Source organism: Astatotilapia calliptera, chromosome 7 (assembly GCF_900246225.1).
Source record: "Astatotilapia calliptera chromosome 7, fAstCal1.2, whole genome shotgun sequence".
NCBI classification, from domain to species: domain Eukaryota; kingdom Metazoa; phylum Chordata; class Actinopteri; order Cichliformes; family Cichlidae; genus Astatotilapia; species Astatotilapia calliptera.
In genome coordinates, this window is record NC_039308.1 from 16,751,949 (window position 1) to 16,873,844 (window position 121,896).

Consider the following 121,896-nt stretch of genomic DNA (forward strand, 5'->3'; position numbering starts at 1 on the left):
TAAGTGGAGGATGAGCTTTATTTACAACCGGATAAGAACAACAAAAGGGATGGCGAGAAACAGAACGGTAATAACTCTAAACTGGGAAAACTAAACTAAACACGAAACCAGAACACTAACGAGGGTACCTTGCAGGGAGAATGACCAGGAAGCTGGAGGAATAAACACAGAATGGCGGCGAGGAAAATAACGCAGACGAACCAGCAACTACCATGACAGAAGACACAACTTAAATACACCCAGAGAACACAGGGAGATTACACGCAGGTGGGGAACACAGCTGGGAGTGATTATCGTGACGAGACTAGGGAGGCAAACTGAAAACACTCGCATAAGACGCAGACCTTCACAATAAAACAGGAAACACATACACGCAATGACATAACACACCAACTTAACACAGACTGGGGGACACAGAACATAGGAACATGAACAGAAGAATACAAACACCCAAGGTAACCAAAACCACAGAATACTAATAGACTAAACATAAACACGGAGTCACAGACTCCGGACCATGACAGATGTCTTGATAAAACGAGCAGCTATTTGAAGTTTACACAGCCACATTCACTCCCGAAAATATCTTAAAAATTTATTTTGTGACCCAGAAAGAGTAATATTAAAACTAAGTAGTTGCCGCCATTGTTAGAAACGAATTGGCTGGGCCGCGCTATGAATTCTGGCGATAAGTTAGGCCATGAAGGATACACCTGACCCATCCTTAAAATCTGGGGAAAAGGAGGACGCATTTGTTAGCCGCATATAGAGGAGTCTTCGAATTTGGACAGCCGTCGCGTCGCTGTTAAGTAATCAGCCTACAAATGCGGCCTCAGGAGGATGCAGCCTCTGAATTTGGACACAGCTTTTGTTGTACAGAATAGGAGATGTCACCGTGGCAACCGAGTTTTTTTTTTTTAAAGAGTAGAAATCATGGTGTTTAAAGTCAAACCACTATTTTTTTTCTAAACCTGATAATAATAATTAACAACGTGCTTAACAGCCACACAAATTATATGTATGACTCAAATATGGGTCATGAAATTCTGATGTAGAGCTGCGTTCAGGGGCATAAAATAAGGTTGTGAAACCCAGGTTATCCAGCATATCCACTCCAGCAACATGAATCAATAAATTAAAGGTTGTGATTATATCACAAACTGCCTGTGAGACCAGGTTGTAATATTGGCCCCACCAATAAATCATTGTGACTGTACAAGTAAACATCATGCTGTTTATAGGCAATACAACACTGCAGGAACAGTTTCATGGCTTAGATCAGTTAAATCGTATAACAAAAATTAAATTGTTACACTGGAAAGCAGGAGGTTCTTGGAACGGGCCAACATGTGACAATTCATGTTTGGATTCTTGATCCAATTTGGAAGTGTTGCACTGTATTATATTGAGAAATCTAAAATTTAATTCAATAGCATTTTGGTTTGTGTCCCTGACCAGCATTTATTCAGAGGTTTATGAATTTTTACCTGTCCACAATGACCTGGCCAAAATGACAGAAGGGATATGATTTCTGTATAGTTTTCCTTCCTGAAGATCTTTCTTAGATTAATTTTATTTTCTTTGAAGATTTTAAAAGCCACTGTGGTGCTGATGTGATGCACTTCCTCTTTGGTAGAGAGTTACCCTTCATAATCACCACTGCTGAGGATCTTGGTATGCAGATTTTTTAGATGTGGGTAGGATTGTGTGTATGTGTATTTGAATACATTGATCTATTTATATACGTATATGTGTGGGGGTGTGCAATTCATACAGGAACAGCACTGTGCAGGCAGACATTTATTTAATACAGTATTGTAATTTTGCACAGTTTACTAAATTAAAAAAATAACCCAATGGACAAATGGACTGAGGGGGAAAAAAGTACAAATCCCTTAAAGTCCTAATATTGAACATTTTTAAGTAATGCAGTGCTGAATGGCACATTTGGGTGTGTTTTATATTTTTGGTCCCTTTCAAAGCCTTCCCTGGATGTGGGTGGAAAGCGCTTGATCTTCCCTTGTTCATATTAAATAAGTCAGATTCCAGCCCCCACCTCAAAAACCTATACTCACATTTACACTTGGGCTTATTAGATGTGAATATGAGCCTGTGTGTAGCTTTCCTTTTAGCTCAGGCCAGAGAGTTTGAGTCCTTTTGAACAGGCAGTAACATGAGGCAACTATGACAGGCAGGACGACCCTTGATCACTGTTAATTATCTAAGTGGACGTGAAGCTCCCAAACCACCAGAGCGATGCAGCTATAGCACTCTACATCAGGGAGGTTCTGCATATTTGCTTCCAGATCAGTGTGGGTGTACTTGTGTATTCATGTGCATCTGTGCCTTACCATCATCGATACCATGTGACATGTTGCCCTTCAAGTGCACGTCATGGTCGCATGAAGGCAAGCGTGTTCTTCATCGTCCTTCAAAAGCAAAGCTGAGTTTGTCAAACCTGTCAAACACAACAGCGCACCAAGGAACTCTTGAATAGCATGTCTTTAATGAACCAGGGGCCATTTAAGATTTATGAAAGAGTTTTAAAAATCCAACTACAATGGACTGTCATTACACTTGAATTCAAAATAGTTGCATCATCTCTTAGGAAGTGATCTGTACTTGCATTATGAAGCTGATGCACTGAATTCCCCGGTGATTAAAAGTAAAGAACAGGAATGGTGTGATATCAGTTTTATTCATGCTCAGAACTATTACTACGTTTTTAGATCTTGTGACATGAAAAGGAAGGAAACTTATAACTAAGTTGACCTAAAAAAAAGTTCCTCACACCAACTTTAAAAGTGTCCTCAGTCCATTAAATCATTTATATAATGAGTCAATATTACGTGTTAGTGAGCAATGACAGTTCAGTCTCTCCAAGCACGAGACTATTGTTCTCAAAATGACCTCAGAAATACTGACTGCATTAGCAACATAGCACTGATAGACTACTTACAATCTTTTTTTAATTGTTTGCCAATAAAATAAAATAAAAACCACTGTGGGCAATTACTGTACATGTTTTATTGTTTTGCCAATACTACTACTCTATTTTCAATAGCTTCTTACTATATAATTATAAAAAAAAGTTAAATCTAAATACACCATAGGAAAAATTAGATAAATAAAACCAACCACTGACTAAGGGTTCTGGCCATAACCGGTCCTCCTTCCTACCCATGCAAAAGAGTAAGCGTCACATCTATTTGATCATTTATTAGCACACAGCAGTATCTCATTGTACAACTGTATAGTGACAATAAAGCCATTCTATTCTATTCTATTCTATTCTATTCTAACAACACAGCATTTATTTGTGCTTACTTGTGTTATTTTAATATGTTGAATCCATACAGCACTATATTATAAGCTACATCTTAAGCAGACAAACACACAATTTAATCTAAATAAAACCCTAGAGAAAATGTCCTCCTTAAAGTATCAGCCTCCTTTTTGGCTTCCTTTGGCAAAAAGTCATTGATCAAGTCTTCAAAGTACAACTGCCAAATAGTACTGCTTCAGTGTTCATAAGTGACAGCCTGTTCAAGGGACTCGGTGTTATCCTTAGTTTATTTCCAACATCCTGGACACTTATTTTAAAAAAAAGTCACAGATGATAACATGAAGCATTAAAACCTTTCTATAATCCTAAATCAGTCATTGTTTTCCTCCACACAAAATATCAGCTGGCACAGTCAATTGTCTAAACTATCTAAGTTCAAACAGTTATTTTTTAAAAAATGTAAATAGCTGCTTAACATATTTGGGCCTCATAATAAAGTTGCTGTGTCCTATTAAATATAAATTAGTCTCTTAACATTCCCAGTAGGTGTAAATCATTAAGATCTAAAGATGTGACTACTCCGCAGTGGGCTATTTGTGATGGTTATGTACTTTTAACTTATAATTCCATGTCTCTGCTGCATTTATGAATTTATAGAATTAAAATAAGGAAAATACTTTATGCTAATACGAACAATACAGAACAATTATCATGTGGACGAAGAAAATATCGTCTTAGCATGTTTGTGCCTACATTCAATCAGTAGCCTCCTTGAGTCAACCCGTCTTTGTGCGAATCAAACTTAAATGTAGCAATTAAACAAAAGAAGCTATACATGTTTACAATTAGATCAAATTAACAACCCATATGGCAACGATAAACAAAAACTAAAATGTTGAAGCATAAACTTTGTTTGCTTGCATGTTCATATTGAAGACATGGGGAGATCCTGGAGATGTGCAAAAGAGTCACAAATTCAACTTATTCTAAAAACTTTTCAGTGAACTTAATGATCAAATAGTAGATTATTTTAAAATCTGCCATCATCATGTGCCAACTTTACCTATATAATATTTATCTATATAATATTTCTATGTCAGAAACGTTTATCAAGAGATGATGACAGGAAACGATTTTTAAAAAAAAATGTTTTAATGCTATAAGCGTTAATCTTGTTAAAATGACGTTAACGCCATAACCGCATTAACACTGCAAATCTCTGTTAGCGAGTTAGCGTGGGGCTGCAATACGTCAACACGTTAGCGTGGTTAGCTCATTAACGCGTTAGCGCAGTGCAGCCCAACACACAGGGCGATCCGCTCTAACTCGCTAACTGAGATAACCGCACTAATGTCATTTTAACAAGATTAACGCTGACAGCACTAATTTTTTTTCACAGCTTGCTGCTAGCCTGGCACCTGCTACCTCATTTGTTGCTGATATGGTCTGTCTGTAGCTTTTTATGCAAAAACATTTTTTAATGTTGTATAAGAATAATTGCTGTGTTTTAGATTTTCTGCAACATTGTCAATAAATGAGCCACAGTTCATGTTACCTGGTTAACTTACCTAGCTAACATTAGCATAGCGTAGCAAAACTGTTACCTTTACTTCAAGTTAAGAACTAATCCTTTAAACAAAATATTTAACTTGTATATATGAATTTATAGCATTAAATAGACATTAAATAACATTGGATCTATTGTTTAATAGGGCTTTGGGTTTGGATGTTAGCATTTATTTGCTTTTAACAATTTTGTTGGTTCTACCTGTTTTTTAAACACAAAGGGAGAGTGAGAACATTTTCAAATGTCCATATGGTATCAATAGCGGCACTAATATGATTCGATAAACTTGTACACATTTGCAAACTTATGCAAAAATAAGTAAGTAAAGTAATCACTCGGCTATTTCAAATATGTATATTAAGTAACAGGATTTCACAATACCATAATTCCCAATATACATTTTGAAATGTGAAAGAAGTTTTAACACGTACTGCAAGTTGTTTAGTCAGTTCTACACCCAAACAGTAGTTTAACAAGTGGGAATTTCCTGTCAGGTGCTTCCATGCATTATACGCCAGGCTGTCTGACTTGGAGATAAAAAGTCTGGATGTCTTTAGATCCCCTAAAAGATATACTGTGTCGAGACCAGAGTAAACAGAAGTGCTCCATGACAACGACATCTGTGCAGACAATTCTGAGGCAACTTATGAAAAAACTATGGCTAAGGGAAAATTACATCATGCCCATGGACTTGCATCTTTTCTTTTTTGCGGGAAAGAAAGAGCTTACTGTGCCAAAGGCCATGAGCTTTAGTTACAGCAGAGCTCAGATTCTCATGCTGGCATGTGGTACAAAGGCTTCGGCAACCTTTAAAAAATTGTGTAATGCACAAATGTTATTGTAACATCAAATTTGTGGAGTTAATATGTATAATAACGCTTTGGGTTTCATGTGAACCTCATTAGGTTTCCTTTCAAATGATACATTAAAGGGTTCTGTCCCTTCCTAGAAGGTCGTGCTTATTATTAAGCATTATAGTATACTTGTGTAATCGCACCATTGGCCAAATTTGTTTGTCAGTTACACTGTGTGTGGAAAGAAGGAAAAGGCAAGTGAGAGATAGAGGGAGAGAGATGCTCGGGGAGAGCAGAAAACAACACTATCAAAGGAGGGCTTCAAAGACTATCAGCTACGTCTCCTGGGTAATTTGCGATCCTGCATTCTTTCGACTTCAAAGGGCCGCTGTGTGTTGGAATACTGCAAGTGGGAGAGTGAAGGGGGGAGACGAGGGAACGGAGGAGGGGGAGAATCTGATTTCTCTAATAAATGCTGACACCAGGCCTGTTTGATATTAGATTCAGGGAACAGTTTGATTTGTTATCGCCTTTGAAACTCTTCGGATGTCCTTCAGAGAGGCAGGACGGCTACCACCGCACCCCGAGTGCGAAAGGGGAGAGCAGTGAGGGCCAGGCTGCGAGGACAATGGTCCTGCTATAAAGATGACCATTAAAGGGCTATTGATTAGGAGTCTCTCTGTCTGACTTTTTGTCTGTCTCTCTGCCAGGACTCATTCTGTATACACCTTAATACACTACAGCAACTCGATGCGCCTGGAAAAAAAAAAAAAAACATTAGAAGAAGCCGATTAGTCTGACTTATACTAAAGCGGTGTGTTGGACAGTGCGGGGTGGTCACAGGTCACTCTCCTTTTTGAAGCACTCACGGTATACTTTGAAAAATCCACTGAAAATAGGAAAAATAAATAAAATATTCAGAGCCCTCAAGAGATTTTTCTGACCATGCAGAGCTGTAAGTGAGCAGCAGGGTGGAATATTTTGATGCCCACCACTGACTGCAGGTGAAGAGTGGAAGAGGAACCTCCCAGGGGTAGCCTGGAAAGTACTTCTAATGGGTTAGTTCACAGCTGCAGTTTTTTGCATATCTGCAAACTTTAAGACATTTTCTGAAGTGATCTTACAGCGTGCCTGCAGATTTGGTGCACTGTTAACCAACTGTCCATCATTAAAGTTGTTTTTTTTTTGAATGGGCAGGTGAAGAAATAGAGTGCTGGAAAATAGCTGTTTTTATTCAATATTTTGTGGAAAGACATCTAAAGCGAGCCTGCTTATTATTGCCCTAGGTCCCAAATCACACTGAAAGGTTTACAATAATAATTTTTTATCGGTTTTCAGAATAATGCTATGAAGGGAAGAGAGCCTGATGTTCTCACACATGGTGAGCCACGTAGCGTAAAAGATGTCAGATTTGAATACCAGATTGCTTCTTTTTAGAAGAATAACATCAAATGTCAGATGTGGATAAGCTGGAATAGAAAGGTTTTTTGTTTTTTTTAAGTCACTGAACAAGCAGTTCTGATGGTATACTAGCCCACCTGCAGGAAGTGAGAAAATCCATACGGCAGTCATACTTTAATAAACATTAGGCTTGACCCATTCTGACATTCAGACATTTCTCTCCTAGACGTTGGCTGTTTTTCTTTTTTTCTTTCATAAAAGGCCCCGAAGTCACCCTTATTAGACTTCTCACATCATTATCACTTTGACATTGGAACTGTAGACACAGATGGAGAGGGGCATGCGAGACACAGTGAACTTGGTCACCACGTCAAGTTCAGACAACTCCCAGAAGAGGTTATGAATAATATTTTCACTGCATGGGGCCTCTGTGTGATTTCTAACTTACTGGCGCTCACTGGTTCTAGTCGCATTGCATACTGCATGTACAGTTATCTACATCAGTTCTACAGATAACAGACACAGTGAATGAACCGGGAAGCTGAAATCAGCGTGATCTAGCAGAAAAATCCCAATTTTTGCAAAAGACTCCGGCAGTTTCGAAAGTTGTTTTCTTTCATTGAAACATTTGTGGTGTTTGATCTTTGCTATATTGTTATATCTCTGGCTTGTGACGATAAATCTGCTGGCACTCCCTCACTTATAAGGCCATCTTTAAGCAGCTTCCATTACATCTGTCCTCATATTTACTTCCACCCCCAGTGTCAGGCTACAGCCTGTGCTCTCGAAGCTCTCTGCTCTTATCTTTACCAAGGGTCCATTCAGAGCTTAGTGAAAGGGCTTTTATGTGGGCAGCTCCATCTGTTTGGACTGAACTACAAAAATTTGTTAATTTATTAGACACAAAGTTACAAATATTTCAAGGAGTGAGATGGGGAAAGTGTTTATTTATAGTTTTTGGTTCTTCATTGAGAACCGATGTGTTAAATGCCCTTTTGGCCTCCTTTCCTTAATGTTTGTCTAACTGTAAATTCTGGGTTTTTGTGTTGGTCTCTGTAACCTAATTATTTTTGTACAGAGAATCGCTTTTAAAAAAGACGAGCCATAGTGCCTCAGTGAAGGTTCATTTATCACGCGCAGTTTAAAAAAGTTATTTTTCTTCTCTTTCTTTATTTCTTCAGATATGTCTTTAAATTAGTTTATGTGTGGAGTGTGAAACACAGACACCCTAAAGGGTTGACCTTTGGATCATCATGAAAACATTCAGTTACACGAAACAGCCGTCACATGTGAACTAAACAGTCACATCGCACAGTAAAACACTAAAGTCTGACAGAGGAATGAGTTTGTCTTGCTTCAGCATGTGATTTGAGCTTCATCCCAGTACCTTTGTCTACAGTTAAATAGTGTGAACTCAGTTGTTGAATTTAAAAGAAAAATATGGGGTTTCACAAAACACTTTATTCTATAGTGTATTATTGAAGCTGTACATTTCCTATGTATTCAGATTCTGCATACTTTATTTTTATGTATTGTAAAGTCCCATTGTCATATAAAGTGTCTTGCCCATTAGAAAGGAAGTAGGAATCAGGTGATAACTGACTCATCAAAAGTATTATCCTTCTTAAGTTTCTTACGTAACATCATGTGCATGCTTGAGGCTTGTCTGCCATTTTGGTTGTGATACAGTCACTGGTTGGGAGGAAGCAATGATTATCCCCAAACTGGTTGGTAAATGGTTACTAGAGGTTACCAGCTGCCACTGATGTGTTCACAAAGAGAGTGAAGCTCCAAAAACTTTCTTGTGATGACTTTTGTCCTTAGCAGGCTGCCATAGTCGCCCATAGTTTGCATGCAGGACACTGTCCTGCTAACTACTAGCCAAGTTGTGATAAAACTCTTAAACTGTGATGCAAACAGGTCAAAGTTGTGCATCAGGACTGTAGCTAACATGCTTTGAAAGGCAAAACCTTTGCTTTGAAGGTGAACGTACCAGTTTGCGTTTTACTTTCTTTACCGTTTTACAAGTGTTTGCAGACAAGTTGTTACATTTTCCCGCACAACTAATGGATGCCAGGTGGACATGGACCAGCCTTTAGGCCAGTGTGTGACTGGGGCCTTATTCACTTCACCCTACAATGTCACACATCCAAAATGGCAGACAAGTTGACGTCATATGATTAGAGGTCATGTGACTGCTAACCTCAATAGCCTTTAAGATGGTTAAGGTTATATAAATACTTAAGCTCATGTAGTGTAGTAACGTTAGTAGAGTACCTGGCAACCATCCTAACATTTCAGTCTGTGTCGTATTAACAAAATACAGTGGAACCCCGACTTACAAATACCACATTTAACGAAAAATTCAAGTTACGAAGGCACTTAACGGCAATATTTCTGCCCATGTTACAGCAAAATGCCCGAGTAACGAAATCCGCTGGCTCTGACTGGCTGATCCCAGAATGCCTACAATGCCCACAATGCCTTCCGAATCATGTGACAACCCCCTTGGCTTTCCTACTTGCGCTTCGCTGTTCCACTTGAATGTCGTATTGTTGTTGCAGTTAGTAATTAGCTTATAGCCTATCGTTCACTCAAAAGGCTCAAAATCTTCGACTTACGAAAGACCCTCGGGAACGAATTAATTTCATAAGTCGGGGTTCCACTGTATAATGTTTTAAATGAATGGTCTGACTGAAGTCTAACTACAGACTTTATGTTTAAGTACTGTTATCATTTTGTTATGGTATCAAATTTGGTATCAAGAGTCACGTAATTCTATTGTTATCAGTTATCTAACTGCTGTATTTTTGGTATTTTGGCATTCCTACTATACCCTCAAAGTGAGTTCCATTATATGTTTATTAGTTACACTTTTTTTTTAACTTAAATAAGATTTAAGCAATAAAATTGACTGTATTTTCACTTTGTATATGGATATCATATCTCTGTAAATTAGAAAAGATAGCCATATAAGAAAGTAAGTAAGGGTGTTTCATACCATCGACTCTTTCTCTCTTCCACAGAAGTGTCTCACATCTTAGTTTTTAACTCCAGTTATCATTCATCATTGACTATTTATTAGGTTCACTCAAGGTCACTCTCAAGTCTTACATCTGAGTTCAAGCAAGGATTTTTTTTGTCAGTTTTAGCAAAAATATCTACAGTAAATATACTTGCTGCGTATCCACCCCACCCAAAGCACCTACACACACTCTCATACAGTAACTCATCAAAGTGGATGTAAGCAGAAAACACCTGCGGTGTCATCCACTTTCCCCACATCCACAGTATTCACTGACCCAGGGGAGAGCCATGCTGTTTGATTATTCTGCAGGGTGATTGATGTGTCGCACACCACTGTGGTTTGTATTCATAAGAAAGCACGCAACACCATTGATCTATTGATGCACGGCATTGTGTAATGAATATGCAAAACTGCACTGTACTGCTGTACATCTGAGCGATTGGCTGTCAGTGACATCATCTTCAAGTCGCACGTCTTTGATTCGTGCTGCCCAGATAGGATGCCGGAGAATTGTAAATGAGATGTAATCAGTACTAACAATCCTGAATCTGTGCCAGTTGAACCCCCCCAGCCCAAAAAGAAATCCTCGCCCCTCCTTGTTGCCCCTGCCAGAGTCCCTCCTCTCCTTTTCCATCTCTCTATCTTCTCATTAGTGCTGGGTTTGGAACAAAGAGCCATCTGGGCATGGCTACCTGCCAGCTCAGGTGGGCCTTTACACATACAAGACAGCTTCTCTTCAACATCTGTCTGCCAAGATCAAAGACATTTCTGTTTACCCCCTAAACCCCCCCTCTTGTGTTTCTCTCTCTGCCTCTCCTTCCCTTCTCTACCTCTCATTTTCTAATTTCCGCAAAAAGTTCACATACATTAGAAAGGAAGTAGACTAAATGCGGCACCCTCCTCCCCCTTAATGTCTCTCTCCGCCTCTTTGTCACTTCGCAGCTCCTCTTTTTCGCCCTCAGGGTGTCATGCAATCTCCCAGACTGCTTTGTTTTGTGTTTTCAGCTTTTTTTAGGTAATTGTTTTCCTGTGTATATGCTGTGGGAGACATAATTTTTGAAAATTCTCTGCGCTTTGCATCTCAGCAGTCACTTTACAAATATATCAAGCTTTTTTAAATGTTTTTTCCCCTTTAATTGTCGACTCCCGGTAGCCTTGGGCTTTAGGTGCAAACATTCAGAAGGAGAAACAAGTACTTCTCAGCTCTCACAGAAACTTCTCACATTAGCAGCTAAAAGTAGAGCTGCCATTTTTATGGCCCTTTGTGCAAAGTATCACAATGTCCACCAAGATCGATAAACATGCTGAGCTATGCGTGCTGATGGTAAAAAAAAAAAAAAAAAGATTTACAGCTTGTAATCAGATGCAGATGGGTCCCTAGTCCTTCTGTGACTGCACTTTATATCATGGAAAGTATTGATCACGGGTTTCAAACATAAGGCCCAGGGGCCAGAATTGGCCTGGTAAATATTACAATCCGGCCCACTGTATGAAAATGTGAAGTAGGGTGTAAATTAGTAATTTTTTAACTGTTTTTTATCAGTAGGAAAAGTTTTACAGCTTTAAGACACCCCCCCCCTCCCCTCCCCCAAGTGTCCAGAAACGTTTCCTTATTTTACACATTTAAGTCTCACAATTTTTAAACCAAAGAGTCATGCTGACAAACTTCTTTCATTTATCCAGCAGCATTTCTTTATCATATTTAAAACCCAAGACTTCCTGCTCAAATCGCCATTCTTTTGACTTGTACTGAAATATCTCAGGGATTAAATGCCTAGTTAAACTTCTTTCCTTGGTATTGATGGTTGTTTTGTTTTTGTTTTTTCACTTTCAGAAAAGCAACACTGGCTGCTTTTGCTGTAGGTAACCCCTCCGTGGTTATAAGATGGTGTATTCAGCTGCTCCAGCATTGTAGATACAGGGATCAGGGAAAGTGTTATCCTTTAAGCCAGGTGCTGCTGTTCAACACAGCTAGTTCCTGCTGACTGAAAACCTTCCCCGCACGCTTCCGTCTGCTCGTCTGACTATTCTCTCACAGGTTCAGTGTGCATGTGAAGAGGTTAGTCAGGCCCTCCGTGTCAGCTATGAGCGAGTGTGCACAGTATGAATGCGGTGGCGGTGTTTAAGCACTGATACAGCCTCATCGGTGCTGGGCTGGTGTTGCTGCTGTTTTTCTGTTGATTTTTTTTTTGTTTGGTTTGTTTGTTTGTTTTTAAGCCCTTTGCTCAGAACTAATAAAGATTGATTAGTCTTCCGTTCAAGATCAATTGCAGCACTATTTTAGCTATGCCTGTTTGCCAGGATGCATTCTGATCAATGGCAAAGCTATTTTTTGTGTCAAGGACAGAGCCCAGTTTACTTCAGGCAGGATGAGAGAGAAAGGCTTGACTGATGGACCGTTCATAGACAGAAAGGTCCCTCCTCCTCCTTCTCCTCCTCCTCCTCTCCCCCTGAATAGCATCCTTTTCTGAAAGTGTTGATAGTGAATTCATTTTGAGAGATTTCACATGCTCTGTGTCGCCCGCATTACCAGCAGGGACAATTACATCACTGTCAGATTACAACTTGCCACCCACTGTTCTACCAGTTCATAAAAAAGAAAGAAAAAGAAAACACTTCTTGGAGCCCCAGGCTGGAATGTCACATGTACTACCCTCCACCCCCACCTTCACCTCCACTTCCACCTCCACCCCCTACCAACCTCCCTCCCTACCACTTCTCAAGCAGAGGTTTTTCTGCCGCATTTGCTTGGATCTGTGGGTCTAGGGGGTGGCGGTGGGGTCATTGTCCGTTTTTCCCCGGCACGATGTTCAGCAGGAGACAGCTAACTGGAGCGTAAAACAAGGCTGCAGTCTGCAGGTAGCCACCGGCTAAGCTCACCTGCTGCTAAATTCACTCTGACGGGTGAGATCACAGCCTCGTGGCGGGGCACCGGGCCCCAACAGGGAGGCGAGAAACATGTGGGTGTGGGAGCTCTGCCTTACAAGACCCTGCCTTTGCGCTACCGCTCGAAGGAGCAAGATAGTTAATAGAGAGAAACATGTCATGGATTACGAAGCTCTCTCTCTCTGCAGAATGAAAATAATAACTCCTCACCCCTGCTATCAGCGAGGTAGGTTATTGGCCAGATTGTCCACGGAGTTACTTTTGAAAAGGGAATCGCACTGCATCAATAAAAGATTATGAGTTTCATTAAAGGTAGCTCGCTCAACACAAGCATGAAGCACACTGTAAAAGTAGAAGGGAGGAACTTAATGAGTTTGACCCATCCTGGTTACATGGGATAATATGTCACGCAGAATATGACGGGCGCTAGAATTATAAAATTAGCCTGCCTGTTTTAAATGATGTCCCTCTGTGCGCTCTTAATTAACAACAAGGCATCACGCATGAGGTACAAGCTGTTTTTTTAGTGTAAATATGATTTTGTCTGAAGGGGTCTTTAATCTTTCATGACCCAGGGGAAGCTAAAGCCTTCTGGTCCGAATGAGATAGGAATTAAGGGTACACTAAAGATAGGCTGGATTTTAGGGTCATAGCTATTTGTTCGCCAGCAGGGGCGTCACAGCACAGTGACCACACTTCATTTCATGGACAGAGCAGAAGTGCTAGTTTCATGTCAAACATCTTTTCCCCAGTGATAGCAGATTATTTTTATGTTCAGTATTTTATTTATTTATTTGTTTGTTTGTTTTTGGTCGGATGGATCTGAAGTGAAAAAATCCAGGAGTTCCATTGGAAATGGCTTCCTCTTGAAGTTTGCAGGGCTTGAAACAATAGTGTTTTGCAGTACGCTGGTGTGTGTGTGTGTGTGTGTGTGTCACATTTCTCTGTTGCCAGAGTGTTTTTATTTGTTTCATTCAGGTGCAAAACACACCACAAGGAAAGTGCACCCCATACACACACCCCTACACACACAATTCTCTCGACTCGAACTTATCCCAGCTCCACAGCTGCAACTCAGCAAATGTGCCGGGCAGGGTTTAATTTTCTGGCCCCCCGCCTCATGCATTTTTCATCACGACCGTCCTGTTCCCACCCAGCCACTCCCGCTGCACAATGCTATTGATTGGCGATTAAGCCATCAAACTCTTATAAAGAGCTTAATATTTTAAAGCTGTTACACCTTTCCACCCTTCTTACATTGTGTACCCTGTACTACAGTTGCCAGTGAGGGTTTGTTTTTTTTCAAGTTTCCGCTCTTATGCAATACCAGGTTATGAATGTTTGATGTAATGCAGACGACAGTAGGTTTTTTTTCCCCAGCACTCCCACACAATGCATGCTCCGGCACGGAAGCAGTGTGTTCGATCAGCTGACTGCGCCAAAGGTCGAGGGGAGCAGTGTCAGTCAGCACAGAGACTGGGTTGGGACATATTCTGCTACTCACACGTGGGATATGTCCTCTTGCTGACCAATTTGTTTATGGTAATTCTAATAGATCTCTTGAGGGGGCTGATCTTGCCTAGCAGTATTGAGGGTTTAGTGTTAATTGTGACCACCAGGCAAAAGAATCTGCAGTTTCATCCTATTCTAGCAACTGATAAGCATCTTATGAGTTATTTAAGGTGTCACGAAGAATTGCATGTATTCAAAATGCTTAACAATATCTGCCATTGTACATGAATCCATCACTGTGTCATTGCCACCCGTCATGTTCCAATTATGCTGATTTTTAACAGACTGCCAACTGGATGTTACTTAACATGATGTTAATTTCATACAAATGGGTCGTCGGTTTTTCACCAGTTTTAATCTACTTCAAATTTGACAGGTTAATGTGCCAAAACACTTATCTGTTTTTAACAGCTGAATTTATTTTTTCTTTTACTTTTTCTGTCTGTTTACCCGAAGCTTTCACTCACTTTTGAGTGAGCGCAATCTTAATTATTTTAAATGGGAGAACAATAGAATGTATATAAAAGATGGGCACACTGTAACCTCACGGTTGAAGAGTGGTGTGGTGACAAAAAATTAAATACATTTCTTAAAAATCTGACTATATAGAAGACTATAACAAAACAACCCTGCTCACATTATCTGTAAATATTTGTAGAAATGTTGAGTTTACGGTCTCAAACTGAATACAGCATGGTGTTTATTTTGTGAGTCAAGGTTCCATTTATGTAAAATACACAATAAAGATGGATATATTTTAGGGGTTGACTAACATGCAGCCAGTTTTGTGGTCATTACTTTAAAAAATGCAGGACAAAGTAGTTTGTTACACCGCTGGTACTTTATTGTTACAATGCAATGTGACTTGAATTGCATTGTCACAAAATTACCAGTTAACAATATAAACCTGAGGCTACTGTTCCACGCACCAACATAAAACTCTATACTGATGACGACGAGCATAGAATCGTTGTTTTAGTATTTACCTATGAACACAAAGCCGACAACACAAAGTAAAGTTGAAAACCAGCTTAAAGACGCTTCAGTGCGATCGCCACGGTGATTCTACTGTAGAAACATGAACAAGTAGAAATGGAGGCTGCAGCCTGACTGCTCATCACTGCCTTTGTGACCTGTTAAGGTTCAGGCTCTGGCTGCTGGGCTGGGGTCAGCATACACTTAGCCTTAACATAACTCTGGGCCCTTGGCTAGCTTTGTGTTAGCATACTGTCTGTGCAGATGTTGCAGTATAATGCAGTCTTTCTGTCCTAGATGCAGTTCCCTTTTTACCAACATGCTCTTGTCCTTTTGTGCAGTAAAAATAAAAGTAATGTCCATGTCTGTGCCCCTGAAATCTGCAGACATTTACCTACTGCTTTTTAGTCAACAAAACTAGTGTGCTTGAGAGAAAAGCGAGGTAGTGAAACAAGGACTGCCATGGGTGTTAGTCTAGCAGGATCCACTCCAGTCGTATAGGTTTGGGGACTTCAGGGCAAGAATACAGGTGAGCACGGAGGGGAAAGCAGCATGTCACAGTTGCGCAAATGAAAGACTTTTGAGTGCAGTCTTTCACTTTGACTCTGGGCCAAGGTCAGGTTTCATGTGCAATGCCTCTAAACTGACACAACTACTTACCGTCCACTAGCCTAAATGCACTCATTTGATATGCGGCCTCTCAGCGTGTCAGTCATTTCTCGCTCCGCTTGACAGTGCAGACAAGTGACTCATATAATAAGAGCGGTACTCTCCATTAGTGCCAGTCAGTTTGTGCTGTTTAAGTCCTCATGGTGCTGTCCTCCAGTGCTAAGCTGGATAACACGCTTGAGCTGTGTCCCAATCACGGTGATCACCTGTGACAAACCACACCAAGACCCAATCAATACATTACTCTCCCGGGGGGCTGAGGGCAGTCAAGGAATTAATGTAACTCGGCTGCCCCGCGTTCCTGTGTGTGAGGGTGTGCACACACAGGAACGCGTGTGTTCACTGCATGTGTATGTTCACTGCACCAAAATATATATAAAGATTATGAGATTTATCAGTAAAAAGAAACATTAAGACATATTAGAACGATACAAGTAGACATAGCAAACAATGAATAAGAAAATAAGGATGAAAGCTTAAGAAATGAGTGAAAGAGACTCAAAGGAAAGCAGTGTGTGGGAGATTCGGCACAGGCGGAGGGGAAACACAGAGCTCAGTCAGTGGCTCCTGAGGGTGAGTATATACGGCTATATCAGTACAACACAGAGGGGGTAGTCAGAGAAGCTTTGTTTGTGTAGGGTGAAATTAACACGCCCTTACCATCATAACAGTCATGTCATTATAGAAGGAGGGTGAAGAGCCTGATGAGTGTTTATGTCAATGTTTTTTCTCGCGCTTAATGAGCTGGGTTTCCCCCCTGCAAATAAATTAGTTGATGAGACTTTAGAGTTGTTAGTGAGGTATAGAGTTTGAGGGGGGTTTGTGTGTGTGCGCTCTTTCATTCCTTTGGTCTAAGAGTAAGTCTGACATACACGGTTAAAACAAACACACACACACACACAATGTACCAGATGTCCAGCTGTTCTCTGTCTTCATTAATCTGTTGCGAGTTGTTTCTTTTCTTTTTTTTCTGAGAATTGCCCGCCACATTTTGCTTCTGCTCTTTGTTCCATCCTTTCCTTTCTCTTGGTCTTTATTTCCTCCACCTTCCTCACGGTTCATGTTGAACCTCCTGCTGCGGTTGCCTCCAAACGCCATCCACCCACCGCCACTACCCCTATGCCTGCAAGAGTTTGTCTCTCATTATCGGTCGTTACCGCACCCCAACCAGCCTAACCACCCAGCATGGTGTCATAGCTTCAGTACAGTATTGTCTCATTATCTTCCTAGACACCAGAGAAGCAGACCAATATGGGACATTAAGACACTCCCCCTCGGTTAGAGGCCCAAGGACCACTGACAGCGCCGGCAGGTGATTAAGATGGGCCAAAAGTCTTATCTGCCCTTATCAATACAGCTAAAGTGGAAGCTGAACAAGCACTTTGCAGCTGACTGGCTCATCTGCAACTGGTTATTACTTCAAAATAAGTCTGCAATCAAAATAAACGGGTACAAAATGATTAAAAGAGAAAAACTGATTTACTAGCGCATGTCCAAAAATTTGAATATTGCGAAAAAGTATTTTTTTCTGCTTTGATTTTTTTAAAGTAAAATTTGATCAATTGTACACACCTAAACAATACAATGAAACTCCAAGTCAATCACACTCAATCAAACTGTTCACTTAGGAAGCAACACTGATTGACAATCAATTTCACATGCTGTTGTGTAAATGGAATAGACAGCAGGTGGAAGTTATAGGCAATTAGCAAGACATCCTCAATAAAGGAATGTTTCTGCAGGTGGTGACCACAGACCACTTCTCAGTATCTATGCTTTCTGGCTGATGTTTTGGTCACTTTTGAATGCTGGCATTCACTCTAGTTCACTCTAGTGGTAGCATGAAACGGAGTCTACAACCCACACAAGTGGCTCAGGTAGTGCAGCTTATCCAGGATGGCACATCAATGCGAGATGTGGCAAAAAGGTTTGCTGTGTCTGTCCGCGTAGTGTCGAGAGCATGGAGGCGCCAGGAGAAATGACCTCCTGCAGGCTACAAATGTGCATGTGTCTGCTCAAACAGTCAGAAACAGACTCCACAGACCCCACACCCACAGGTAGGGGTTGTGCTTACAGCCCAATACTGTGCAGGATGTTTGGCGTTGTTTGAACATTCTGCTGCCTGCAACATCCTCCAGCATGGTAAATGGTAAATGGCCTGTATTTATATAGCGCTTTTCTAGTCCCTAAGGACCCCAAAGCGCTTTACATATCCAGTCATCCACCCATTCACACACTTGACCGGTTTGGCATTGGGTCAGTGGGGTGGCATTTCTTTGGGGGACCGTACCTCACCAGAGGCAGCCTGATTGCCATTAGGTACCGAGATGAGATCCTCAGACCCCTTTTGAGACTATATGCTGGTGTAGTTGGCCCTGGGTTCCTCCTGATGCAAGACAATGCTAGACCTCATGTGGCTGGAGTGTGTCAGCAGTTGCTGCAAGACGAATGCATTGATGCTACACTTGAGTCACTTGAATCCAATTGAGCACATCTGGGATATTATGTTTCACTCCATCCACAAACGCTACGTTCCACCAAAGACTGTCCAGGAGCTGTCGAATGCTTTAGGCCAGGTCTGGGAGGAGATCTCTCAGGAGACCATCCACCACCTCATCAGGAGCATGCCCAGGCGTTGTAGGGAGGTCATACAGTCACGTGGAGGCCACACACATTACTGAGCCTCATTTTGACGTGTTTTAAGAACATTACATCAAAGTTGGATCAGCCTGTAGTATGTTTTTCCACTTTAATTTTGAGTGTGACTCCAAATCCAGACCTCGATGGGTTGCTACATTTGATTTCCATTGATAATTTTTGTGTGATTTTTGTTGTCAGCACATTCAGCTATTTAAAGAACAAAGTATTTAATAAGAATGTTTCATTCATTGAGATCTGGGAAGTCTTATTTATGTGCTCCCTTTATTTTTTTTGAGCAGTGTATATTCATTGCATATCAAGTAAAATATTTCAAATCCATTTTTGTTGTTTTTGTTCTAATTGTGTCGATTATGGCTTATAAGCTCATGAAAATCAGAAATGAAGTGTCTTGAATTCAGAGGATTCTATAGCAAAGTCAATTCAAAACCTTGGGAGGGCTTCCCGATGAGTGGACTGAGGCTGATTTTGGTGGATCAAAAGCCACAGATGTCTTCAGGAAAGGAGCTAAAACTAATATCAGCCCAGTCCTGAACCAGAGACAATGTTAGAAGCATATTACCTAGGCCAAGGGGGAAAAAGAGCTGGGCTATTGCACAGTGGTCCAAAGTCTAAATATTTTTGCATTTCATTTGGAAATCAACTTCCTAGAGTCTGGATGAAGAGTGGAGAGACACCAAATTCAAGCTGTTTTAAGTCCAGTGTGACGTTTCTGCAGTCTCTGATGATTTGGGGTGTCATGTTATCTTCTGGTGTTGCTCGTGATTGGTGCACCACGTTTTATCAAGTCCAAAGTCAACAAAGCCTGCTACCAGGAGATTTTACAGCACTTCATCCTTCCATCTGCTGACCGGCCTTATGGAGATGCTGACTTCTTTTTCCTCATAGGACTTAGCACCTGCCCACAGTGTTAAAACTGCTACCAAATGGTTTACAGGCCATGGTATTACTGCTCTCGGTTGGCCAGCTAACTCACTTGACTTGACCATGATGAGGAAGATGATAGATACCCAACCCAAAAATAGCTAGAGCTAGCTTAGATGAGCTAAAGGCTGAGCTTCAATAACGCCTCGTGTCACTGAATGTCACTGAACACCTCAATGCCATGCTACACTGACACAGTAAGTCATGGTAAAGGAGGACCAACCAAATGATAAATGTATAGATTTGATTGAACTCAGGAAGCATTAATAATTTGCAATACTGGACTTCTGAAACCAAAATGTTTTTTTAAAAGAAAGGCTTTAAATACGGACAGACGGACAGATAGATAGATTTTGCTTCTCAATGGCAGCTCTAATGTATCCCATCAGACAGTAAAACTGGTTGGGAGTCGCTCAAAGAGCCTGAGGCAAGAAGTGGCCTCCAAACACACCGATATCAATGTGCAATTGAATATAGATAGAACGCGCTTCAACGAGTCTGACCTACATGTGCCCCACTCTGTGACCCACAGTACCCTAAGAATCCACAGCCTGTTTTTGGAAGCGTGAGGGAAGCATACACAATATTAGACAGGTGGTTTTAATATTCTCTGCCTGTTTTGTTTGCTTGTGTTTTTTTCACAGCTCCAACGTCTACATTTAGCTTTAGCTATTCAAAACAAATGTAATATTTCTGCATGGCAACCACCAACCTGAAAAGTTCACAGTTTACAAGCAGTAAGGCGAGCTCGACTTTGCTTCAAGCAGACTGATGTAAGGAGCAGATTTATCATGAACTGACATGTATGACACTGAATACATTCATCAGTTTCGTTTCATATGAACAGATGGTGCTAAGGTTCAGAGCGATGCAGTGCAACAGTGAGGTGTACTGGACAAAATATCTGAGATGAAATCATTTATATTATGCAACTGGGTTTTGTAACAAACTGCGGTAATTTGTTTAAATTCTGTCCTCCCCCTCCTCCGTGTCACCTGCAAACCCTTTCCAAAGATGCTATAGGTCCAGATTATCTAAAGAAAACTGTGGAATCATAAATAAATCTTTGCTCCATCCTCTTGATGTATGGCAGTAAAAGCACTTGGCTCCTCGTCTCCTCCTTGAGTCATCTCTCCAAATTCCTTCTGTCTTCCCGGAGCTTCAAAATGCAACACGTAACGGCCGTGTTTGGCCTGTTATTTCTTTATTTTTTTATTTTTTTTTGTTTTTTTGGTTTCAGGATGGGGGTGGCGTGGCAGAAGAGCGGGGCTGGCGAGGACACAGCGCTAAGAAGAAGGAAGGAGAGGGGGTTGTCTGTCCTAGGAGACAGATGGCGCGGGGGGCTGGTCCATGATGGGCTGGTGCTGGACAGGCTCCATGTGCTGTAGTGGGTAACTGGGGCCCAGGGTGGAACGTAGGCGGCACTCTGATCCTCAGCGCCACAGTATTCCTCAGGCACAGGAGTCCACTTCCCCCGCCCATCTGTTCCTTCCATCGCAGCTATGGCAGACGTTCCTGTGCACACATGCAGGCACACGAAAATATACACAGGCGAGCATGCACACACCCTTGCGTTCACACGCATACGTCAGAAACTGCCCCCCTGCTAATCAGCAGCTTTGGGTTCAGTTACAGTGCATCATCAGCTCTTCCCCCAACATCCCTCTTCCCCATCTTATAAAATTAGCCTCTACGTTTGACCAGATCCCACCAGCTTCCGCTCCCATTTCCATGTCACGCAGTGAGTGTATCTGCTGCTGAAACTTCAAGGTCTCCTGCTTGAGCGTGCATGTGTGCTACCACTTAATATTAGACTAGTCCCACACGTGCTTGCTGTTGCCCACAACCTTTGCTGTAAAGTAATCCTGGCATCAGGGAATTAATTGCTTCTCTATCACCTGTAAGTGGGGGCGGGCGGTGTTTAATGGCAGGAGGGAGCAACTAAGACTGGGAGACAGAAGCCAGACGAGGAAAAAGGAAAAAAAGAAAAAGCTGGCGTGGTTTTAAAAGACAGAAATGTTGCCATAAGGTCTGCAGCGCAGGCAGTGCCATGATGTGTTGCTGTGACTGATACATGTCCTCAGAGAATTTTTCACAAAGCATAAATGTTTTCATAATCAGCCGGGATAATAAACATGCCAACACATGTGCAGCAGATAATGACTTGAATGGGAAGTTTGACATCAGAGTCATGGTCAAAAGGCTGTTGGTTAGTCAAGGTCAGATGGAGGCGACGTTCAAGATGTTTCTGTGTTTCTGCAAGCTGGAGGGCCTGTGATTATCAGGCGTTGCACTTGGTTTTTTTGCTTCTTTTTTTGTTTTTTTAATCGGCGCTCCAGGATGAATGAGCAGTGATATTGTAAATGGTGAGTCATTTGTTAATTGTCTTCCTCCGGTTCTTCCTTTTACCAGATTGTGCTGTTTAGACAGCTGGGAAACACCCTTGAACAGGTTGCCACTATTATCGGTTCAACAAAGGCACACAGTCACTTATGATCATGTTTATACATACAGTGCAGAGCAATTTGGAGTCCATGTGGCCTGTATGTGCTTTATTGGAAGAAAACAGAGCAGCTGGTGGAAATTCTCAAAGAGAAATCACAAATTCCAAAAAAGAAAGGCCACATAATTCAACTGTACATTTCCTGTGAGTCGATACTGCTGTAACTACCAGGCTATTTTGCGCTGCTAATGTGACTGCCCCTATACTCAACCAGGTTTTCCCTGTCGTCTCATGTTTCAAAAGAAAGCTCAGACCTGCATATCCACATAAGTGATTATATATCCAGATATAGAATACATGATGGAGATCATGCCTCACGTGTTAAAGTGCGCCTTTCTGTATTTAAGTTACCTTCAAAGTGTACACAATGATTTATCCATTAAAGCTGTATTTTGGTTGTTGATGTTGTGGGTTTTATTCGCACTGAAATTGCACAGAACAGAGAGAAGGATGGGAAAAGTGTTCTTTTACATGTGCAAACATAGTTTGACATTAAAGCAAGAGGGAAAACAGTCATAAAGTCTTGGAACTGAGTATTTTCTTAAAGCTTGGCTAACGATAACTCCCATGTGCTATTGGTCATACCCAGACGACAACTTGGGTGGGACTGAAAAAAGCTGTCGAAGTTCTAAAAATCCTAAGTCAAAGGCCAGTAGTGGGTGGTTCCAAAAGCAAGTCACTACCCATAGACTCCTATGTTAAATGACAACTAGTTTGGCGTTATGCTTCACTAGGTGCATGGTCACTTTGAGTGACAGATGGATGCTGTTTTATCATTTAGTTTTATTAAGAGACTCACTTAAGGACTGGCTGTTTCTCTCATGGTTGCAGTTTGTTTAGCCACAAAATTAGCATCCAAGTTAATGCACCCCAGGGAACTGTAGATGCATTGTTAACCAAACTAGCTAAATGACAGCTACCTTCTTGGCCAACCTGGAAAGTCAGTGACATAGTGGCTCATTCATAACATAATCCATTACAAATCCACAGGTTATGATAGCGTGTGAAGTACAGCAAGACAGTTATAAGCTTTATTGTCATTGGTTGGCTGCACTGCAAAAACTAATGACGACAGACTTTCGACAACAAATGAATCTCATTTCATTCAGATCTCCCCAATGTTCTATGACCGGGGTGTCAAACTTATGGCTGGGGGACCAGCCTTCAACCCGCCCATCGATGGCGCTGTGGAGGAAGGCATATGTTTTGGAAGTTTAACTGTATTTTCATACGTTTTCATCATCTGCAATAGACATTTCTATTATTTATGGTGGGTCCATTGTTTGTTTCATTCAATCAATCACTGAATGAAATAAAAAATAATAATAATAATAATAATTTTGCCCATTTATTTCTTATAATTTGGGAAATTAAAAAAAAAAGCTGTGCTGTCTAAATTGCATTTGTTTTTTCTAATGCTCAGATATGTGAAGTATTCAATGTGAAAAAGGAAACACATCTATTAAACTATAGATTTGATCTCAACCATACGTATAGTTTGAGTGAAGACCCATTAGGTGATCATTGTGTGCAACTCTAACCAATATGTAGGCGCCAGACGTCTGCTTTGTATTTTATTTACGATTGAGTTCATGTTTGTTTTATTATTCATAGATTCATTACATAAGTGCAGTAGTAGCATGAAACCCTGTGTGAGAGGGAAGGGGAGGAGCATGGACAGAGAGGTTAGGAGTCTCACGGTTTTCTGACCGTGTACACAGCTAGTATTGGATAACTGCTATTTTTTGGAACTTTCATGCTTTTTTGGAAGGAGTTCATTGTTACACCCTCAGTTTGTAATAAATAAAACAGTCTTCAAACCATAATGCAACTGGAAGCATTTCTTTTGGAAACCAGGAACACGCGTCAGCCATAGACTCTTCTTTTTTGAACTTGGTTTATTGGAAATTACCCTACACAATACTTTAGGAGAAGTAGTGATTCTTATGAACTGAATGAAGTGACGCTTCATTATCGCATAAGCTCATCTTTCCTTTGGCTGGGTGAGCTAAAAATCATGAAGGCAAAAGAGAAAAGGCATTAATTACACTTATTTGTTCATCATAAATATACGGTGGCAGTTACCTTTTATGTCTTCAAGTAATCTTTAAATAGTCTCATACACATGAGCCAATTAGATAAATTGCATATACCAACATGTATGACATTCCACTGAGTACTGAGCCTGACATGCTTCTAGAAAGAGCCTCTTAGCCAGCTGTCTGAATGCCAGTTAGGGAAACATTAGACTTTAAATATTAATGCTGTAATATGGCATTGTTGGAATGCTTACTGAGCTGTGGGTTCCAGGCCTGCTGGGTTATTTGTCACACTCCAGAAAACTCACAGCAGCCAGAAGAGAAACCTCCATGATAGGACATGAGCTTACACTGCCTTTTGTACCTTTTAAATTTCCTGATTGTTTGCATATCCCAAGAAAAAGCTTTAAAGTTGTCATCCTTTTCCCTTCCCCTTTGCTCCTGGACTAATACCACATTTATCGATCTTCTACAGTTCTCTTTCTTTTAAAGCAATAAACTCAACCAACACAAACGAATGCAATGTTTGGCTTCAGACTGAATCAAACGGAGATTTTATAACTCAAAAACAGGTACAAACTGCATTACGCTCAATAGTCAAAGGAGCCCTCCCCTCTTCTTTCTCTCCCTGTGTGAATCTTCCAGCAACAGATGGCCAATGGAGAAATCAGCAACACATTTATTTTCTGTGTCCTTTATTTTAACAAAAATGTGTCATAATTGGATGGCTACCCGAACGCACATATTTTAGTATATATTGGTTCTGTTCCAGCTGAGATATTTAAATCTGACATCATTCAGAGGACTAGGCGAGGCTTTGGGAGTAAGTCACTTTTTAATAACAATTGTTTTGGAACATTTGGTCTTTTTTGAAATCTAAACATCCAAATATGAATAGTGAATATTACTCACAGTCAACAAACTCACAGAGTTAACTTTGGAGTAGCAATGATACATTAAACTCAGCAGGATGTGAGGAGATGAAATGGATGAAGGTACATTAACAAGTGTAGTTTAGCCTCCTAGAAACAGTGAGATCAGTTTGGAGTGTATATGTATTTGCAGAACTATGCGCACGTGTCTGCGTGTGTGTATTTGCACCTGAGGTTATGGTGGAGCTCAACATCTGCCTAATTGGATATGTAAAGAAATGCAAATATAAAATCCGGGCTATGATGCTGGCACAAGCTTGCACCTCGGAAGAAGGTACTGCGCACAGTGTGGAAAGGTCAGGGACACGGGTGGTGGGGTCGGGAAAAAGGGGGCACTTGCGGTGAGAGAAGGGGCGGGGTCACTGATGTGAATTCCATCGATCGCAGGCTTCATGACAAGTGTTCAGTGATTTCCTGTCCCTGGCAGAAATATTGTGCTTGTTAATCCATTTGAGTCAGAGTAGCAAGGGGCCTTGGTAAAAGAGGCTGAGCGTGTGCGTGTGTGTGTGTGTCTGTGCTGGTAGGAAATGGTGGTGTGAGTGGGGGGAGGGGGTCAACGCAAACAGGATGCTAATGAGCCTGCGCTAATCAATGTGTGCTTAATCAGCTATTCAGCTGTGAGTGGCCACGGGAAGACTAGAGGAGCCGAGGGAGCGGAGAGTGAGTGTTGGGAGGAGTTCATGAGAAAGTGCAGGCCCAACCTCTGATTCACTCCCTTTGTTGAGAACACTGGTTCTCACCAACTCCTTGATGAATGCACATTTACTTTCCTTCAGACAGCAGAGCAGCCAGTGTGTTGTTAGGTTTATGAATCAGCAGAGCTCCTGATTCACGCTCCTAATTTAATAATACGCAGTGTAAAAGATGATGACGTTGTGATTTATATCAACCGAGGACATTAAAATAAAATATTATCTAATATGTAGCTTTTCATGGTGTGAATTTTGTTCATTTATATACTTATTTCATTATTATTATTATTATTATTATTATTATTATTATTATTATTATTATTATTATTATTATCATTATTATTATCAGGATGTGGTTGCGTCTAAGGAGGTAGAGGAGATTGTCTACTAATCAGAAGGGTGGTGGTTCAATGCCTGGCTGCTTCAATCTCCTGGAGCAAGATACTGAACCCCAAGTACCAGACAATCAAGTGCACTTGATTAATTGGCCATCAGCATGTGTGAGCACCTCTATGAAAGCCGGGGTTTTAGCAATTTGCTGGACTGGAGCGTTCAAATGTTTGTTAACACAATGCAAAGGAGGATCAGCATTGTTGTTGTTGGGCAATAACAATTAGAGAAGTACTTGGTGTTGCCTGGAAAAGACCATTAGAAAAATGGAAATCAGCCTAGAGTCATAAAGAGTATTTACAGTGTCTCTTTATGTCTGTCTCCACGTTGGGTGAATGTTGAGTAATTGCATATGAGAGCATGAGGGTGGGAATGGATGTTTGTATCTGTGTGTGCCTGTTTGTCTGTGTCTATATGTCAGGTTGGGTATCAGACACCACCTCTCTAGGAACATCCCAGGTCCTCCAAGGTATGAAGGCCTATCTCCCCCCGCCACTTCCCCTGCCAGTGGCAGACGCCCTCAGACATCAGTGCGTTGGTGGTTCTTTGTGTCCGGGGGTGGGCGTCCAGGTACCCACCGGCTCACTCCTGGTGGCTGCTTGTCGGGGATAGTGGCGCGGCTTCCCCTCTGTTGGTCTTCCTTGGTCTCTTGTGCTCTGAGGGCCTCTGGATGTCTGGAGTTTTGATCTCCTCCATACTTGCTTCTTTCCCTCTTTCTTTCTCCCCTTTCTTTTCCCCAGTCAAATCTGTCCCATATTTAGCAAGTGAAAATAAAATAAAACAATAAAAGGCAAATCAAATAGACCAATACAGCAAGGCTGGGTTGGTCAATTTGGTAAAGTAAATCCGTTGGGCATCTTTCTTCACCTTTAGACAATAATTCTGATGGCAAAAGAGCCAAACAGGGCAGGCAAGAAAAAAAGAGTACTTACAAGTAGAAAACATTCAAACAATCTTTCCAGAAGTGGCTGTCACTGAAAATTTAAACCTTAGTCAAACCAGAGAAAAACACTGAACAAGTCTGGCCTGTTTGTAAGTCTTACCAGCAGAGGGCCTATTCTCTCTGAAAAGAATATGGCAGCAAGGCTTAGGTTTGCAAAGATGTATCTGAGCAAACCACAAGACATCCAGAATAATATCCTTTGGACACCAAAGTGGAAATGTTTGGCACATTTGATGAAAATCAAAGAAACGACATCAATTTCATGTTAAGCATGGTGGTGGAGGGGTAATTATTCGGGCTGTGGCTGAAAAACAAGCAGTCATACCAAAGTATTCTAGAGTAAAATGTGAGGCGAATTATGGGGTGTGCATTGTTTTTCACAGGCCTGTATGACTGACCATTAACTGACATCTGACCTCCCAACTCTTTGTCAAACTTCATTCTGGGGTTCTCTCTTCCTCACTGTCACTCTCAACATGTGTACTGTCCTCACTGTCAGAGGGAATGACTCTATCTGCCTATAAGATAGAACAAGTCCATCACGCGTAATTCAGATGATCAGCAAAGGTTGGAGTAATAACCAACAATGTGATTTATTGCAAGACAGCAGCAATCCTCTTAACCATCTACAGGTTAGAAGGAATATATTTCCTTAAAAATGATACCTCACCACATGCCTTGTCTCGGAACTTGATGTAATTATGCATTTATTGCATTTTGTCTCTGGCCTTGAACTGCCTCAGAGAACAGTGCAAGAAATGTGTTAACCTGTTGCTTGTCAATGTGGTTTAGCTATAACTGTAACTGTGTTAGCTGTAAAGTGCTTACTATTAAAGGTAATGTTAGCCCCGTTAATTGGCTGAAAATGCTTCACATTTCAACATTTTTCAATTTTAACAATATAGGCTTTTAGGATGAAGAATAACCAACATGTTTGCCAAACACAGGTTCATTAACGAAGTGCTAGGTAGTAATTTATTGCTCCCACGTGGCACTTTGCTCTTTATTTGGTTTTGGAAAGGCTATGAAAATACACCACCCTATAAACTTTTAACATGCAGAGCATCACTCTTAGCAAATTAAAAGTAAAGTAAATTGCCAAGTAAGTAGCCAGGCATTGTTTTTGTGCTATTATTGAACGAGTAAGGCAACCAGCTGACCAAAAGATGAAGTTGTTGTCTTTTTCTCATAGATCAAGTAAAGTAAACTTTGTACTGTAAAACATAATTGCACATATGTCAAGCATGGACACACATATCATCCATAATCATAATCAAATAATCAAAACTTGCAAAACATTTTTTTTTCTTTTGAATAACTCTACACAAAATAAGAATGACATATTTATTTTTCTTTCCTGGTATTGATGGAAGACAATTTTAACCAGCTTCTTCTCCCCACCCCTAAAAATACAATTTCACTACGAACTTTTATTCTTTTATGTATGCTCACAACCTTCTGCATCCTGCTCACTTTTCTGGCTGATTAAAAACACAATTATTTCTATAGTTATTATCAAAATATGTAACATTAACTGACAATGATAATTACAAGGAATTTTTTTTTGTATATTATTCAACCATAAAAGTAGAAATACCATACTATTGAAAGACATCACTACACATAAAGTGTTAGGTTGGCAAATTGTCCATATAGTTGTAAAAGTGAAAGTATTTGTTCTGAAGAAAGAAGTTTCCCGTCAGTGTTGTACAGATCAATACTGTTGCATATGTTTAAGGTTGAGCTCATTTTAAATAATTTATATCCTGCCGGTTGAGTAAAGCATCATATTCTGTAAATCACATGTTTGCCCTGCGTGTACTATATGGACCACCATCTCTGAACAACAGCTTTTAATGAGCTCAGAAAAAAACAGACTCGGGCCCCTAAAAATCCCAGCTAAAATAAAAGGCTTGAGCATTATGCAACATAATCTGTAAGCAGCTGCATTATTAACAAAATACCAGTCAAAAATTGACGTGGTGTGTTGTTGACAAATCATCTGATGAAACTTCATGACAGATTTAGGAGATATGGTCAATCAAATTATCTCTCGTGGATGCTAATCTGAAAGTGATGGTGGAACCTGAACCTTTTCAGCTTGACCGTTTAATAACCGACAAAGACAGGAGTCAACACCTTCCCCCGTCATGGCTTTTCTTAATAAATAAATGGCTAAATAAATGACTTATTAAAAATGTATTTACACTACAGTCTAACTTCTCTACATCGCACGTGCTGGCCAAGGTGGTTAGTAAGAGAAAACTTAGCTGTTAAGAGTGCTCATTAACTTGCTAATGCTAGCTTCATTTCCACACAACATGGCAGCAGTAGCTTATCTAGCATGATGGCCTTTCATCAGTTTTCTGTCAAAGATCACAGGTTTATCCACCATGCACATGAAGAAAAAAAATGCTGCTGGCTTCACAGCTTGCTAAGCTACAACCATTATTAATGGACACAGACATCAAAACAACACAGTAGATTCCAATGAAACTGGAGTCAAGAAGAGTTAAGCCTGCTTCCAGAGATAACTGCAACCACAAGATGGCAGTAATTTAAAAGATGAGTGTCAAAAGGTAAGAAGCTTCATGATATAATACAAGGTGAGAGAGAAATGAATTTTAATTGATGGCAATTTTTAGATTTCACTGGACAAGCACTGCTTGTCTTGCTTACTCTGATGAAAATATGCAAACTGCCCATCCAACCATCCATCCGTTTGCTGAACTGATTACCCAGTTCAGACTTGATCATTAAATGTGCCAAAGTGAGCTTTCACTTTTAAACTTTCTGCCTGGATCAATACCAGTTTAATACCTAGTTCCCTAGTTAGCAAACAGTTGCTACAATTGGTACTGCAAAGCCAACATGTAGAGCAGACTGCAAAGTTTTCCAAAGCCAATGCATCAGATGAAGACAGTGATACTCGCAGCTCATCAGAAGGACATCATACCTGAGTTCTATAAAACACGGTTAAACGTAATGTTAACTTCCAGCCGATCAAGTAGAAACTTCTGCATCTGTCTTGGGGTATCACCACTCACCACTGCAGGAAAGCTTTGCCTTCTCTTATTCACACAGTTTTAAATTCTTAGATTCTTTTAGTTTCTTTCTTCTTTGGGTGGCATGAGGCTGCAGAGCATTGTTGCTTCACAGGAAGCAGGTCGTGGCTTAGAATTCAGTCTAGGTCTTTTCTGTGTGCATGTTTTCCCTGTTTGTGCTTAGGTACTCTGGCTTCCTCCCACAGTCTAAAGTCATGCATGGGGTTAATTTGTAATTATAAATTGAGTTTATGCATGAATGTAAGCATGAATTGTTGACTGTTTCTCTGTGTTAGCCTTGCAATAAATAGTCAACAAGTTGGACTCCAACCCAGTGTGACCCCCTGAACTGGATAAGCGAAAGAAAAGGGAAGGATGGAAGACCTTCTACTCTTTGGCTTTTTTCTCCTCAGTCATCTTTTCTTCTTGCCAACGCACTTAAGTTGTGGAGTTTTGCACATCAGTGCCAGATTCACTGTCCCTCTTATTCCCAAAGCTCCATTTTCTCTATCCCCCATCCACCTGTCCTATGCATGAGCACAAACGCCCCCTGTTGCTCACCGAGTGGAATATTGGTGTGTGGATCAGTCTGAGCCAGGGCTTTGTACAAACACCAGAATCTTTTTTTTTTCAGTGACTGCTCAGAATGAACTGCTGGCAGACGTTGAGGATTGCTGAATTTGAAAAATCCCGTAGAACAAAAGCTTAGTCCTGGTTTCAGTACTTGTTCATGCAATCACATCATTCCAATGATCATTTATTCATTTTTAAAAGGTTGCACAGGTTTTTTCATGCGCTTGCATTCCCTTGAATAGGTGCCCATCATAAAGAATTAATAATATAGTTCTTTTGTTTATACACCTTCATTATTTAACCCTCTCCCACAGGACATTTTCGCAGCTTTTATTTTGTCTTTTTTTTCCCAACGTGCTGTTTTCGAGAGTTCTGCATTAATCCTGTTCTTTACCCACTCAGAAAAAGGCCACAACTCAATCAGTCTCCCGTCCTGTGGAACAGCAGCCTTTAAAAAATGACTCTATACCCTGAGTTGACAGCCCAAAGATGGGAAGAGAGGAATTAATCTCACAGAAAGACCCGGAATAAAAAATAAGGAGGGGAAAGTGGAGGGGGCTAAAAAAGGTTTGGGGTGGGGTGGGGTGGGGGGGGGGGGGTGACAAGTCACGCAATTGGTGAATGTGAGAGTGCTCAAAAAATTGTACACAAATTCTGGAACACACGGTGTAGGTGTGCACAAACGCACACACACATACGCACACAAATGGAGGGTGTGTGTGAACGAGTAGAGGCTGGTGGAGGGAGGGAGAGGGAGCAGGGATCAATCCATATTTAGGTCTAATCTGTATCGCCCTGGGCTGTTGCAGACGTAGAGTTTTCGGGGACTTTATGAAGTCTTGTCAACATGATGTCATTCCAATTGGAGCTAGCCCAGGAAAACAGGGCCACTGCATTGGTTGTTAATATTATAAAGCAGACCGGGCCAGATTAACCATAGGACACATTATTCGGTTGCCACGAGGATGTGAACAGTTGTGCACAGGGTGAAGATGCACTTAGAAGCAAGTAAGCAGAGAAGTGCTCTTTCCCAGCAGTGGTTAATGTCGATGCCCACATGGAGTGTGTTTGCACTGGTGTGCAAACTGTATCCGAGTTTTTTGGATGGATAACAGAGGCAAACAGGGAGGCAGATTTCGAGGGGGATAAATGGAGAAGAAGATAGATCGCAAAGGACCATGCCAGAATCTCAAGGCTTTGGAAGGGGAACGTCTCTCTGAGGCCATCCATTGTGAATCACGGATGCCAGTAAATTTATCACATCACAGCATTGCAACACTCCTCATTTTATTCCATTGCTCCTCTTGATCATTCAAACCATTCATCCTGTGAGACGGTGTGTGGGGTGTGATGTCCATTTGATTTACTGTTCTGAAAAATGCGCATTAACATAGCTAACAGTTGTCACATGCTAAATCTATGACTGTAATTTAAACGGCTCAGGCCTGATGGGGTGTCATTCAGCTTATGCTAGGGAATATTTGATAAGGCTACATCATTACAAACCCCCCTATCTATCTATGTATCTGTTCGCGTAAATGAGCAATGGCTCTCGTTTGAGCCGGAAAGCCGAGCTGTCATTAGTCTGTCTCCAAATACACCCACTAGCTCTAATGATGCAAAAACATGCCTGGTTATGCTTGAGCACGAGCCGTTTGAAGAGTATGAAAAAAAAATGAAATAAAGAAGATTTGAAGAAAGATGGATGTAGCAACGTATATGTCTTCAGGTGGAGACAGTATTTCACCATAGAGAGATGGGGTGGTGGGGTGGTGGGATCTTTTCGTTGGGTGGGGATGCGCGTGTGTGTGGATCTGCGCGTGCGCCTGTGTTTCAGTGTTATTTTCTTTTTAAAGGGGAATGGGCTTTTAACATGCAACTCAGAATCTGTCTGTCTGTCTGTCAACCACTCTTTGATGTCCTGCCGCCTTTGAGAGGGCTCGGGTATCATTAAGCACTTCCAATGAGTCCCACGTAGAGAGATGACTGGATGCGTAAAGTTTTTCATCATCAGTAAAAATAAAAAGCCTGCCTCTCCTCTAACTGGGAACTTCAATCAACTTTAATTCATTTATTTGTCCATAAATAACCTGCCTGTGATTAGTCAAATGATATTTTTTAAGCGTTAGTAGAAAACACCGCCACTGCCCTCCCTTTCTTTTTTCCAGGGCTGTTTCATCACAGCAAGGTCTGGTATGTGCTTTCTAATGACGTGCAGGTCCACCGTGCTGAAGTGTTATGAGGCTAATATGTGGAGAGTTAATATATGCCTGTCACCAGTAAAGAACGAGCACGAGCGCTCCAGAGTGCACCGCATGCTGAATCTGAACGAGGGGGAAAGACATTAAATATTCTTTTTGATTGCATATCCAGTTGCATATTCTCACAGAGGGATTTTGCTTTTAACTGAATGTGCTGTACACAAGCACTTTGCAGTTTAACAAATATTTTTCCCCTGGCAATGTCTCAGCCCACCGGTGGTTTAGTACTTAATCCTTCCCAACAAATCCAACTACTAGCTCTACCCAGGGGTGGGCGGGGAGCTGCCATCTCTACAAAGGGAATTATTGACATTATTAAGCTATCTGTTTACACTAGAAAAAATATTTTGCATTATAAACAAATGTATAATATCAATCCCTGTAAGCCCTTTGTGGGCTATATAACTTAGCTCATAATGATGAAAGTGACCTTGCTCTGGAGAGTCGGGTGGGCAGGTTTTACTAACGTAGCGGGGAATACTTAGGGGAATACTAATGTTAGCTGAAGTAACATCTTAGGCCTGCTTATAGTTGTTCACACCCCAGGTTTCGGTTTCCCCCCAGCATCCGCGGCCCTTTTTGAAAAAAAAAAAAAAAAAAAGAGCCTATCTTCTCATCTCTGGCTCTGTTCTGAAAACTCATTAGGACCAGAGATCAAAGAGTAGGGCAGCCGGCCTGTGAACTGGGCACTGTGGGCTATTTCCATCTATTTATCACTCATACGGCTATTTTGGCCCTCACTGGAGGTGATCTGAATCCAGATCGCACCACAACTTTCCTCAGTAAGCGTGCCATTTTGGTGACATCCAGCTATGCAGAGTTCTCCGAACCGAATGCCTGCCCCCAACAAATGCTGCCCTGCATATGAAATGCTTATTCACAACTTCAAGTGACAAAATAGCTTTAACCATTTCCATATTAGAAGAAAACCTAGAAGAATGCACAGAATAATAGCGCAGATCCACACAAGGCAAGTGCAAAAATGGCCTTGCACCTAAATTACCATCCAGCCTTATACTTTTTGGATATTACCAACTGCAAACAACCGTATACACATTTTACCTCTATTTGACAAGATTTAGGGAAAGATCAAGATTTGGGAGAAAAGTGAGGATGTCCTTAAAAAGCTAAGGGTATTGAAACTGTAACTGTGCCTCAATCCAGTCCAAATACTTGTATAGTGAAATAACATATGAATTTTTTGTTGCTTTTTTGCATGACATTTAACATCAAAAATGACTAATGTAAGATTTGTAGACACGATGCTTGCCTAAATCCATACTGTAGATGTATAACTTCACTTCCTACATTTTATCAAAGTCATTGTGACCAAGGATTGTGTCTTATTTATTTTCTTCTTTGTCTTTGTAATTGAATTTCTCTGCAGGCTGTGGTTTTTAAAGTTAATTGCATTAATGCTGAGCCATTAGATTGTTAAACCGCATTCTGCAACATTAGTGACATTAAAATTGTATGATCTTGTCAAGGCGATCTCATTTACTGGAACAGAGGTGTACTGGGTTTGATACAGATTGCTAACATTTAACTCATCATTCTCCTCTAACTCCCTCAATACTTCATGTCTTGTATATCCACTAAAAGACAGTACAATGTATTTCATGCTTCAAAAGTATTGGACCACCATAAACTTGAGAGACTTACAATAATGCAGTGCTCCTTTCATTAGGCCCTCCCTGCCAACCACAGGCTCAACATCCTCAGTTTGCATTAAACCTCTCTCTAACGCGCTCCCTGATGATATAAACATGATGACATTGACGGGGTTATTTTCTCAAACCTGACAAAGCTCCCACAGAGCCGCTAAACCCATAAATGACTAATGACTGTGTTTAGCTTGTTGAGGAAAACTCCCTGAAGATTTTTTTTAGAGGTGGAAAAACAAAATTTGCTCTGGAAACTGTCAAAATATGTAGACATTTAAAAAAAAAAAAGATGTGTTATATATTTATCACGCTTTAATTGGTGTTGAAACATTAATGGTGTTTAAATAGCTAAAAACTACAACAAAGTGTCATATTTGTTTGTTGTGCTCAGACAACATATTATTGTGAATTAAAGTCTTTTGAATCCAGGGCTACAAAGCGTCTGATGAAACGATTAAGCAATGTCTGTTCAGTCATTAGTAACACAGGGTTAGTCGTGTCACAGGCATCGTGGAGATGGGGTCTCTTATCATCTCAAGCTAAAAGGAAAAGACAAAACATGCACTCAGTGACCAGATTTACTCAAGTAAGCATTAATTATGTAATTGACATTTATGGAGAAATAATAATGGCGTCTCTATGACCATAACTTTCCATACATTTCATAATGAAATTACACAATCCTTCTATAGACAATAATGAATTAAGTCGTCATAGAGCTATTTCCACAAACTGATCTCATTACAATGTGTCATCTGTCCTTTGACTTTTCCATTTAGTTTAGACAGTGATGTTGGCCTTTCTGCTTGCTTTTCACCGGTTTCCGCTTTGTGGAGCGTTATTTACCTCCGCCTCGGACTGGATTCCAAGTGGGTAATTTGATCAGCTGAGGATGACGAGGGCAAGGACAAACAACGCGCTTCCTGTCCCAACCTGTTTCCTGCTTTGTCAACGGCAAGCCATCACGCCGACAAACGTACATGAGCTTAAGCACACATTTGTTCAATAAATGACCTCAGACAGCCCAGAGCAGGTGATGAACAGGACAAGCGGACCATCTGTCTCCTTTTACAGTTGTTTAACTGTGACGCTGCACCACCACAGAGTGGAAAAGCACAGTGACGAAAAGCGACTGGTATTATTCGTTTACTGAGCCCGTCCTGTCTCTGAGTGCTGAAATTATTGTGAATACAGGAAGTTGTAAGATTTGTAATCTTAAACTGTTTCCATACGTTGGGTTTATAGTTTCACAACCGAACAAACACAGAAGGGGAAAAATAAATAAATCAGGGTTATATAGAGGGTGGCACAGTGGTTAGTACTGTTGCAAGAAGGCCCTGAGTTCAATTCCACTATTCTGTGTGGCTCATGGGTTCTCTCCGGGTACGCTGGCTTCCTCTCACAGTGCAAAGACATGCAGTTAGTGGGGATAGGTTAATTGGTAACTCTGAATTGCCCATAGGTGTAAATGTGAGTGCTAATGGTTGTCTGTCTCTATGTTCTAGACTGGCCACCTGTCCAGGGTGTACCCTGCCCTTTGTCCTAAGACAGCTGGGATCGGGTCCTGACAAGGATAAGTGGAAGAGGATGGATTATATGGAGAGATGGACAAGCCATAAGGGAGAGTGTGTAATAGCAATAGTATCAATACCAAAGCAGGTATTGGTATTGGATTGATACTAGCATGATAGGATAAATACTTTGTTTCTGTCCTCTAAGATTTTTTATTCATTTTTATGAAAAACTCTGAAAATGTCTGAACATTTTTTTTGTTTTGACCCTCATGTCTGTTTTATTTATAGCATATACCACAACAGAAGTTGGCCCAAAGCACTTTGGAGGCAGTTACATTTTGGTGTGTTATTTTGTTTTAATTACTGTGATTTTGTGGTCATTAAATGTCTTCAGAATTTGCAGATTAATGACGAATAATCTCAGATGTCATGTCACACTTTTCCTGCCTTTACAGATTAAAAATACCAGTATTGGTAACCAGCAATAGTTGTCCTGTATTTACATGGTATCGGACAGATACCAACATTTGCAGTATTGCACAGCACTGATATGTATTTGTGTTCTCTCCTTAATGCCACAACGATACAGTGCAGGAGCAAGTGTTGTTGCTCTCAAAAGCTGTCCAGGTATTTCTGTCACTGAAGGTCTGTCTCAGTTTTTCTGCCTTTTACGGTACAGTTTGTGTTTATCCTTTTCTTCTTTTAAAGAAGCTGTTCATTTGCTACATACCTCCGAGAGACTGAGACAGAGCGTGTGAAAGAATGGAGACAAAAAGGCACTGACTATGTGTCTATCAGATTCAGTGTGTGTTTGTGTCTGCATTTGCAAAATTTGTTTTTGCCAATTAAACACACACTCATATCCATCACAATGCCTGAGCTGAGGAGCTGAGGGGCTCCGGGGTTTCAGGTCGCTGTCTTTGCAGCATGCAGAGCAAACTAGGTTACTGTGTACATAAAAAAAAAAGTTGACTGCAGCACATCAGAGCAAAAGGAGCCTGAACAACCCAATGGCTGTCGTTGGAGCTCAACAGATGTAGCTTCCTTCACTAAATCAGCTCTTGGAAAGTTGTCAACACAGCTCTGCCAGAACTGCTGCCTCTCTTCTTCCTGTCTGTTATAGTTGCCTTTTTTCTCTTTACTCGGTGTTTAGTGTTTGCTGACTGACTGTAGGAGAAATAATGAGGAGGGTATTCTTTCTTTTTGTCCCCGTGTCCATGTCCTCCTTTTTCACGGCAACACAAGAAAACACACTTCACAGGATTATTGTATTATGTTTGACTAGTCTAAGTGTCTATGTGCAGTAATGCAGAGGAACGAAGCTGGGCGAGGAATGTGTAACACACCTTGGAACTGTGCGGTGGATCAAAATCTTACAGTGCTTTTGTGTGTTCATGATTATATCGGTCTTAACTAAATCTCCAACACCTCTGACCGAAATGCTGCTCCGAACCATGACAGAGCCTCCACCGTGTTTGAGAGATGACTGCAAAACTCACACTCAAATTATTGTTCCTCTCTCTTTATCTTCTCTCTATGACAGTGATAAAACCAAAAATTTCACATTGTAAGGAATTGAAAGAAATGTGTGTTTTTGCCACGCGCTGCTAGTAACAAAGTGCCTAATACAATACAATTTCAAATGGTTTCTATGCTGAGTTGTCAGCTTCTCTGCTTAGGTGATGTTTTTTTCTTCATATTATTCATGGGCCAGTGTTATGTGGCTTAAAAAAACAAAAATCATTCCTCTGAAAATAATCAGGTACAAAGACGGGACTGAAAGTGAGTGAGAGAAAGTAGCCAATAACAATTATGTGTTATTGAATTAATACGTCTAGCTCCTTGGAAAGAAAATAGGGGTAAAAAATGAGGGATGGAGGGATAGAAGACTTTTGCACAGAATTGTATGTATACTGCATCAGTGGTGGATGCTTATTAAACATGGCCAAAGATTCAGTTAATGAGGTCAGCATATATATATATATATATATAAGTCATCACGGGGCAGCATTTGCATTCATTTACAATCACGTTTTTGTCCACCCAACATATGTAGCTCCAGTATTCACTCCAAATTTAGGCCTTTGCTTGCCTCCATCAAGACTTGTTTGAACTATCCTGTTGTTTAGTTGCCAGTCCTCCACCATGTTCATTATTAGCCTGTCATTGGATGTATCTTTCTGCCATTTGCTGGGCAGGTAGTACACAATAGGTTTATCTGAGACTTTTCTCTGAAAACAGCTGCCTGTTTCAGCTGGAATGATAAAAGTGTGATAAATGTAGCGAGGGTGCACCAAAACAATAAAGCTGGGTCATAAAACCTAAACAGTTAAACAGAGTTGAAAGACTGTGAAAAGCTCAATAACATTTGAGTGTTTTTTTCTCCCACAGCATACCAGGTCTGGACCTCTAATGTATTAAACATTTTGAGTGCTTTTCACCCGACTGAGTGCAGGGCGGACTAACATAATATGATGTTATCCAGTGGAAGTAAAACAATACAAAAAAATGAAAGCACATATACAGAGTGAAAATACTTTTTCACATGTTCTGTCTGAAGTAGGATTCTGGTCATATTTCAATGTCTAGTAAAAAAATATATATATATCTATGTCAACAGGTTAGTAATGGGTGGTATGAGGATCGATGCAGGCAATTAACTTTATGTTAAAACCAACATTGACAAAGCTCAAAATGGGATTGAACCTGTAGGAATCATGGCAGAGGGTGGCACTTGGTAGGCGACCTCACTACTCGAGGTCCTAGGGTTGATCTTGAGCGAGTAGTGCATTCTGTGTTTGCTCTCTCTCTCTCTGTTCATGCGAGTTTCTTCGAGATATCCTGGCTTCCTCCCACAGCCCACAGACTCAGAATCAGGTGGATTAGGGAGTCTAAATTTCCCACAGGAAAGAATGGGAGTGTGTGTGTTTATCTGTCAATCTGTGTTAGCTCTGTGATAGACTGGCAACATGTCGAGGGCTTTCCCTGCCTTCTGTAGTATGTGCTGGTATACGATATAAGCCTGCTCCATTATTAGCCCGGAAGAAAATATGTAAGGAAATAGTGAGTCTACCCATGAGAGGCAACATTTGGGTCTTAAGTAAGTGAGTTAGATGTTAACGGGGTGTATGTGGGATGTGTGCATTCGCATGTGTTTAGAAACAGGGCTGGTCTACTTTAATAATGGCTTGTTATAGTGTATTGCTGACGCGGAGGCAGCAATTAGGCCTGACCGACGTTGTTTTTACAGCTAGCGTCGAAGCTTTGTACAAATAATAATTCAACTCTGTCGGTCATTGATGTCGGTGTGCCGCTTCCAATTTCAAATTTGTAATCATAACAAGCAGAACGCGGCATACTTCCCCAAACCTTTAATTCTAATTTAATACTCACGAAGCTGTTACCATCATCCAGGATTTAGGCTTTGCCATCTGTGACCTCCAGTACTGTGCAACTCATAATCATCAAGCGTGTATGAACTGATATTTCTGAGTATCACAGTTTTTTGGTGTAAACATTGCTAGTTACCGTGTGGAACTGGGAGCTTTATTGTCAGTGCATTTCAGGCCGGACAATCACAACACAGCCTTTTGATCGCGTACTTTGCATACAAACAACCAACTTAAACTGCTCTCCTGTGCTTTCCATCAAAGGTAAATGTGGTTTTAACTTCATTGGATGGCGAACTCTATCAAATTATCTACATTGTGCATAAATATGCATGCTAAGAGTCCTAAATGTAGATAAGGAGAACCGAATAGTGTGACAAATTGATGCCAATGGTCATTTATTTATTGAAGAAAATGTTAAACGTATATCAACTCTTGTTTTGAGTATCTGGTATGATCCCTTGTAGAAATATCTCCAATATAAATGTTTTTCATCACCGTTAATCAGCCCCGCACATCAGCTTGGGGGAATTTGTGGCCCATTTGTACAGAACAGCCTGAAGTCTGACATGATAACTGCTCATTTTATTCTATTTTTATTCTTCTTTTAGCATTCTTTTGTAGAAAAGCTTAGGTGTTGTTGTTGTTGTTGTTGTTTTTAAATTGTGAACATTTGCATGTGATCTTACCCAGTATCCTATCCCTAATATCCATTTCCCTTCAAAGAGGGCAAAAAGCCCCACTGTGAAACAAAACACTTAAACAAGGACAGAGATATGAACTGAAACTACAGGCAATGTGGGAATTTATGCTGCGAGGACCCCCTCCCTTCTCCCATCAAGTTCACCAGAGCCCAAACAGCAGAGCATAGAGCAGTGAATAAAACTCACATGACCCCAGAAACCAACAGCAAAGAGCAAGCTGCAGTGGACATCAGTGTGCCAAGCCACAAACATTCAGGAAGGTCTCCACTGGTGCCTGGGGCCCCCACTGAGACCCAACAGAGGCCTGACAGCACATCCTGGTCCCACCCAGAAAGAGGAGCCCACTACACAAGCCAAGGGACAGCAAACAGACCCAAAGCTCAGGAAGGACACCAGCCACGACAACCAGGGCACCGGGGCTCACCCACAACAACACAGGACGACCCAGCCATCCCTCCATCCCAAGACAGAGCAAAAGGTGCCCCACCCCAGAGGCACCGGGCTCACAGGAAGGGCCCAGGACCCACACCACGCAAACTACCATATGCAGGGAGGCAGAACAAGGGATAGAGATGGGAAGGAAACTGAACGGCACGTCACTCCGAGAACGGACTGGAGAAATGGAAGTCAAAGAAAACACTTAGTTACATTTAGTTTAACTAAAATGTTCTATTGGTATATCACTCAAGCAGCCTTCTGACTTGTCCACGTGTTCTTTAGCAAATTGTATATAGGCACCAATGTGCAACCACTTGAGGGTAGCAGTGCCCTTAAATTTCCTTAATTTGTACATAAGTATGTCTGTCTGTGGATTATTAGAGTACAAAATGTTCAACAGAAAACAAAATCCTGTAACAAATGGAGCGAAGCCTGTGAGGTAGTTCAGGCTGAGCTGCACTGCAGCTATATGTCTCACACCCCTCATATATACCAAACACATCGCAGCTCTGACATGTCAGTACCTCTGCTGCCTGTCATCGCTGCCTGTCGTTTCAACACCTCCACTACCCGAGAGTCCACCTGTAGACTCCGGGGTCATATGTGTCATGTTCACGGGGAGTGATGAGCTTGGAGTGTGCTGCTGTAATAAATCAATCCTTTCAAACGGGGGTGTTTTTCTAGAGAATTCTTTCTCAAGTCCTCAGATATCTGCTTTGTTTTTGCCGTAAGACACTTCCACAAACAAGGACAGTGAAGAAGATAAGACGCTGACAGATCGCTGCTCTTGAAACAAAAATGGGTCGCCTATTCACAACTGTTTGTGAACCCACTCATCGGAAACACGTGACCAAATTTCATCTTCTTGTTAGCGTGAGGTTCACATACTCTTAACTGTCACAGATATCCAAATAGTTGATCATTTTCCCGTCTATAAAATCAAAAATTTTATTGAAATCTAATGTCGTTATATACATTTTTCAAGATTTTTAAAGTTTGAATGATGATAGATACAAAAAACAGTTTGAGCTTGTTTCATTTCGGTGAAAAGTGATTCAAGGTCACAGTAAAATGTGAAAATCAGCAAAAGTTTTTTATTACCTGCAATTTTTTATGGCTCATCTTCAAACTTCACAACAACATACTAGGTCTTGGGGGACATGAGTACCTAGGCTGGTTAAGCATTTAACCTTGACCTTCATTAATAGCACCCAAGGTCAAAGTTGACAATTGGGAAAAAAAATCAAGAAGCCATATCAAGTTATATATCATATGAAAGGACATGAAGAGAGCTGTACAACACACCTTTTAGTTTTTAAATACAACACCCTATGACGTCAAATTGACGCCATAACAGACGGACCTCTGTATGCTGTAATAAAAATATCATAAAGTTTTAGTGTAGTGTAGGTGCAGTTTCCGAGTGCTGTTGTCTTACTGCATTGTCATAGTTATGCATGACCCATCAGTGATTATACTTCTTATTTTTCAAAGGTGTATTTAAATACAGCAACATGTGCTCACAAGGTTTTCAATAAACTTGACCTCTGACCTTGACCTTGAGGTCAGATTAGAACTCATCTGAGATCTTTAGTAAAAACATCTATGGTATCAGCTTGAATATCTTACATTCTTCAGTTATGTTCACAAAGTCGGGTGTCCCCACTGCCTGCCTGCTTAAACACAAACTTACACAGCTCACTGTATCCAAGTCTCAGTGTAGCAGCTTTAACTTCAGGCGGCAAACACCTAATTCGATTAATGAGTTTTAACCACTGATCCTGTTAAATGGCCCTTGTGTGGATTGTAAAGTTGGATAGCGATGCAGCTCAGCCATGTTGCAAACTCTTCAGGCTTTTAACAGTAACCCCCTCACGCAGTGTGATACCCACAGACCAGACTGTCTTACTCTGTGCCTAGCTTATAATAACTGCTACTGTGAAAACTAGGCCAAACCAGCAGGAGTAGACATTGACGCATCCCGCTCAACTGCTAATATCCACTGATAACACTTGCCAGTGTAAGGTTGACCAGTATTATGCATGAAAATGGAGCGATGGCTTGTGTGAAGAGGCGGCCGCTCAAATGGCAGATTTTCAACTTAAAACGCACAGAAATGGGTGCGTGGTGAAACTGGAATGTTACAAAACCACACAGTACATTTACAGGGTACACACAAGTATGATAGATCTTAATAGATAAGATTTGCAGGGGGGGGGAAGTAAAAAATAAATGCTTGCGATATCCTCAAAGATCCCTGAAATGCCTCTGACCTGCTGAGCAAAATAAAGGGAAGGATAAACGCTGACATTTAGCCTTCTAAAGGAGAAAGCATAAGAAGTAAAGAAGGCCAAGCCTCACTGCAAAGATGATCATCTGAAGAACCGTAATTGTTCTCTGCATCGTTACATCTCATCCCGGCCTCTTTGTGCTTTCACACTAAGGAACTGTGAGCTCACCTCTCAGGCTGAGGGTCGCCTGCAGTTCCCCCAGGGGACTTCAGCGACTAATGGAGGTGGGCGACGGGGGTGTGTGAGAAAGGGAGTGGTCAAGTCTCGGTGTGCAGCCCCGCGGCCGTTCTCATTTCATGCTCTTTGGCCCTCTTTACCCTACCGTCGGACTTAAATGTCAATCAGGAGCACTGGAAGGCCTGGTACAGAGGGCGAGGGAGGGTCCCACCTCGAAGATAGGTCGACCCCTCTATTTAAAAGTGCCACAGAAAATATGGAGAGGAGGGGGTGAGTTTAGACTGTAAGACCTTCTCTGCCATAGTGACAGGACGGAGTGATCTTGAAAGGCGAGCAGCTGGGCTTTCTAAGAGCCAGGCCCGCTGTCCCGTGGAGCTCTAAAGAGCAGCTCGACAATGCCTGCCTCAGCACATAAATAATTTCTCTGTGTTTATAGCGTGGCTGCATCCACGAATGTTTGCAACAGTTACTGTATATGTGTGCGTTATATAGTGTGGGAAGCAAATCTCAATTTTTAGTCTGAATATGCAGTTTTAGTGCACAGATTTAATGCAGCACTGTTTGTTTTACCATGACAACTGCTGATGACCCCCTCTCTTCACCATGTGATTTCTCCTAACCTTGTCGACATCTCAGTGTGTTTGTTTGTGGCAGTGACAGATTGTTCTATTCTCATGCAGTATTGAGTAGGTTATGACCCAGACACCTTGTCCTCTTTGTTCGACGCTTCTCCATCTTCTCCACCTCCCAACCCCGGCCCACCATCTTAATCCTATCATGAAAACCTCTCTTGAAAATCACTGTACGTTAACAGAGGTCCAAAGACAGAGGACCCTGATTGTTGTCAAGGTAGGCCTTCCCCCCGCTCCCTCTCAATTAAAATGCATTTCACTCATATAAGCCTCGCTGATCCCCTCCTTCTTTCTCCAACTCTCAGATGCGAGACAGACAGAACGGTGCGACCGCTGGCCAAGGTTAACCAAGTCTTAAACTGTGTTTGAGCACTGCACCACCGCGAAGATCAAACCCCATCTCAAAGCTCTCGCTGACAACTCTCAGCTAACAAAACTCTCCTGCCTCTCCTTTCTTTGCCCCGTCTAACGGTGAACTGCATCCAGCGCACAGCTGACCTGATCTTGCTGCAAGCCCAGAGTGGAAATTTCCCAGTGTGAACCAGTATAAAGCTTCCCACATTCATCAAAGGTATCGACCCTGAATATCTGAGCGTGGTGATGGATTAACCTGCTTGCTATTTCCAAACATTTGTCTTCATTAAGGGGAGTAGTTATAACTTTAAACAGTGGAATTAATTAGTGGAATTTTTTTAACTATTTGGTGACTTATTAAGATGGTCATACAGATTTTTTTTTAATTCCTGCCCTCAGTGAAGCTCATCAAAGAGCGTTATCATTGTATTACCATATTCTGTGACATTTACCCACATGTACAGCACATTACTAGAAGTGTACCACCACGGGGTCGTGAGGCTGAGCTCCAGCATACAAGTATGATCGGTGGACCAAGAGCACCACTCTGTGGCATAAAGCGGCGTGACTCGGTGTGCTTGGTTTACTACGCAGCCAACGGATGTCAGCAAAGGGCTGCGCTGAGGCTTAAGTGACATTTAATGAAAAAAGTGAAAATGATATGAAAGAAAACAAAGACAAATGTGAGTCGTGTGGCAAAGCAGTAAGATGTAGAAGACTCCTCTAGTTATTGTTGTGTATATTTTAAAGTCTTGTCTTGTTAGTAGAGCCAGCAATCAGTTGTCACTCGTGGCAGAGAGGCTTTACGCTGCCTTGTGAAGCTGAAATTTCAAGCCCCAAATTGAACGTGGTCATTAGATGAGGCAGCTGCTTGGATGTTTCTGTGGGAGACTGAATGCAGGCTGTCAGGAAAACACCAAGACGCTCTAAAACAGACCAACTCTGACTGCGCTGTGAGGCCCTATCCTGCCCTGACAAGTCTGGCATTGCTTGGCAGATCATTGTCTTCCCTCTGTGACTTTATCATAGCCTCGGGGGACGTATTCCACTCCTTCCCCTCCTCCACACACACACCCACACACCTCTCCCTAGCACAAACACACAAAGCAAGCACTTTGCACTTCTTATACGGGTGTGGCTTCTGCTGCGCAAGCAAGAGCACAAGGGAGCAGGCATAATGACTGCCAGTGTAAATATGAATCCTTGACACTCAAGGCCTTTCTCTGATAAGCGATTAAATCGGTCGCTGATGAGGTGAGCGGCACCAAAGCTCAGAAGAAGCGGCCAACAGTGTGTAATGAACTCCTTATCTCAGTATTTTAATGCATGCCTCTGCGTTCACGGGCGCACTGCGCGTGTATGAGCTGACCCACATCACTCAAGGAATGTAGATCACTTTGTCAGTCAGATCAATTATTCATAAAAAGTTGATATGGCATGCTCGCTTCGTCTTGGTACACTCAAGACATAATCTAGATGGTTGCACTTTAATAGAGAGGATAATGTGAAGCACTAAGTGAGCAAAAGCCATAGTCAGCAGTTGAAACGAGCATCAAATTAGAGCTATGCTTCCCCTTTCTTCTTCTACTCGGCCTTTAATTTTCCTGTCACATGCAGTACATGAATGGTAACAGGGAGAAAATAAGAAAAATGTAGTTGTAGTATAAGCAAGGTTTTAGCGTGCCCAACAGGGGGCTGTGTGCTTCCATTTAACTTGTAAATGGTTCAAACTACTCTGTAATTACAAAGCAGACGTTAATATATCCTCCCGAGAACCGAGGAACAGTGAATCTTTCCACTTTTTTATGATTGCCTTCCTTTTGGAGCTAAAAGACGCCCCCAAACACATGACATATCAATGGAAAGCCCACGATGTCCTCTATTTAGTACATCAGGACTTATTAGGATAGCTCAAATGAGCCAAAAGATATCGACAAAAAACAAATGTCTATGACAGAAGACATAGATATTATTGAAATATTACAATTTTCAACTACCACTTTTAAAATCACAATTCTTGCTTATTTAAAAGAACTTCTGTGAATGCTGTTATTTACTGGCATTTGATTAGAGATCAAATGTGGGAAAAAATGACAGGTTCTCCTCTAGATATACAAACTAGAGCTGATGCTAAATGTTCAAACGGCCAGTAGTGATTCATAACACTCGAAGCATAAATCACCTCTGCTATGTATAAAACATTTATGGGGGGGAAATCTAATTAAGAGTTACTCTGGCTGTTGTCCGTACCATTATCTTTTGACTTAATTGATTGGAGGATAAGATGCAGCCAAGATGTGTGGGCTGGTTTCCTGGTCAAAACACTGCACACACATACACACTGAACTCTAGGCAAGTATACTAGCAAAAATACAAGAAATCCTGCTTTTTCAGAGTAAAAGCTGCCCTGAAAGTGCCTTAGAGAGGAAAAATGTGTTCAGAAATACACTAACCTTAACTGTAACCGCTTAATACTACAGTATTACACCCTACAGTACTACAGAGAAACCCCTCCAATCAGAGACCCTGTGAGCAAGCACTTGGCGACAGCGGAAAAGAAAAACCCTCTTTTAATAGGAAGAAATGCAAACTAGTGTATACACGCAGAGTGAAAAGACATGTGCAAGGAAAAAAATGCAAACCAGTTACACTTCCAGAAAAAAGCTGCGAAGTGTCCATGCATTTTCTAGCGCTCACAAGTCTGTTTAGATAGGTTCCTTCATTTAACCAGGTATTGTACTTTTAATCGTTATGTGCTTTTCAACTTTATTCCAAAACATGCGAATAACATAGATATTAACAAGAAAAAAGAACCAAATGTCTGTGAGTAAAGCTTTAAACCTTTAGATCCCTCGCAATCTAAACATCAGTGGCGATGTAATCTTTTTAATTTGCTGAAACTGATTATTAACCTTAAATTAATTATTAATTATTATATAGAGACCCATTGCTTTGTTTTGATGATCACACCGATCAACACCCCTGATCTATCTTTTTGTGCAACACTTGATTTCTTCAGGAGCTTTTACTAGTTTTTAAGACTTGTTCTGTCTTTTCGGCCATGATGCTGGTTTTGAACCGAGCTGCTGAAATGGCTGTTCGAAGCCTGCGCACTCCATCATTTCATTAGCCTTCTGCTGCTAAAATTGATGAGGTTAAAAAAATCGCTGCCGTCCAGGCTACTCTGCATTTTTTTTCCATCTGCGATAGATTGATATATGGGTGAATGGATGATTGGTGAATTTCCACATTATTATTATTTAATTGCATGAAAAAGACAGATGACTTAATTTATGAGACTGTGTGCAACAGCACTTGCAAAATCAGTATGGATTACATTCGGGGCTTGCTTTAACTTTGAACTGAAATCGAAACACGCCCATGCTCTTGTTGACAGATGGCGTGGCTAATTCCTGACGCAAGGGGGCGCTGTTGCACTGGATGATAGCCTACCCTAGCCGAGTCTCCGCTCAAGGCATTAACGTGAGCGTAGTGTGTGTGTATCCAGTGAAAATTACCCGGAGACGGACGGAGGCAGTTTATAACCGTACCAATGTCTGTGGCCTATAAATATATTATATTAACCGGGGCGGAATCATCTCGTGGACACAACAACATATCGAAAATGGGGGAATAATCCGAGGAGAGGCACGGCGAGGCTCGTCTGTAGCTACGGTTTTGTTGAACTGCGAGTGGGATCACAGCTGCTGGCTACGAAAATGTCGAGAAAAATAGAGAGCAAGCAAGGTAAGTCCTGCCCGGCTAGACTGAACCTCACCGCTCCACCTTCGGGATACTGTATAACGGTCTCCCTTACACGGGGCTCGGATGGATTAAATTATGGGGGTTTGTTGACCAACACATACGCCAACAAAAAAGGGGGTGCTCCAGATAAAGCTTGGATGAGTGTGTTGGGTGTAAATGGTGGTTTAATTGGGCCTCACGGATTGTTCTTTTTCTCGGCTATCCAGTTAAAATAAAGCGTCTGCTAGCTGGTAGCGGCTAATGATATTTTCATATTTTTTGTCCCGTTTTTAAACCAAAAGGCTGACTTAAGGAGAGCTGGTTAACTGATCCATTAGTTAAAATAATACAGCTTCTCGTGTTCAAAACAGTTTAGCGAGCTAATCCGGGGAAATAGCTTTTTTTTTTTTTTTTAAGAAAAATCGTGCTGGCTTTTCTTCCATGGTACTACACCGGCATTTCTCCATTCACTCTCGGTACGGGGGTCGTAAATACACCACCCCGGTTTGATTGTCTGCGAGCGTTGCTAACCATCTCGGGACAAATCTCTGAATTTCACTCAAGAGGAAACACGTGTGTTTCGCCTTTTTCCCCTTTGGAAGACGCGTAAATGAGTGAATATATCGTGTGACATTTTTCTCCTGCTTCCCAATTGGCCGTCCGCGAACATCTAAAGACGGGTTTAGCTAGCAGCAGCTCAAGGTTAGCTTTTACTGGCTAAGGCTAGCTGCCTTGTTACCCCTGGAATGGGATTGCGTTCACGCGCTGGGCTGCTGGGTGTGTATTTGTGTTGATTTTCACTATTGTGCACGTGGCATTTTTTTGTTGTTGGTTTGACCCGTATTTTTATTTTTTTCATTTTGTCTACTTGTGTCGCTCACTTTCTCACTTTCACTCTCACTGCGGAGCACAATCACTACGGGAGGAAACGCAGTAGTGTTGGGGTATGGATGGGATTTTGGGAAGGAAACTTTATACCCGTCAGCTACACTTGCATCCCATTCCAGCAGCTGTCTCCTTGCTTCGCTCCACATAGTGTCCTGCCCAGTGTTGCCTGCAGTAAGTGGGCGAAAAGGCGAACACACACACACACACACACACTGAGAGCCCCCAATAACAGGAGGGGAGGGAGTGTCATCCTCCACTAGCTCAGTCATTCTTCATAGGCGTAAAAGTTTCCGATTCCTTTCGTGTCTTGCGGACAGATGACTACATATGGTCACAACTAAATGAAAAGTCAGAGGCAATGCAAGAGTTTTTTATTTTGTTTTCTTTTTTTGTAGACTCTTTTAGGGCTGAACGATTATGAAAAATAATCTAATTGCGATTTTTTGCCCCAATATTGCGATTGCGATGCGATATGCGATTATTTTTTAAGGTCTTTGTCTTCTGTATTATTAAACAAAGACAAGCAATACATCATATAGTATGGCCAATACTATATTACATTAATTTTAAACTGTTCTTTCCTGGAAGACAGACCTCTGTTATGATGACATGAGGTGATGCATGAATTGATGACTGACATTTTTATTTAACTTCTTCAATCACAACAGTATATTTGAACATACACAATAGTTTATTTTTAGCTTACAAACATCTGAGCATAAAGTGCTGACAAGGAACCCTGGTGTAAACATTAAAATGAAAGTCAGTACAATGTGCAGATTGCAGAAATATACATAAACAAAATCAGTGGCTTTACCACACTCAGTTTTTCGACATCTGTGAACTACTAGACAGTCATTCAATTAAAAAATAATATTAAATAAATAAAACTAATAAATAAAAAATACACACATCTTACTGATCTTTGCAGTCAGTAACATTACACATAAAGTGCAAACATAATAGCAATTGTATAAACACACACACAAACACGCCTTTAAAGTTTAAAGGCGTGAAATTGGACGGTCTAGCCTTCTGATTAGCGTCACCGCTGTCTCGGTGGAGTTTAATAAACTCGGCCGTCTGCTTCTTGCTATCTAAAATATAACCAGACACTGGTGTAAATTCTCGACTGTCTCATACTTCTGTTTAATAAGTTTTCTGTTTGACGTTTAGTCAGCTGTGTGAAAACCAAGGAGGAACCCACCCGGGGGATTAATAAAGTTTTATTTTATCTAATCTAATAACTTTAATCTCAGCCAAACCGATTTACTCACGAACAAACAAAACACTGAAAAAAGCCCAACAAAATTTTTTTTAGGTTGTCTAAGTGACTTATATATTACGTTTAACCCGAGCAGCGAAACTCCACGGTGATCTGAAAATGATGTGCCGGGAGTTGTGCCGTTCTCGGCCGCATCAGTAACCCTCGAGCTCCCGGCTAGCTGTCGAGCTGGTGGGTAGCAGACGCCTCTGAAAACGTCGAAGCACTTTTGCAAATATGGGATATCTTGATAAACCGAGCAGATATTTGATGTTTACACAACTACTTTCTCGCCTGAAAATATTTTAAAAGTTTATTTTGTGACCCAGAAAGATTAGTATGAGTAATTTTAAAACTTAGTAGCGGCCGCCATTGCTGGAAACTGGAGTTTGGCTGGGCCGCGCTATGAATTCTGGGATATGGTAGTAATTTGGACAGCCTTCGGCGCGTCGCTGTGACGTAATCGGTCTACAAATGCGGCCTCAGGAGGATGCAGCCCATGAATTTGGACATGTCCAGAGTATAATCGCAGCCTTTGCGGTTAGAAAATTGCACTTGATCATGCTTAACTGATAACTTAAAAGCAAGTACCCAAACCATCACTTCTCCCCTGCTTCCATTCTTCCCAGTTGTTTACTTGTTGGTCTGTTCTCATCTGCCTATTGATCCCAAATATGTCCCCAAGGACACACTGTGGTGGTTGCTAGTGTAATGGAAACAGGGAAGGGCGAGACTTGGGACTCAGAACAGAAAACTCTGCAGCAGGCAGTGCTTGAGTGTGAGAGAAAGTGTGAAAGGCTTCGTCTCTGGAGACTGGATAGAAACAGGGTGACAGTTTTAGTCGCTGGCAGAATGGTGCCTTGAGGAGCAAACACATGGACACCAAATTCACTAGCTGCATCAACATACTCCTCCGATTACCGGGGATGGTGTCACCCAGTCACTAATTTGCCCTTCCCGCGGGAAGCAAAAGCGAACCTCATGTGCGGTGGAGCCCAGGCGTGTCACCTCTGATGAAATCAGATGGATGGTTCTTGCGCTGAATCCCATTCTCTACGTACTCACCGACATGACTTCATCACTCAAGCAGCCCAAAACTGAAATCCATAAACAGATTCAGTGTGTTGCGGTGTTTGTCCCCCAAAAAACGTAACAGCAGCCAGACAGCCGAAGCTGTTTCTTAATGCTTTTCTCAGAAGGCTTAAAAGCTTTGAGTCTGTGTGATCACATTTTGGTGTAAGCTAAAACTTGAAGATGCTGTCAGGTAGCCTGCCTTAATAATAGTACATGATGTGAGCTGAATGACTGGGTTGGTGTGCAGTGTCAGCACATATTAATAGCTCCAAGGCATCTTTTTTTTTCTTCTTCTCTTTTTCCTGTCTTTCAGTGCGTTAAGCAATTTAAGTTTTCCGAGTGTTGCTAAATGAGCTCATGATTAGTAGTATAAATAGTTGTGGGGGTGCTGACATTGATCAAAAGTTAAAAATACTTCTCATCCACTGCTTATCACTGGTGAACGATGCATTGTTGACAGGAATTATTTCTGGCTGGTTTTGAGAGTGCTGCACTGTGACTTGCAGACTCTGCTCAGACACTTTCTAATCCCGCAGCGTTTTATGTACGTACCGTATGTTTACTTGTTGGATGTCATACTTTAAATGACCCGCTTAGAATGATTCCACTGTTGCAGTTAAATTAAGATGTGAAACATTTAGCGCAGCAGTCCTGAAATGGGATTTGTTGTTGTCAAGATGGCCTAATTTTTGAAATGAAGGCGATACAAAATTTTAAGAAAGAAAACCCATTTAGCGTCACTTTGAAGAACCAACCCAGAATCCACTTTTTAGGGAGATCTTCGGCGTAAAAACAGAGACACATCACCTGGGATGAGTTTTCCTTCGTTCGATTTGTATTTCCGTTCTTGTTTTGTCTACATGTGTAGGAAGCCTTCATTCACACAAACCATTCTAAAACTGCACGGGTCAATAAAAATCTGTTCTAACTGCTCCCCGTTGCCAGGATATGTGCCCTTTGTACACTTTAAAGATTGTTATTTTGCTCAAACCTCAGAGTTCTACTGCTCTTTTCACCGGTGTCTTTCTAATAATAGCAGTCATAATAATAACTAGTTTTCATGCACTGTCTCAGTGACAGTACAGTCAAAGGTGATGTGAGAGACAGTGCAGCTTTTCGATATCTTTTAGTATTTGTTTTTGTTTCTAGGTAAGTTAGCTACATTAATGCACTAACATTACTACTTCTTTAGCAGCAGAGAACAGCATCTGTTCTTTAGCCACTGCTTTCTAAAACACCATACCAGCTCTGGGTTGAGTTATTGTAGTCACTTGGCCGGCGTTAGTGCAAAGTTTTGCAACATGTTTTTGTGGTGGGGGTGCATGTGTGTTTGTGTGTGTGTGTTGGCTAGCTGGGCTTGTTTGTCAGTGCTTAATTTATTCATTTCAGTCTGCTAACATTAGCCTGTTAACGATATACAAAATACTGAGAGATGTCTTTTAAAAAAAAAAAAAAAATTTTTATTATAATATCAGGTGATCACGACTAAGACGTGCTGTATTGCTTTTTTTGGCTTGAGTTTTTTTTTTTAAAGATGAACTACAAGACTATATTTCTATCCCGTGAGCGGCATTTATTTCAAAGATGCACGTAGTCATTTGTGAATTAAATAAAATTTTTATAATTTAATAAAATTAATTTAATAAAAAATAAATAAAAATGAAATAAAAAGAAGAACAATTCTTTTTTTCTCCCACTCGCATTAGGCTTGGATGCTGTGCACACTTTACAGCTCAAAACACACATTTAAACACACCAGAAAAGCTGCTTATGAAAAGATTGTTGAGATTTTCACGGTTGCAAAAATTTCCCTCATGCAGACTGGGGTTGTGACACGACACATTTTGGCACACCAGTGTTGGTAAGAAAGTCGTGAGAGCAGCAGTGCAGTGTTTTAAAATTAGCTTGCGGACTCTTCTGTTACTGGACAGTCAACGGTAGTAGCCAGCCGCAGCGGCAGAACTGATCCATCAGTTCCTTATTTTAGACTCCCTGCACCCCCCTCGCTGCATAGTGTGGCAGTGCGCATCTGTGGTTCACCCTTTGAAAGGGTCTTAGCTGCACTGTTTACTGTCAGGCATTACAAGAGCTAAAACTAAAGTGTGTGTGTGAAACTTCGATGGCCCTCGTTTGCTAAGCGGTTAGCTCGTTGCTTCAGACTTAAAATAGCTTCTTTTTCCTAATGTCCGTAAATGCCGAGCTCTGCATGCCTGGGTCAAAAAAACTCTGAGCAAGAGCTAAAGCAGTCCTGATTACAAAAGGGTTCCCCGGGATAACTCGGTCTGCCCACATTGCTGATGAGTGATCCCACTGTTGCACAGAGCAAGCTATGAGCACTGGTTTGTCATGCTGCAATTTTGAGGTTTGATGGCAGCAAGCATTTCACCCTCCCTCTACCACAGAATGAGAGGCTTGCTTTTCCCATATAGGTTTAGCTGTGTTGTAATTACATTTTTTATTTATTTTTTTTGGTGCCGTGTATGGGAATGCAAAAAGAGGGAGGGAAAAGAGCTTGGGAAGAGAAAGGGAGAGGGTGGATAAAGTCTGTGAGCAGAGAGTGAATCGGATAGAGAAATGGATGGATTACATGTGGCGTAATGGCTGGACCAGGGCAATCGATTAGAAGCGAAGGGAAGTCTGGGTTTTTGTAACATGAACATTTTTAAGGTGCTTTCATCACCTTCCAGGTGGAGCGAAAGACTGCAGTTGAGATAATTTTCAGTGGTCTCACGTGTAATTCAGTGCAGCAGTATGTCACTGGCGGGTCATATTCCCCATCTCTCAACTTCCACGTGTGTTTTTGAGAGACTTTGTTGAGGTGTTGAATCTATCTCAAAAGGATAGAAAGAAGATGCTTCCCCTGAGTTCACTGCTGCGTGTTGGCCTACATGCCAGAGAGCAGGTCGTTTATTCCCGCAGGTGGCCGTCTCATTTCCTTATTACTGTTGAGTGCATTCTCCATTCCAGATAACTGTGGAGTGTTGGACTCTCTCCAGGACCAGTGACGACACCCACTCAGACATCCTTCCAGGATTGCTTAAGTCAAGATTTATAAGAATATGAATATAAAACACATTGGATTTGGGAAAAGCACAATGCTTCTGGACTCCTCCTGACTTGTGTCACTGCTATATGTGGCTCTTCCTCTGAAGTCCTGTGTAACGTGGCTGAGTCAAGTGAGGATGATCATGAGGCTAAGTTAGTTATGACTAACTCTCAGCAGTGCCTTTGTGAGAGAGAGCTCTAAAAAAAATGCCACTGTGACCTACGACACAGTATACAAAGGGCGTAAGCATCAGTATCACCTGGACTAGTTGCTGCGTGGACTGTTGGATGGGCAATATAAGCTGGAGGAGCCAGGCCTCCTCAGAGGACACAGACTCCTCTCTGCAGGGTGATTTAGATGAAGACACAGGTAAAGACAGCACACAGCACTTTTGCTGGTGATCAGTTGTACATTTGTTTTACTGGAGAAACAAGCATGTTGGGTATTTTAACTCGTAATGACTTCGAATACCCAAAGAAGAAACTAGACAAGGACATTTACTTTAGCAGATGAGCATTACTAGAAATGTGAAGTGTGTTTGTTTTTTTGTTTTTTGTTTTGTTTTTTTGTTTTTCCCTCATCAGGTTTCAAAAGTTTTAATGGCGTTACACTCATTCTGCAGTTTATGTTAAAATAAACGCATACACGCATTGCTTTTTGTGACGATTATTTGTCTGAGTCTGCGGTTGCAAGCTTTGGAGCCTTCGCTGGTGGAATAAAATGCAGGGGACATTCCTCTCTGTGCTTTTTGTGTCGTGTGGCTTTATGGAAGGTGCTCATTTGCTTTGCTGAAGCTTTGGGTGGACCCAGTTTGAGGAGGCTGCTCTGCGGGGCCACAGCCTTCAATCACAGGCTTCCTCTTTGCCTTATTTACCCCCCCCCCCCCCCCCCCCCCCCCGAAAAAAAATGTAGACAGAAGCCATAACTGCTCTAATCCTGGCTCATCAGGTTAGGATCTGATACTGTGCCTGCATGCTTTGGTCTTAATCCTGTTACACAATACAGAAAATGTGCGCTATGGAGCTGTAATCTTGGTATTTTAACTCCAAGCTGCCTGCCTCGCCTCACCTTGGTAACTGGGCATGTTTTCTGACCCACATGTTGGGGTTAACCCTGTTTGATTTTTTTTCTTTCCTCCTGCTAAAGCTGCGTGAACAGATCCACCCTGATGAGCTGGTATAACATAGAGGCTCCATAATTAAGGTAGCCGAGTCTATCGCTGTGTAATTACACAGTGCCGAGTGCCATAATACCTTGTTTTGAAAACACACAGTCTGTGGTGCGCTCAGCCTAATAAATCTATGTATTTCAACCCAGCAGGCAACAAAAGTCAGTGTTCACTGTGTGTATTTTGTCTGTGTACCCTGAGCTGCCCAGACCCTGTAGTCATGATGGCCCTCTGCAGAGACCGTAGCGTGAGTAATGTGTTTCAAACAGATGCACAGAGGCCAAACACAAATAGCTGGTCATACTGCAGAAGGACAATATTTTGTAGTTATTCATCTATTAGCTGCTGATTTGACTACAGAGGCTTTAATTTCAAAATAAACAGTTTCTGGATCTTATTGTTTATGTTGTTTTTTGGTGTCACTTGGTTTGCACACTGCCTAAAAGTCTTTTTTTGCTGCTTCAATTCGCTCGTCTAAATCCAAATCTTTGTTATCTGAACGATCGCATCGTATCAAACGGTCTTTATAACCCATCTGCCAGAACCCACAGCATCCTCACTCAGACTGCTGGTGTTTGTGATGAGATTGTAGAAGTAAAAGCGGTGTGACAGAGAACCACTACTGAAACTCCAAATGTGTCCAATGATGTTGTCTTTCAGTTCTTGTTTCGGACTGAGTTACAATAGCGCTCTAACGCACTATTGTAACGCTTTGTAACTCTAACACTTTGATATTATGGAAATTTGATTGAAGGGAACAGGGTATTTTGTGTTTTGCGTATCCACACAGGGGACTGCACTGTGTGTGTTGCAGATACAGTACTGACCATTGCAAGGATGAAGGAAGGAAAAGAAAAATCTGTCTATGTTGAGTTTTCTATTGAAGAAAAGTGAGCAGCAGGGACACAGAGAGAGAAAAGGCGAGTGGCATTGGTGTGCCTGAAAGCAGCAATCTCAAAGGCGGAAAATGTAGAAATCTATTTAAAGGCGGGGGGGTGGGTTCTGTCAAGCTGCGCCTTAGTGTGCATGTGTGTGTGCGTGCCTTCCTGCGTTCAGTGTGTCAAATCATGTAGACCCCAGGGTGGCATGGCTGGGTCAGGGAGCTGGCATACAATGAAGGGGACGTCCCACAGTTGCTGCCAGTTTCCGACACCAGTCTAAATCAGGAATGGTAAGCGAGAGAAGTTGACATTGCTTGCAAACAAGTCAGCCTTGTTGTCAAGGTGCATGTGGGTGTGGGTGTTTTTTGTTTGGTTGTAGATGAATGTGAATCCTTGGTTTGATTTCTTTATATTAATCCCAGATTGTAGATGAAATGCATGCAAACACGCACAATCTTGACTTCGCCAGTGACTGAATGAGCTTGTAGCCCTGTGGACAAAATCCAGGAATTTGTTTGTTTGTTTCAGTGTTCGCTGACCCACTTCTGCTTGGATGTTCATTCTTATACAACCTGAATGTGTGAATGTGCTTTTAAAACAGCAATGATGAACAGAAATAAATGGAATGTTTCTGAGGTTAAAGGCAAAATAATCACATAATTTATCAGCTTTGGCCTGAGAAGACTTTGAGTTGTTATTTGACCTGTTTCTCTTCATATGACTGATATCTCACAGCAAATAATGAGTTAAATTTCACTGATTCTTTTTTCCCCTTAAATTCTGTTACAAAAGCCTCAGCATCCAAAATGCTTGTCTTTAGACTTGTCCATGCTGATTCTATCTTTGGAAGCGTCCTGCCTAATTTTCTATTGTTTAAAACATAAACATAAAATGAAGATATCATTTTATAGCGTCAGATGTATTGTAAAGGGCCCACCATACTATTTTTGGAAGTGCAGTCATGCTGTCTGCTGCAGTGTGTCTGCATACTGAGGAAGAACAGACGACAAAAATAACAGCACATCAATAAAACCCTGGAAGGTGATATGCAGTTATGTAGAGGCAACTTTCCTCATTCATCTGAAACAGCAATATGTAGCTTTTTCTTTTTACCCGTGGAATGTCAGATAAGTGGACAGACATCAGCTGAGCAAGTAAACTGGTACAGATGACAAGAATGAGCTAATAATAGCCTGCTTAACAGTTCAAATAAAAAAATAAAATAACAGTTGTAGCTTTTGTCTGGTTTAAAAAAAAAAACTAAAAAACAAAACAAATCTCAGACACTTAGAGGCAGCTGACACTGACATAAACGATTATGCACGTTAGGAAGTAACTAGGAAGTGACTATTAACATAGATTTTTGCCAGACTACATTTCACTCATTGAAAACGGTGATTCCTACGATGCCCTTTCAAAACCCCCATACAAACATGTATAAAAGCCTGCAGCTAATCACTGACTGACAGTATTTATATCCCGTGGCCCAACCTTAGCATGTAGACTACAGATCGATCTCTGTTTTCCAAAAATAATATAAATTTGTGTCATCTTTTTCCACAGTTGGAAAAAGATGACACAAAAATGTGTTATTACGGATTAATATAGAAGTAATTACAAAGTTGCATTTAATTTTCTTTTTGTGTATGAGTGATTCAAATCTCTCTAGTACAGTTTAGACGACCGCTGCCTAATTATAAGTGTCTATACGTGGGCAAGTCTTGTCTTTGTAAAGGACACGTCTGTCATCCAAGGCTATTTTTAAGAAGCTACATTTGGACATTTTTCACAAAGTTTGGTATGCCAGGGTGCATTTGATCTGTAAGATTAAATATATTATGTGGCATCTCTCTTTCAGTCTCATCCAGTGCTGTGTTTGTGCACAAAGTGTCAAGTGGATGACGAGTGGCCCGCTGCACAGACAAGATCGGCTTTGTGCGGCTCTCTAACATGGAGAGCGTGGTACCACTCCTTGCTGTTGAGGCCATTTACTGTTTCCTGTGCTTCTCTGCCTCTCTGTATCTGTCTCTGTCTTGTGCTCAACAGTGAAGTGATCGGTTCTCTTGTGGCTGTTTGTCTGTGTGTAGGATCGTTCTCCTATCTCAAGTGCTTTATAGTGCCTGTTTGGCAAGAGGCAAACAGCTGCCGTTCTCTGAGAACTCTGAATTCATTCTCAGCAGATCACAGGGGGTTTTTAGCTGTTGCAGTGTCTCTGTTCTGGTGCTGCTTGATGTTAGAGATACTGACAAGCTGAGTATTTATAGCACTTTGTGCTTCTTAGTCTATCGGTTTCACCCCAGGTGAACCTGCCGCCTGCCACACTGTCTGTCTCACTTTACTGAAAGAATCAGTTCAGAAAGCTAGCTTTAAATGGATCGCTAAAAAATGCAGTAAATTGCTGCAGCCTGAAGGTCAATTGAAGGATCAGGCTGGTTTGAGCATGTTTGTGTTGGGTGGTTGTGTATCGCAGTGAGCTGCTTTGTGTCGTGTGTGTTTGTGTAAATGTGTGCGTCTGTTAGTGGTGTGCTATTAGACACCACCTATTTTTATAAGGTAAGTTGTTATGTGGGGGTTAGTTACAGAGTCCAGGCTGCTCTGTGCTGTGAAGAGGGGAGGGAGACGAGGGACAGGAAATCATAGCAGTGACTTAGGCGTCAGCGGGGAAGGAACAGGAGGGGTACCCAGGATGGTGTGTAAGTGTATGTTGTGTGAATTCCGCTCCCCCACCCCGCTATTAACCCTTTCCATCATACTGCCCCTGCCCTCCAGTAAAGCTTTAGTGTGCTGCTCTGTGGCCTCGTTTGCCTCTCACATCACATTAATGGAATCATTAGCTGATACTGCTATGGATTCCTAGATGACAAAACCATCAATATCACAATTAGGTGCTAAACTAATGATTTTTTTTTTCCGTTGTAGATTAATCTGCTGATTATTTTCTCAGATAATCGTTTGTCCTTCTGGAAATGGGGGAAAAATCCCATCATGAAGAAATCAACTTGTAGTTGAAAAACGGTTGCTCTAAAACTCCAAGGAAACATTGTTCTCTGTTACTGAAGACAAACAAAAAGATGAGTTCATCACTGTCAAGAAGGTGGAATGAGCAAATGATTGGTCATTTTTGTTTTAGCAGGAAGATGACTCGCATTACAAACTAGATCTTAAAATAGCTGCATATGTAAATAAAAAGGAAAGCTACACAGTAGCCAGAGAACAATTCTGAAACCTGGTTTTGTATATTTTTCAGTTTCAGCACTGTGTTATGTGATGTGCTGATGTCCTCTGGCCTTAACACAGTGTGCACGAGATGTGAGCCCTATGCACATGGCAGCTTTTAACATGATGTTTCTAGATTTTGTAGCTAATTTCTGTTTTGCTCAGGGATTGGCAATATTGCCGCAACTTTTTTTTGGGGGGGGGATAAGAATAAATCAATCCTTATACTGCTTCATGAACGTCCTGCTCCCCCCGTGCTTCACACTGCTCTCTCTCCGGTATTAAGGCTGTGCACTGGCTGAGATGAGATTGCTTCTCTTCAGGATGTTTGCCGGCTGGCTATCCTTTGTCCACCATGCTGCCGTCTGTTTGCAAAACGTTACGCCTCCCAGTGCATCTAATGAACATCGTGCTAACTGCATCACTACCGATCATGCTTTTGCTTTGTACGTGAAAAGCTGGACAGTTTAAACAGTGCGATAATTTATTTATTTATTCAAGCCCTTTGTCCCCTTTTTGTCACCATTTTCCCTTTTTTAAATTAACAATTGGGTCAGCAGAAGCTTCCAGCATGTTTTTTCTGTGCGTTGATGATGCTGTTGAAAATCAGACCTTAAGGCATCCCCTCTGCAACCCTTTGTTGCTCATGGTTGAATAGTTTGGAGAACCTTTGTGTTTGTGACTGTGGATGCTGGTGTGGGTTCCTGCGCTCTGACACAGAGGACAATTGAGTCAACTAGACCTTAGGGCTCACTCCATAGCTTTCAGTACAACCTGTATGAAATTCTCTGCCAAGCGCTTCCATCAAATAGCTCCATTAGCTCATCCCCTGCCTGCCATTAATACACAGACCCATACTGAAAGCATCCAAGAGTGAGGATTATCTAAATACTCATAATATTGCATAGCCAGTGGCCCAGTGCAGTGTGGTATTATCCTTGAAGCATATACAGTGTATTGCAATAATTGTTTTTAAATGAATCATACTATTGTGAAGGAAGCGAGTCAAAGTGAGTGAAGAGGATAAATGAGTGTGTAGCGTTAGTCATAGATCTACAGAGTGTGGAAACACAGACGAACAATGTGACAGACATTATCAGCACAAAGTAAGTAGAGAAGAAGAAATGCTATCAGTAATGAACCACCTTCCTATTGCAGCAGCAGAGGGGAAAAGGTTGTGTTAGCTCCAGAAACACAGAGCTTTGGAAGATTGAGTTCTGCTGGCTTTATAGTTAAACAGAGGAGGCATTGAGGCTCGAGACTTGTAAATGTTTATGCCACCACACAATACGCGGGCCTAATGGTCCCACCCTCTTCTGAAACGCCACCACCAGGCTACACAGGACCTGCATCAGTTAAATAGCATACGGCCTTAAAATCCACCCAGCGTCTAATCAAAATGATCAAACATTCCTTAAAAGCTACTTAACCAGAGCAGTTAATGGAATGACTCACTTTTGACTCATGCTGTGTTAATAGCTTCATTTACAGAAAAAAAGACTTCCTTGAGCGTATCTGCAGTGAAGTCGGGATCGTGGTGGCGTTGCAAGTCTTAAAGATCTGTCGCTCTTGCATCCAGAGTATACAAGGGTTACACACTATTACTGTGACATGTATATCTTATAAAACTAAGAAAAAAAGCTGTTTTACGTGCTGCAAAATATACAGTTATTACCAGTCTTTAAGCAAAGAGAGCTGCATGAATGAACTCACTGACTTGCAGCATGCCAGCATATCCAGAGCTCCACACTGACCCACTACCCTGAATAATGTTACACATCATCTACCGCATCTCATCTGCAAGCTGTGTAATTATGGAAGCGTGCATAGTCTACTCTAACCTCAGTAGCCTTAAATGTAGATGTGTTAATTTAAGACTTTTGTTTTGAGACTATACCACTTTGTTTCCCATCATTGTTCTGTTTCAGAGTGTGCGTGTGTGTAAAATACTGCCTCTGAACATTGCTTCAAGCTACTTTTCCATGAAGGATGATGGATTGAGAAGTCAGTGAATAGCAGATTACTATCTGTTTCAAAGTGGGTTTAAGATGCACAGCTCATTTCAGATCACAAACAAACAGACTCAAGAATGCAATGTGTCACCAAGAGATTAGGCTGGATTTTTCTGTTTCTTTTTGTGGCCTAATGTGACATATTTTCCTCCCCTCTCTGATAATTATAGTTTCAGGTTACTTTGTAGATTCTTCACACCTTTTCTTTTCTTTCTTTCTTTCTTTCTTTCTTTGCCATTGTTTGTCATATTGGGAATCAGATCGTATCTGCATGTTTAGTGTTATCCTATGCCTTTTCTAGGCTGCCGTAACTCCAAAGTGACAAAAAAAAAAGGCGAGAAAGTGGGAGAAGGTGCTTTTGATATCTTTTTATCTCTGCAATCTTGTGACTCATAAGGGTAATGATGCCTCTCTTGCAAAGCAGGAGTTTCCCTTTATAGATACCGATTCAGATATAGATAGTATTCTTAATCATAAGCCTATTGTGTGCTGTCTGCTTAGATCTGAAAGCAAATTGCACAAACAGTCAGGAAACAGGAAAGAGACTGTCTTTTTCTCTTTTTTTGTTATTGTTGCCCTGCTGTCTGTTGTTCACTTGCTCATCTTCATGTCGCATACAGATGACCAGCCACAACCTCTCTAAACAGTTATGGATCTGATTAGCTTTTTTGTGTTATAGATGTGCTTTATAGATTGCCTGTGTTTGTGCGGTCATGCTCTGTTAGCCACGGTTGACCAGGCCTTCTGTTACCATGCAACGCAGCACCCAGAGCACCTCCATCACCACACTGATATTTGCTCCTGACCAGTGACCCATGGCTGGTGGGGTTTGCGTTCCTGGTCACTGACATACTGAAGGGCATGCTTATGCAAGTATCGGCTGAGGCGTGCTTTATTGAAACAGAGATTGACTTGGGAGGGGATAAAAATAAGCGTGTACTTTTGTGTGCTTAGAAATGAAACGTTATAAATGCTTTGCTTTGGTAAAACGAATGTGATGTAATGTGAGAAACCCATTTGAGTTTTGTCGCTCCAGTTTTTGTGGAGTAATTGAATTCTACAAATGAGCTGGAAATGTATCACTTGAGCAAAGTATTCATTTAAATATAAATTAACTTTGAAAGTGTCTCATCAGTCTGACAGCTGCAAATTGGTTGTAGTTGGTGGTAATTCTTTTTTGTAACTGTTCTTATGCCAGTTCAGTTTTTTTTTGTTTTTTTTTCTTGCCCGTTACCTTTTATTTTGCACTTCAGAATTCGGTTGAGAATTGAATGGCCAAAGAAATTTATCATTTATAATTGCATTGCACAAGCAGAAACGATCTCCCACGTCTCATATGCTCATTTGTTAAGTGGACTGCAATAGACTCGAGCACTTAGTATCTGTATCTCATTTACTTGCTGGTTGAGTGGATTTGATGATCTCGGCCTCACTGTGGCTCCTCGTCGTTGAACTTCATGCTCAAACAGCACAGCTGGTTAACTATGGACTCCACCATTGCACTTCCTCTGTTACTTTTAAGTTAGCTGTTAGCCAGTGCCTCATTACTGTACTGTGCAAAAATTCCTCATTTCTTTCTATTTTGCTTCCAGGTGGACTTGAGCAACAGTTCTCCAGGCATTCTGAGGGTCTTTCAGAGTTTTTCTTTGACTGTTTGGCCTTCTTTGCTAATTTTCTGTCCAGTCCAGTTAAGCCACATGACAGACAACTTGACAAAAAACAATTTTAACTGTCTTTAGATACTCTGTTACTAGCAGCCTATTGCAACAACACATAATGTATTCCTTTATATTTAGTTTAATCTATTAAAAATGCCAAAGATAAGAGTTTGACAGGAATAAAACAGTATTTTTTGCAAGAAGGTGTTTCCAGAAGAGCTATCAATGAAAAACATGGCATAACTCAGCATGACATTCAGTGTCCTTAAAAACAAGTGGAGGACAAAAGAAGATGTGGAAGGCCTAAATAACTATCTAGAGCAGATGAACAGTATCTGAGCATCAAGTCTTTAAAAAATAGAAGACAAAAAAACAGCAAAGACCTGAAACAGGACCCGAGATCTGGCTATTCAGTTCATCTACCTGCTTTGGTGAAGCCTCATCAGAATTGGTGTCAGTGAAAGTGTGGCTGTCAAGATGGAACAAGGAGAAAAGACTGGGGAATGCCAACTTATGCAAGAACTGGAATAAAACTCAGTGGAAGCACATCATATAGAGTGATGAATCCATATTTGAAATGTTTGGTTCAAGTCATTGTCAGTATGTAAGAGGAGGTTAGGAGAGAGGTGCAACATAAGCACATACTGCCATCTGTAGAATATGGTGGAGGCTCTGTCATGTTTAGGAGCTGCTTTTCAGCCAGTGGTGTTGCGGACCGTGTCCAAATTGCTGCAACACCATCTGGAAAGCATTTGATTGGCAGCAGCTTCATTTTTCAACATGACAGTGATTTCAAACATGCTGCCAATGCAGTAAAACCATACCTGGATAGAAGAACAGACAATGGAACGATATCAGTCAGAGCCTGAACCTCAACACTGTTAAACCAGTGTGGGATCATTTTGATAACAACATAATCTAAAGAGCTTAGTGTGTTCTTCAATGAGTCTGGAGATCTATTCCTGAAGACTACTTAAAGAAGTGGCAAGAAAGCTGTCTAAGAGAGTTCCTGTTGTGTTGAAGAATATAGGTGCTCATAACTAATGTGAACTTAAAGTTAAGAATTATATAAATTCTGTTTTTGCCTTATATATAGTATTTTTGTGCATCTTTAAACAATAAATAAATCACTGCATTTACTTCCCATTTTTCCAAGCAAAATATGAAGAGAATGAGAGGTAGCTCAGACTTTGTCACAGCACATACCAGACCTTCCTACCTTCGTCATCCTTGGACTGTGGCTTGACCTGCAACACACCCACCCACCCACATACACACACATACACACACAGAGCCTGTGGTTTCCTATAGCGCTGCATATTAACTGTGGATATAAAGAGGATTCCTATTGAAAACTGAACACCGCCAGCAGGAAATAACCACTATAATGGAGAGAATAAATAATTCACTAAGCACTTAAATATTTCCTGTTGAATTTTTCTCTTTCCTCTCCATTTTTTTTCTCGCTGCTGTTCATCTTATGTGCCTCAGGCTAGCATCCCCCCCACCCTTTGCTCCACAGCAGGTCTTACTTCTTGTTCCGCAGTGTAACAGACAGCAGTTAACACTGTTGTCATTTTCATAGGTAAATAAGAGCTCAATGTAAGCAGAGTCGCTTATAAACAATGACATGGCTATTTACGTGTATCCCATATGGTGGGTTTCTGCTTAAGTGTGCCAGATTCTTTGTCTTTATTTAAAGAAGGCTGCGTAAACAGTAACAGCTATAGCTTAAAAGGAAAGTGGGATTAATGTGCATCAATTTGTAGAGGCTCTTTTTTTTTAATCAAGCATATTTGTGGCTGTGTGTATTTTTATATTTATGTGGGTGAGAGGAACATACCTATGTTAGATCTACAACCCCATCTAATCTTTGTAAAAGGGCACTTCTTATAGAGAACTCATTTATTTACATCAAATGCAGGGGTAATGTCATGATTCCATGTGACTTACCTTAAAATAATTTTTAAAAAGATATTTATGGGCTTTTTAACTTTTATTATGGCATGACAATTTAGAGTTTACACAACAGCTAGGAGAGAGCATAAGGGAACATACACAGCAAATGAACTGGGGTAGATTTGAACCATTTCCAGTTTGCATTGCAACTTTTTAGCGAGTGCAAAACAGCTGCAATGCTGTTTAGCAAGTATTCAGCGACTTTTTTCCACACAATTTGCCATCTTCTATATACATTACTGAGCGCTGCAATCTGCTAGTGACCCAAACAATTGCAAGGAGGCTTTCAGTGCAGTGCTTCATACCTCTGTGTGACAGTTTCACCTAGCAACTGCAAGCAGCCTCCTACAACTGTTTGCCAACCAGCTGGGGAATACACCTTTTTCCCAAGTGACCAACGGTTACTAGGGGGACTATAGACCAGTTACTGGTGTTTAGCAATCAAGACATAATGTGGATTGCACAACACTGGACATTATATTCTTCATTTCCAGTTAACACTTGTACAGCTGCTGTTATTGTGTATATATTTATTTATATTTCTTCATACATTCTTATATAGTTCTATATTGTGTATTTTGTTGTACAGTTATTTTATTTTCAACTTTAATTTATATATTTTCTCTTATTCTTTCCCAGTTAAATTTACCCTTTTTAATTTTTCATATTTATTTCCTATCTTATTCATAGCCTTTTCCTTTTTTGTTTTCTTTAGGTCACGAGCAGTTGTCCAAGCATTTCACTACATATCGTACTGTGTATGACTGTGTACGTGACAAATAAAATTTGAATTTGAAATTTGAATTTGACAATGACTGGTAGCAATTTCCAGCAACTGCTCATAACTGGTCATGGATTATACATTTTACCTCAGTGACTGGTGGTTACCATGCTAATGCCAGCTGGTTTTTATGCCTGTGATTGGGGCCATAAGAACATGGATCCACACCAACCAGTTTTCGGACATGATGACAGAGTAAAGGTTTACCAAACTGAAACCTAAAGTAAGCTGACAGTCACGATTAGGTGTTAGTAATGGCACAGTTCTTAAAGCCTGTTGGATGTAACGCTATAACCGGTGACAGTTTGGTCAGATGACAGCTTATTGAGTTTATTAAGACTGTCCCAGACAGATGAAAAGATGCCCCAGCTAGCAAATCAAGTTAACATTGCTGGTACTGTGGGTCTTTGCTTCAAAATGTGTGCAACAGAAATGCCGTTATAAACTCAAAAGCATATTAACATACTGATGGACTGAATGAGTCCAGTGTGAAGGCTATGTATACATATACTTGTAGGTTTTATCTCTCAAGGAGTCTGTGTAAAGCAGAAAAAGAACTCATTTTTGCAGTTCATTCATCCTCTAAACATTTTCTATGCACACTTTCAGATCAGTTCCCCCCCCCCCCCCCCCCACTTACCTTTTTCATATGCTGAACAGCTGTCACACAGTGACCTTTGTGACTCTCGTAGCGGTCGTCTAACAGGCTAAACACGTCCGCAGAGGAAGGTTTGGGGACACTTTCACTGAGAAGCTCCTCACTGAAGGGGTTCAGCAGGAGGTGACAGCTGTACATGTAACTAAGCACAGCCTCATCTCTGCTTTCCACCCTGTTTCGTCTTACTCTAAGCCTACAGGGCCAGTGAGAAGGGAAGAGGCCACCAGCTGTCCTGTATTGATCACACCTGTACTGAGCAGCAACCACATCAATCTGCCAGCCCGTCACACCCCGACACACACACATATGGCACCAGTCGTCATGATCAGCAATACAGAACGGGATTTTTTTTTTTTCTAATTTGGAAAATAGATAAATAAGATAAGTACAATTAAGAAACAAGTTGTTTCATAAATTGCAGTTTTTCACACTACACAGACTGCCATTAATAGCAGGGGTGGAATTAACCTCCTCCCACTCAGAGATACTGTATTATAAATAGAAAGGGGAGAGAGGAAAAAAACCCTCCTAATTTAATAATATTCAGTTTATGAGGAAGCAGCATTTCAAACACCTTCAGGTATGTCTTTTTGTCTGACAGCCTGTCAGGATTCCAAATAAAACTGTTTATTAAAAAACCATTTGCCTTGCGATTTGGGAGGGTCATGAGTTCAAGGAAGTTTTTCAAGATATTAATCACACTGATACAGAATCATGTTAGCCTGGAGGGATTGTGCTCGTAGCTATGGTTCATGTGGTGAGGCTGACAAAACCCTAGACTGGCTGCCTTTCCAGGTGGAATACTAAATAAACTATTTCTTATTCTAAATGAAATGTTCCTGGACAGCAGGTGTCTGTGGGTTGCCTTAGGGCAGCAGAATTAAATGCAGAGGTCTTTTCAGGCTCCAGCAAATAACAAGCGAAATATACACAAAATTAATTTGCGGTATATTGCATCCACTTACCTCTTTTTGCCAGAAGCATCCATAAATTTACACCCTATGTGTGTGTGTGTGTGTGTGTGTGTGTGTGTTTTTTTTCTGTTTGCTTATTGTGTAACAAAGCCCTCAGACAATTCAGCAGCTAGAAAGCTCCCAGGGAATCTGTTAACACCGCAGAGCTGGATGAGAACTCTCCCAGGCTTTGTTGAAGAGTTGTTCAGACTCAAGTGTTTGCTTTAAATGTCCCCAAGGCCTTTAAGAGCAGCAAAGTGTCTGCAGAGTTTAAAAGCCTCCAAAAAAGATGTTTACTTGTTAAATCCTTCGCTATTTAGTCTTAACAATGTCATTTATAGTCATTTTTTCACATATCCTACAGACTTGGATTTTTGCTACCAGAACTAACATGAACCGATTGTCATAAGGTTTTTACCACCGTGGCGTTCACATGAACTGTGAACTCATCGCACTGGGGATTTTTTTTGCGGGAGGTTTACGAGTAATTGTGAGTTTGCAGTGTGACGTGAGGGTTTGGGGGTTGTTTGGTTTCAGTTCTTCAGGGGACTGAAGCATTTTACAATGTAAGAGATAAACCAAGACTTTTTTTTTTATGGAAGCCTAACCCACTTTGATGTTTGTCAGTTAGGCTCTGCTGTTTTATTTTTTTTTAGTTTTTACTTTTCACTAAAATGGATATGGAAGCCACAAATAGAAATCAACAAAGGCAAAGCATCACATATTAAATCTTCAAATTAATTCTTCTTCTTTTATCCCCTTGGTCTCTCAAAGCAGTTTTAAAGTAGTAAAAACACAAGTATTGGCTTTGAAGTAACATTTTAAATGGTGTAAAGCTGCGTAGATTGATATGTTGAAGACTGGAACCAAATTGTAGCTTTTAAAAATTGTTTAAAGCCTTCAGTATAGCGGTTGCACCAATTACTTTGATCTGCAAAATGGGGTCCTGGGTCCCCAAGGTTGGGAACAAGGTTGGTTTTATAGTTGTTGAGACATGATCCGAGTCCCAGTTTGGCCACTTATGTGCTCATCATAAATATGCCTAAAAACCTGAGAAAATAGAGGCTGGAAAATGTGTTGCATTTTATGTAAAAAGTAAAAACTGGCAGAAACTCTAATAAGGTGGATCATGGGATGCTTTGAAGTCTTTTTAGTGACGGTAATCTAACAGTGCCTCGGGTTGTTCGAGGGTTAAGTGCATAAATGTGCTTCCATTTGGACTTATTCATGGCGCTTGGGTGTTCGAGGTGCAGAAATGAATAGTCTCCAGTCTCAGTTTGGCACTGAGACAGTTTTACTGTTTTCCAGGCTGCCAGAATCTACGGGTAGCAGACGACAACAGTATTAGCGCCTACACAACTTCCAATTTTATCCCACCCCAAAACGGTTTAACTGTAAAGTTTCTTTCACTGTTTTGTTTCGTCGATGACTCGTCAGATCTGTCTGAGACATTACAACCAATGACATCATAATTCTGGCCAGCAGCAGGCAGGAAGCTGAGGAGAGGACCTGGCTGTGCACTCTCTCACAGAGGAGGGGAGGGTGGATACTTAAGGGGGGGCTGCATGACTATAACAGAGCACTTCACTGTGTTCTCCCTCTCTCTCTCATGCTTGCTGACTTTAACAGTGTCCATTTCTTTCTGTTGATGATGTCATTTTCATGCTGAGCCAGACTTCCAGTTCTTTCTGCTCCCAAGAACTAAAGAGGAAAAAAAAAGACTGGGTTGAGAAGTGAATAGGGGAGCGGAGGATTGATGGAACCAGCCCTGTGCGCCTGATAAACAGCTGAGCCTCGGGACCGCGATGTGGCGTCTGAGGTCACCAGCTGTATCGATCGTATGCACTCATTGTGCTCGTGTCATTGCTTCTCAGCTCTGGGGCTGGGACGATGCTGAGTTGCAGCTGTAAACGTGGACACAGCTCTGTGTAAGCTGCAGTTGAGTGAGAGGGTGCAGCGTTTTTGTGAAGTCCGACACAATCCCCTGTGCACGTTCCCAGATTAAGGGGATTCTGGGCGGGGGGGGGCGCTGAATTTATATGAAGGCTGATGTGCAATCAAAAACATACTCACTACTCTACATGTAGTCTGTGACTCTGTAAAGCGAAGTCCAGCCAGGAGAGTGTCTTGGCTTGTGGCAAAACTGACTTAACACTGTATGTACAGCCTCGGGGTGTAAAATAATCTCTCACGCTAGCTGTGTTATTCAGACCGTGCTCTTCTGGAGCTCTGAAGGACTACATCATCCCCTGCGGCGCGACTCCAAAGTGTAGATCCAGACAGCAGTGCAGATGAGAAGGTTGTCCCTTCCTGCAGGGTCTTCATCGCACCGAGTGACTGCTCTGTCTTCTTTGATAAACTCGTCTTCCTTCTCCTTAAATCCTGCCCAGCTGACTAGACGTTGTTATTTCTTTACTCCACTGACTGTGTGAAATGAAGAGGCACAGCATACCAATAAAATATGCTATCTCTGTCACACGGTGGCATGAATTTACTCTCTCCCTGGAAACAGCCGCTCATGAAGTTACATTTGAGTTAGTTTGTTTTTACCCCAGGAAAGCAAACACGTTGAAACCATCTATATGTGATTGATTCAACCGATTTGGATATTAGAAACTGGGTCAAATTCAGATTAAAATTGATGAGCAGTCATGAAAGAGATTTCCAGCAACTCTGCGTTTTGCTCAATCCTCTCTCTCTGCGACACGAATAACTTACTAATGCTTGCCCCATCCCGAAAAACAAATTCACCTGGAGTTTTCTTTTTTCTTTTTCTTTTTTTTTTTGTGTGTGAAGCTGGGATAAAAATTTTAAAAAAATCCGCGTAAGAACAAGAGACAAGGGGTCACGCATGCCTAATCTCAGGAAATGCTACGGCAGCCGTTCTCACCAACATTTTTAATGAGAACACGAGGCCGTCCTTGGCCGTCCTGGCGAACTTTGGCTTTGCGCTGGGTGTAAAGGATGACGGGGATTAGAGATAGAACAGTGGGGTGGATGCTTGCGTGTCGTGTCGATCAATGGTGCAGATGAAAGCACGGCCTCTCTGGAAGTCTGGTTTGTGGCTCTTTCCTGCTGTTGATTGCTATTCTGCAGTCTTTTTGGTTGTTTTCCTTCACGCTGATGGCCCCAGAATGCCACATCCCGCCGTTGCGGCGCTCAAGGGAGATTAAAGCAGATAAAGGTGTCATTTTGTCACTGATAAAAACCCACACTCGTCATGTCAGCTCCCACTGCTCTTATTAGTATTTATTTCCTGGTTCAGCTTCACATAGGAGGGGAGAGACAAAGAGGTGAAAGGACAACATGAGGGAGCACCTTATTTATGTTAAGGCTCTGTTAATCCTGGGATCAACTAAACCCTCACTGCTATGAACTAGTTGGAATTCTGCTAAATAACTCATCTATTATGAAGCTGCTGTCTCTGTAATCCTGTAAAGTCATTTTCATCTCTGCACTAACTAGCAGAGGCACACTCGTCTGCTTTGGCCTGGTCTCCCTCACATCTGTACAAATAATGAGCTGCTAGATGAGCTTGAGCAGCAGATTTGTGTTAGCATTAAAGACTCCAGTTTTCCCTTTTGGAGTCTTGCTGGTGCTCAGCTCCTGACTTGAGCACCACTGTGTGATAGTGATATCAGCACTTCACTGAGCTTGTGCCATCTGCTTACATCTAATTTCTATCCTCAAACCCCCTTCCTCACCCCCCACCTCCCCCTTGAGAATCTCTCCTCCGTAACTGACCATTCAACTTCCTGTGTTTTCCCACTCTCGTCCACAGACTCGCAACGGTCCCATCTGTCCACTATCACCATGATCCTGAAGGACAAGTTCCACTCTCCCAAGATCAAGAGGACTCCATCCAAGAAGGGCAAGCAACTGCAGCCCGAGACAGCAGCCAAGAGTACTGAGAAACCTACTAACAAGGTGTGTGTGTTTGTGTGCGCCAGCAGACATGTGTGTATCGTGGGAAATCCAACGCTTTCCCGCCTATTCCGTGTATTTGTTTGCCTCTTTGCGAGGCGATTGTTTTCCTGTCAGATGTTTTGTGCTCCTCTATTCCATTGTGTCCGCACGTGGGTTTCCCTGCTGGTTCCCACAGCCTCCCAGTCGCTGTGGCGGCTGGCTGTGCTTCAGCAGGTGTCTAAACCTATAAAGGCGCGAATGGAACCGCGCTGCGTCGTGAATGAACTCTGTTAGCTCTTAAAGGCTTTTGGTGTAATGAGTATATTCCTCAGCAGTCCTGCTGTGAAAGACTAGAGAGGCTCAAAGAGCTCTTTGCAGGAGCACCAAGATCACTCAAAGCCACATCACTTGATAGATGATGCTTTGAACTGTGAGCAAACCACAGGAGTAGCAGACCCAATGCACAGAGCCCAGACTAAATAGTAACTATTTACTTCTCTTATAAAAATGAACTTTGCAGTCTAATCCTGAGACACTGTTTTGTGGTTGTGGGGTTTTTTTTAGAAGGTTAGTAGGCTGGAGGAGCAGGAGAAAGAAGTGGTCAGTGCCCTGCGCTACTTCAAGACAATCGTGGACAAAATGGTCGTGGAGAAGAAGGTTCTGGAGATGCTTCCAGGCTCGGCCAGCAAGGTGCTTGAAGCAATCTTGCCTCTGGTGCAGGTAGAGGCACGGATACAGCACAGGTGGGTAATAGAAAATGTAGGTCAGTGTTATAATATTCTTTCTGCAGTCTTTTTCCCCACTTTAGATTTATATTAGTGACACTGTATCACTTCTCAGTTTATTCTTATTATTCTTGCCTCTCGAAGCAGCTTGTAAAGTAGCTCGGTCACATGTTCAGACTAGAAAGACGCTGGCTTCCTGTCAGCGAGGAGCTTGTGAAGATTGATAAGTTCGCAGGCTCCCCTCGAGGCTCCCCCGATTTGAAATCTGAAGTTGTATAAGCTCACATCACTCGCTGCCCTCTCTCTCTCCATTAACACATTTCTTTTTGTGGAACAGAAATTAATTTCAGCTTTGAGATATATCAGCCCGTAGCACGAGTCAGTTTGCTTTATTTCCCCTGTGTGTTTGTTGTTGTTGTTGTTTTAAAGTAAGCCCAGCTACAGTTTTTTGTGGACAGCTTTTGCCAGGACATGTTGAAACTTCTCTGTCTTTGTCTTTGTGCCTTTTTTCTCACCCATCGTTACAGATGAAGTACGGAGGTCAAAGGTCAGAGCACTGTGTTTAGAAGCAGTTGATGGATTGTTGCTGGAAAACTGAGCAGCAGCCATATTTTAAGATTTGAACTCAATCTTACCGAGTCCAAATCTCGACAGATCCCAGTAAAAGTTTACATTATAGTTACTTTACAGCTCTAAGTTTAATGTCTTTTGGCAAATGAGCTACAGTAAGTAAATATTGTTTCATAATATTAGCTGTTAAGTTTCCATTTTAGCGATTAAAACCATTTTTCCGTTGGCTACATGTGTGGTATATTTGGTTTCAGGGATTTAATTTAATTTGAGTCAAATAGATGTAACTCCAGTGAGAGTTAAGTAGAGAGCTTATTTGCTAAAACTGTATTAGTATATACAAAGTCTAGTCAGCCACATGAATTATAATCACTCTAGATCTCCTCAGCTCTAGCGTGATCTACGTCCCATACTTGTCCAATCCACCATCTCCCTACTTCTATAGCTTCAGTTCTCTCCCACTCGCTTAAGGACTAAGCCGTGCAGAGACATTGGAAGGATATTCCTGCACTGTGAATCAGTCGCTGCGTGTTGGTACAGGCCATTGCCACACCTTAGTGTTAAGTCTCAAAGTATGATTTGCTAAATGGTGAAACAACACTCACTTCCCTACACTCTCCTGTTAGCTCTAGCAGCCTTATTCCTAGCCTCAAGCTTGTAGCCTAAGCAATTCCAACCAATCCCCCCCCCAAAAATGTTTGTTGATAGACAGTAGATAGAATGTGTCTTATTTCTGTGATTTTTCTCACTTGCAGCCTAACATGTTCCCCCTCCTCCTTCTCCTTCTTCACGCCTTGCTGTTGTGCCCTCTTGGATCATTCTCCTTCCTCACTTTTGCTCTCCCCTCCTGTGCATGATGTGCGTCGTATCTGTACTGTACACCACCGACCCCCCCCTCCGAATTCCTCTTCTCGTCAAACAGTTCGGCGCTGTCATCTTGCCACAGCCGCGTATATCAGAGTTTGGCCAACCTTATCCGCTGGGCCGACCAGGTGATGCTTGACGGGATTGACTTGGACGATAAGGAAAATGTGGCTTCTGTCACCAATGTCATCAAAGCGGTGCTGGATGGAGTAAAGGTATGGGCCCTGTGCTGAAAATGATGTGGCAGTGTGCTAAAGTGGAGTTTTCAGAGGAGACTGAGACTGGCTGCGTTGTCTGTCTGTGAACAGGAGCTGGTGAAGCTGACCATAGAGAAGCAGGAACAGCCGTCACCTACCACACCTAATAAACCAGCAGCACCTGCTGTCACAGCCGAGAGGTGAGCGCAGAGCACACTCGCAGGACTACGAAGATTCAGGCGCTCCGAGTACGTCCCGTCACTCAATCTGCTTTTTTTCTTTACGTACGCAGCAGCGTGTCAGCAGAGATGCCCCTGATAGATCGGGAGCAGGAGGTCTCGAGTAAGCCGGCTCCGGCAGCCGCTCCTGTGGAAGCTGCCCCTGAAGTACCAGACGTGGAAGTAGCACCTCCCAAACCACCACTACCGGAAGCCAAAATGGCTGAGCTCAGGTGAGGGTGAAAGCGCTCCAGCTGCGGGTGTGATATTGCGGATTGTCTGTGTTTAAGTGAGCAGGGCTACAGTATCAATACTTCTCCCAGCTGAGCAGACGTTGCTGAAGCGTTCGCTGTGGCGATAAAGTCCGTAGAAACCAAAGGATTTCCTGTCGCCTTATTTTTGTCTGGTAGCTTTGAGGCTGTGCGGTCAGAGGTCACCGAAACTATTTTGTGACCATTTGTACCGTCGCCACAAAGCATTTATTCGTTGCAGCTGTTTCAGTGTAACTTTTCTTTATTCTCAAGTTGTTTCACGAGTAACAAATAAGGAGTAAAGGAAGCTTTTGTGGAATTCAAAGGGGTTTTCTTTGAGGTTTGAACTATTAACACTTTTTATACTCGAGCCTTAAAAATCTGAATCAGTAGTTTGTTTGTTGCTCTTCCTTCCTTACTCTCTCTGCTGTGTCTGTCATTTTTTTTGTATTTATTTATTTATTTTCCCATTTTTTGGATTCTGGGAACAGAGCACAGTTGAGTGCCGAGGCTGGCCAAAGGAGACCCTCTCAGAAGGAGAAGTATGTTAGCCCCATAGGATCATCTGTCTCCATAATAACATCCCACCCCTCCCCCCTTCCCCATAAAACTTCTGGATTGGATGAAAGTGCTTTTTGATTTGCATGGTTGCGTTGTTTTAAAGTTTGTGTCATCCTGGGTATTCCCTGAAGACCTTCCCATCCAATCAGAAGACCGCCCAGTGCATGAGAGTGTATGACTGACCCTATGAAGTGTCCTTTTTCGCTGGCCTCCATGTCATGGTCGCTTCTGTTCGCTCGTCGCCTCATTTGGATGATATTAACTCACTAAGAGAATTTAGGTTTGACAAGCAGGAGAGAGCCTAACATGAAACACTCTCACTTTTCATCTCACTCTCCAGAGGAGGGATGATAATGTGTGTGTGTTCATGTATATATACATCTTTTTGTTGTTGTTGTTTTTTATGTGTGTGTGTGTGTGTGCGCATACATGTCAGGAACCGCGTGTTCTGCGTGCTTGCCTGATTGACCTTTTTTAAACTTTGAGACAAAACGCTCATTGTTCCTGTTTTGCTTTCTTTCTTTTTCTTATTCTGCTGTTCTCCATTTATCCGTCTGTAGTCCTCCACCAGCTCTTCCTCCTAAGAAGCGACAGTCAGCCCCTTCACCTACACCAGTGGCAGTTGTCGCCCCGATGAGCCGTGGCTCCAGCCTCCCGTGTAGTGACCACAGACAGGTGAGGCTTTAACGTCCAGTGACCTACAGTACTGTGCAAAACTCTTGAGTCACCCCTCATTTCCTTATATTTTGCTTCCAAGACACCTGAATTTCTTGTCATTTTGAGCATTAGTTCTCCAGACTTCCATGGCTGTTTTTTCACTCTTTTTCAATCCAGTCCTTGTACCTGACCATTTTAATATGAATAGTTTTTTGTTTTGTTTTGCTCCGTTTTTTTAAGGCATAAAATAGAATTTTTGGTTTTTCACCAACAAGGTGAGTCCAAACATCTATTAGTTGAAAACCTGGTGTGGAGTATCTGAAAGTCGTGTCCTTAAGAAATAAGAAAGAATCCAGTAAAGACCTGAAACAGTACCCTGCCATTCAGTTCATCGGTCTGCTGAAGTCTCATCACAAATGGTCTCAGTGGAAGGATGGTTGTCAAGATGCCATTTATAATGAAGGAGGACAGGGAGAAATGGATGCCACGTTACACAAGAAATGGACTGAAAATTAGTGGTAACATGTCAAATGGGGTGATTAATCCAAATTTGAAATTATGTATTCCAGTCGTCATTGGTATGTACATGAGAGAAGGTCACAAGAGGTGAGGGTCTACAGTCGTCTGCAAAACATGTTACTGCCATCTGTAATGGTTTGGGGCTGCATTTGAGCCAGTGGTGTTAGAGATCTTGTCAAAGCGGATGGAATTATGAACGCAGAAAAGTGCAGTCAGATTCTGATCCATCAAACAACACCATCTGGAAAGCATCTGATTGGCAGCAGCTTCATTTTCAGCATAACAACGATCCCAAACACACTATCAGTCATGGAGTCCAGACTTCAACTTTATTAAAGCAGTGTGGGATCATCCTGACTGAGAATGCAACAAAAGGCAGCCAACATCCAAAGAAGAGCTTTGAATGTCCTTTGAGAAGCCTGGAGAACTATTCCTGAAGACTACTTAAAGGAATCAGAAGGAAACTTTGCCAAAGAGAGTTCAGGCTGTGATCAAGCATATCAAGTCATATTGTATATACTTGTTCAAATTGTACAACCTCCATTTTTGCTTTGTGTACTGTATTTTCATGTATGTTTGCACGTTTCAATAAATCACTGCACCTGTTTCCCATTTTCCTACAAAATACCAATAGAAAATAATGGCTCAGGACTTTTGCACAGCACTGTATTATAGCATCCCATTAGTTTACTTTAAAACCTTAAATGCAGTAGGTATTTGTAGGAAGTAAACTAACCTTTCAGTGTCTCTGCAACAACAGGAGTATGAACAGGAGTTCCTTCAGAGGCGTTTCTCTGGGGGAAGCCACTCGTACGGTGGCGACTCTCCCCGTCTTTCACCGTGCAGCAGCATGGGGAAACTCAGCAAATCCGACGAACAGCTTTCTTCCATAGAGCAGGACAGCGGGCAGTGTTCTCGGAACACCAGCTGTGAGACGCTCGGTAAGAAGTCCAGCTATTCAGCGCTGAATTGCTTATTTTATTTCTTATGCTGGTCAAATTGCTTGCACAAAATACTAAAGATGGGTGCATATTTAAATGTTAACAATGTACAAAATCAGGAAAAATATGTGCTTTTTTTTGCACAAATAGTTGACAGAAAAGTAAAAAAAAACAGTCAAAAGTTCAACTGTGAGGTAATTATGCTGTGTTAGCTCCTGCTATTATAATTGACTAAAGGGGGTGGGTTCCTTAATATTTTCAACACTAGTTGTTGATGAAATACGAAGAACTAAATAAAAAAAAAAAAATGTAATGTAAATAAAAATCATCTTCTCTTTATCTTTGCAGACAACACAGATCACTACGACCCAGATTATGACTTCCTCCACCAGGACTTGTCAGCTGGGGAAAACTTGCCCCCAATACCAGTTGGGGGGTGCCTCAGCCCCCTGCCCGAGTCTCACAGCGAGTCCTCTTCCCCCGTTCCTGGACAGCACCCCTCGCATCCACGCTTCAGCGCTCCCCCACCCCAGCACCAAGATTACTGGACCCCCCAGCCCAATCAGTCCTCCCGCATCAGCGCACCCCCTGCCCTGCCGATGAAGAAGCGGCGCAGCACCCAAACGTCGTCCTTCTCCGACAGTGGTTCCAGGGTGCTGTACGAGCGATTCCCCTCGCAGTACGACAACCTGTCGGAAGAGGAACTTCATCCAACGCCACCGTTCCCCCTTTTCACACCCATCTCACCCATGCCCCAAACAAATGGGGGCGTGTTTGTTTCCCAGTACGTTGCCAGTGAGAATGCAGATGTCCCCTCCAGCCCACCGCCACTGCCAGAAAAGAAAAGCAAACACAGTAAGTGAGGGGGGGAGAAAAGGGGCAGGAGACATTACGATGCAGCTGTTAGGTCTAGAAAGAAGGACGACCTTTAAATGAGTAAAGTAAGATTAAAGGTTAAAGACTGAAGTTGAGATTTGGAAAAGGACGCTCAGTGCACTTTGTCATCCACTTGTTGCACCGCGGTTTATGTCAAGGAAATATTCCTCTGTGAATAGAGGCAGGAAGTGAACACCAGGATGTGCTACAATGGGTTCGGCTCCAGGGGCACAGAGGGCAGTGGATGGTCACTTCCTCGCCCGACTGCTACATCACTTCCTCTCATGCTACTGTATTATGTCATTCCCAGCAGCAGACTGCCCTTCCTGCTTTTTTAATCACATTCCAGAGTCCTGGTTGATGTAAAGTGCAGTATATGCACACTACTGTTAACCCAGTGAGAATCACTATATAATAAGGTTTGTGTCATTTGAGGAGCTTTGTCAAACCCAGGAAAATAACTGATGATGTCATAGTGATGCATTCATGGGCTTTAGAACATTTTTAGCAAAATGTCTGAATCACCAGGGTGTTAACCACGCAGACGGAGTTTAATGAAAAATGTTATTGTGTGGTTGCCCAACACTTCGCTGTGACACGCTTACGTTTTTTTTTCCTTTTTAGATCTCCTGTATTTTATATCTCCCATCTTGCATGAGCAATACTGATTATTTACACTTGTTATAGACGTCAAGGTTAATTTCAAATTGTATTACTTTACAGTAATACAGAGAAAATCACAACAGTCAAATGACCCCCTATGAGAACGCTCTTGGCAACAGCTGGAAGGAAAAACTCTGTTTTAACAGGAAGGAACCTCAAGCAGAAAGAGGCCTATGGTGGGGCAGCCAGCTGCTGTGACTGGTTGGGGAGAGGAAGATGAGACAAAAGACGCACTTTGGAAGAGAGCCAGAGAATAATAATAACTATTTTTTCTTAAAGTTGGAACCTTACGCAAAATAAACAACACGTTTCCTAATCGAATCAATCTCTTTCCTCCAGTCCTTCAATACATGCAGTTTGTGGAAGACTACTCGGAGCCACAGCCCTCTGTCTTCTACCAGATGCCGCAGAGCGAAAGCATCTATGAACAGCGCAACAAGCGCTTCCAGGAGGTCTACGGCTTCAACGACTCCTTCAGCAGCACCGACTCAGTGCACGAGCCGGTGCAGCCCCCGGCTTTGCCACCAAAGCAAAGACAACTGGTAAGAGACATCTCTACTTCAAAGGGCCGCGACCTCGAGCTCCTTTAATATTTCGCCACATTTCATAAATTCTCAAGGCCTGAAGCAGATAAAATAGCCGGGTTTGCTCATTTGGGCCGAGTGAGCAAAGCTGTAATTTAAATTCCTGGAATCATTCAGTTCCGTTTAGAGCAAAACTTTGAAGCGGTGAAGTGTTCGTTGATGAAACTGCAATTTATGAAATGACACCTTAAATTACTAAAAAGCGTTGCGAGCCCGTGTGAAGAATACAAACAAGCCGTCTGCAGCGGCGGTGGTCCCTGCCGGCAGGAAGCAAAGAGTAGCTGCAAGTGCATTCCAGCGGTAATCCTCATCAATTTTCTCTCAAGCCTCCTCTTCTCTTGTTATCTCCCTCACCTATTCGACTCCCTCTCTTTCTTCTCTCTCCATTTCTGTAACCGCAGCAGACATCTGCACATACGTGGAGGTGTTTGGTTGTTAGTTGGAGATAAGACCGGCCTTTATCAGATCCAGACCACTTATCTTAATCTGGGTCGGCGTCTGGGTTAATTGAGACAACCGTCTGACAATGAGTCAGTGGGGAGAGAGTGGAGGAGACACACACCAGGATAAGTCACAGCAAAAGAAGGGCACACTGCTATCAAGCAATGCGTTCTCACACTAGCTCATTATATACTACCAAACCTGGAACATTATTGGTTACTTTCCATGTGATCTTAGTTATTTTCTCTGTGCTTCTCTAACCACTTTAAATTGAGGGGCTTTTTGTGCACCAGTCACACTTTAACAGCTTTTGGATTGTAGTTTAATGGCAGTTATGAGGTGGGGAACACGCAGTCCTAGTGAAGCAGATCAGCTGAGTTTTTGGCGCCTTCATTTTTATGTAGTGGTGAAAATGTTTTGATTTTTAAAACAAGGGTTTTGTGAATTTGTTCTGTACCCCGGAGAAGCATGTCATCTGCTTACTGTCCACAAATGCGCAGTCATATTTGTGGACAAAAGACGATTGTGTTTCTGGAAATGTGGCAAAATGTGGATCATCTACCGTGAACACAAAATATTTATAAAGCTCTCTAGTGGTGATCGTTAAACATTTTTAAAAAGTCACATTAAAGGCCCCCAAAAAGAGAGAAACAGACTTTGTGGCTGAATGGCTGCCTACCCAGACCCACTACCTTCATCCGCTGTCCCCTTTCTGCCATCGACCCCTGTGTATTTTTGAGCCAGGCACCCAACTTTTATTTTTATCACTCTTTTGTCTGAGCATACAGTCGGGCCGCGCTCATCTCCGCCTTCCTGCCCCCTAGGCCTAATCTGGCCTCGTGTTTTGGACTTGATGAGCTCGTGGCCCAGTGGACTAAGCCTGTTTGCCTCCTCCATAAACCCATGTTCCAGGCTTACACGCTTTGGCAACTTTACAGGGCTTTGCAAAAAAAAAAAAGTCAATTCAGCCGCTGTGTGGATAAGGAAATGGGTGGGGGGAAAAAAAAAAAAAAACTAGAGCGGATCATATTGGCTCTGTTTAGAGCGTGTTGCAGCTGGCCTGGTTTCTGTAAAGCTCTTAAAGCTCAGGACATCAAAAGGTGTAGTGGGCTGTCAGAGTCAATATAAATGCGTGTAACCTGAACACGTCACATGTGCTGCAGTAATTAAGGTTTTCCAGGAAAACACAATAGAGAAGATTCAAAATCAGACACATTTTCCCTTCTCTTGTATTTCCATCTGCAGCCAATGAGCTGATGCTTCTCAGCTGTACTAGAAAAACCTCCTACGCTTTTACCACTTAACTTCACTGCTCCACTGCTGACCTTTGATTAAATCTGCTCTAATACAGTCTCGCTTCCTAGTGTAATCAACTGTCCCCTCTTCTCTTTTTCTCTTTTAACACCCACATCTGCACCTCTCCTCAACCCCGTCTTATTCTCACTCTTTCTTTCTTTCTTTCTTTCTTTCTTTCTTTGTCTTCGTTTCCCTCTCAGGCCTCCCACTCCTCTTCCCCTTCTTCTTCCTCCTCCTCCTCTCTCTCCTGCCACCTCCAGCCGTCTGTGGCGGCAATGGAGGAGGCGGGCTCTGGGCTGGGCCTCAGCATATCGGTTTCTAACTCCTACCTGATTGGCCAGGCGTCCATGACCACACCCACGGTAAGTCTCCCCCCCCCTTCCCTTCCCTCCTTCACCCCGTGCATTTGAACTCTCCATTCTCCACTCTGGCTGGGTGCTGTGTCCAGGGGTAGCTTGACCCTGTGTGTGTGCTTCATATGTAAATACAGTCTTGTCCATCTACGCCTGCACCATTGACGTTCCTGACTACACCCTCAGGCGTTTGTGATTTGTTTGCTGTGCAGTTAGATTTGCTGCTCCACCCATCCATGCGTGCATTTGTTTTAACTGTGTGATTTTTGTTGTTGCTTTAAAAAATATATATATTGTTTATTATTGTGTGCTTTTGCGTGGTAATGAGTCTGTGGAGTAATTTGTTATAGTTGAGTGCAGCTTCTTGCTAGCAAAGCTTGTGAGTTTGTGTGCAAAGCCTTCCTCTACCGGTTGTATTTGATCCTTTTCTTCTTTTCAGTGTGCCTCAGTTATTGAGTTGTAGGTACAAAGCAGCCCATTGGAACATCACATGAGAGTGTGTCAGGTCTTTTTTTGTTTCATTTCAACCATCAGCTTCTTCTTTAAGGGTTAGCTTGAGGCTAATCAGTGCTGTGTTCAAGTAAGCACTTTGTAGTAGATTTGGGATGTGTGTCACAGCCTTCCGGTCAGTATTTTTTGGAGAGTTGACCCATGGTGATCCCTCAGTGTGTGAGGCACGCTGAGACATGGTGTGGCTCTCCCTCAGGGTATCTCCAATGGAATGCAGCAGCAGATGGATCTGATGGAAAACACATTCCCTCCATTTCGACTGCTCTTCCTTCCACTCCTACTTCACCCTCCACCGTGAAGCCTCTCGACTACTAACCCTGTCCCTCTCACCTCCGTGCTGGGAGCGCCTTTCTCTCTCCTAAACACATGCACACTTCCACATCTCCCATTTGCCAGTTTCTGTGGAATGTTTGCATTCCTCAAATCGTCAGGGCATGATGGTTTTTGGGGGAATGTCAAGGGGGGGGGCGCCTTCCAGGAAAGCAGCTTTGCATATGTCGAGAGGGATGACGTGTTAAAGGAGCGGAGAGGAATTTCACAGATTTGGGAGGATTTTCGAGATTTGCGTTGCAAAGTAAAAGAAGAATGAGATTCTTCGGTTCCGGTTTCTGTTCGGCTGTGCATGAGCGTGCCATTTCATTTGTCTGCGTGTTTGCCAGTGATCTATGTGTTTGCACCACTCTGTGCTGGTATGCTGAGACAGGGCTGCTATGTGCAACATGTTAGAACAAGTTACTGCTCCCTCCCTGCTGCCAGGCATCTATTTAGTGGCCACATGAACCACCAAACATTTAGACATCGCTTGTTGAAACATAGATGCACACTGAGAGCTGATGCTGGCTTATCCGTGTCCTTGTTAAGCCAAGCCCTTTTTTTATAGCTTCCATGTTACCCCTCTGGAAATGTTTATGTTGTATTTAGTTTAGGTGTGTGTGTGTGTGTGTGTGTGTGTGTGTGTGTGTGTGTGTGTGTGTGTGTGTGTGTGTGTGTGTGTGTGTGTGTGTGTGTGTGCGCGCGCGCAATTCATGTTCAGGCACATCACTCCCATAGTCAAAGGCTAATGGAAGTTTTGGAGGTATGAGGTGAACACGCCCCCCTCCCTCGCTGTCTTTTTCCCTTTGTGCAGAATCTTTTTCTACCTGCTCTGCCTCCTTCTTTCTGATCTCTTAGACCTGTCTTTTTCTTCTTTTTTTTTTCCTTTTCATTTTGTTTTGTCTTCTTTCTTGCTTTCATTCTTTTCCACCAATCACAGAGCTTGGACCAGGTTGCCTTGACCAATGCCACCATTCTGGATGGCAGCGGGGGCGGGCCCAACGGTTCCCTGGCTGGCTCAGTGGGTTCTATGGCTGTCTGTCTTCCTTCTGAGTCTTCTCTCACTGACTCTCTCCACACCTCAGCGGTGAGCGTACAAAAAAAGGACAGATGTTGGAAGCTCAAGCAGGAATACTTTTGAACCAGCTCTGTGAAACAGATTTAAAAGGGGGGGAAAATGTGATGCTGGATCCCTTCCCCTGGCAGATTGGTATTAGATCACAGCTGTTTGGCGTACAGTATTGTTGCTCATATAATAATAACGCAGTGACTCATTTTCTTAGTGGTATCTTGTTGTCATTATCACTGCTCACAAGCTGTCTGATTATTGGTCCTTAAAAGAATCCCAGCGGAGCATGTTGCACTGCATGTTCTTCTTGCCAGTAAATATTATTACCTGTTTGTATCTAACGCACTCCAGCGCCACCTGGTGGTCACAAGTAAGCAGAACTAGAAGGCACATCACTCTCTATCTCTCCTCCTTAGCCACACATTCTCACTCGGCGTCTGCTCCACCCTTAGCAAACACTCTCTGCCGCCCTCACACCTCGGTTTGTGTCCCTCCTCTCTTCCCATAGAGCGAGAGCGCGAACGACGAGGGCGGGGAGGGGGAGTATGTCAACTTGTACTCATCCAGCCAGGCCAATGGGGAGCTGCCTCACTCCCTCGGAGTAAGTAGCTGACCGGCACGGGGTGGGGAGGTGAAAGGTCAATTCCATTTGCACATCCCCATCACTTCAGGGGTATGAATCAATTGGAGGGATTTCGAGCGACGGTCGGCAGATGTCAGCCTCACATCTGTTGCGCGCCGAGCAGCTTTTATTGATTCACCTCCTGGAGCGATGGCGAAGAGATGGAATGTGAACATGGCCAAACCTGACTGAGCATGACTTGAGGTTCACAGGGTTTTGCCTGCAAGGGACTCGTGTGCTCCGGCTGGTGTCTGTGGGGGGGAAAAAAAGATGTCCATGTTGTGTATGTTGTTATGAATGCCTGGCTGCTGATTGCCCCCCCCCCCCCCCCCCCCCCCCCCCTCCTCTCTCTCTCTCACTGGCTGCGCTTTAACTGTAACAAGCGTTTAACCATGTTCAAATCTAACACCTAACATGTCGCTGCTGAGGGATTCTCAATGGTTTCCAGTAACACTTCTCATAACAGTTGTTGTGCACCTGTGCATGTGCGACAAGTGTATGTGCGTGCGTGTACAGTGGTGTTTGTATTCCCTTGGGGCAGCTTGTGCATTTGGGATTTTAAGGCATGTTGGGGTGAGGTGAGAAAGAGAGAGAACAAAGGATTAGGATGATGTATGGAAGTGTGGTTGTGTTTGTGGTTCTACATTTGGTGCTTCTACCCTGTGGTGTTGTTCTGGTTTGGGTATCATCTGTCGGGTTTTTCCTTACTCACAACGAAGGAAAGCTTCATTATTTGACCCCCCCAGCTCATTACACCTTATCTGCATCAGCACTAATGGGGACAACATCCTTTGTAAACCTTGAGATAAACCATTCACCATTTCTGCTCTGCCAACATGTTGCATGAGGTCCTAGTGGTCCCTCTGATGCCATCAACAGCCACGCAGCCTCCTGTTGCTGCTTGGGGGTCATTCATCAGTGATGATGTTACAGATGCTCATTTAATTATTTATTTTTCTCCCCTTTCCACAAATAGGACACAATCGCGGCTGATGATGTCCTTCAAGACCCCACCCCTCAGATGCCATCCACCAATAACAAAGAGGATAAGGAAAGGTATTGCAGAAAGGATGTTCTTCACATTTGATGAGCTAGTTAGCACAACTGTGAAATATAATGTTTTGCAAAATGATCAGTTGTTTCCACTCTTGCACACAGTGTGAATTTTGAACATGTTTGATGATGGGTGTGTGTGTGTGTGCGTGTGCGTGTGTGTGTGTGTGTGTGTGTGTGTGTGTGTGTGTGTGTGTGTGTGTGTGTGTGTGTGTGTGTGTGTGTGTGTGTGTGTGTGTGTGTGTGTGTGTGTGTGTGTGGTCTTTCAGAAGGCAAAAGGCAACTGATTCAGCTGGGAGCGATGAAGAAGATGTGGACGAGCTCGCCCTCATAGACCACAAGGAGATCATGAGCAGGATAACACTAAAACAAGAAGTAAGGGGACAGCTGTTTGAGGCCTGTGTGCTGTTTTTAGAAATCCACTGACAACAGAAGTGTGCAGCAGCACCAGCGTACAAAGCACGCTTCATCCTGTTAGTCCAGCTCAGGGTAAAAGGTCGCCGTGAGTCATTCAGATGTGAAATCAGATCCCGAGAGCAGCCGTGGCTGCCCTCTGGAGTTCAATCTCCAAAACTGCAGATCTAAAAATTGACTGCTCTGCTGCTGCTCCATCCTCCTCCTTTGTCCTGTGTGGTGCAGTGTGAGGGTTAGATACAGAGATACAGATGTGTGAAAATGCTGTTCGCCACTCTGCAAGGTTAGGGCCAGTGTGACAGCAATGCTTTAAAAAAGGAGACGGGGAGCGATCAGAAATGTAAGGAGGAAAGGTGTAAAGCTTTGCTGAGATTTAGAGGTGTCGTGCAAGAAATATCGCAGCAGAGGCGATCTTTGTCACGCACAGATCTAGACTTTTTCTCCGTCATCAGTTAGGGAGCTGGTGCAGGACAGGAGGGGTCGGGGAGGGGGAAGGAAATGTGCGTGCTTCATTTTGGGCTAGACTGCATCACTCCATCCCAAGTCTAACCACTCTTTTCTTCTTCTCCTCCTCCTCCTTTCACTCTCACCCACCTCTCCGTATTTCTCTGCCGCACCTCGCCCGCTACTTAATATTCGCAGAATGACGACGGCCCCGACGTCCGCGCCGGATCAGGGGACATCCTATTAGTCCACGCTACAGAAACAGACCGCAAAGGTACAGTACAGCACACGCAAAGCATCGCAGTCGTTATGTTGTGCAGTGTGTCACTGTGCTTCTGGGTCACTGGCACAGATTTGTTTTGCCAGCTTTGACAGCTGTGCGTTTACATTAGAGTCAAAGACAGATTTATGTGTACTTGTTTAAATTCGACTGCTGTGTTATTATTTTTCCTCTGAACGGTGTTTTAAATAGCTTTCTGTCTCTTTGCGGTTCAGTTTTTTGCAGCGTGTCAGCCCTTCACGTTTGATGTGCTGTCAGCTTTAATTAAGTAACTGAAAACACTGGCTGCACATCGACTGAAACACGCTGCCTTTTTCCCTCTGTTCTTGCCCGACAGATCTCGTTTTGTACTGTGAAGCCTTTCTGACTACATATAGGACTTTTATAACCCCAGAGGACCTCATTAAGAAGCTACACTACAGATATCCTTTTCAAATAACTCTACATGTCACTCTGACCTTTTTTTTGTTTGGTTGTTGTTGTTGACAGAGTGCTCTTTCTCTCACTTTAATCCTTATTTACCAAGGAGACCCTTGTTCATCCTGCTTGCTCGTTTTAGAGCTTTCACTTAAATTATATTCATACTTTTTTTCCTATATTTTATTTCTTTATTTTTTATTAATTGTTATTATTATTTTTAATGATTAAAAAAACTGAGACATTAGGGGCAGTGTGGGTTCTCTCAGGTTAACTAGTGATTCTAAATTGGCCCTAGGAGTGAATGTGAGTGAGAATGGTTGTCCGTCTCTTTGTGTTGCTCCTGCGACAAATTAGCGACCTGTCCAGCCCTGTGGTACCTCGGACAGGGTCCAGCCCACCTCCTCCAACCCTAAACTAGACAAGTGGAAGAGGATGGATGGATGGATTTTAGACATCACATGGATTGGACTTAATATTTAGCACTCCACTGAAGACTAAACACATTACTTCTGCAGTGTTTCATCATTAACTTTATATGGCCAAACTTATTATTTGGACAAATTAGGAGATGCTTTAATAAATCGTTCTTAATCATGTGTGTTGCAGACTTGTGTCACTGCAAACCTACTCGGGGAAATTTTGATAAGCTGCATTTTGTCCCGATGTCTTAATGACTAGACAGTTAATCAACTGATTGAGCATATCATCAGTGGAATATCTGATAATAAGTTAGTCACAGCTCTATTGTTTTTACTGCAGGAATTAATTAGCAACGCGGTAATGACAGTGATTACTGCCTAATGACGATCATTGTTTATACAAGACACTGAGGCTCACAGAAAGCTAAAGGGAACAGGCAAAAACAGTCTTGTGTCAAACACACATGCCTTTGAATTTTAGAGAAAATGTGTATTTGTTATGCCATTGTGATGTAGTCACATGATGCATGTCTATGTAGACATAAAGCGGTCCCATTACACTGTCTAATCAGTTACTTTTTTTGTTGTGTTTTCTGAGTTCAGACAGGACAAGTCAAAAAAATCATCGCTTACATCTGCAGAACTTAAGCAAAGCTCCAGGTTGAGTTCAAAAAGGTGTTTTTTTTCTAAGCATGGTGGATATGGGGAGGCTTGCTTTGCATTAGCTGGCCTGCCAGAACCTAAAACTCCAGTGGGAGATCATAAGTGTCACAATGGTGGTTATCAGCTTTGTGTGTTAACCCAGGCTTTCTGCTTCAGGCTCCTGTAAAAGGGATGTTTGACGTGTTGTTTGACTCTTTCTCCACAAAATGGATCATAAGACTGTCCTGAAGACTGGAGAGTAATGCTGCAGAAAATTGCACATTTCATGATTTGTTCAACACAAGCGCACAGAGGGGAAATATAAATATGTTAATATATTTATATTACTGCTCTGTGTGCTCTCTGTGCTGCTGTAACTGCTGCACATCAGAGCTCTTAAACTTAAAGGCATAAGCCTTAAAGGCAGATCAATGTGTTCAGCTCTGACTCCGTCTCATAGCCTTATTGACTAAATAGGAATTCTTGATGATACATGCCCAATAAAATCTATGTGGTCAGTTTTCTGATCTGTCTTCTAGAAGCTGCAATTCCAGCAGCATAAGGAAAAAAAAATCAACTTTATTTAAATAGAACCTTTGAAAGATCGAAATTATAAAGTGCATCACAAGGCAAACAGAGATAAAAGTGAAACGGTGATAGGTGTAAGATACTGGCAGCACAAGGAGATTAAAAGTGAGCAATAAAGAAAATTAAAAATAGAAAACAGGTAAATTAAAAGCAAATATAAAATAATTAAAACATCATTGCTGGGGAAAGATGATACACTTTGGTGTGCACTTTGTACTTTGGTGCAAACCCACAGCACAATATAAGTTAACACAATTATAAGTTAGTGTTTTAGAATTAGCTGAAGAGAAGCTAAAACAGGGGTGAAGTGTTCGCTTTTTGTGTGGTTTTAGTAAAGAAGTCTGGCCACTGCATTTTAGTCCAGCTGTGCTCTGTAAACGTTGTTTCCACAAACAATTGTATAACAAACTGCAATAATCTAACCTAAAGGAGATGAAAGCGTCTATACTTTTGGATAAAATTGATCTGACCTTGCTGGGACTCCTAAGCTGCATAAAACAAGACTTGACAAATTATTCAGGCTCAGGCGGTTGTCAGAAATGATGATGAGGTCTTTACAATATTGGCTCAACTTTAAAGACAAAGAGCAGTTGTCAATAAAACCGTTAAGAGCTCTGCAGGTATTTTGGCCATGTGTTGAGGCTAATGACTCTGCAAAAACGCCCTGCACCATAGTTCAGCATTCAGAGTGGGACACTGATTAATAAAAGCAGAGTGTGGGAGACTGTTCAGCAGATTAGGACCAAACATAACAAGAAATTAAAGATTTTCTGTATTGCAAATGCGATGCATGGTTTCCACTGCTGTAACTTCAAACCTCATGGTTGCATGTATACATATTCCTTGTGTAGACTTACAGGATGCTGTTTGAAATAACAGAGAAAATGTGGCACCCACAGTCAATTTTTAAGCCAAAAAGCCGAACACACAAGTTACCTTGGTGATCTAGACAGGTACCCATTATTCTCACCTCACAGTACAACTCTTAGAGCAGGAATCAAGGAAAACAAGAGAAGCTGAAGTGGAGGTGGGTATCAAAGTGGCTTACAGCTCTGCAGTTACAGAAGTCGAGCTAAAGCAAACAGCACTCTTCATATAAGATTTGCCAGCTGATTGAGTAGAAGGTTCTTTATCCAAATCTTGGCTCAGTGGCCTGTCTGAACTAAGGTGACTCTTGATTTCTTCAATGTACATAACATACCTTTGATGCCGTTTAATAAGCAAATTATTTTGAATTTATTTACTACATAAAGGGAAAAGAATGTGACTGTAAAGGGAAAACCACACCAAAGCTGGAAAACCATCTGCAAACATGACTTCAGTTCTATTTAGGAATCCTTACACAAAATAGTGGGAGCATTATCTATCTGTAAGTATCCCTACAGTACACTGCTGTTGCCATGACAGTTTTTTGTAAAGTGCTCTTCACTCCTGACTTTGTCCTTATACTTAAATATTAAAGAAAGATGTTGTGTATGTACTCCTGGTTGGGATAGGGCTAGATATGTGGGTGTGTGTGTTTACTCTGCACCGTGATGTTGCAGAGTAATGCAGAAGTGATATAACAAGCAGTGTAACTGATTGAAGTAAATGAGTGAAGAAATGCATTGTTTTTTAAAAGGGAAAGCATGTTATGTATTCATAGTTCACTTATTTTGGGTAAGAACCGTACTGGGACAAGTCCCTGATGAATTGATGATTCATTCATCTGCCACTTCTTGGAAGTATCATGAAGTATCAAGCTTTTTCTTTTTTTAATTCCACATTAAACACTGTTGTCACTGTCCTTAACCACAAAGCACATATACCACGTTCTGCCATAGTCCAGACACCTTCAAGAAACGAGTCAGCAAGAACACGTTCTTTGTGCTGGTTCGTGTGGTAGATGAGCTGTGGTGAGTAGTTATTGTTCCCCGTTGTCCTTCTTTTGTTACCTTTTAACTGCTTTATTGAGCTGACAGATTTCTTTCGTCCCTTCTGTGTCTTCCAGCTTGGTAGAGCTGACCGAGGACATTTTGAAACAGCTCATGGACCTGGTGTTCACACTAGTGTGTAATGGCGAACTCAGTCTCGCCCGTGTGCTCCGCAAGAATATCCTGGATAAGGTGGAGCAAAAGAAGCTGCTGCGTTACACTAACTCACTCAAGCCCCTCGCGGCACGAGGGGTCTCTGCAAGGTACTGTGGGAGTTTCAAGTCAAGTCTTTTTGAGGCGTGCATGGGGATGGGGATGACGGAAAAATGCAGTGCTTCTCTTATAGCTCTGTACCTTTAAGGATAACAAGCAGGGCTGGATTCAGTGCCTGGCAGACTTGCAATCAGAAACCACAAGACTGCAGTCATAGAATCTTAAACCAATTTAATGATTCCCAGATGATATCATGGCTGCAGTTAAACATTTGGGGAGTAAAGCGTTGTGTACTGAGATGTATCTTAATATCAGATTCCATTTTAACTTCATTAAGCAGCTATTTTATCGACACAGGGTGCTGTATTAAAATAATTTCTCTGTACTAATTAATAATCAGTCGACCAGTTTGAGGTAATATAAGAAATAGCTTAGTAATTGTGATGAAAGTGAAGATGATCAGACAGTCCAGGTAAATGAATTCTAATGAGCAGTGGAAGGTTGAAGCACTGACAGTTTGGCACAGGATAGGTGGACAGTGACAGCGCTAACAGGAGTGAAGCCAGGCGGGGACGATCAAGGACACAAATAAAAATCGGAAAGCGGTGCACAGTTTTTCTGTGGTTTCTGGATTAAACAACGTGTCCCTCAAGTGGTGTGAAAGATTGTGCAATGGCTTGTTTTCTCTCATTTGGTAGCTGTATCAAAAGGGTTACCCAATCAGCAGCTATGTGTGCACTATGTATCAATCCGCTATATTAAAAAGGCCGAGTTAGTGGCTCAGCTGTGTGCCACAACAGTGCACCACAGTTTCCATTTAAATTGTTTTGTAAAGTGTTTTGGAATGAATTGAATCATAGCCTGTATATAAATGATGGACATAGCCGCAGTGAGGTCACCCATTGATTCTGGACTCTGCAGTAACACTGAGGCAAAGTTGAACCCAGGAACCCTGCAACAGTCTTCAGTTCAGTTTTATTTTATTCATACAGCACCTGAAGGCGCTTTATATTGTAAGGTACAGACCCTACAATAATACGGGGAAAGTCACAACAATCAGGTGACCCCCTATGAGCAAGTACTTGGTGACAAAAGGAAGGAAAAACTCCCTTTAAACAGGAAGAAACCTCCAGCAGAAACAGACTCAGGTTCAGGGAGGGCTGCCATTACGCCACTCATCCACACGACGTATAGCAGCACCCACTACATCCATCTTTTATGCTAGAACTACAGTTTTGGCGGTTCTGCTTTGTGTGTGTTGTATATTTGCCACCCTGTCACCTGTCAATCATTGGTATCCTGCGATCTAATTGGCAGCCATTTCAACTATCCCCCTTGAAGTTGAGGAAAGTTTCATTTGGTACCCACCCACTACACATGACACGTAGTGTTTTTTGCCTGTGGACATGTGAATGTCATTGACTTTCTTTTGTCTCTGCTAGTCACTTCCTGTGGGGATGTGCCTTGACATATAGCAATTGCCATAAATGCAGTTTCTTCCAGTTAAAAGGGAGTTTTTCCTTCCCGCTGTCACCAAGAGTTTGGTCAAAGTGGTTGTCTGATTGTTGGGTCTTTACCTTACAGCATAAAGCACCTCGAGATGACTGTTGTTGTGTTTGTAAGGCTTTTTTGCTCTTCGGGACAGATGGGAAAGTAGGAGGTTGTGTCGCTTCAGTTTCAGACTCCATCTAATGATTTGTGTGTTTTTCATCAGGCCTGGAACTCTTCACGACTTTCGCAGTCACGAGATCGCCGATCAGCTCACACTTCTCGACGCTGAACTTTTTTATAAAATTGAGGTACGGTGCCTTCGTTGCTGCGTTAAATCTTTCACCGATCTGCCGATCATTTGTGCTTTGACACATAATCAATCCCAACTTTGTGCTCTGCTCTCCTCTGTGTTTTCCTTCAGATTCCCGAAGTTCTACTTTGGGCCAAGGAGCAGAATGAGGAGAAGAGTCCGAACCTGACTCAGTTCACAGAGCACTTTAACAACATGAGCTATTGGTATGACAAAAAAAAACTAAACACAAACCTCATCAGACACTGTAACGCTTAACTCAACATCTCCTCCCCTATAATTAAATTCTGTGGCTTTCGTCTCATACCATCTCGCCTCAATGAACGCCGACACCCCACCGTGTCTCTCTCTGTCTCCTTGCAGGGTTCGCTCTTTGATAATTCAGCAAGAGAAAGCTCAAGACAGAGAAAAGCTGCTTCTCAAGTTCATTAAGATAATGAAGGTTGGTTTAAGTCTTACAAACCTTACAAATCATCAGGAGTTTCCCTGTTTAACAGCATTTAACAGTCATATTTATTTTTATTACAGCACTTAAGAAAGTTGAATAACTTCAACTCCTACTTGGCAATACTGTCTGCTTTGGACTCGGCCCCCATCAGGAGGTTGGAGTGGCAGAAGCAGACCTCAGAGGTGAAACGATTGCGAATTTAGGAAGAGAAATTAAAAATCTCCTCGGGTATCACAGCTGTTATTTAATTTAATAAACATCCCCACATCTTCTCCCTCAGGGATTGGAGGAGTATTGCACGCTGATCGACAGCTCCTCCTCCTTCAGGGCATACAGAGCTGCACTGGCTGAAGTGGAGCCCCCGTGCATCCCGTACTTGTGAGTAAATGCGCATGACTCATCGAGATGGGCGTCTACCCACAACTGGTTCATTTATTCCTTCCACTCTTCTCCACAGGGGTCTCATCCTCCAGGACCTGACCTTCGTCCACCTGGGGAACCCTGACCTGATCGATGGGAAGGTCAATTTCTCCAAACGCTGGCAGCAGTTCAACATTCTGGACAGTATGCGGCGCTTCCAACAAGTGTAGGTCCATCGGAATAAGTATGATTTAATAAGAAGCCACTGAACACATCAATCGCAGCAATAAATGTCATCATCGTTTGCCACTGGAAGGAACGCTAATGTGTTCCTGCTTTGTTCTCCATTAAATTTTAATGTCATAAAACATGGCTGTCATCTTCACACAGACTGCTTTGCTTTCTCAGTAATGAATTACCTCTCCTCATCTCAGGCATTATGAGCTGAAGCGCAACGAAGACATCGTCTCGTTCTTCAACGACTTCAGCGATCACCTGGCCGAGGAGGCCCTCTGGGAGCTGTCGCTGAAGATAAAACCCAGAAACATCTCGAGACGCAAGACGGACCGCGAGGAGAAGACCTAGGGCCCGCGGAGGGGAGGAGGGCCTCCAACACTGACCTCCAACTGTGCTTCATGACACTAACTCCACTTTACTACAGACTGAAAGAGAGACGAACGGAAGCTACCCGCAGAGGCTGATGGGAGACTCATTGTGGGTGGGGGGAGGGGGTTGAGAACAAACTACAGACAACTGAAGCGTCATCGAGGTTTACAAAGAGCTCTACTGCTCGGGGAGATTATAATTGGGATTATTGGAGACATTCTGTGGCTGCGGCGAGACAACAGGTAGACCGGTGCCAAGGAGGGGAAGAATCACAGGGAGACACTACGGAAATGACCAGTCTGCTCCCTGGGCTTTCTGTTTTAGAGTGGAGCTGCTGCGCGAGTGTGTGAGTGTGTGAGCTGAATGGTCCATTACTCTCAAGCCGCTCCTTCCTCTTCCTCATGTATGTGCCATCTATTGGTTTTCTTCAGCCCTCTCCCTACTCGAGTTCCCCTCAAACGGCAGCCTGACACAAACTGTGACATCTACGGGCGGGCCGCAGACCCCCGAGGGCTCGCTGTGGGCACGAGGCTGGGAGGTGGGAGATTTGGACTTAGAGGAGAGGATGGCCATGATAGACTGGAAACCTGTTTTGCAACATTTTTGTGTAAGAATCATGTATGGTTATGAAATGTATTATATACAGTGCTCCTTTTGTTCTTAAAAAGGATGTTTATGCTTATGAGAAGAGCTCCGCTTCTCCCAAGTGCCATACACGTGCACTTGAAAGAAAAAAAAAAGATAAGCAAAGCAAAAACACAAGAAGATAAATAACTAAAGATGCTGTGATCTGTGTACATCATTCTGAATCATCGAGTGCCGTGTTCAAGTGTAGAGAAACCATCAGGCAATCACAGTCACGTCCCGGTCATGTTAGTGTGTGAAAGACTGTGTGTGACTGAAGTCCTCTGTGACTTGTGTGTGTGTGTCATTCCAAAAATGTGCTGTAGTAAAATCATTTTTTTTTATTCCTTTTTGGGGATAAAACCAACACTTCACACTGTGCTCTCAAACTCCAATAAAGCAAACGGCTCTTTCTATACACACTGTGTTGGTCACAAGATCCACCACCCCCATTCCACCCCACCCTCCTTTTCTCAAATCGACTGACACTTGAATAAAGTTTAACAGTTTCCGTTTATTGTCGTACACAAATAACGAGTGGAAGTAAACAAATTAAGGCATAGATCCATTATTAAATAATTAAGGATGTGCTCGATATGAAACTAGGTGCAACACATCTGGCTCTGACTTGATTTAAAAGAGAAACGTACAAGACATCTGCATTATCATTTCAATATATTAATCTGAAAGCAATAAAGAAGCATGACTCAGTTTAACAGTAGGGTCACTCCAAGTGCAAAAGCATGACTATAGGTCAGCATCTACTGTACAGAAACACTTCCTACCCTCAATTATAAGACCTCCAGTCGCAGACACAGGTCACATGACTGGACTTAACACTGAAAGAAAAAAAACAAATTAAAGCATCATGGAAGACTGCTTGTTTAAAAACAAAAAACATATTCAAGAGTCTGTTAATGCACCAATAACTGCAGTTAAATGGGAAAGACGTTGCAGCACTAAATCCCTGCAACATGTGATTATGGGTAATATTTTAAAATAATGCAGAGCGTGTCCAACACACTTCACATTTAGAAGAAAAAAAAAATTAAATACAATCTGTAGCAGCGATTAAAGCTCAAAGCCAATCGATTCAAATCTATACAGTCTCAGTGAGGCCGACTGCTGGGCTCCAGGAGGACCCTCTTTCCTGGGGCGTTAGCGGATCCGTTCTGTAGGTCACCTTGCTCAGACAGGACCCGTTTAAGAGCACGTGCTTGGCCGTTCACGGATCCACGCTGCCATTTGCAGATTTCGCCGTTTAAAATATCTTGGATGTGCTGCACAATGAGGTTAATGGCCACTGATGGAAATCAGAAAAAAACGAGTTGGGGGTTTTTCTGGGTTTTTTTGACTCTACAGAGAGCAAGAAAATGCTGAAATGTATTTATTTTCTTAAGGAAAAAGCACTCACCCATATTGTCGACTCCTCTTGGAATGATGACATCTGCATACTTCTTAGTCTGGGAAGAACAAAATGTCTTTAGAAACAAATGTAATGTGTGTCTGCTTAACAGAATAAGATGCTGAACAAATAAGCGCATAATCGGGGCTGACCACCACACTTACAGGCAAACAAAACTCTTCAAAAGCTGGCTTCACAAATGTTGTATACTGACTGAGAATCTGCTCGAGATCTCTCCCTCTGCTCATGTCTCGCAGAACTACAGGAGGAGAAAAAAAAAGAAAAAAGTAGGATATGAAGTAATATCAACTGTAAAAATGTGATGCAGCATATAAAGATTAGACCAAAAACTGAATCCCAAAGACAAGTGATGATGCCATCAAGAACAACTGGACTTTCCCATATTTGTGTTCTCTTCATTTCACTGTCTGTAATATCTATTAATATTACTATGGTACAAAATTTGTGAGTCATCCTCAGTTTCTTTATATTTTGCTAGAAAAAAAATAGGAAATGGGTACAGTAATTGATTCAAACTTGCATGGAAATACCCGTATATAAAGAAAAATTGAGTTCTAGTGATTTGGAATATTAGTTCTGATGAACACAGGTCTCGCTCTTGTCATTTCTGTAAGTAGCCTGCAGGAATAGTGCTCCAGGCTTCTTTGGGTGTTGGCTGCCTTTTGTTCTGCTCTCTGTCAGGAGGATCCCACAATGCTTCAGTAATGTCCAGATCAGGACACTGGGGAGGCCAATCCATGACCTATAATGTTCCATTGTATGATTGTTTTTTAATCCATCTGTGTTTTTGCTGCATTAATAGTTTGTTTGAGATCATCGTCATGATAAAAACTCAAGCTGCTTTATATCACACATTTTCCAGATGGTTCTGTATGTTCAATCAACTTCTGACTGCAACTTTCTGTGTTCATAATTCCTAATTTTGACAAGATCCCCAAAGCCACTGGTCGAAATGCAGCCTTAAACCATGACAGAGCCTCCGCTGTAATGGGCAGATGACTAAACGCTCTCCTGACCTCCTCTGTATATAGACAGCCATCTAAACCTAAAATTTAGAAATTCAGATTCATCACGCCTTAAGACCTGTTGCCACTGATTTACAGTGTAGTTTTTCTGTTATTTGGTATACCTCAGCCTTTTTCTTCCCGTTTCCCCTCCTTAACAACGGCTTCTTGACAGCCACCCTTCCACTGAGACCATTTCTGATGAAGCTTCAGTGACAGATCTATTGAAGGGCCAGATCCTGTGTCAGGCTTTTGTTGGATCTTTTCACCCCATTTCTTTAGGACATGACTTTCAAATACTGTTCACTGCACCACAGCAAGATATGCCAGCTTTTCAGCTAATTGATTCTGATGTAAGGGTTGAATGCTCAGCCAAATACACATTTGGGCCTGACCTGGCCAGTCAGCCAACAAAATGAGCCCCCTTAGTTCTGCTGGCAAGTTTTCTATTTTTGGCCTCTGATGATAAAGCTTTTTATGGATTAGATCATCGTATTGTTACCAAACCACAATAATCCCAACAAATAGCACAGTTTGACATCTTAAACTTAGAAATTAATAGAAAATCAACAAAGACTGGTAAATGAAAGTTATTTTGTTCATGTTATTTTGAAAGTTTTGAAATCTTAAGAAACATAAAAAAAAAAAATTTTTTAATAACATAAATTTTTGGTTTGGTTTTCACATGTGTAAGGGAGTCACCGATACCTCTGCGAGACAGTCTGACGTCTGAATCTGTGTCCACAAACAGCTTCATGTGAAACATGTCGCGCACTTTCTGTGGGTAGAAAACGAGGATCCCCTCAAAGAGGACTACGTCCGCTGGGTAAACTGTGATCCTCTCTTCCTGCCTATAAACACAATAAATGAGGTGAGGACAGAGGACTTTATTTTTTTATAAAGAATATCAGGGCTTAGAACCACAAAGAGCTTCCTTCCTACCTGGAATGGGTGACAAAGTCATATGTTGGCACTTCGACTACCCTCCCCTCCACGATATCCTTCAACGTTTGGTACATTAACTCATTATCAAATGCCTCTGAAAGACATTAAACCGAAACACTGAAGGACTAGCCTTATGTGTCTAATTCACTGTATAAAACAGCAAAAACATGATTAAATCAATAAATATGTGAAGTACATAATACGAGGCATGTAAGGAGCATAATTTCACAGAGCCCATGTTCAGCATTACCCACTAAACCCACACGTGTTAACACAAGTGTACTTAACTAAAGCACTGCTTCCAGCCCATATATTGTCACCTGCTCAGAAATAGCAATCCCAAACTCTAAATAAAATCTAAGCATTGCAATTCATCATGTCAGACTTTGAATTTTCTGTTTCTGTGGTTTTTTGCTCCTGATTGTTTTTTACTTTTTTTTTTTCCTCCACAGGACTTTTATATTTACTACAGATGTTAGATCATCCAGTAACAATATCTGGATGTCTTTTATAATTAACAACACCCTTAAAACAGCATAACAAAATATATATGCATGCTATTTTACAATACAGGTAGGTTTTTAACTCTCCTATACCTCTATTAGAGTGATCTTACAAATACACCGACTGGGTCTGTTGTGATCAGATTTGGCAGAGGGGAAAAAATCCTACTTGTAGCATGAGCCTACCTGGGTGATCGAAGTTGTACTGGCCTTTGATCGCTTTGGCTTTTTGATCTGGAGTCAGGACCCTGTAGAAGCAGTCCTGGCTTATAATTGCCACCTTCCTCTGGCGGTGGTCCACCTTGTTCTGACCCAGGAGCTCCATGATCTTTGCACAGACGGTCGACTGTAAATAAATAAATAAAAATCGACTTTTGTTGTCGGTAATGCCTTTGATTGTATTAAATTCTGTTTTAGTTGATGTCCAGAGCAACAGTCTGAAGTGAAACGTTGTATCAGTGACCTCGGTATTTATTAGCTGACTCCAGGTCTATAAAGAACTGACAGTTTCATTACAGCGGCTAGTTAGCTGGACAAGTCTTGGGCCACCAGGTCACAAATATAGTATAAAATGAACACAGCAGACATGTAATTATGACCAACATACGTATTTCCCGGGTAAGTGAGTGTGACATTTGTTTTTGTCAGGTTGATAAACGCTAATATTGGCGCCAATAGCAGAGTACGCAAAGCTAGCCGGGATGCTAAATCACATACAAGCCCTAAACATGACGGACCTTGCCGCTGGCCGTTCCTCCGCTGACACCGATCAGGAAAGGCCGATGGCGGGGCCTGTCCGCCTCGTCCTGGGCTCCTGCAGTGTCCATTGCAGTCAATTCTATAGACTGCAAAATATAGCTAGCTTAGCTGAGAACTACTTGTCATATATGTTTACACGTTTACTGTACGCGACAATGCGAGATGTCGCGAGATTAGTCGTTCCCAACGGAACGCCCACAGGGTCATTTGGAGCGCAATAATGTTTTTTTTTTAAATAAATAACAACAACAACAAAAATAATAATAACTTCGATGTTTTCCTATACACACATTACATACAGTTCGAGATAGTTATTTTATTATTTAATTAAAAACTATTCTTGCTTCAACTACAGTTAGTTGTTGGATTTATACTTCCAGCACCTTCTTTTGAAAGCTTATCATGTACACTAAAATGATCAAAATGCACGATGAAAAAAATCAAAGAAATTTCAAAAAATGCGATTTTATTAATAAATTAAATATAGCAATTTTACAGTATAAACATTACAGTACAAGCAGAGCGTTATCGTTTTTCTGGATCACTGCTAGACTCCTCTGTGTCTTCAGCACACTGTGGCTTGTCTTCTGTGGACTGATCCATCACTATCTCCAGAGCAGCACCTCCTTCAACCCTCTTCACTGTCTCTCCTTTGGCAGCGAGGATTTCCTCAATGTTTCTGAAGCAAAAGACCAACACTGAAAATTATACTGAAATATACTGCAGCAGCAGTCGTTGGCTGAAACAGAGATATCAATTACCTGCTGCGATTCAGACACGTCGCAGATAATATTTTATGATGTTGCTGTTATGTTAAACAACACGTAAGAGTCGGTATTAAAAGTAAAAAAATAAATAAATAAATCAGACATTACTAATTACTGACTAATAAACTCACCAGGTTAATCTAATAGTTTTACAATTATATTGGTGTTTATACATACCACTAAAGTAATATAAGGCGATACAGTCATGCAGTTAATGCTGATTCATGGTGCTTTTTCAGGCAGACAAATGATTGTCAGGTACTGGCTCTATATACAGTAACTCCAAGGAATAGTAGATACTAGTAGATGGATGCTTCTCAAGTGGTTCCTACAGCGGACGGATCCACATTGATTTGGCACAGATTTTGTGCTGGATGCCCTTCCCTCCACCAACAGAGCCACTCTGAGGCTCTGTTTGTCTGTCTTCCAGTATCTTATACATGTAAGGCAAAATATTTAACCACTACACAACAGAGCCACTCCAGGGAGAAAACTAAATCTTTTCGACTGATTTGTTTTTAATTATTATTTTACACTCACTTTGTATGGAATCTTATATATATTTGTCTGTACCAAAAAATATCTTTACTGCACACAAGAAAATAACTTAATATTAAAAACGTTAAAATTACCCTACAGAGACTTTGTACTGTACACTGTTGGGCAAAAAACATCAAGAATGAAATTCATGTTTAAGGCTAAGTTAAATCATCCCCTCCTTCTTGCAGCAGAGAAGACTGCTTCAAAATTATTCTGGGATGCTTAGCATTGTTTTATTATTAGATCAGACGCTCTAATCACATGAACCGCAAATACTGCCAGATTAAAGGACCCAATTACACCCTCGGGATGTTGTTTTGAATCAGTGAGGAGTCCACGGCACTACCAACCTTTTCCCTTCCAAGTCGGTGAACCATTTGAGGTTATCGGCTATGATGTGGCGATTCTTGCATCCTGAACACGTGACTATGACGACACCTTTGTGGTAAGCCAGCTTAGAGATCTTCTGCATGGATCTGGTGGAGCAAACCTGCGAACAGGACACAGTCTGCGTGTCATATACATGACTTTAAAAGAAAAAGTAAACAAAAACTACCTCAACACAGTGTGCGTGCGCTACCTTGCACGTGTAAACGAGGTGATAGTGTGTTGACTGAATCTGTCCCAATGCCTCACTGCTGACATTCCGTGAAATTGAGAGTCCTCGGTAACTACCGAAACGAGGTGTGCACCTGTAAGCGGGTGACAGAAGACGAAAACCTATGTTGTCCTGTGAAGAGAGCAGCCCTGTCCCGCCTGTCCCGGCTGTGGTTGGACAGTGAGCCACAGCACAGAGTCTGCGCAAAACTGAACGGTTACGGTGAGACCAAAGAGAGCGGCTGACCGCTCGCGCAGTGCTCGAAGAATAACTGAGTGTCAGACACTTCTGTAAAAACAACATTTTCACGGCTGTATTCAAACGGTAAAAGTCCCTTTTCAGTCGCAGATGAAATTGCTAATGACTTATCAACGTGGATGTTGTCGCACTCTGATGACATCACGCACCTACATTTTCAAAATAAAATGAATAAAATGATTTATTTTTCCTACAAAGGCCAGCATATTTCTAAATGAAAGCCGTAACGTGAAATTCTTTTGGAGACATCTCAGTTATGTTTGAGATGTGTTTAGTGTGTTTCTTTGTTTTTTTATTTACAATAATAAGCTGACAACAATGTTCACAACCTGGTCATCTACAGGTATTTTTGTGTAACTATTATGCTAATTCAGTTCAAGTTAACTCAGTTTTATTATTTATCAACAAATCACAACAGCGAGGCCCTTTTTACGTTAAGGACCGTGGGAAGGAAAAACTTCTCTTTAACAGGAAGAAACGTGTCTATTTTATTGTCTTTCCATAAACCCCATTACGGATAACTCCATATTTTTATAGTTTATCTTCTCTACCATTTACTTGAAGTTCTGTAAATCTTTAAGCAAAAAAATTCACATATCCCAAGAATTTCGTTAATTGAATTTGAACCAAAATGTTAAACTAAAGATACAAGTGATCTATGGAATTATTTTTCTATCAATTTGAGAAAATAATTTCATTTCTGACTTTTGACAGAAAAATAACTCCACAGCTATCCAACATTGTGTTCTCTGATAAAATGAAGATTTAAATAGCCAATTCAGCAGCACAGACAAACAGTCCAATAGTAAACAAGTATGTAAACATAAACTGAACATTTTAGTTTTCCTATCTTTCTTTCTTTCATCATATCAATTTGTTGATAAATGCCTTTAATAGCTCTTCTTTCCTTTAACCAAGATAACCTGAGAAACATGGATTTTAGTAACTACATCACATCCACCTTTAACATTTAAACACATGCATTTCCACGCTCATGTAGCATGTTGCAGTTTTTGCTTACAATGACCTTGACCTTTGACCACGGAATTATAATCACTCAATCCAGCAGTTGGTGTCCTACAGATATTGTGGTCATATTGTGAGACTGGGACATATGGACATCCACACCTCAACCTGCAAGGAGGAGACATAAAGAAGTATTTACTATAAACAAGATGTTAGTTTAAAATAATCAAATATTAAGATGCATATGCATTAAAAACATTGAACATTAAACAGCTGTAAATGAGTATCAGTATCAGTATCATCAAGCTTTATTTGTCACAAGCAGGTTGCCCTGCAGAAATGAGCTGTAAATATAAGTAACACTTCTGAAACACAATGAATTTGTGATATGGTCTATGTCCACACCTTACTTCCTGATAGACCTTCATCAGTCAGTATAAACAAATACTGATTCTTTTCCTGCTGTGTTAGTCCCGTGTTAGTATGCTTTACTGTAGCTGCCGATTTCATGAGCACGATGCATTACTATATAATAAACATCTCAGATGTCTATTTATTCAAACTACCCCAAGCTGGACCACCTAGCAGGTTCAAATTCTGTTTGCATACACTGAAGGAAATTCTAACAAAGTTCAGCTTCTCTGGCTAAGGAGCTAAACCTGCCAAAAACCTACCACAAAGCCCTCCACAGCAAAGGTTGTTTTTCATTTATGACAGAAAAAATAAAGTTTGAATTGCATTGAATATCTGGAGAGGTCAGGCATTTCTGTGGAGTCACTCACATGAGGGTCAATACAGTCTTGAATGTCTCAGATTCAGATTTTGCACCTCTGGGATGGCCATTGTTTCACAAATCCAGAATCATATATCATATTATTAGCATTAACTGAGTAGTTCACAGACACTTTTCATCACCTCATTGTTTCCCAAGGCTTTAGTGGGAATTGAAGCGGTAAGGACACAATGTATAACAAAACCTTTTACAATGTTCCAGTAGGTTGTGGCCAAGGCTGCTGCAGGCCTGTGGAGGTTAATTGAATGGCAATAAGCACAAATGACAAATGCACTGAGCTGTGTGGGTTAAGGGAAAGGTATGGATGTCTTAAAAGTGGAACTCTGTGGCACACTGTCTCTGTGATGGGTCCATGTGCAGTTTCTGGGTGTTATAGTTCTTTGTTACTGTGACAGAGCAAGCACAGGGCTCACTTGTATGACTTGTGATACAGATGAACTAAATAAACACATTTCTAAACTAGAAGGTTTTAGTGCTGTGAAAATTTCTTATTTCATACTTGTCACATTTGTCACAAGCTAAGTTCAGTTTCACTAACTTCACCTAGGCCTGATTACTGCCAGACCTGTTGAATCAAAAAATCACTTAATAGTGACAAAGTGAAGTAGGCTAAATAATCTCAAAACCCAACACGTTATGCCACGACCTAAAGAAACTCAAGGGCAGCTGAGAAAGTCATTTTCAGTCTGGAAATGGATACAAAGCCATTCAAAAATTGGATTTTGTATTGTCTCAAGTTATCTTTGTCTGATATTAAAATTTATTTGATGATCTGAAATATAAGCCTGACAAATATGCAAAAAAAAAAAAAAAACCCTAACAAATCAGAAAGGGGGCAAATACCTTTTCACAGCAAGTATTTACACCTTAAAATATATTATCTCTAAATGCTGTTTGTTTATTAACATGTTATGGACTGTACTATATGATATTCTGCACAAATGATCATTACAGGGAGGATTCATACCTTATTCATAAGCCCTCACTTTAGGCAAACATGTATTATTCAGTGGGAACAGTTCCATCTAAAGTTTGATTTGAAGGCTTTTTGCATCTGTTCTGAAGTGAATATATAATGCTTGGAATGAGGTTGAGCACATTTCTGATAATATTTAGACTTGAGGTGCCCCAAAGTCAATCTGGGATGTGGATGAACAGACACAAGCAGCCCAGTCAGCTTAAAAATTGAAGAAATGTGACAAGTTCATCTAAAATTTTTGGAATGACCTACCTAAACTACCATAAATTCATGTGCAAGTGTACCAATGAAATTAGATGCTGTATGTGGGGTAGTTATTAAAAATGTATGCACAGTTCCACCGTGCAATCACTGCAGAGATTTGTGGAAGAGCCGAAAGAAGAAATTGCTGGTGAATGAAGATGAGTGTGATTTTTTATTGTTGTTGCTATTTTTAAACCCTTAAAGTTACTGTAAATGTAAAAAAAAAAAAAAAAAAAAAGGGGGTTAGATCGCGTAAAGTATTGATTTGAATTTTTTCACTGTTTACATTTTTTTAACACATTTATAACTTATACAGTTGTGTTTTGTTTGTCAATTAGCAAAACCCTTCTCTTTTATAATTACAGGACATTCTGACCAATGAGCAATGTGTAATTTTACACATTTATTTCCTACAATTTACAAGCCCAAACAAATGGACTGACAGCGTTTTTTTTATGTACCAAAGGAGCCCTTCTTTATCATGTAGAAAAACGAAAAGATGAATTGCACTTTTTATTATTATCTTAAGATATGTTAAGTGTGTAATTACAATTCTTTACACTTACAGAAATGCAGACTTTCACTGGCCCACTTAAGTTTAAAGAGGGCTGTAGTTCAGTTCAGTTCAATTCCGTTGTATTTAATTTTATTTCTATTCTATTCAATTCAATTCAATTTTTCAATTCAATTTTATTTATATAACCCCAAATCACAACATTTGTCTCACAGACTTTATACTGTAAGGTAAGTGTGGGAAGAAACCTTTTGACAGGAAGAAACCTCCAGCAGAAACAGTCTCAGAAGGGGCAGCCATCTGCCGCGACCGACTGGGAGTAGATATATAACTAACCTATTTATCTAATTTAATAAAACTTAAAAAGGAAAGCTAAAAGAAAATAGGGGGAAACAGAAGTGAGAGAGACAGAGCGAGAGTGAGATGAGAGGGTTGTGCTTTTATTTTGAAAAACTGTATAATTTCGTACTTTCCCCCGTCCCTGCTCGGACAGAGCTCTTTGTGGGAGCCGACGGTCCCGCACCGCTCTAGCCTTCTTGCGGGTTTCTTCTACCGTAGCAGCATAACGGGGCTCCGGCCTGATGTCCGAGCTGCCTCAGCTTCTGAAGCCTGTTTGAGAAATGTTTCACCAGAGTGCGGAGGAGGCGAGAGACACCAGCTTTAGCAAAACAGGTGGGTCTTTTGTTATTTTTCAGGGTGTTTGGTATATAACCAGTTAGCTGCCGCAGACTGCTAACTGAGCACCGACATGAGACATCGTTTCCCGTCCCTGCTCTGCTGACTCTTGCTGTGGAGAGGACCACCTAACTAAAGGTCGCTCTGGGGGGGTTGGATTACATGTAATTTTATCCGACTGTGTTACCGCCTCGGATTGATTTTTTTTAAGCTAATGAAATATTCTCGGTCCTGCTTAAATGCATTTTTGTCCATAGCTAAAGGCCAGGCGAGGTGTTCTGGGATTTTTAGCGCAAACAGTTTTTTGCTGATAAAACACTGAAGCTATAAACAGCAGATTAAAACACGGAAGTTTTCCCATCAGCAGCCGCAAAGCATGTGCATGCAGTGGAAAACAGGAGAGCTCTGTTTTGTAACTCGATGTTTCTCGGATATTAAGTTCATAAGGAGCTGTTCTTCTTCTCATTTTTATTACTACAGAGTCACAAAATACATGTAAGAGCTCTTATGATTTTATCGCATTGCTGTAGTAATATTGCCATTGGCAGGCTAGGCACACAAATATGGTTAGAATGATTAATTTATAAGATCAGGATATGTCTTTATAAAGTAGTTTTAAACGGTTTATGTCTCAGACCTCTCATTACTGTGAACATGTGTGAGAGCATGACATCACTGGTGTACATTCTTTGTGAGTCAGCAGTTGTTAGACCTTGTCCTCTCCATCCCTTGATTTGATGCCCCAGGGCTGGGCAGATGGGCTGAGATCGGAAGCTGTGATAATTCTGCTTTGTACAAATGGGCTGTGAAGAACGATCTCAAGTTTTTGGCCTGAATTTCTTTTCTTTTCATTTTCTTTTCCGCGTTCTAGGCAACAGTTTTGTGGTCAAGGACCTCTTTATAAAGTGTGAGTGGATTGTGGCTTTAGAAAACACTGTCACTGCTGATATGTAGTGCTGATGTAGACTAGCAACTCAACTGCCCCCTAACAGCCTTATGTAGACTTTTATCAGGATTTACTAAGTATTAGCTAAAATGGAAAAATAATAACGGGAAACTAATCAATGTCTTTGACTTGCTGGATCCAGATCACATAGTTATGTAGTTATTGCCACATAGTGCTGGGAAGTGCTGGAATTGTTATGTGCAAGGATCCTCCTTTGAAAAGCTAGAATCAGACCAAGGTAGGATTAGTCGGAGCAATCGTGGCTCAAGAGTTGGGAGTTCGCCTTGTAATCGGAAGGTTCGAGCCCTGACTTGGACAGTCTCGGTCGTTGTGTCCTTGGGCAAGATGCTTCACCCGTTGCCTACTGGTTGTGGTCAGAGGGCAGCCTCGCCTCTGTCAGTGCGCCCCAGGGCAGCTGTGGCTACAATGTAGCTTGCCATCACCAGTGTGTGAATGGGTGGATGACTGAGTGTGTAAAGCGCTTTGGGGTCCTTAAGGACTAGGAAAGCGCTATACAAATACAGGCCATTTACCATTTAGTCTTTTCATATATGATTTCTCACCTCATTATCTTCAAATGATACATTATTTGTACCACACAGTGTCAAAATATGGTGGAAAAAAGCTGATTTTCGTCGCTTAAAATTGATATTCAACTCCAGCACATTTGGAGCAACAAGCCTGGACTGGATGCTGTTGACACAACCCTGAGATCTGGGTGTAATACTTTCAACAACTGTGAACTGATGAAGGGATCCAAAACACGCTGTTCCTTAGTCATCTCTGCTGTATGGCACGTGATAACAGGGCGTAGAAGACGTTAGTAAAGTGATGCTCTCTGTTGCTTTGGAGGTCCTATAAATGTTTGCGGCACTTAAATGGAAATTTGTGAAGTAGTTGCCAAGGGAATATTGAGAGATGTTTCAAACACAGAGGAGTTTATAGCGTGTATCAATCTAAGTGAATGTAATAAAACTTCCTGCCTGCAATAAGTGCTGGCAGCACTGGTATCTGTCCATCTTTCTGTCCACATGTGTACAGTTGCAAGAAATTAACCAGAATTAATTAGTTGTGATGTGGTCTTCTGCTAAGTTACGCTAATAGGCCGTCATAATCTTAACTGGAAAGACACAGTCATGAGTGAGATGTCATTACTGTGCAAGTGTTGTACCACACCTCATTTCTTTAGGGGTGGCTTCTAATGATCTTAGAAGCCACCCCTTCTAACAAAGGTATGTCTACCTTTGTTCTTCAACACTACCTGATATCTCACAGGTAGCTTTCTTGTAATTTCTATGGGTAGTCTTCAGGAATAGTTCTTCTGGAATTACATGCAAAGCTCTTCTAGGATGTTTGCTGGTATTGCATCGTGGATCAAAATCTAGGGGCACTTTTGTGCTTTCATAATTCCATTAGTTTTGATAAGATTCCCAACACCCCTTGTTGAAATGCAACCCCAAACCATGACTGAGCCTCCACCGTGTTTTGGCTGTACATACTCCCAGTTGTACCTCTCTCCTGACCTCCTCCTATGACACTTTGACCCCAAAGCTTCAAATTCATCACTCTATAAGACCAGCTGTCGCTGATTTTTAGCTGAGCTCATATCTACCTCAGCTTTTTCTCCCTGTTTCCCTTCCTTAAAAATGGCTTCTTTGCTGCATTTTTTTTTTTCATTTTCGTATACTGCAAAATTATTTTTATGCCTGAAACTTCTTCTTTTGTCCTCCACTTGTGCAATTTCTTCATGCTGACGTATGCCAAGTTTTTAGCTAATGGCTATTTGGCAATCAACTTGGAGCAAAAATAGTAACGAACTGTCGAAAGATGCAATTTAAAATGAGTTTGTTGCTAAGACACAACACTCGTTCATCCCTTGAGTTAGGTGTCTTGTTTATGCTTGTCAGTGTTAAGTGAAGTAAATAAACAAATAAATGAAAATAATTTCTCTAAAAATACTCAGATACTCAATCAATCAAAAAGCAGCCAGTTAGTTAAGAAAAAGGTTTTGAAAAACGTTCAGAAAGCCTGGAGAATTGTTGCTCATAACCACTTTAAACAGTTACAATAAAGTCTGGCTCCTTGGAAGCAACATTTAAAGAAATTCGTGGTGGCTTGAGACATGGGCTTATCTGTATTTTTTTTATATGTTTTGAATCAGTGTCCTGTTGTATGACCCAGCCTTTCAAAATCTTCTGCTCGTAGACTGCTGAATTAAACACAAAAATTAAATTCAGTGTTTTCGATTGGAAAGTCTTCTGAACTTGTAAAACAGCTCCAACCCATAATGCTACCTCCACCCTGCTTCAAGGTTTGGATTAGCAGGCATTTCTAATCAAATATAATATTCTACAAAGACATCCTTCCAACATACTCCTCTCTGACGACTGTTGTATAGTTGTGGCAGACTTGTGATATGCTAGCTTTGCTGCATTATTTTTTAAGTTCTATTTGAAGGTTTTTGACAGCTCTCACTGTATTTGGCTTTGCATGTGCATTACCATCCCTTTTGGGTGATAGTAGTGTATTATATCTTTGCAAATGCCAGTAAAAAAAACCAAGGAATTATTAAGGCATAAAGTATCTCATTTTTTAATTACTATTTGAATATTCAAAAATCATATCAGCTTTTAAATATCCAGCCTAGTTGAGTTGAGCTTTTAGCCTTAGTATAGAGTGCCCTTTTCCCTCAAAGTATGTTGTTTATCTTTGCCAACAAGTTCAACTTTGTCTCTTCTGTCTACTAAAAGTTTCTCCCAAAGGTGTCATGTGCACATTCAGTGGGGTTCAAATCACATTGGAGACATGCTGTCCATCGTTAACACCATCTTGTTCAGTGTTTTCTCATCATGGACACATAACAAAGATTATAGCACGTTTTTCTTTTTCCTTTTCTTTTTATTTTGTTATCATTTTGGGGTTTTTCTCATCTCTTTCACGATTACATGCTGTGCTCTGCTCTTTGCACTACGCACACTCTTGTCCTGCATGTGTACATTGATGATGACCTTAAGTCCTTAGAAAGTCCTTCAGTCCTTTATTTTTTTAAGGTCTTTGGAAAGTTGTTGGTATTAAAGTATGCCTACCACCAAAAATCTATACTAAGGAGCAGTAGGGAGTGGCACCCATACGAACCTGCGACTTATTCCTGTGGGATTTTGAGTTTAAGCCCCACAGGAAGGGTTTTTTTTCCCCTCACTGGAGTTCATTTAGTTTTTGGAGATTAGCTGTCAGATATCACTTAAAGCTACTTGGGGTTGCTCGGGGTTATTTTAAAGGAAAGTCCATTATATACTGCAAAAGAGGCATGTCCATTTGTTTTTGTGACAAACCAAATGGACACTAGTGTCCTTGAGGGAAATTATTTCTGGCTCTGTAATACACTGGCTGTTTCGGTGGTCAGGTTCACCTGCACTTCGCCTGCACAAAGGCATCTCTGTTTGAGAAAGAAAATCAGGAGAAATGTACTGCGGTAACATAGCAAACAAGAAAGAACACAGTCACTATATTATCCTGTCTTGACCTTTTTTATTTTACACCAGGGATAGTGACAGGAAGTCCTTAGTTCCTCAGAGAAGTCCTTGGTTGAAATTATTAGAGGGATGATTTTGGAGAAGTGTAGTGTGGTTCAAGGTAAGCTGCTTGCAGACTGGTGTTTATTTTCCTGTGCCAGGATGAAGTGAAACAAACCTCGGATGTTCTTTTGAATTAAAGATATTAGTGGTACATTGTGACCTCACCGGATCATCCATTATTATTGTTAGGGTTATTTCAGAGCCTGGTGTGAAATTCTTGGAAGATCTTGGCAATTAGTTTATGTTACATGGAACTTGGAGTTTATATGAGCTTATTGTGGCAAACTTGTGATCTAAGCGACACACCAATGACTTCAAGACACGAAAGTGAAAATATGCAGCAGTTTCACTGTATTGCAAAACCAGAATTTCCATCTGTCACATTTTAAAGTTGAGCATGTCAAATGCTTTTGGGTTTGTCATGAATCTGTTGTGGTACAGGGAAGTGTACACTGCATTGGAGTCAAAGATAGCCTGTTGTGGAATAACACCATCTGACTGGTTACAGTTAAGGGTATTGTGGCAGCTGTTGGGGTCTCAGTGTGCTGTAATTTCTGTGTTAAAGCAAAGCAGAAGCCTAACGAAGGAGGCCAACAGCGACTCCGCTGCCATTCTGGTTTGAACTGGATAAAAAACAATGCGTTTTTGTGAGGACTTGCGCAGCTATCTTCTTTCATAAGGTAGGGGGTGGTTGAACAAACAGGGAGATGCAGTTTTTGTTGTTTTTGATTCTTCCTTACTGTTATAAGAAGAAAAATAAGTAGTACTATTACAGTTGATTTGTTTCTTCTTCTACTATCAGATTTGTGTCCACATGAAACTGTATTTCTGTGTAGGAGGTTATACTTGGGCTAATATGATCCTTTAAAACATCTTGAATTGTGAAAAAAAGCTGCTTTGACTGCTCTATTTTTTTATTGTTCAGTCTATTGTTATTTACTGTTTGAAAAAGATGCCTGATTGTGGTTTTTACACACATACTCAAGCCTCAGGAGTTTTTCACTTTGGGGGATTTGTGTTTTCGTGGGACCAGCAGCAGCTTTGTGTTCAGTAATGGGTTTAGCATCCATTTTCAAGTTGTTTTTCTTGATTTTAATTTAAGTATTCCTGCTTGTTTGGATTGTTCACTTTTTGGGGGAAAACAATCAGGAAATTTGTTGGTTTTGCAGGATTTTACATAGCTTCTTGGGAGAATACATTCCTTCGTGGCCCTTTCTGTAAGGAGTAACATGTTAAAACGTATTCATTCTGAGAAAGGGCTACGTAACAGTACAGGTGGAGACACCGAGTCTGTATGAACATGCCTGCTTCGGGGTCTGTGCTGCTATTGCCTCTGCAATGTGCTGTGTCCCATGCAAGATGCTCAGAGGATCTTTTGTTTAGTTGTAGGACAAATAGCTATCAGAACTATCGTGTTTTGTGTGTTTCTAGTCTGGTAACCTCCACTTCTTTGCTCATAGGTGCGTGTTGGGCTACATCAGGATAAAAGGCAAATTGTAAGTTAGTGCTATTTGTGTGTGTGGCATTTATTAATTTGCTGTCTGACTTTTTAAAATATTCACATCAATATTGACATAACATAAGAGCAAGAAGGCAAGACTAAAGCAAGCTTCCTTCCAATTGTGCAGTGTAAAATGAAAGGATTGTGTTTATCCTGCTATATGAAATGGTGATGCTATTATGGTATCCATTTAGTACTATTTTCAGTGCTGTGATATTCTCCAAGACACATTGTGGCAAATATGTTTGATTGCTGTTGGGAATATGGGTTTTCACTGTATAGATGGTTTAATAATTTGAATCATATTTCATGCAAAAAAACAAGACATCCAAACATTTGCTTCTCCAGTGCACCATCAGACTCTCTCTGGTTTATGTATTTGTAAATTGACTGTGTCATAGTTTTGGAGTGTAATTTGTAAATGTATTCTTTCAGGAAACCATAGTGGACATTTTTCACTATTTCATGGCATTTTAGAAATAATGAATGACGAAATAATTAGAGGATTAATTCCTAATGAAAACAATGGTTGGCTTAATCCCAGAAACTGGCATAGAAGCTATCAAAGAAAAACAGCTATTCAACTGGATTTCATAAGGAAAAAGCTTAAAATATTCACAGTCAGCTGCCAACAGGCAGGAATAATATTTTGAGTGTAATTTATACAAAGTTTTGCCCCAAAGCATTAAGGTTTTCAAAACACAGTTTAACCTAACATGTCATGAACTAATCCTCTGTTGTCTCTGCTTTTTTAGATAAACCATCATGATTCCCGTCACAGAGCTCCGATACTTTGCTGACACCCAGCCAGCGTACCGCATCCTGAAGCCATGGTGGGACGTTTTCACAGACTACATCTCAATCGTCATGCTGATGATTGCGGTGTTCGGCGGGACGCTGCAGGTCACACAGGACAAGATGATCTGCTTGCCTTGCAAGTGGGTCGTTAATGACTCGTGCGAAGTCATGCCCATGCCGAATCTGACCACCCACTACGCACCGGAACCCAAAGGCATTCAGTATGACCTTGACCGACATCAGTATAACTATGTAGACGCAGTCTGCTATGAGAAAAAACTACACTGGTTTGCCAAATATTTCCCCTATCTGGTGCTACTCCACACTCTAATCTTCCTGGCCTGCAGCAACTTCTGGTTTAAGTTCCCCCGCACGAGTTCTAAAGTGGAACATTTTGTCTCCATCCTCCTCAAGTGCTTCGACTCCCCGTGGACAACGAGAGCTTTGTCTGAGACCGTGGTGGAGGAGAGCGACCCCAAGCCTGTGGGGAAAATGAACGGTTCGATGGACAAGAAGGCCTCAAGCGTGAGCGAGGATGTTGAGGCCAGTGTGCCCATGCTCCAACGAACAAAGACCAGAATTGAACAAGGAATTGTTGATCGCTCTGAAACTGGAGTTTTAGATAAAAAGGAAGGGGAGCAGGCCAAGGCCCTTTTTGAAAAGGTTAAAAAGTTCAGAATACATGTAGAGGAGGGTGATATAGTGTACCGCCTTTACATACGTCAGACCATTATCAAGGTAATAAAGTTTATACTGATATTTGGCTACACAGCCCACTATGTAAAACACATCAGCTTCAATGTGCTGTGCACAGAGAATATTCAGAATCTAACCGGGTACAGCTCGTTCCATTGCGCCCATCCGTTAGCAACTCTTTTCAGGATTTTGGCCTGTTTCTACATCTCCCTGGTGGTGGTTTATGGACTCATCTGCATGTACACTCTTTGTTGGATGCTCAGCCGCTCCCTGAAACGATACTCCTTTGAAGCAATCCGTGAGGAAAGCAGTTACAGTGACATCCCAGATGTAAAGAACGACTTTGCCTTCATGCTGCACATGATAGATCAGTATGACCCTCTTTACTCCAAGCGCTTCGCTGTGTTTCTGTCAGAGGTGAGTGAAAACAAGCTGAGGCAACTCAACCTGAACAATGAGTGGACACTGGAGAAGCTACGGCAGCGTATCACCAAGAACTCCCAGGAGAAGCTGGAGCTGCACCTCTTCATGCTCAGCGGGATTCCAGACACGGTGTTTGATCTGATTGAACTAGAGGTGCTCAAGCTGGAACTTATTCCAGATGTTACTATCCCTCCAATCATCGCCCAGCTTTCCAACCTAAAAGAAATGTGGCTCTATCACACCCCGGCTAAAATTGAGGCTCCAGCTCTGGCCTTTCTAAGAGAGAATCTGAAGTCCCTCCACATTAAGTTCACTGATATCAAGGAGATCCCATTGTGGATCTACAGCCTGAAGAATCTCAGAGAGCTGCATTTAACCGGGAACCTGAGTGCTGAGAATAATCGTTACATTGTCATCGATGGGCTCCGAGAGCTCAAAAGTCTCAAAGTGCTACGGCTTAAGAGCAACCTCACTAAGCTTCCCCAGGTGGTAACGGATGTGGGTGTGCACCTTCAGAAGCTCTCCATCAACAATGAGGGCACCAAACTAATGGTGCTCAACAGCCTGAAGAAAATGGTCAACCTGACTGAGCTGGAGCTCATTCGTTGCGATCTCGAACGTATTCCGCACTCCATCTTTAGCTTGCACAACCTGCAGGAAATCGACCTGAAGGACAACAATCTGAAGACGATAGAGGAGATCATCAGCTTCCAGCACCTGCACCGCCTCGTGTGCCTGAAGCTGTGGTACAACCAGATTGCCTATATCCCCATTCAGATCGGAACACTCACCAACCTGGAAAGGCTCTATTTGAATAGGAACAAGATAGAGAGGATCCCCAGCCAGCTTTTCTTCTGCCGCAAGTTGCGCTTCTTAGACCTGAGCCACAACAATCTGACCAGCATCCACCCAGATGTGGGCTTCCTCCAGAACCTGCAGTATTTTGCAGTGACAGCAAACAGGGTGAGTAGCGAAGAATTTCTTAAATTATTCATTGTAAGGCAAGGCAAGTTTATTTGTATAGCACAATTCAACAACAAGGTGATTCAAAGTGTAGTAAAAGTTATCAAGTTCTCTCATTCTGCAGTCATGTTTCCACCCCTTTATCTTTCTCATAGATGTCAGTAAGGTTCGCTTAAAAAACCCGATAAGTTGTTGACAGAGGTCAGCCATTATAAATATCTACATGTTCTTGGTGTAGAATTATGCCTTTGAAGATAACAGTAGGAATGTAGTGCTTCCCATACAAAGACTTTACTTAGGTGGACCACCCAGGTATATTGACAGCTGTCCAAGTCTTTGTCTAAGGGCGCTTTTATAGTTTGTTTACGCTGGTCTAAATTAGTTGATGAATTTGTAAACTTGTAGCTTTTTCCTGTGGTTTGGCTTCTTTTCACACACAAAAAAATCCAAGTGAACTCCAAGCGGACCAAAATGTGTCATTGCTATGTATTTATTACAAAGTGTATATGGTATTATTTGTATAATGTGTCACTTTTCTCCACAAAACTAGCCTCCCTCACTGTGTTAAGGTGGCAGATTATCATAAACTTGGTTATTTTTCATTAACATGTTCAATCATGCTAAAAATTCACAGTTGGATTGAAGCCTGTGGTTTCTGATGAAGGAGATCATTTAAGCTTTAACTCAGTTATTTGCTTTGGGGCATTTCATTCACATTTGTTTACTGTGAGAATTTAAAGAAACACTTGGTGAATTCTCCTGATAATACTGTTTTGAACACTGAGCATGCATACAGCATCATGTGTTTTTCAGTAAAGGTTATTATTACTGCTGTTTTACTAGACTTTCTACTGCGCTTGCATGCTGAAAATAGCTTCCAGCAGGTTTGTGTGCGGCTACAAATAGCTCCATTAAATGGGGTCCTTTTGATGTTTTGGGCTCTCGGGGCCTCTTTTCCTTAAAATCCTCTTTAAACTTCCAGCACATTATCTATCCAAATAAAAAAAAAGGTTTTTAATGTTTAGAAGTTTTTAACAGAGTGTGACTGCATTGTTGTTTTCAAACAGAGGTTCATGGTACACAAAGTAAACTCAAGTCCTAAATTTGTTCAAACCTTTAAGTCTTTAGCAGACATGCACAAATTGTGAAATTCTTTGCCTGTATCACGTTCTGGTGGTTACATCGCAAACCCACTGTTATTTTATTGTTCTAAATATCACATTTGAGTCAGATTAAATTCCAGTTTTACGTAGTATTGGGTGTTTGCTCCATAGTGTAAATCGCTGGGTCAATTCAGAATGGAGACTAGCCTCTTTATGGGGTGGTGTCAGGAAGGGCATCCTGCGTAAAATTCGTAATTAGATGTAAAATTGTTCTGTCAACCCGTAGCTTTATTGTTGAGTGCAAAACCCATGGGACGTGGGAATGTTTTTTTTAGCTAAGCTTCGAAAGACCTGGTTGCATACATTGATTGGTCAAACACATGAATGTAGTATCAGGGTAAGATTTGAATAAAACATCAGCTGTCTAAACATCAGCTGTGCTCTGCTCGGTTGATCCTGAGTAATAGTAAAAATTTCTTTGTTAATAGCTAGCACTCCAGCTACCTAAACTAAGCTGGTTAAAAATGCACACAGTAGTTATATTTAGTAGAATTGTGTAATAAGGCTTTAACAAAAGTTTACAAGTAATCTAAAATGATGCCTAGATTCTGTTTACTGGTGTGATACTCAACTCTCAGAGCCGGCATCCAAGAACAGCTGAAATTAACCAAACCTGGCAAAACATTTGAACCAATCAAGTCACATTTAACTCAATGCTGTTTTGGAGGTGGCAGCAAGAGATTGCTTGTCTGTCGCCAATACAGATGCTTTATTTTATGGTTATCATAATTAAAATAACCCAGCTGTTTAAAAGTCTTTTATCTCGTTATTAACCGTCTTTAAGTTGCTATAGTAAATGTTGGATCTGCTCATAGCAGTCACCAAAGTCGATACTGGCCTGCACCGTGTTCACCCATATATAACTGCAGGCCTAGATTTAACCTAGTTTTGATTTTGTTCCTGTGATCCTGCCTGTTTGTCGTAGTTTTAATTGGTTAGCATCTGAAATTAATGTGATCTACAACTGAGCTGCTTATTATGTGAAACATGTTTTGCTTAGTAACTGCCTCAGCAGGCCAGGGTAACTGCAACCTCCTCCTTTCCTCTCCATTTCAGATTGAGACGTTGCCCCCAGAGCTGTTCCAGTGTAAGAAACTTCGTACTCTGAATCTGGGGAACAACTGCTTGCAGACTCTACCGTCACGTTTTGGGGAACTGACCGGGCTGACTCAGCTGGAGCTGCGAGGGAACCGTCTGGAGTGTCTTCCGGTGGAGCTCGGAGAGTGCCGACTGTTGAAGAAGAGCAGCCTGGTGGTGGAGGAGGACCTGTTCAACACGCTTCCCTCAGAAGTGAAAGAGCAGCTGTGGAGGGCCGATAAGGAACAAGCCTGAGCCGAACCACTGTGGACAGCTGCAGAGGAGAGAAGTTTGATCAGAGGAATGAAGAAGCAATGAAATTTTGTGAAACTTTGAAGGAGATGCAGCAGTTCTGGCCCAACAGGCACAGGAAAGTGATGGCTTTTGGAATTGTCTCATGCCTGCCAGTGGAATAATCTCATAACCTAGCTTGGCGATGAAAGGTGGTTTGGTATTGTGGCCTTTCAGTGTTTCATCCAGGTGATGTTGAGTATGCATGCCACAATAGGAACTGTCCAAAGCAAACCCGTTTATTTAAACTTGCACGATTCAACCTTGCCAGTGATCTAAATGTGCTGATTATCACTACTTTACTATCAACAGGAAATATGCACAGAAGAGTGTTAGCCTGACGTTCTCTGGCCTCGAGACTGAAAATCACCTTTGAGTTTTATACGGTTATATCTGCAGATGAGGTGCAGCGTGCCTCACTGTGCTAGCAGATGTAATCGAACAAATGACAGCGCAACTGATAGCCGATGTGTTGAGGCATGAAGCTTCGCCGTGTTGTTTTTCCTTCTGGCTTTCTTTATGCTCGACTTACTCTGAGGCATTTTTTTTTACGTAGACAAAATGACTTGATGAAGATTAGCAAATCATCTCACGGGTGATCTCACAGCTTAGGCCTTAGCTCAGAAAATGAACTTCAAAGAAACAAAGCTGTCAAATATTCAGTGGAAACAAATGGGAACACACTCTACAGTTCAATGTCTAAATACCCTGCAGTTGTTAAACTATAACATCAGTCTGTGAGGCAGGCTGTTTGTTAACTGCATGGGAAGTTATGGTGGACAAATCCATCTTCTTTCTTTGAATCTTTCTGTTTCAACGAGCATTATACTTTTTTTTGAGTGTGTTACTTTATCAGATTTAATATGACACCTTGTAATGTGTTGGGAAAAGGCCAAGAATTTATTTTGGTGTACTTTTAAATTGTACCATACATTAGCATTATGTTTGGGCCTGTGAGAAGGGCTGTTTTATTGTGAATATTGGAATGCAATGTTATGCACAATAGACGTGTAGTTTTGGTTTTGCATTTATTTTAAAAAGAAATTGTCAAAGCTATACCCATATTATTGTTATTTTCTTTGCTATGTTGTAATTACATGTAATTATGTGAGGTTAGCTGTCCTTGCATTACAAGTCACAGCGGATTTCTTTTGGTTTTGTTTTGTTTTGGGTTTTTTAGTTAAAATATATGGAGCATAGATACTGCTAATCACACATCGAGTAGATAATACACTTAAAAAATGAACAAGAATGAAGGTACTTCTTTTCTTTATTCCTTTTTTTTAATGCGCCATATGATTTATGAAGCTTTAGTCAAGCTTTACATGTGTGGGACTCCCAAAGGAAATGAACTTCAGATGTGATAATGGAAAGTTTAGATACTTCCTGTTTGAGAAGAGTTGAGTCAAGCTTCAAAAGCAGACACTTATATGTAATCTGTTTATCTAAGTGACAGATGAGGACAAACAGGAAATGGAAGAGTGGAGAAACATTTAGATCAGACAACAGAAGGGAAACATTTGCAGAGAGAGGGAGAGAGAAAACGAACATGCAATATGTGATTCCCACCATCTATGGACCAAATTAATGTAACATGCGTGGTTTGCTTGAAACACTTTCCTTATTAAGGCCTTTGGATTTAATAGCATCATTTGGACTAATTCTGCCATGTTCACCCCAGCCAAGCATCTCTTGCAGCTAATATGGCCTTAGATTTTACAAGCTTTATACCCCAGGAATGATTGCAAACATCACAATCTTGGCTCGTTTTTTATTTCTTGTGCTGTAAAATGTATAGCTGAAATATTTAATGTGTTTGTTTCATGTGTACCGTATTCTTCCTACCTGCTGTTTTTCTCTTTTGATTCAAGCTTTTTAAAGGAAGGTTAACTCTAATGATACAATTATACCTTTGTTCACGGTATATTTTGTTTACTGAGGCCTTGACTGAATCCAAATGTCCTTGTAGGGGGAACTAGTAAAGCGCTCCCATGCAGTATTAAAAGGCACAAATAGGAGCTTTAGCTTTATGTGAGCTGACGAGCAACTAGTGCTAACATTGCAACAGAGATTGCAGATGGAAGCAAAAAGGCAATAATGCCAGAGAAACAGATTCATCCACAGGAAATCTCAGCTTTCCTGGAAAGGATTGAATGCTTAAATTGAATTGCTTGCATACTGCGGGATAAACGTGAGCAGTGCCAAGTATGCGGATAGGGACTGTTGGCCTGCCGGCCTGCCAATCAATCCGCAAAAATAGGCAAGTAAATAATATAGTAACATAGAAATGTGTATGATGTTGGGCTATAACTGGCAGTTTACTCTGAGTTAGCCCATCTAGTCTGATTATTGATTGTTATTATTTTTTAAAAACAATGTATCATGTTGTTCTTCATTGTTGCCAATACGTAGCGTTCCTGTTATTGCTAATTAAGGTTTTTATTCCAGGAAAGTGTCACTTTCAAAGCACTAATAACTGGCCTTAGTCAACTTTAGGTTGTCTGTAAAGCTTTCTGTTTGCACACAGCACTTAAGCAGTGTACAGTGGTACTAATGGCAGACAGGGCCCGGCTGATATTAATACCGATATTTGGTGACTTAAAAAGCCAATACTCCAATATTTTTCTTTTCTCTTTCAAACGCACTAAACATAAACAAATTCTCCTGATGTATTTTATGCGTCGTTATTTATTCACCTCCGCTCTGCTGGGATCAGGCGGCTGTTGTGTTTGCGTCGTTCCAAACACGCGTTGATGAAAGGGAAGTTGCAGACTGCCCTCCGGTGGACAATCTATGCAACATCAGCACTCATGACATGGTTGAAGGATGTTTCTCCTGTCTCTTCTTTTTTTAAAGTTTTCATTTATCAGCAACACTGTTGTAAATGCCAATACCGATACATTGGCGATTAGCTAATATCGGGCAATAATATTGTTGTGTTTTAATGGCAGACTTTAGATTTACAAAGCCCTGGTTGCTTGATTTGATCCCAAGGATAACAACTGTACGCACATTTTTTGTTATAAAATTTTAGCCTTAACATGTGGGTCACATCATTAGTTCTGGGAGTTCAGACATATATAAAAACCTAAATTATTTCCTAGTAGAGCCTGTATAGTCAGTATAACTCGCGAAGATGGATGGTGCTCATTCACACTCTCTCACACTACTTTGTCAAAATTCTCATGAATATGTTTTTATCTGGGAGTTTGTTTGTTTTGCGTGCGTATGTTTGGACACATACGCACAAATATTATGGTGACGAGTTGCCTTGGTCATTTTTGTTCTGTCCTTTGAGCTGTGACTCGGCTCTACAGTCCTTCACCGTCATGTCCCTCTGAGTCATGCGTCTAATTTTCAGCCCACTCCCTTTTCTGTTAGTGAATCAGGTGAAGGTCCGAGGAAAAGGTCAGTCAGACATTCCCACGAAACCAAAAGGAGGAAGTTTTGATGACTCATACGTGCTCCTTGGTTACAAGAAAACTCTAGCAGTTTCAGATATAGTCTCAGCTCATTTTCACCCAAACACATTAAGTCAGTGCGTATAAAAGCTTTTCTTGTTTTTGTTCTTCTTCTTTTTTGTTATTTTCCAGCTTTTCCCAATTCCTTTTGTGTGTTTCTAAATTATGTATCACTTAAGCAATGTTTGTGTGAAGCAGCGTGACTGGTCAGTTTATTCTTGCTCATAATCATCATTCATATTGCTGCTGGTTTCCCTTTGGACACTGCTGTTTTTGAATAAACAAAACAGGACTTCACAACTGAGCAGAAACGACTCGACAATCTTGACTTACTGTAAATGGAGGTGAGCTCACCCTCCAGTGTGGGCATTGTGTACATCAGTATATCATCTGTTAATATTTCCCAAGATTGTACATTTCCAGACAGTTTCATTTCCTTTTCATCGCCCTAGATTTTTCTTAAACTGCCGTGGTTGCATTATATTTCTGCCTGTGTATGGAACATAAATCATGATTGTATTTGCTCTGTACAATTCATCTCTGTATTCTGATGCCTGTGGATCAGGGAAAACGGTTCATTTCCATCCATTTCATTTGAAACCATGTGTGCGTTGATACTGGAAGGAACGCTTTTAAACCTAAGCAGCGATCACGTTAAATGTAAACTAAAAGTTGGATGGACGGACTTGTTTCACTCAGCACTGTCTGTATCACAAGGCCTTTTACTAATTGTTGCCAAGTGGACTGAACACTGGCTTTTTAAGTGGGACGTCTGTAACAATGGACAACTGAACTTTGCCTAATGTTCAGGCTCTCCTTTTGTACCATTACAATATATGAAAATAAAATAAAGTTAAAATTCTGTTTCTTGAGTGCGTTGATGATTGTTGGTCAAGTCCTGAGCGCTATGTTTGTTAGACCTTTGCTACTACTGACATCTGACTTGCCTTTCTCTTCCTCGGAAGTGGAACATCCAGAGTATGCAAAATCATTTTTAGCAGCACACTGTGCACCCACTGACTAAGAGAAGGACAATTTGTTGTCAGTGTTCGCCCTTTGCTGCACTTCTTGGTTGAGATGACCCTTGTTTGTATCCACTCTTATATTTTTTAGCACATTGTAAGTACAGATTATAGCAGTTTTCTACTTTCCAGTCCTGTTAATCATCTTGTGATTCTTTTAGAGAGATGTATTAGAGTAGAGTAGTTGTTCTCAGTTTATTAAGTAGAATTACGGTTACATGCGTACATGGCTATATTCAGCAGGGTGGGAATCACCAGACACCCCATGATACTTCACTTATAATACAGTATTTTGCAGTTTGCAAAGTATTGCAGTAACATATAAATTATGTCTTCAAAGTTAAACTTTTTCAATATCTGTTTTATTTAATTAAAATGTTTTAATTCATTTTACATTTTTTATTTTAAAAATGTAAAATGAGACAGTCAAACACACCAACACTAACAAAAAAACTAATGTTGCCATATGTAGGAGTCCGTCGGCGAACAAGTTGAATGAGGTCAAGTTGGCAATTGCGTGAAATGTTGATATTGTGATAAATCATCAAAGCTCACATTTCTTTTGCTGTCTAATTCATATTTAACTAATTTATTCAATTTTCGCTCAGCAGTCTTTCCGTTCTAAAGGAATACAACCAGAATACAACCAGCTGGCAGCCAGCTTGACAAAGGGCCATTCAGACTGATGGCGACATGTTGGTAATCTGTCTGCATTCAGAAATAAGACAGCAATTATTTTCAAAACTTCAAAAATTTGTCTGAGAGTAATTGCACGCAGTCCAAGTCAGACTGCAGTTGTTAAATGAAATGCAATCATCAGGCAGCCACCGAAGGGTTTTTTATAGATGGAAGGAGGCTCATGTCCTACTCGTGTGACTGAACCGTCTGCTTGCTCTGAGTTAGGAGGCAGCTTTGTAACCCGCACCTTGACATTATTGAACAAATGTGGGATCATCTTGACAGAGACTGGAAAAAGAAAACAGTCAACATCCAAAGAAGAGCTTTAAATGTCCTGCAAGGAACCTAGAGAAATATTCCAGAAGAATATTTAAAGAAATGAGAAGAAAAGGATAAATGTGGTCATACCAAATATTGAATTTCAAACTTG

The 121,896-nt window shown here is 41.5% G+C and overlaps 4 protein-coding genes across 13 annotated transcripts; 2 read left to right on the top strand and 2 right to left on the bottom strand.

The window, feature by feature from the left end:
• The first annotated feature begins 47,666 nt into the window (after positions 1-47,666).
• Positions 47,667-94,322, top strand: rapgef1b (Rap guanine nucleotide exchange factor (GEF) 1b). Of its 8 annotated transcripts, none has more exons than XM_026173405.1 (27): positions 47,667-47,987; positions 71,324-71,469; positions 72,013-72,191; positions 73,666-73,822; positions 73,916-74,004; positions 74,097-74,255; positions 74,765-74,815; positions 75,395-75,509; positions 76,771-76,951; positions 77,300-77,806; positions 78,830-79,032; positions 81,012-81,173; positions 82,927-83,073; positions 83,564-83,656; positions 84,654-84,733; positions 85,000-85,105; positions 85,787-85,862; positions 86,206-86,290; positions 89,740-89,832; positions 89,928-90,113; positions 91,778-91,862; positions 91,976-92,070; positions 92,228-92,306; positions 92,393-92,494; positions 92,593-92,690; positions 92,770-92,898; positions 93,107-94,322. In XM_026173405.1, exons 1-27 carry the CDS (start codon positions 47,960-47,962, stop codon positions 93,255-93,257), a joined length of 3,582 nt encoding a protein of 1,193 aa, XP_026029190.1. In that variant the 5' UTR covers positions 47,667-47,959; the 3' UTR covers positions 93,258-94,322. The 8 variants fall into 8 exon arrangements, with proteins under 8 accessions (XP_026029190.1, XP_026029188.1, XP_026029191.1 ...); XM_026173403.1 differs by lacking the exon at positions 47,667-47,987 and adding an exon at positions 52,870-54,625; XM_026173406.1 differs by lacking the exons at positions 47,667-47,987; positions 82,927-83,073 and adding an exon at positions 52,870-54,625.
• Positions 94,323-94,396: 74 nt separating this feature from the next.
• uck1 (uridine-cytidine kinase 1) lies at positions 94,397-98,721 on the bottom strand. The gene is made up of 7 exons (XM_026173411.1): positions 98,518-98,721; positions 97,967-98,126; positions 97,275-97,371; positions 97,041-97,183; positions 95,472-95,566; positions 95,317-95,365; positions 94,397-95,205 (listed from the first exon to the last, which is right to left on the bottom strand). Exons 1-7 carry the CDS (start codon positions 98,605-98,607, stop codon positions 95,012-95,014), a joined length of 828 nt encoding a protein of 275 aa, XP_026029196.1. The 5' UTR covers positions 98,608-98,721; the 3' UTR covers positions 94,397-95,011.
• Positions 98,722-98,988: 267 nt separating this feature from the next.
• Positions 98,989-100,837, bottom strand: dnlz (DNL-type zinc finger). Its single transcript, XM_026176904.1, has 3 exons — positions 100,427-100,837; positions 100,197-100,336; positions 98,989-99,218 (listed from the first exon to the last, which is right to left on the bottom strand). Exons 1-3 carry the CDS (start codon positions 100,745-100,747, stop codon positions 99,065-99,067), a joined length of 615 nt encoding a protein of 204 aa, XP_026032689.1. The 5' UTR covers positions 100,748-100,837; the 3' UTR covers positions 98,989-99,064.
• Positions 100,838-104,687: 3,850 nt separating this feature from the next.
• On the top strand, positions 104,688-120,638 carry lrrc8aa (leucine rich repeat containing 8 VRAC subunit Aa). Of its 3 annotated transcripts, none has more exons than XM_026173413.1 (4): positions 104,688-104,869; positions 110,854-110,889; positions 111,650-113,774; positions 115,994-120,638. In XM_026173413.1, exons 3-4 carry the CDS (start codon positions 111,660-111,662, stop codon positions 116,267-116,269), a joined length of 2,391 nt encoding a protein of 796 aa, XP_026029198.1. In that variant the 5' UTR covers positions 104,688-104,869; positions 110,854-110,889; positions 111,650-111,659; the 3' UTR covers positions 116,270-120,638. The 3 variants fall into 3 exon arrangements, with proteins under 3 accessions (XP_026029198.1, XP_026029197.1, XP_026029200.1); XM_026173415.1 differs by lacking the exon at positions 104,688-104,869 and adding an exon at positions 109,595-110,073; XM_026173412.1 differs by lacking the exon at positions 110,854-110,889.
• Positions 120,639-121,896: the final 1,258 nt, after the last annotated feature.

Excerpts from the sequence above, each read along its gene's own strand:
- rapgef1b (XM_026173403.1), top strand. The coding sequence starts at position 54,544 with ATGGGCAATATAAGCTGGAGGAGCCAGGCCTCCTCAGAGGACACAGAC. Across the intron at positions 72,192-73,665 it reads GAGGCACGGATACAGCACAG|TTCGGCGCTGTCATCTTGCC; the intron begins GTGGGTAATAGA and ends CTCGTCAAACAG. Across the intron at positions 84,734-84,999 it reads AACAAAGAGGATAAGGAAAG|AAGGCAAAAGGCAACTGATT; the intron begins GTATTGCAGAAA and ends GTGGTCTTTCAG.
- uck1 (XM_026173411.1), bottom strand. The coding sequence starts at position 98,607 with ATGGACACTGCAGGAGCCCAGGACGAGGCGGACAGGCCCCGCCATCGG. Across the intron at positions 98,127-98,517 it reads GAGGAACGGCCAGCGGCAAG|TCGACCGTCTGTGCAAAGAT; the intron begins GTCCGTCATGTT and ends ATTTATTTACAG. Across the intron at positions 97,372-97,966 it reads GTACAACTTCGATCACCCAG|AGGCATTTGATAATGAGTTA; the intron begins GTAGGCTCATGC and ends AATGTCTTTCAG.
- dnlz (XM_026176904.1), bottom strand. The coding sequence starts at position 100,747 with ATGTTGTTTTTACAGAAGTGTCTGACACTCAGTTATTCTTCGAGCACT. Across the intron at positions 100,337-100,426 it reads ACCTCGTTTACACGTGCAAG|GTTTGCTCCACCAGATCCAT; the intron begins GTAGCGCACGCA and ends TCCTGTTCGCAG. Across the intron at positions 99,219-100,196 it reads ACCGACTTGGAAGGGAAAAG|AAACATTGAGGAAATCCTCG; the intron begins GTTGGTAGTGCC and ends CTTTTGCTTCAG.
- lrrc8aa (XM_026173413.1), top strand. The coding sequence starts at position 111,660 with ATGATTCCCGTCACAGAGCTCCGATACTTTGCTGACACCCAGCCAGCG. Across the intron at positions 113,775-115,993 it reads TTGCAGTGACAGCAAACAGG|ATTGAGACGTTGCCCCCAGA; the intron begins GTGAGTAGCGAA and ends TCTCCATTTCAG.